Raw genomic sequence first — 143,704 nt, forward strand, 5'->3', positions numbered from 1 at the left:
TAGATATAGTAAGCAGTGAGTTATATGATTGTATAGAAAGATTATATGGGACTAAGTGTGATTATATATACAAGCTAGATATAGTAAGCAGTGAGTTATATGATTGTATAGAAAGATTATATGGGACTAAGTGTGATTATATATACAAGCTAGATATAGTAAGCAGTGAGTTATATGATTGTATAGAAAGATTATATGGGACTAAGTGTGATTATATATACAAGCTAGATATAGTAAGCAGTGAGTTATATGATTATATAGAAAGATTATATGGGACTAAGTGTGATTATATATACAAGCTAGATATAGTAAGCAGTGAGTTATATGATTATATAGAAAGATTATATGGGACTAAGTGTGATTATATATACAAGCTAGATATAGTAAGCAGTGAGTTATATGATTGTATAGAAAGATTATATGGGACTAAGTGTGATTATATATACAAGCTAGATATAGTAAGCAGTGAGTTATATGATTATATAGAAAGATTATATGGGACTAAGTGTGATTATATATACAAGCTAGATATAGTAAGCAGTGAGTTATATGATTATATAGAAAGATTATATGGGACTAAGTGTGATTATATATACAAGCTAGATATAGTAAGCAGTGAGTTATATGATTGTATAGAAAGATTATATGGGACTAAGTGTGATTATATATACAAGCTAGATATAGTAAGCAGTGAGTTATATGATTGTATAGAAAGATTATATGGGACTAAGTGTGATTATATATACAAGCTAGATATAGTAAGCAGTGAGTTATATGATTGTATAGAAAGATTATATGGGACTAAGTGTGATTATATATACAAGCTAGATATAGTAAGCAGTGAGTTATATGATTATATAGAAAGATTATATGGGACTAAGTGTGATTATATATACAAGCTAGATATAGTAAGCAGTGAGTTATATGATTGTATAGAAAGATTATATGGGACTAAGTGTGATTATATATACAAGCTAGATATAGTAAGCAGTGAGTTATATGATTGTATAGAAAGATTATACGGGACTAAGTGTGATTATATATACAAGCTAGATATAGTAAGCAGTGAGTTATATGATTATATAGAAAGATTATATGGGACTAAGTGTGATTATATATACAAGCTAGATATAGTAAGCAGTGAGTTATATGATTGTATAGAAAGATTATATGGGACTAAGTGTGATTATATATACAAGCTAGATATAGTAAGCAGTGAGTTATATGATTGTATAGAAAGATTATATGGGACTAAGTGTGATTATATATACAAGCTAGATATAGTAAGCAGTGAGTTATATGATTGTATAGAAAGATTATATGGGACTAAGTGTGATTATATATACAAGCTAGATATAGTAAGCAGTGAGTTATATGATTATATAGAAAGATTATATGGGACTAAGTGTGATTATATATACAAGCTAGATATAGTAAGCAGTGAGTTATATGATTATATAGAAAGATTATATGGGACTAAGTGTGATTATATATACAAGCTAGATATAGTAAGCAGTGAGTTATATGATTGTATAGAAAGATTATATGGGACTAAGTGTGATTATATATACAAGCTAGATATAAGTAAGCAGTGAGTTATATGATTGTATAGAAAGATTATATGGGACTAAGTGTGATTATATATATAAGCTAGATATAGTAAGCAGTGAGTTATATGATTATATAGAAAGATTATATGGGACTAAGTGTGATTATATATACAAGCTAGATATAGTAAGCAGTGAGTTATATGATTGTATAGAAAGATTATATGGGACTAAGTGTGATTATATATACAAGCTAGATATAAGTAAGCAGTGAGTTATATGATTGTATAGAAAGATTATATGGGACTAAGTGTGATTATATATATAAGCTAGATATAGTAAGCAGTGAGTTATATGATTATATAGAAAGATTATATGGGACTAAGTGTGATTATATATACAAGCTAGATATAGTAAGCAGTGAGTTATATGATTGTATAGAAAGATTATATGGGACTAAGTGTGATTATATATACAAGCTAGATATAGTAAGCAGTGAGTTATATGATTGTATAGAAAGATTATATGGGACTAAGTGTGATTATATATACAAGCTAGATATAGTAAGCAGTGAGTTATATGATTGTATAGAAAGATTATATGGGACTAAGTGTGATTATATATACAAGCTAGATATAGTAAGCAGTGAGTTATATGATTATATAGAAAGATTATATGGGACTAAGTGTGATTATATATACAAGCTAGATATAGTAAGCAGTGAGTTATATGATTATATAGAAAGATTATATGGGACTAAGTGTGATTATATATACAAGCTAGATATAGTAAGCAGTGAGTTATATGATTGTATAGAAAGATTATATGGGACTAAGTGTGATTATATATACAAGCTAGATATAGTAAGCAGTGAGTTATATGATTGTATAGAAAGATTATATGGGACTAAGTGTGATTATATATACAAGCTAGATATAAGTAAGCAGTGAGTTATATGATTGTATAGAAAGATTATATGGGACTAAGTGTGATTATATATATAAGCTAGATATAGTAAGCAGTGAGTTATATGATTATATAGAAAGATTATATGGGACTAAGTGTGATTATATATACAAGCTAGATATAGTAAGCAGTGAGTTATATGATTGTATAGAAAGATTATATGGGACTAAGTGTGATTATATATACAAGCTAGATATAAGTAAGCAGTGAGTTATATGATTGTATAGAAAGATTATATGGGACTAAGTGTGATTATATATATAAGCTAGATATAGTAAGCAGTGAGTTATATGATTATATAGAAAGATTATATGGGACTAAGTGTGATTATATATACAAGCTAGATATAGTAAGCAGTGAGTTATATGATTATATAGAAAGATTATATGGGACTAAGTGTGATTATATATACAAGCTAGATATAGTAAGCAGTGAGTTATATGATTATATAGAAAGATTATATGGGACTAAGTGTGATTATATATACAAGCTAGATATAGTAAGCAGTGAGTTATATGATTATATAGAAAGATTATATGGGACTAAGTGTGATTATATATACAAGCTAGATATAGTAAGCAGTGAGTTATATGATTGTATAGAAAGATTATATGGGACTAAGTGTGATTATATATACAAGCTAGATATAGTAAGCAGTGAGTTATATGATTGTATAGAAAGATTATATGGGACTAAGTGTGATTATATATACAAGCTAGATATAGTAAGCAGTGAGTTATATGATTGTATAGAAAGATTATATGGGACTAAGTGTGATTATATATACAAGCTAGATATAGTAAGCAGTGAGTTATATGATTGTATAGAAAGATTATATGGGACTAAGTGTGATTATATATACAAGCTAGATATAGTAAGCAGTGAGTTATATGATTGTATAGAAAGATTATATGGGACTAAGTGTGATTATATATACAAGCTAGATATAGTAAGCAGTGAGTTATATGATTATATAGAAAGATTATATGGGACTAAGTGTGATTATATATACAAGCTAGATATAGTAAGCAGTGAGTTATATGATTGTATAGAAAGATTATATGGGACTAAGTGTGATTATATATACAAGCTAGATATAAGTAAGCAGTGAGTTATATGATTGTATAGAAAGATTATATGGGACTAAGTGTGATTATATATACAAGCTAGATATAGTAAGCAGTGAGTTATATGATTATATAGAAAGATTATATGGGACTAAGTGTGATTATATATACAAGCTAGATATAGTAAGCAGTGAGTTATATGATTATATAGAAAGATTATATGGGACTAAGTGTGATTATATATACAAGCTAGATATAGTAAGCAGTGAGTTATATGATTGTATAGAAAGATTATATGGGACTAAGTGTGATTATATATACAAGCTAGATATAAGTAAGCAGTGAGTTATATGATTGTATAGAAAGATTATATGGGACTAAGTGTGATTATATATACAAGCTAGATATAAGTAAGCAGTGAGTTATATGATTGTATAGAAAGATTATATGGGACTAAGTGTGATTATATATACAAGCTAGATATAGTAAGCAGTGAGTTATATGATTATATAGAAAGATTATATGGGACTAAGTGTGATTATATATACAAGCTAGATATAGTAAGCAGTGAGTTATATGATTATATAGAAAGATTATATGGGACTAAGTGTGATTATATATACAAGCTAGATATAGTAAGCAGTGAGTTATATGATTGTATAGAAAGATTATATGGGACTAAGTGTGATTATATATACAAGCTAGATATAGTAAGCAGTGAGTTATATGATTGTATAGAAAGATTATATGGGACTAAGTGTGATTATATATACAAGCTAGATATAGTAAGCAGTGAGTTATATGATTGTATAGAAAGATTATATGGGACTAAGTGTGATTATATATACAAGCTAGATATAGTAAGCAGTGAGTTATATGATTATATAGAAAGATTATATGGGACTAAGTGTGATTATATATACAAGCTAGATATAGTAAGCAGTGAGTTATATGATTATATAGAAAGATTATATGGGACTAAGTGTGATTATATATACAAGCTAGATATAGTAAGCAGTGAGTTATATGATTGTATAGAAAGATTATATGGGACTAAGTGTGATTATATATACAAGCTAGATATAGTAAGCAGTGAGTTATATGATTGTATAGAAAGATTATATGGGACTAAGTGTGATTATATATACAAGCTAGATATAGTAAGCAGTGAGTTATATGATTGTATAGAAAGATTATATGGGACTAAGTGTGATTATATATACAAGCTAGATATAGTAAGCAGTGAGTTATATGATTATATAGAAAGATTATATGGGACTAAGTGTGATTATATATACAAGCTAGATATAGTAAGCAGTGAGTTATATGATTATATAGAAAGATTATATGGGACTAAGTGTGATTATATATACAAGCTAGATATAGTAAGCAGTGAGTTATATGATTATATAGAAAGATTATATGGGACTAAGTGTGATTATATATACAAGCTAGATATAGTAAGCAGTGAGTTATATGATTATATAGAAAGATTATATGGGACTAAGTGTGATTATATATATAAGCTAGATATAAGTAAGCAGTGAGTTATATGATTATATAGAAAGATTATATGGGACTAAGTGTGATTATATATACAAGCTAGATATAGTAAGCAGTAAGTTATATGATTATATAGAAAGATTATATGGGACTAAGTGTGATTATATATACAAGCTAGATATAGTAAGCAGCGAGTTATATGATTATATAGAAAGATTATATGGGACTAAGTGTGATTATATATATAAGCTAGATATAAGTAAGCAGTGAGTTATATGATTATATAGAAAGATTATATGGGACTAAGTGTGATTATATATACAAGCTAGATATAGTAAGCAGTGAGTTGTATGATTATATAGAAAGATTATATGGGACTAAGTGTGATTATATATATAAGCTAGATATAAGTAAGCAGTGAGTTATGCTTCAGGCACTAATTGTGCCTGCCGTCTGCACAGTTCTTTCTCGGTGCCCATGCGGGAGTTACCCACACTCCTCGATCATGGGCCGTCTTTCCTTGGCCTCTGTAATGCTTTCCTCCGTATTTTCCTTGTACGTTACTGGGCATTTCTTGAGGTCTCACTGTCTTCTCCTCGAATCAGACTCAGTGTTGGTATAATGCAGATTTTGGTTCTGATCACTTTATATTTGTATTTGGTGTTAATGCCATCACTACTCTGGTTTCCATATGTATGTCACCGATACAGATGTTCTCTGAGCCCAGGACTCTTCACCCCACTGCTTCCCTGTCCTCTGTGTCATGGAGACCTCAAGGCCCACCCTTTGTCCATCTGTTTGTTTATCATCTGTCTTGGTGCTGGAGCCAAGACCTGGACAGCACGGGCCACCTCCCACCACCTCAGCCCATGTGCAGATACCAAGTCCTTGTGCTCTAACTGGAGAGTGTATCCACGTCAGCTGTGTCCCCTCAACTCAAGCCACCATTACTCTGCCAACAGTGTCGACTCCCCATTCTCAGTATTTATCCCCTGCCTGCTCTTTTCCATACAACAGCCAGGGGAATCTTTCAAACACAGACCTTCACTCACGCTCTGCTGTGTTCCACTGCTCAAAACCAAGAGCATTTCCCAACTCCCAAAGCTGAGCGTTTCTAATTCCACTAGGACCCTCACCCCTATACCTAAGCCATGCCTCTTCCTCTCAGTTCCACAGACTGCCCATATGCCCTTCCACACAACACCTCCAGGGATGCTTCTTCCCAGCCAGGCCCCTCCACACCTGCTCCAACCACCCCCAGCACTTCCACACCTGCTCCTCCCACAGCACCTCCACACCTGCTCCAACCCTCCCCCCGGCACTTCCACTCCAACCCCCTTGCCCCTGCTGCACCTCCACACTTGCTTTAACCCTGCCCAGCACCTCCACACCTGCTCCTCGCCCAGCACCTCCACACCTGCTCCTCCCCCAGAACCTCCACACCTGCTCCTTTGGAAGCTGTAGCTTATATTATTTGATTGGTTAAAGTCTTTCAGTATCTCTCCTTCTAAAAACAAAGGACTGGATACTACAACTCAATGTGTGTTCTTCCAGAGTTTTAGTTACAATCTTCTTCAATGCAAAAAAGTCATTATCACTTTATAGTGATTGTTAATAATATCTAAGGGATATTATTGGCAACAAGATTGGCAATTTCTGTGCTTCTTTTGATTTCCTGGATTCCATACCTTTCCTTGAGTAGACTTTTCTTCTTTAATAATTCTTTAGTGGGAGTCTCTGTGTATTGGTTCCCTTGGTGTTTTAAGGACTGAAAATGTCTTTATTTGCCCTTTTCCTTGAAAAATTAGCTGGCTGGTTATAAAATTCTGAGTTGGCAGTTACTTTTCTCCAGCACTTGCCTTCTGGGTATTTACTGTGGATGATTATTATTTGTAATAATCTTCACACCCGATAATTATTAAATCATTAATACCTCATTAAGCAATCTGTCTGAAAGGTTTTAAGCTTTTAAAAATAGCTTAATGTTCTACAATTCCATTGTAACTTACATAGATATGGATTTATATTAATTCTTATGATTGCATAGTACATAATATCTTTTTTTTTTTTTTTTGAGATGGAGTTTCACTCGTTACCCAGGCTGGAGTGCAATGGCGCGACCTCGGCTCACCACAACCTCCGTCTCCTGGGTTCAGGCAATTCTCCTACCTCAGCCTCCTGAGTAGCTGGGATTACAGGCATGCACCACTATGCCCAGCTAATTTTTCGTATTTTTAGTAGAGACGGGGTTTCACCATGTTGACCAGGATGGTCTCGATCTCTTGACCTCGTGATCCACCCGCCTCAGCCTCCCAAAGTGCTGGGATTACAGGCGTGAGCCACCGCGCCCGGTCAATATCAATTTTTTTTAAAATTGAGATGTAGTTTCGCTTTTGTTGCCCAGGCTTGAGTGCTATGGCACGATCTCTGCTCACTGCAATATCTACCTCCCGGGTTCAAGCGATTCTCCTGCCTGAACCTCCCGAGTAGCTGGGATTACAGGTGCCCACCACCATGCCCAGCTAATTTTTGTACTTTTAGTAGAGACAGAGTTTCACCATGTTGGCCAGGCTGGTCTTGAACTCCTGGTCTCAAATGATCTGCCCACTTTGGCCTCCTTGTAATCCCAGCACTCCTCACTCCCAAAGTGCTGGGATTACAAGTGTGAGCCACCAAGCCTGGCTACTATCAATCTTAAGAAATACATTTTTTTTTTTTAATTGAGACGAAGCCTTGCTCTGTTGCCCAGGCTGGAATGCAGTGGCGCAATCTCGGCTCACTGCAACCTCCACCTCCCAAGTTCAAGTGATTCTCCTGCCTCAGCCTCCTGAGTAGCTGGAACTACAGGTGCGTGCCACCATGCCCGGCTAATTTTCTGTATTTTTAGTAGAGACGAGGTTTCGCCGTGTTACCCAGCATGGTCGCGATCTCCTGACCTCGTGATCCGTCCACCTCAGCCTCCCAAAGTGCTGGGATTACAGGCGTGAGCCACTGCACCCAGCCTATCTTCCTTTATTTTTGAACTTTTTTTTTTTTAATTTTGAAACAGAGTTTCACTCTGTCTCCCAGGCTGGAGTGTAGTGGCACAATTGCAAACACTGCACTCTCTGCCTCCCGGGTTCAAGTGATTCTCCTGCCTCAGCCTCCAAAGTAGCTGGGATTATAGGTGCCCAGCACTGCACCGAGCTAATTTTTGTATTTTTAGTAGAGACAGGGTTTTACTGTGTTAACCAGGCTGGTCTCAAAATTCTGACCTCAAGTGTTCCATCCCCATCGTCCTCCCAAAGTTCCAGGATCACAGGTGTTTGAACCACTGCACCTGGCCCCTGTTCTCCTTTTATTCTTGTTTTGTTTGATAATTTTTTTGCCTTTTATGCATGGGCGGTGAGTCCTTTATTTATCTCTTAGAATATCCTAAACATAATTATTTAGATTGCCAGAGAATCCTGGTTCATATTCTGATTGTTAATTATGTTATCTGTCTTCCTTGTTCTATTTGCTCATATGTTTTAATATGGCTGGAAGCCCCGCCTCCTTTTTTTTCTTTTGAGACAGGGTCTTGCTCTGTCACCCAGGCTGGAGTGCAGTGGTATGATCATAGCATACTTCATTCTCAAACTCTGGGCTCAGGAGATCTTCCTATTTTAGCCTCCAGAGTAGCTGAAACTATAGGTGTGTGCCACCATGCCCAGCTAAATTTTTTTTCTTTTGTAGAGATGGAATCTTATTATGTTGCCCAGGCTGGTCTTGAACTCCTGGCCTCAAGCAGTTCTCCTGCCTCAGCTTCTTGAAGTGCTAGGATTACAGGTGTGAGTCACTGCCACCAGCCCTGGAAAGTCCCTTTTGAATAGGAAGTGTCTCTCTCTGCCCCTCACTCACTCTCTCTCTCTCTCTCTCTCTGCCTCCCGTCTCTCTCCCTCCCTCCCTCCCCCTTTTCTCTCCTCTCTTCCTTCCTCCCTCGTGCTCTCCCTTTCTCCCTTCTTTCTCTGCTCATTTCCCACCACCTGTCCCCTCAGCATCTGTGCAAGGACACACATACACAATCTTTGCCATCCTAGCCCCAGATTCAGATCCAGGTCTTTTTTCTTAATTTTCAACTTATTATCAATACATAATAGTTGTATATATTTATACATGTAATACTTTGATACTGTGAATGCCAAATATCTGAGACAGGTCTCAGTCAATTTAGTTGTTGTTTTTTGTTTCTCTGTCACCAGGCTGGAGTGCAGCGATGCAATCTCAGCTCATTGCAGCCTCTGCCTTCTGGGTTCAAGTGATTCTCATGCTTCAGCCTCCTGATTAGCTGGGGCTACAGATGTGCGCCACAACACCTGACTAACTTTTGTATTTTTAGTAGAGACAGGGTTTTACCATGTTTCCCAGGCTGATCTTGGACTTCTGGCCTCAGGTAATCCACCCACCTCAGCCTCCCAAAATACTGGGATTACAGGTGTGGGCCACCACGTCCAGCCAGTCTCAGTGAATTTAGAAAGCTTATTTTGCAAAGGTTGAGGATATGTGCCCATGACACGGCCTCAGGAAGTCCTGAGACATGTGCCTGAGGTGGTCAGGGGTATGGTTTGCTTTTATACATCTTAGGGGAGACATGAAACGTCAATCAATATGTGTAAAATGTGCTTTGGTTCAGTCCAGTAAGGAAGGACAACTGGAAGTGGGAGCTTCCAGGTTAAAAGTAGATAAAAGGCAAAAGATTGCATTATTCTGATCCTTGACCAGCCTTCCACTGAATACACTATTGAGCCTGTTCAGTGAATCTGCATTTTTACATAAACAATAGAGGAGCAGGAGCAATGAGATATGCATTTGTCTCAGGGGAGCCTCAGAGGGATGACTTTGAACAGAGTGGGAGGCAGGTGTGCCCTGAGCACTTCCCAGCTCGACTTTTCCCTTTAGCTCAATGATTTTGGGGGTCTCAAGACTGATTATCCTTCCACATTCCTCCAGTTTTTTTCTTGAATTCTGTTACAGGAAGCATGTTAGAAGAAAAATGAGTCTCTGCTTTCAGGTTTTGTCTGATCTCATGGCTAGGACAGTTGATTCCTAGATGGGTAGGTACACATTATGAGGAAGACTCATTTTTAGCAGGTTGTGTCTCACATCCTACAAGGAGAAAATAGAGGAAGGGAGAAAAACGAGCAAACAACAAAAACGTAACAACCTGGAAAATCATTATAGGCCATGTTACTCTGAAGCCCATACATCAATAGGCAGGTATGAAATTGGCTTATGTATCTAAATAGGTTGATGTTTTTTCCTTCTGAAGTTTAAGTTGTCTGGCTTCTGTTTGCAGAGCTTTAAGAAAGCACAGCTTAGTTTTCAGTGATTTCAAATTAGGAAAAATGGGGGAAAGAGGGAAAAGAAAGAAGAAAAAAATTGAAATCATTATTTTGCAGACTGATAGCCAGGAAAAATTTTAGAATTCAGTCCAAACTGTAGAAAATAATAAAAATTGAAAATTATTAGGCAAAACTAGAATCTAATAACAAGTGTACTATACCTTATTTTAAAACATAATTTTCTCTCTCCAGTCTCCCATTTTTGTTAAAAGTGAATCATGCCGGGCGCGGTGGCTCAAGCCTGTAATCCCAGCACTTTGGGAGTCCGAGGCGGGTGGATCACGAGGTCAAGAGATCGAGACCATCCTGGTCAACATGGTGAAACTCCGTCTCTACTAATACAAAAAATTAGCTGGGCACAGTGGCGCGTGCCTGTAATCCCAGCTACTCAGGAGGCTGAGGCAGGAGAATTGCCTGAACCCAGGAGGCGGAGGTTGCAGTGAGCTGTGATCGCGCCATTGCACTCCAGCCTGGGTAACGAGCGAAACTCCGCCTCAAAAAAAAAAAAAAGTGAATCATAATAGGACTGATCTGATTGTAAAAATAAGCTTTAGTCTTATGCCTGGCCTGATTATTTGAATAAAGTGCAGCAAGGTTAATTATTCTTCACATAAGCTTTTTAAATTGGCTTTGGTGGAACTCTGCTCCATAAGGAATCTCTAGGACTCTTACAGCCAAGCTCAGCTGTGGGTTTGTTCCCGCCAACACCTATGAGCTGAATAAACCTCTCTCCCTTGAGGTCCCAAGATAACTTGGAGCTCCTAGGCCGGTTAGAAAGTGACATTCTTTACTCACCACAGGTTAGAGACCCTATACAGGGACTGTGCAGACAGAGCATGAGGCCAGTTTTCCAACGGGGCTTCTATTGGCTCTGCAAATCAAGCTTTGTTCCTTCAAGGAAAGCATGCCATCTCAGCCAAAACCTTGGTGTAAGAACCAATTTCTAGAATAGTGTCCTGTTGCAAAAGAAAACACTGCATTTCATGTATGCAAATGACTATATTGCCATAAGTTAAGAATACTCACAAATAGTTTCCAAATTCTGGAGATACCAGGTAGAGAGAAATATGCTTCAAATTTTGTTCACAGGAGTGTGTAAGGTCTGTTCTCGCCGAGGAAAATAATCCAACGCAAGGGAATTTATTCAGGCTCCTGGACGAGGTTCTGCGGTCCAACATGAGGGACCGGAGAAGTCGCGCGGACTCCTCGCAGGCACGGGGGTTTTATAGGGAGTGGAGGCGTCCGATTGGCTGTGCCCAAGGTGAGTGGGACAAAAATGGAGGGGAGTGGGACCCGGATGAAACAAAATGGAGGGGAGTGGGACCCGGATGGAGGGGAGTGGGGCCCAGATAGGACAAAATAGTAGGCAGGGAGTGGAGCCTGGATGGGACAAAATGGTAACAAGTAGATCCTGATGGGGCTTTTTTCCCAGGCTCCCCGGCGGGGTGGGGAGGGGAGTAGGTGTGTCTGAACTCCCCGCGAGGGGAGGGGGCGTGTCTGAACTCCTCGCGAGTGGAGGAGGCGTGTCCAAAATCCCGCGAGGGGAGGGGGGCGTGTCCGAACTCCCCGCGAGGGGAGGAGGCATGTCTGAAATCGCCGTGACGCAGCCAGCCTTACAGAGTGTACTTTACTCAACTGTTAAAAGCTGTCAATAGCTCAAAAGAAAAATTTTCTTGACTCTGAAAAACAAAGGATCAGCAAAATTTTAAGCAAAAAGTCAAAAAATTAGTCTCAAAAAAATTAGTCTCTATTAGTTCAGTCCATGCAATTAACTCCTGTTGCGTTTGATATTCATGAACATTTCAGCTCTCTATGAGCCCTGAAAGTTTTTTCCTGCATTCTAACGTCACAATTTTCAAAGTTACTAGAAAGCTGCATTCAAGAGCACCTATCAAAGTCCAGTAGCTGATAATAGAGGATCAAAACAAGACAATTGCACGTGGATCACAAGTTCTAGAACAGCTATTATTAAAACCGCAGTTGACTAGAATTTGGTCACTTCTTTGGCATACAACAATTTTATATGAGTTAGAATTATTAATAACATACACTAAGTCATATCAGAATTATAGTACTTCCTCATAATCTTAGAACACATACCAGTTACATTTATACAAACATAAAACGCATACCAGTAACATTTATACAAACATAGCCCATAGCCAAAAAACATTTCATATTTGACGATGCTTCCTGTATGATTTTTATGCCAAATAAGCTAAATATGTCTCATTTGGACTTCAGGGGACTAATATCAAAAAATTGATGAGGATCCATGTTAGAATTTGACTTTGGAAAGTCTGTCAAATACAAAAAGTTTAAATCGCTGGATATCGTGAAATAGGACTACAGATCATTGTAAAATAAGTCATTCATTTAACTAAAGTGATAACTCAAAGATTTTTTTTAAAGGTGAAAACCTTTATTCTTTGAGAGAAAAGACTTAATTTCCCAAACATTAAGCCTTAATAGAGATAGCCTGAGGACAACTAAATCTCTCAAAATCCTATAAACAAGGTATAAAATTTTAATCATCTTGACCATAACATATAATTTCCATAAACCTTTTTGTAACCTTTATAATTTTGTGTTAAGGAGTAGGTTAATGCCTTGAGAAAATCGTGTTAATCTGACACTGGGGCCCAGATGCTGGTTTTCTATCAGTGTGCCTTTGATATTAATGGTTAGTTTCTAGAGAAACTGAACCAATTTTATCTCTTAAAATTGCCCCTTACAATCTCATATGCCCACCTCTTCCGTGATAGTCCTAGGGCTTGAGCAGTTCAATAGTTTTAAATTCAGCCGGGCGCTGTGGCTCATGCCTGTAATCCCAGCTCTTAGGGAGGCAGAGGCGGGGAAATAGCTTGAGCCCAGGAGTTCGAGACCTACGTGGGCAATATCGTGAGACCCTATTCTTTTAAAAAAAAGAATAGTTTTAAATTCTGACACTGTGTCTCACAAACACCGTTTATTTTGATTGGCACCTTCTACTGGACCTGAAGATAAGGCTTTAATTTAAGTTGTCAGTGTTTAAGATTATCAGGACTTGGTGTCCTTTTTAGACCCACGAATCAAAGCCTTGTGACTCAGTGGCACAAGGACTTTAAAGGCACATACAGAAAGTTACATGGATGTAATAAATTTAATTAAAAATTTAAAAAAAAATTTTTTTTTTCTAAGCAAACCAAAACTTAATGACATGGGAATTATTTTGATAAAAGGTAAAATCTGTTAGGCCAATTACCAATAGGCAAAATAAAAGACCTTCTGCATTGCACAGAATATATTATTTTGGAAGAAGATACTTCCTGGCCGGGCATAGTGGCTCACACCTGTAATCCAAGCTCTTTGGAGGACAAGGCGGGTGGATCACCTGAGGTCAGGAGTTCAAGACCAGCTTGACCAACATGGTGAAACCCCGTCTTAAAAAAAAAGGAAAAAAGTTAAAAAATAATAAATAAATAAATAAAAGAAAATACTTCCTTTAGATCTTTAAGAAAACTGTTTTAGCATTAGGCTACCACAAAGTTAGGACCCAAAGGAAAAAAAAAAACATGAGATGAAAATGAGTGGAAGGAGAGAGTTGTTATTTCACACCCTTTTAAAAAGAGAGAACCCCAACCCCAAACCCCCCGCCTCCAAAAAAAGAGAATTTTAAGAAAGGAGAGAAAACTGAAAGTGGTGAGATGCAATAAAAGTTGACCTTTGGGTTAAAACAATTAAAATATCTTATAATTTATTAAGAGTAAATCAGTCCCTTAAGAAAATGTCATTGTTCTAAACAATTGTTCAGTGTGTAAGATTTTTTTTTTTTTTTTACAGCAAAACCCAATGTCTGCAAAAACTATTATAAGTAATTTCCCTTTAATTATAGACAACTTGACAGAAAGCATTTATGATATGCTTGGACTTTCTGTTTTATCCTAGACATTCCTCTTTCTTAAATAACCAGTTATTTTATTTTGGGACAAAAATTTATCATTACAAGATTCTTTCTCATATAAAATTATTTTTCTTTAACCTTTCTTGCCGAAAAGTACCTCTTTATAACTTTCCTTACATTGTTCTTAGTGACTGATTACCTTTATCTAATTTCATGAATAACTTTTAAATAACTTTTGAGTTAGACAAAAATTACTTCCCTTCAAATAAGAGCACATTTATTTTTTTAAGAAAAGTCTTCCTATAAATTAAAAAAAATGGAAATGACCCAGACATTTAATAAATATCTATTATTTAGCTTAAAAATGCTTTAGATTTTAAATTATGTGAGAAGATTATCCACAAGCACCTGTTTCATTACATTCACCTTATTAATGTTTCTAAATGGTTTGCGTATGTTATTTATGAAAACTGCAATAGTTATTTAAAGTTATTTTCTTGTTAACCATTTTTATAATCTGCATTTCAGGTTTTCTTAAGTTAGAACCTTAAGGTTAGATAATGGGTTTATTTATTTATTTAGCCAATAACTCAGAATTTAACTGTTTTAATTAACAGAACTATATTAAATGCCTTATTCACTACATATTACATAAACAAAGATAATTCTCTTTTGGGCTCCATTCATAGCTTTAGAACCCTCATGGTAAATTTTGACATCTAGCAGAGATAAATAATATATGTTGACAATTTTGAAGCCATTTCTAAGTCTTATTTCACCAAAAAATTTAAAACCAGCTTATTTATTAAAGATTTACTTGAGTCAAATGAACTTGAAAAAGCAGTTAGCTTAAGTCTGTATTTTTCTGTTAAAGTATTTGATTTAAGCCCTTTTAAGCCAATTAATTGGAGCTGTTTTATGAACTTTTAGTAATGAAACATCATATACTTGACACATGAATACATAGACGTATTAGATGCTTAGATATAAGCAGATCTTACAGATTCATAAGACCTCTAACTTTCCTATTTTAGACTTCCAATTTTTTGATAACTTATTTTATTACCATAGGCAATGGTGAGCACGATAGCCCTAAATTTACACATTAAGGGGGAGCTCTTAGGTGAAAAACCAGATAACGAATTTATATCTCAAAGTACAGAGAGAAAGAGTGTGGTGACGCTACAGGGAGATGAAAGATGGATGCCAAATCACATAAAATTATAGAAATCTATGACAGGATTGTGTAAGGCGACCAACTGTATTTAGATAGGGACTGCCTGTCTCTCAACTGGATCTCTGAGCTCTGGGCAGAGCCCACGCTAAATCCTGGGTCTCCAAAAGGGGAGAATTATGAGGTAGTCCACTTGATGCTTTTACAGTGCACTAAAAAAAACACAAAGGCATTTCTAAGTGTGTAAATTGCACTCTTCCTTAAAAACCCAAGCGTAGCCTCTGGTGTAATCAGTGTTGTAGTAAAAAAAATAAGGTAACACAGTACAAAAGCAAGCAGATCTTGCTTTAAGATCTGAGATGAGGCCAGGTGCTGTGGCTCACGCCGTAATCCCAGCACTTTGGGAGGTTGAGGCAGGTGGATCACTTAAGGTCAGGAGTTCGAGATCAGCCTGGCCAGCATGGTGAAACTCTGTCTCTCTCTACTAAAAATACGAAAATTAGCTGGGTGCAGTGTCAGGGCGCCTGTAATCTCAGCTACTCAGGAAGCTGAGGCAGGAGAATCACTTGAACCCTGGAGGCAGAAGTGGCGTGAGCCGAGATTGCACCACTGCACTCCAGCCTGGCAACAGAGTGAGACCCTATTTCAAAAAAAAAACCAAAAACATATATATATATATATACACACACACACGTACATATATATTTTATTACATACATATATATATGAAAATAACTGCAATTACTTTTGCACCAACCTAACCATCCTAGAAACGGGAAAAAACAAACTCGCCTGCCCTGTTGAAAACAAGCTTGAACTCCAGAAAGGAGTTACCTGCTTTCCATTGAAGCAGAAAAAACTTGTCTTCCTCATTGGAAGCAAGTAAAACTCCAAAAAAAAGGAGTTATGTGGCAGAATAAACTTTAGATCTCTACCAGATTTTGGGAGATTTTGCCTCAACATCTTGTCCTATTGGTTTGAGCCATGAAGAAGTAAGGGACTGTGTTAAAAAATACTTATCTTCCCAGGTCCTAGAGGGTCCTGGTTTCAAATGCAGGAGTTTCCCAGCTGCACCCCTCCATCCTGAAACCAGACTCTTCCCAGGTCCTTGAGGGGCGTGATTTCAAAGGCAGGAGCTTCCCAGCTCCACGCCTTTATTCAGGAGTGTAAAGTTCTTTGTCTGGGGCTAGGTAGAGAAATTCAGGTCAAGCTCCTTTGTCTCGAAACACCCGCCAAATGCTCTGGGAGGAGGGGGCTCTGTAACTCAGAATTGTGGACAGAGCAGCCAATCCAGTATCAGAGTCAAAGATCAATCACTCCAGAGGAAGTTTGAAAGAACTCCTCTCACTGAACTAGAACTCCCGCTATTCTTTACCTATAGATCCTCTGCGTCCCCTCCCACGGCAGCGTGGGAGCTGTCTTTCTCTCGCTCTCTAATAAATTGGTTTTCTGCAAAACTCTTTGGGTCCATGATATTTATTCGAACGGCAAACTCACCGTGCCTCTGGAGATTTGTCAAAGGTCAGGGGCACCTCCGCTCAGAATCCCTTTGTGGTCACCAAAATGTGAGTCGCAAATGCCTGAGACAGGCCTCAGTCAACTTAGAAAGTTAATTTTGCCAAGGTTAAGGACACGCCCCTGACACGGCCTCCGCAAGTCCTGGGACACGTGCCTGAGGTGGTCTGGTGTACAGTTTGCTTTTACACATGTTAGGGAGACATGAGACCTCAGTCAGTGTGTGTGAGATGTGCTTTGGTTCGGTCCAGTGAGGTGGACAACTGGAAGTGGGGGCTTCCCGGTTAGCAGTAGGGAAGAGACAAAAGGTTGCATTCTCCTGAGCCCTTGACCAGCCTGCCACAGAAAACACTATTGAGCCTGGCTCAGTGAATCTGCATTTTTACATAAACTGGGGGAGCGGGAGCAAGGAGATACGCATTTGTCTCAGGGGAGCCTCAGAGGGATGACTTTGAACAGAGTGGGAGGCAGGTGTGCCCTGAGCGGTTCCCAGCTTGACTTTTCCCTTTAGCCTAGTGGTTTTGGGGCCCCGAGGTTGATTTTCCTTTCACAATACAGACAATGTGTAATAATCAGATCAGGGCAATTGGGGTATCGCCTCCTTGAGCATGTATTACCTCTTTGTGTTAGGAACTGTCCAGTGGACTTAGCAGCTTATTTTGCCAAGGTTGAGGACACACCCAGGAAAAAGAGACACAGGCCACCACAGGATCTGTGTCCCATGCTTTTTCCAAAGAGGACTCTGAGGTGTAACTGGCTTGCTTGTAACACAAAGGATAAATGCCTGCGGGGATGGAAAAGTAACAGGGAGGGTTTTGAGGACTTCAATGTTTACAGGGTGAAGAGCTGGGCGCGAGGGGAAGAGGAACAGCCAGTGAGCCTTGTCTTGCGCTGGGCAGTAAATCTGCTCTTTACCTACAGTGAGGAGGGAGTGGAATAGGCCTGGGTCTGGGGGTAGGTGGACGGGTGATTGTCTTCTTTGTCCAGACCGGTGAAGACAAGCTGCTAATTTATATTGTCCGTTGAGGGAGGCCCCCGGGGAGTCAGGGGGGACTCCACCCTGCCATTGTCTGCTTTTGAACAAGAGAGAAAGGCAGTTTTTGCTGTTCCCTTCCCAGGCCTCACTTTTCCCTTTGGCTGAGTAAGAGGTCCTGAGAGTTTATTTTCCTTTCACAGAACATTCCAATTTCACTTTTAGTTATTTTGAAATACAGAATCAATGACTGTTAACCATAGTCGTCCTATTGTGCTACCAAACACTAGCTCTTACTGCTTCTAACGGAATTTTTGTGCACCCATTAACCATCTCCTTCTGAAGGACATTTCAGACTCCCACTCCTTGGGGATATTTGAGATGTTGGTGGAACAGCCTACGTGTCTAAGCAAAGAGGACTCACGCGGCTGCTGGTCAGGAGTCTGTATCGGGATCCTCCATCTCCCTGGCCCGTGGTCCCTGGAAATGTACATAGGCACCAGGTTGATGAGAGTTATCAGCTTCTCTTCCAGGACAAGCAGGGACAGCCTTGCTGCAGACTGTGAGCCCAGACCCCGTCTTTGTTCTCTGGGAGGCACTGGAGGCCTCAGGCCCTGAGGAACCACCTTTCTGGCTGCGCTCCTGGTCTTGGGACCCTTCCTCTCCCCTTCCCTCTTGTTCCCTTTATGCTCTATGGGCCGTGATAGGCGTTTTTGCTTTCTTCTGTTTGTGTCTCACCTTCCGCAGCTGTCCGGAGCGGAGGACGTGAGTGGGTGAAAGAATGCCTTTCCTGTACCGATGCAGCCAGACACCTTAGCACACTTGTGATATGTGCACACACGGAACGGGTTTCCCAAGGTCACCTGTGGAGGTCCCTCCACGGCAGGTAACCGAAGCCCTTTCTCACCTCAAGAGGATCCTTGATTCCACCAGGTGGTGTTACAGTCGCTGCTGATACATTGCAGCTTGCATTTATTTATTTTAGTTTTTTGAGAGAGTCTTGCTCTGTCGCCCAGTGGGGAGTGCAGTGGCACAATTCAGCTCACTGCAACCTCTGCCTCCCGGGTTCAAGCGATTCTCCTGCCTCAGCCTCCCAAGTAGCTGGGATTACAGTAGGCACCCACCACCACACCTGGCTAATTTTTAGATTTTCAGTAGAGCTAGGGTTTCACCGTGTTGGTTAGGCTGGTCTTGAACTCCTGACCTCAAGTGCTTTGCCCACGTTAGCCTCTGAAAGTGCTGGGATTACAGGTGTGAGCCACCGTGCCCAGCCATCCCATTGAAGCTTTTAAACCCCTAAAGCTTGGAGATGCACCAGATTCCATTTGTTTCTGTGGAGTGTTGTGTAATTCTAGTTATTTCAGCTCTATCTCTTATTACAGGTGAGGATTCCGGCGCTTAGAGAAAATGACTTGCCCAAGGTCTCACGGCTGGTGGCTGAGCCAACACGGCAAGAACACAGCAGACCCCACCAGCCTGTGCAGTAGACGCAGCAGAATGGCAGTTACCCACAAAGCTGTAAGCCAGAAGTTCAGCCAAATCTAAATCCAACAAAATAATTACGATGAAATCATCCTTAATAAGATTAACTGGGTTGATGACACTGGACTTCAGTTACTTTACAAAACTGTATCTCAACATCACAGAAATATTTGGATCATACCTTAAATTTAATTATCCCATAATGGCCAATAATGACAGTTTCTCTATTCCATAAAGGATCATACAGGAAAACAGCCAACAGAATATTGGATAGACAGAATATATGATATAAAATTATAAAAGAGGACAGAGGGCACTGAATTCGGATAAGACAAGACTAATTGCTCGGCCATATACAGTAGATGCTCTTAAAATGTATGTTCCTGGAAAAGACTACAAAAGACAAGTCTTTTTTTTTTTTTGAGATGGAGTTTTGCTCCTGTCACCCAGGCTGGAGTGCAGTGGCGCAGTCTCGGCTCACCACAACTTCCACCTCCCGGGTTCAAGCGATTCTCCTACCTCAGCCTCCCAAGCAGCTGGACCACTGACATGCGCCACCGTGCCCGGCTAATTTTGTAATTTTAGTAGAGATGAGGTTTTTCCACATTGGCCAGGCTAGTCTCAAACTCCTGACCTCAGGTGATCCGCCCACCTCGGCCTCCCACAGTGCTGGGATTACAGGTGTGAGCCACCGCACCCGGCCACAAGTCTTACTTTTAAGTAGAGAAAACGTTATAAAAAGGGCACTGATTTCTGACCAAGGGGTCAGTGGCCGAATACCGAATAGAAATCACTAGTTGACGTCATCAAATGTAAATGGTGTATGAGGAAGCACCAGGACAGCCGTGCTCCGGAACCTCTCCCTGACCCACGCACCGCCCTGTTGTGACCCCGTTTCCTCCTCTGGCTCTGCCAAATGACTCCCTCACCCCGTGGGCAGGAATTCCTCTATCCATCCATTCAGTGAGCAACTGCTGCATTTGGGGTGCTGGGGTGCTGGGGTGCTGTGCTAAGTGCTGGGGAACGATACACAGTAAGCACTGTGTGTAAATACATAATTAGAAGCCCTGGGACAAGCTGTGACCAGTCCAGGGCACTCAGAGGCCGGGCTGGGGTGGAGAGGGCATTTCTGAGACCGAGGGCTCAGTATCCTGAGGGAAATTACATCTTAGCTGAGATCTGCGGGGCAGGTGAGGTTTCTCTAGGGAGGAGAGGAGCGAGTGGACGACGGGTGGGGCTGCAGAGCTCGGAAGGAGGAGAAGCGGGGAGGATCCGTGGGACTTTGCAGTTGTCCAGGGCACTGCAGAGGCCGGGAAGCGGACAGGCCAGGCTTGATTGCGAGGGTCGCCACATTTGCCCGAATCCTGGGAGCGAGTGCTGACAGGCAGCTGGCAAGGGCCCGACAATGGTCAGGCTCACATTTTCCAGGTTCCTCGTTTAAGAGAAGGAAGTTTGTAGGCATTTTGCAGTTTGAGCTTTAGAGGTGGGTTTCTGATCCATTTTGAGTTAGCTGCTGTTGGATGGCACAAGATGGGGTCAGATTTTTTTTCATATGTGTACCCAGTAGTTTCAGCACCATTAGAACATACTATTTTCATCAGCTAGCTATGACCTGAAAGGCCCATGGGCACACCTTTGTTACAGCACCAGGAGATAGGCACGAGGTGCGAGAGTGCTCCTGGGAGACATTTCTACACCAGGAAAGCCGGCAGGGACTTAGCTTCTCACGGCAGGGCCTGCAGACCACATGAGCGTATGCCATAGACACAAGCCAAGTGCAGTCCCAGCTCAGCTCTTCCTCAGCCAGTCCCCACCCACATGCAGGAAAAGCAGAGAGACAAAAGTCACAAGCAGCTGCAGTTAAAATATCTTTCTTCTGCAAATTTTACCAAAAGACATGGCTACCTGGACACATTGTTGGGGCCCTCCCAAGTGCCCTACCATCAGCCTTATTAGCTGCACAGTACATCAGGTTTCATTTCATTCAAACCCTGTGAATTAGGGTTTTGTTAACCCTTAGTGTCAGGATGAGAAGGCGCTGAAGCTCACTGTTAAGATGGCCAAGACTTCCTGGGTCCCGACAGAGCTCTGAGTGTGTCCTCACGGCCCCTGCTCTGAGCATCCGGTATAAAGGACACAGCATGTGAGGGGAGTGCAGAGGGCAGGCCTAGGGAAGCAGGCAGCCAGGGACAGCAGCCGCCCATGGTGTGCTGTTGAGAGCCTCCTTGGTCGGGTAGATCATTTTAGTGACACATACATGTCATTTGCAGCTAGTGTGTGCTTAAGCTAACTTCATTGGTATGCATAGAGTTTGTGCCAAAGGGTTCAGTAATTCTGTAATTCTTAATGTGTTGTGTTTTAAAGTCCAAGTTAAACAGTCCCTTCAGGCATTTTATTTATATATTTATTATTATTATTTTGCCCTGTCACCCAGGATAGAGAGCAGTGGTGTGATCTCAGCTAGTGAGAACCCCTGCCTCCCGGGTTCAAGCGATTCTTCTGCCTCAGCCTCCTGAGTAGCTGGGACTACAGGTGCACGCCACCAAGCCTGGCTAATTTTTGTATTTTTAGTAGAGACGGGGTTTTACCATATTGGCCAGGCTGGTCTCGAACTCCTGACCTCGTGATTTGCCCGTCTCAGCTTCCCAAAGTGCTGGCGTTGCAGGCGTAAGCCACCACGCCTGGCCACCTTCAGGCACTTTTAAAGATTGCTATTTTAGCCCATTGGCCTGGGCAGTCTTGGGCATGCCCGGGATCCTCGAAGTGCTTGCCCCATAGTGTTGGGATTGTAGGCATGAGCCACTCACTGCACAGGGTTGTGAATTTTTAATAGCTTTATTGAGATACAGTTTCATACCATAAAATTCACCCTTTGAAATATACAATTGTGTGGTCTTTAGTGTACGCACAAGGTTGTGCAACCGTGACCGCTATCTAATTTTAGATGACTTTTGTCACCCCAGAACCGCGGCCCTTAGTAGTCACCCCCCATCCCCTCTCCTCAGTCTCTGGCAACACCTAATCTGCTTCCTGCCTCTGTGGGTTTTAGAGTCATGTGGACATTCCACGTAATGGATTCAAACAATCCGTGACCTTTGTGTCTGGCTTCTCGCTCCAAGCGTGACGTTTCAAGGGCCATCTGCACTGCAGCGAGTGAGAGCTTCATTCCTTCTACAGCTGAGTCACATTCTATTGTGGGATAGACCCCACGGTGTTTGTCCATCTGTCTGTTGATGGACACTTGGGTTGTGTCCGCTTTGAGCTTTGAGAGGACGGTGATTGTCCGGCGTTGACCCCTGGCTGGGGCGGGTGTGGAGGAGCCCCTCACCCCGCAGTCTGATTCTCAGCTGTTGCACGTCCCGCCTGGGGCAGGAAGCTCAGCTTTATTGATTGTATACTTGAGTCATTCACGTTTCCTCTTTTTCCATGTTTTCTGAGATTAGTTTCTTCTAACCTGTGCATTAGAGTCACCTGGGGAGGTTAAACAATGCGCGTGCCCACTGAATCCCCGGTTAAATTGACTGATGTGATCGAATTGGCCTGGAGGAAACCTGGCCCTTAGTATTTTTGAAGTAGCTCAAGTAGTTTTCGTGGGCAGCCGTAGTTGAAAACGTTTGCCCTTGACTCTTACCTTGTTCTCTTTTGAGTAACCACTAAGGAGATCTCCCTCAGCTCACACCCCGTGCCTGAGCTCTGCATCCCTGGACCCATGCCGCTTCTTCCCCAGGACCTCAGCGGGGTTGGGGCTGTGCTGCTCACCTTCCTCTTCACCTTTACCCCTGCAGTCTTCTCTAGGTCACAACTGTAGGTTGTGTATAAAAATTCCTTTGCAGAAAAACCGGGGATCATATTAAAGAGGAATTACAACCTAAGAGGGGAAAGAAAACCACTTGCACCAAACAGGACCTCCCATGGAGTCCAGAGGGCCCTGCTCCACACAGGCCACTTGAGAGCTCGGCTTGCCCACCATTCCCCTCCCTTCACTGTCAGTCGGGGACACTCTCCGCCCCTTCTCAAGCTCTCCCTAAGTGTGGCTGTGCAGCCTGGGTTAGCAGGAGTTGCTCTGGGGTTGCTGGTGCAGCACCCAGGCAGGAGCGATGTGGGCCCCCAGCTGCCAAAGCACTTTTGAGTTTTCTGTAGTTCTTCTACTTTTCGGATCAAACATCCACATTCCCAGGTTCAAACGTTTAGAGACAATACAATACAAAACCACAAAAAGGAAAAAAATGTTTCTGCAACAGCTTCTGATAGTTTGGCTGTGTCCACACCCAAATCTCATCTTGAATTGTAATCCCCATAATTCCCATAATCCACACGTGTGAAGGGAGAGGCCAGGTGGAGGTAATTGAATCATGGGCGTGCTTTCTTCCATGCTGTTCTCCTGACAGTGAGTTCTCACGAGATCTGATGGTTTTATAAGGGGCTCTTTCCCCTTGCTCCTTCCACTTCTCGCTCCTACCTCCTTGTGAAGAAGACCGTGTTTACTTACCCTTCCACAGTGACGCAGAACTGTGAGTCAATTAAACTTCGTTCCTTTTTAAATTACCCAGTCCTCGGGTATTTCTTTACAGCAGTATGAGAACAGACAAATACAGCTTCCCATGTGCCCGAGAGACTCCTCCCCTTCCTGGAGCCAGTGGCCCACTCTGGGCCCTGTGTGACCCTGGAGACCCTGCCTCTGGTGTGACAGAGCCCTCATAGCTGCCCTGCACTGTGCGGTTTTGCCCAGAGTGGCTTTGAAATGGTTATTTTAACTAGGATTCCATGAAGTTCCTAGCTAATGACTTCTTGTTGGTTTAGCTTATTTTCCATGTTATAATTATCATAATTATAAATCTTGTATTTTCTTATATAGGCAGGGGAAGGGTTTCTGAGAAGCTGATAAGAATGGTTTCCTTTGGAGCAGAGGGCTGGGTGTTCAGATGCCTTTCAGCCAATCAAGTGGTGATTTTTCCAGGCCTGTCCATGGGCCAATCAGCATGCATTTCCTCCTGTCCATGGACCAATCAGCATGCCCTTCTTCCTTTTTGAGCCCATAAAACCCCCAGACAGCCAGACTCAGGACACTGGTTGGGACTACCTGCCTTTGGGTAGGAGCTACCTGCTTCGAGTCTCCTCTCTGCTGAGAGCTGTTTGGCCAGCTCTTCCTTGCTCACCCGCCAGTTGTCTGCCTAACCTCATTCTTCCTGGATGTGGAACAAGAACTTGGAACCTGCAGAATGTTGGGAGCAAAGGGAGCTGTAATACTTTCCCAGCCGGCTTGTGGAGCTGCAGGTGGGAGTTAAAGTGGCTGTAACACGTTCCTGGCCAGCTCACCAAGCTGCGGGTGGTGACAGTTACCAGACTGAGGGAGTGAAGAATGGTGAGCCTTCTAGGGGCCCAGACCTTGGGATTTCTCAAGCCAGAGCTATAACGGTATAGCCCTCCCACCCCCTGTTGGTGCTCAACGGCCACCCCATGCAACGGGAAACAGCAGTGGGGCCAGGCCAGCCTAGGAGCCATGGACTGCAGTGGGGCAGTGGGGCCAAATGAGCTGTAACACGCTGCCCCAGAAACACGACCCCCTGCTCATGATGCTGTGGGTGATGAGAAGGAGAGAAGACCTGTGACCCTTCTGGGAACCCAGACCTCGCAGGCTGTGACACACCGTAATCCCCTCTGGGGCTCTGTGGTTCCTGGCATCTCTGAGCTTTCGGGCACCACCATATTCCCCTTGTCCAGATGCTGGTGCCCGCAGTGGAAGCCACTTGTGGTACCTCTGGTCCGGCCACAGCCTCGTATGGAGCCGGCAGCTGTGAGCGCTGCACTACACAGACATTTAGGCCTCGTAACAACTCCCTAGAGGAGGCTCAGTACTTAAGTAGGTCCCCTTTGATAGATGAGGAAACTGAGGCTGTCATCCATGGCCTGTCGAAGGTCACCAGCTAGTGAGCACAGAACCAGGTTAGCTCAGGTGGTGCAGCTTCAGAGCTCATATGCGTAACTTGAGACATTATTCCTATTCCGAAGCAGAACCACCAGGAACAAACAGATGGCTGATTGGAGGAGAGACAAGCATAAGGAAAGGGGCAGGATTCGGGGTGGGAGGGGAGACGATTTCCGTTTGGGATGCATGTCAGCATCAGCGTGGGAGAAGGCAGTGAGCTGTTGAAAGTTCTGGCGTTCGATTATATTAAAAAAGAAGAAGAAGAAAAATTCTGGAGTTCAGAAATAACCGTCCTACAAATCCAGATGCAGAGGTTACTGCTCGAAGGTGGCAGTTTGCACCTTGGATGTGAAGGAAATTGCTGAGAAGAATGCAGTGAGAAGGTGGGGGGGGCACCAAAATTCAAGGAACTGCAGGGAAGGAGACGTCTATGTAAGGGCGGTGGAGGAGGTCAGAGGTGGCTGCAGCCTGAGGATGAACTAGGTGATGTTAGATATCGGCCACTTTTTTTTTTTTTCCAGTGTAGACAGTCTTTATTGGCAGGTGTTAGGGAGTGCAAAATACCAGCAAATCCAGGGGAACGTGCAAGGCGGTTATAGGGCTCCCCTCCCCAACGTGAGAGCCCTGTAACCAAGCCAGTGGGGCAGGAATGTTGACTTGACTGTGGCATATTTAGGCTCAGCACCCTCCAAAGAACAAGCTCCCAGGCAGGAGGGCTCCTTGCAACGCAAGGGGGAGAGGAGTGACACCCTGGAAGGGCCTGGGCTGTGACCCACCCTGGGCGGCTTGGATCCTGTGCACTGCCCACCTCAACCCTTCAAGAGGAAGGCTTCACAGCTTAGGGTATCTATTTCAGAGAACCAGGCTAAACCCAGCCCTCCCCAAACCCAGGTAGCTGCCTCATGCCTCAGTTTCCCTCCCCCTAGTGATTACCCAAGTTGGACCATCAGGCCCTGTGGTGGCCCAGCCTAACCCAAAGTGACAAGTCCCTGTAACATACCATATATCAGTCAGTGTGTGGGCTGCAGGCCCTCCAAAGCTGCCGGGATCACCACAGGATTCAGCAGCCTGCTGTCCCGGATTCAGCAGGCTCTGAGTGGGTCTCCTCTCCCCTCTGCAGCCTGCCTTGCTTCACTGTTTCCTAGTAAACCAGTCCTCTACCTGCTATAATTTTATATTACTTGTTGAAATGATTTTCCAACAATAATATGAACATTTTTGATATACTAGGCTAAATAAAACACATTTAGGCCGGGCGCGGTGGCTCACGCCTGTAATCCCAGCACTTTGGGAGGCCGAGGCGGGTGGATCACGAGGTCAAGAGATCGAGACCATCCTTGTCAACATGGTGAAACCCCGTCTCTACTAAAAATACAAAAATTAGCTGGGCATGGTGGCGCGTGCCTGTAATCCCAGCTACTCAGGAGGCTGAGGCAGGAGAATTGCCTGAATCCGGGAGGCGGAGGTTGCGGTGAGCCGAGATCGCGCCATTGCACTCCAGCCTGGGTAACGAGCGAAACTCCATCTGAAAAAAAAAAAAAAATAAATAAAAATAAATAAAACACATTTAAAAATTAATGTCACCTATTTATTTTTATTTTTCTAATGTGCTCACTAGAAATTTACGATTGCACTTGTGGCTCCCAGGATGTTCCTGTTGGGTGGTGCTGTGCTCCCACAGTGGCAGCGGCTTCAATCTCGCCAAGACCTCTGTTTTGAGTTCAGCCAGGACAACAGATACCACTGTAGACATCTCAAGCATGAAAGAACATAGCTGCAGGGAAGGCCAAGTCCCCGCAGAGGGATGGAGAGCACGGTGGTAAAGAGAACCGTTTTCTAAGAATCTGCTTTCAATAAAAATTGGGAACGCCCAATCAAGTTATTCGCTGACACAAAGTAAAAGATTTGCTAGATCAAGATGTGATTCTGGCATTTAAGTCCAAAGAACTGAATGATGTTGCTGCTACTCCTTCACAGCTGGGCGCCTTCCAGGGTCCCGACAAGGCCTCTCCCTCTTCACCCTATGGGCAGCTGACCTGCTGGGGCCGCACCTGCTGGAGGCGCAACCGCAGAGGAGGCACCTGCGGGGGCAGCAACTGCCCAGTGCGCACCTACCAGGTGCAGGCTGCGGAACACCCGGACAGGTGCCCCCTCGGCAGGGAGGGCGGTCACGGGGGCGGGGCCGGGCCGGGGTGGGGTGGGGTCCTCCCGGGGCTCCAGACGCGGCCCCGCGGCTTCTCCTGGCCCCAAACCTCCTCTCCTTCCCGTCCCCGTCCCTCCCTTCCTCTCCTTCCCGTCCCCGTCCCTCCCTTCCTCTCCTTCCTCCAGCACCGCCCGCTCGCAACGCTCGCGCCACCGCCCCGCCCTCTCCTGGACCGCGCGCTCCTTCCGCGGAGGCCGCAGGACGCGCACGAGCGCGCAGTTTTCGTCGGCGCGCGCACTGTGCGTGGCGCCCAGCTGTGGCACCGCGCGTGCGCGTTCCGCTGTGCGCGGCAGAGCACTGGGCTAAGCAGCCGAGGCCGCACCCCAAGAGGCGGGACATAGACCGGAGGAGGCCGGCCGGGCGTGTGGGCGGGGCGTGACCTGGAGGCGGGGCGGAGCGGCCGCGGGGCGGGGCCCGGGGCTCTCGTCGCCCAGCTCTCGCGAGAGCGGCGCTTGATGACGACCGGGAGGGCGGGGCGCATCTGGGGCGCCGGCGGGTGCGTTTGAATCTGGTCCGAGCGCGGGAAACGGCGGGTCCGGGAGCCCAGGTGAGAGTTGTGGTGCGGATCCGGGATTGGGTTCAGAGCGGGGGCTGGGAGGCGGCGGTGATCGGGCTGGAAGCGCCTCCTGGGCGGGTCGGGGTCCCGGCCTCCGCTCCTCTAAGGAGGTGGCCGGCCTGAGCGCGGGCAGTGCTGCCTCTGATTGGCCGGACGGAACCGGGGGCCCCGGGCCACCCCTCTGCCCACCGCGGCGACGCCCGTCCTTCCCGTCCACGTCGGAGGGAAATCCCAGCCCCGCGCGCGGCGCCGCTCTCAGCGTCCCCCACCCCCGGACGCGGGCACTGCCCTCAGAGAGTCCCCTCAGCCCCGGACGCGGGCACTGCCCTCAGAGAGAGTCCCCTCAGCCCTGGGCGTGGGCACTGCCCTCAGAGAGAGTCGCCTCAGCCCTGGGTGTGGGCACTGCCCTCAGAGAGGGTCCCCTCAGCCCTGGGTATGGGCACTGCCATCAGAGAGAGTCGCCTCAGCCCTGGGTGTGGGCACTGCCCTCAGAGAGGGTCCCCTCAACCCTGGGCGTGGGCACTGCCCTCAGAGAGGGTCCCCTCAGCCCTGGGCGTGGGCACTGCCCTCAGAGAGTGTCTCCTCAGCCCTGGGCGTGGGCACTGCCCTCAGAGTGAGTCCCCTCAGCCCTGGGCGTGGGCACTTCCCTCGGAGAGAGTCCCCTCAGCCCTGGGCATGGGCACTGCCCTCAGAGAGAGTCCCCTCAGCCCTGGGCGTGGACACTGCCCTCAGAGAGTGTCTCCTCAGCCCTGGGCGTGGGCACTGCCCTCAGAGAGAGTCGCCTCAGCCCTGGGCGTGGGCACTGCCCTCAGAGAGAGTCTCCTCAGCCCTGGGCGTGGGCACTGCCCTCAGAGAGTGTCTCCTCAGCCCTGGGCGTGGGCACTGACCTCAGAGAGTGTCTCCTCAGCCCTGGGCGTGGGCACTGCCCTCAGAGTGAGTCCCCTCAGCCCTGGGCGTGGACACTGCCCTCAGAGAGAGTCCCCTCAGCCCTGGGCGTGGGCACTGCCCTCAGAGAGAGTCTCCTCAGCCCTGGGCGTGGGCACTGCCCTCAGAGAGTGTCTCCTCAGCCCTGGGCGTGGGCACTGCCCTCAGAGAGAGTCTCCTCAGCCCTGGGCGTGGGCACTGCCCTCAGAGAGTGTCTCCTCAGCCCTGGGCGTGGGCACTGACCTCAGAGAGTGTCTCCTCAGCCCTGGGTGTGGGCACTGCCCTCAGAGAGAGTCCCCTCAGCCCTGGGCGTGGACACTGCCCTCAGAGAGTGTCTCCTCAGCCCTGGGCGTGGGCACTGCCCTCAGAGAGAGTCGCCTCAGCCCTGGGCGTGGGCACTGCCCTCAGAGAGAGTCTCCTCAGCCCTGGGCGTGGGCACTGCCCTCAGAGAGTGTCTCCTCAGCCCTGGGCGTGGGCACTGACCTCAGAGAGTGTCTCCTCAGCCCTGGGCGTGGGCACTGCCCTCAGAGAGTGTCTCCTCAGCCCTGGGCGTGGGCACTGCCCTCAGAGAGAGTCTCCTCAGCCCTGGGCGTGGGCACTGCCCTCAGAGAGTGTCTCCTCAGCCCTGGGCGTGGGCACTGCCCTCAGAGAGAGTCCCCTCAGCCCTGGGCGTGGGCACTGCCCTCAGAGAGTGTCTCCTCAGCCCTGGGCGTGGGCACTGCCCTCAGAGAGAGTCCCCTCAGCCCTGGGCGTGGGCACTGCCCTCAGAGAGTGTCTCCTCAGCCCTGGGCGTGGGCACTGCCCTCAGAGAGAGTCTCCTCAGCCCTGGGCGTGGGCACTGCCCTCAGAGAGTGTCTCCTCAGCCCTGGGCGTGGGCACTGCCCTCAGAGAGAGTCCCCTCAGCCCTGGGCGTGGGCACTGCCCTCAGAGAGTGTCTCCTCAGCCCTGGGCGTGGGCACTGCCCTCAGAGAGAGTCCCCTCAGCCCTGGGCGTGGGCACTGCCCTCAGAGAGTGTCTCCTCAGCCCTGGGCGTGGGCACTGCCCTCAGAGAGTGTCTCCTCAGCCCTGGGCGTGGGCACTGCCCTCAGAGAGTGTCTCCTCAGCCCTGGGCGTGGGCACTGCCCTCAGAGAGTGTCTCCTCAGCCCTGGGCGTGGGCACTGCCCTCAGAGAGAGTCCCCTCAGCCCTGGGCGTGGACACTGCCCTCAGAGAGTGTCTCCTCAGCCCTGGGCGTGGGCACTGCCCTCAGAGAGAGTCGCCTCAGCCCTGGGCGTGGACACTGCCCTCAGAGAGAGTCTCCTCAGCCCTGGGCGTGGGCACTGCCCTCAGAGAGTGTCTCCTCAGCCCTGGGCGTGGGCACTGCCCTCAGAGAGTGTCTCCTCAGCCCTGGGCGTGGGCACTGCCCTCAGAGAGAGTCCCCTCAGCCCTGGGCGTGGGCACTGCCCTCAGAGAGGGTCCCCTCAGCCCTGGGCGTGGGCACTTCCCTCAGAGAGGGTCCCCTCAGCCCTGGGCGTGGGCACTGCCCTCAGAGAGGGTCCCCTCAGCCCTGGGCGTGGGCACTTCCCTCAGAGAGGGTCCCCTCAGCCCTGGGCGTGGGCACTGCCCTCAGAGAGGGTCCCCTCAGCCCTGGGCGTGGGCACTGCCCTCAGAGTGAGTCCCCTCAGCCCTGGGCGTGGGCACTGCCCTCAGAGAGGTTCCCCTCAGCCCTGGGCGTGGGCACTGCCCTCAGAGAGTCCCCTCAGCCCTGGGCATGGGCACTGCCCTCAGAGTGAGTCCCCTCAGCCCTGGGCGTGGACACTGCCCTCAGAGAGTGTCTCCTCAGCCCTGGGCGTGGGCACTGCCCTCAGAGAGTGTCTCCTCAGCCCTGGGCGTGGGCACTGCCCTCAGAGTGAGTCCCCTCAGCCCTGGGCGTGGGCACTGCCCTCAGCGAGAGTCCCCTCAGCCCTGGGCGTGGACACTGCCCTCAGAGAGAGTCCCCTCAGCCCTGGGCGTGGGCACTGCCCTCAGAGAGTGTCCCCTCAGCCCTGGGCGTGGGCACTGCCCTCAGAGAGAGTCTCCTCAGCCCTGGGCGTGGGCACTGCCCTCAGAGAGAGTCTCCTCAGCCCTGGGCGTGGGCACTGCCCTCAGAGAGTTTCTCCTCAGCCCTGGGCGTGGGCACTGCCCTCAGAGAGTGTCTCCTCAGCCCTGGGCGTGGGCACTGCCCTCAGAGTGAGTCCCCTCAGCCCTGGGCGTGGACACTGCCCTCAGAGAGAGTCCCCTCAGCCCTGGGCGTGGGCACTGCCCTCAGAGAGTGTCTCCTCAGCCCTGGGCGTGGGCACTGCCCTCAGAGTGAGTCCCCTCAGCCCTGGGCGTGGACACTGCCCTCAGAGAGAGTCCCCTCAGCCCTGGGCATGGGCACTGCCCTCAGTGAGTGTCTCCTCAGCCCTGGGCGTGGGCACTGCCCTCAGAGAGGGTCCCCTCAGCCCTGGGCGTGGGCACTGCCCTCAGAGTGAGTCCCCTCAGCCCTCGGCGTGGACACTGCCCTCAGAGAGAGTCGCCTCAGCCCTGGGCGTGGGCACTGCCCTCAGAGAGTCCCCTCAGCCCTGGGCGTGGGCACTGCCCTCAGAGAGAGTCCCCTCAGCCCTGGGCGTGGACACTGCCCTCAGAGAGTCCCCTCAGCCCTGGGCGTGGGCACTGCCCTCAGAGAGTGTCTCCTCAGCCCTGGGCGTGAGCACTGCCCTCAGAGAGTCCCCTTAGCCCTGGGCGTGGGCACTGCCCTCAGAGAGTGTCTCCTCAGACCTGGGCGTGAGCACTGCCCTCAGAGAGTCCCCTCAGCCCTGGGCGTGGGCACTGCCCTCAGAGAGTGTCTCCTCAGCCCTGGGCGTGGGCACTGCCCTCAGAGAGTGTCTCCTCAGCCCTGGGCGTGGGCACTGCCCTCAGAGTGAGTCCCCTCAGCCCTGGGCGTGGACACTGCCCTCAGAGAGAGTCCCCTCAGCCCTGGGCGTGGGCACTGCCCTCAGAGAGTGTCTCCTCAGCCCTGGGCGTGGGCACTGCCCTCAGAGAGAGTCCCCTCAGCCCTGGGCGTGGGCACTGCCCTCAGAGAGGTTCCCCTCAGCCCTGGGCGTGGGCACTGCCCTCAGAGAGAGTCCCCTCAGCCTTGGGTACGGGCACTGCCCTCAGAGAGGGTCCCCTCAGCCGTGGGTACGGGCACTGCCCTCAGAGAGGGTCTCCTCAGCCCTGGGCGTGAGCACTGCCCTCAGAGAGTCCCCTCAGCCCTGGGCGTGGGCACTGCCCTCAGAGAGTGTCTCCTCAGCCCTGGGCGTGAGCACTGCCCTCAGAGAGTCCCCTCAGCCCTGGGCGTGGGCACTGCCCTCAGAGAGTGTCTCCTCAGCCCTGGGCGTGGGCACTGCCCTCAGAGAGTGTCTCCTCAGCCCTGGGCGTGGGCACTGCCCTCAGAGTGAGTCCCCTCAGCCCTGGGCGTGGACACTGCCCTCAGAGAGAGTCCCCTCAGCCCTGGGCGTGGGCACTGCCCTCAGAGAGTGTCTCCTCAGCCCTGGGTGTGGGCACTGCCCTCAGAGAGAGTCCCCTCAGCCCTGGGCGTGGGCACTGCCCTCAGAGAGGTTTCCCTCAGCCCTGGGCGTGGGCACTGCCCTCAGAGAGAGTCCCCTCAGCCCTGGGTACGGGCACTGCCCTCAGAGAGGGTCCCCTCAGCCCTGGGTATGGGCACTGCCCTCAGAGAGGTTCTCCTCAGCCCTGGGCGTGGGCACTGCACTGAGAGAGTCCCTTCAGCCCTGGGTGTGGGCACTGCCCTCAGAGAGGGTCCCCTCAGCCCTGGGTACGGGCACTGCCCTCAGAGAGGGTCCCCTCAGCCCTGGGTATCAGCACTGCCCTCAGAGAGAGTCCCCTCAGCCCTGGGCATGGGCACTGCCCTCAGAGTCCGCTCAGCCCTGGGTACGGGCACTGCCCTCAGAGAGGGTCCCCTCAGCCGTGGGTATGGGCACTTCCCTCAGAGAGAGTCCCCTCAGCCCTGGGCATGGGCACTTCCCTCAGAGACAGTTCCCTCAGCCCTGGGCATGGGCACTGCCCTCGGAGAGAGTCCCCTCAGCCCTGGGCATGGGCACTTCCCTCGGAGAGAGTCCCCTCAGCCCTGGGCATGGGCACCTCCCTCGGAGAGAGTCCCCTCAGCCCTGGGCATGGGCACCGCCCTCGGAGAGAGTCCCCTCAGCCCTGGGCATGGGCACCGCCCTCGGAGAGAGTCCCCTCAGCACTGGGCATGGGCACCGCCCTCGGAGAGAGTCCCCTCAGCCCTGGGCATGGGCACCGCCCTCGGAGAGAGTCCCCTCAGCACTGGGCATGGGCACCGCCCTCGGAGAGAGTCCCCTCAGCCCTGGGTATGGGCACTTCCCTCGGAGAGAGTCCCCTCGGCCCTGGGCATGGGCACTGCCCTCGGAGAATGTCTCCTCGGCCCTGGGTGTCGGCACTGCCCTCAGAGAGGGTCCCCTCAGCCCTGGGCATGCGCACTGCCCTCAGAGAGTGTCTCCTCAGCCCTGGGTGTCGGCACTGTCCTCAGAGTCCCCCTGAGTTCTGGGTGTGGGCACTGCCCTCAGAAACTATTCCCCCAGCTGTGGACATGGGCCTTGGCCTCAGAGACATTAGTCACCTGAAGTCTTGCTGCTGTTTTGGTGCCTCTTGTGTCCATGAGGAAGGAGTTTGGGGACGGAGTGGGAAGTCACAGGTGGTGAGAAGGTTCCAGGGATTTGTTCTTTTTAATGCCCGTCTTGATTCAGTACCAGACCTGTGCAAAGAGTTGCCTCCTCTTTGGACTGATAACTGGATGTTGAGGTGACTTCTTACCTTGAAAGTAGCATTCTGGCTGCAGGGCTGAGGTCTTATGCACGTATGGTACAAGGAACATGGAATATTGCCGCTTTGAGAGATAGAAAACTGTTAAAAAATTACAGTCACTAATAGAACAAGTTTGGTAGTCTAGAGGAAGTATATTACTGTATGTTGGACTAAAATGCCAATGAGGTACACTTGGAAATATAGCAAACAAGAAAAGTGACCCGACTCTGAAAAAGGGGAGAGTGTTCACACCCTTGCCAGATGTATGACTGCATGTGTTTGCTGTACCTTGTTGGATTATTTTCCTAAAATCATGAATTTGTCCTGGCCACTATTCTTTATGCTTGCTGCTGGCCACTCTCCCTTTCCTCCTCGTTTTCTTTGTCGGTAAAAAGTGTGCCAGCCATGCTTGATTTAAAGAGGGAGACACGTTGTCCTTGGACAATTTTATCATTGCATGAACATCACAGAGTGCGCTCGCCTGCACCTAGATGGTGTAGCCTGCACACGTAGGCTGTATTTGGATGGTGGCACCTGCTGCCCCTAGAATGTTACTGTACTGAATACTGTAGGCAACTGTAACACAGTAGTATTTGTACAGCTAACCATATCTGAGCACAGAAAAGGCACAGTGAAGGTATTATAATCGTATGGGGCCACCGTCATATATATGATCTGTTGTTGACTGATTTTTATGTGGTACGTGAGTATAGTTCATAGTTCAGCCATTGGACTTAGGAATGAGGTGACCAGACTTTACTGTTAACTTATGCGGGGAGTCATTACACTGAGGTTATTTTCTGCTTTGTTCAATTTAGACATTAAAATCTAGTATATGTTTAAGATGACTCTCTATCCCCATAATTACTGCCAGTAATTTCTCATATTGCTCTATTTATAATGGTGCAAGTAGTTTTATTTTTAAGGTGGGGGCGGTCCTACTGCAAATATGTCCCGTCATTTGCTATTACCTCATCTTTAGGATGGTATCTTTTGAGTAGGGCACCAATAGCTCCAGGTGTTCTGAATATGAAATAGAATTTCCTGGAAAAACACAGGCAGGATGGAAGGTTTACAAAGTCCCTTGAGCTCATTATCCCGAAGGGTTGGGAGGAGGGTGCTGTGGTTGAGCGTGCCTAATGAATGGTCTAACAAGATCCCAGGTGACCCCAGGGCTGCTGTTCTCCATCTCACTTTGAATAACAGAATGACACTAACAGTGGGATTTTTTTTGATGGAGGAATGGCCTTTTGAAAGGGAGCATCTTCAGAATCTAGCAGCTGGGATCAGATTATTCTTTTGTTGAATCAACTCAGATCTGCCAAGACAGCATCTTCCTAAGGTACTAAAAAGGGAGAGATGGCGGTGACCTTCCTAAGGCTATTTGGATTTCTCCCTCCTTAGTTGGTAATCTTATTAACAGTTGTTGATAAAATATCATTAATGTCATGATATTAACATCCCCAGTAAAGGAAATAAGTAAATTGTTTTTCAAATATCATAACTTGTTTTATGTCAGAATATTTTTAAAAACTGTCTACTATACGTGGTTCAGGAATTTTCTTGCAGTTCTTGGATGTTAATATCAAATTAGATCTTGTAGGAAAAGATTTATTTGCAAGCGTTTCAGTATGATTGTGTTTTCCACTAGGGTTAAAAAATAAATGCCATTTGAACAGTTCCATCTGTCATGGAAAAACGTGAGACATTTGTACAAGCCGTGTCTAAGGAGCTGGTTGGAGAGTTTTTGCAATTTGTTCAACTTGATGTAAGTTTCATGTTTTAGTTTTGTTGTGATTTTTGACTGTGAATATAAAATATGTTCTAAAATCATTATGTCTCCAAACAAAACATAGTTATCTCAGTGAATCCTTAGAGACCAATGTTTATTTGAAAGAAGAAAACCAAACCCTTTGTACTCAAATCCACCTGCTGGTGGGCTAAGCTAAGATATAAAAGATAAACAGAAGTTAACCAGTCAAAGAGGGCTGTTGTGGGGAAGGACCCATCTAACCAAGAAGGTTACTCTGAGGACTAGAGAAGGCTTGTTGTGTTTGAATTTGAAGTTCAGCAGGAAGGCAGAAGATGAGGCTAGCGGTTAGGCTATGTGGGCCTTTACCACGTGCTTGAAGCTGGCAAGGGAGAAAGAGAGCAGAAGAGGAGAGAGAACCAGTGGACAAATTAGAGGTAAGGACAAAAATATGGTTTGCTTTTTGGAAATATTCCTTTGGCTTCAAGTGAAAAGTATGTCAAAGGGATATATTTAAGAGACTAACCTCTTAGGTCCTGCTTTTCATGAAGATGGTTGCATTAGGAACTGGAAATGGGAGGCTGCTTGGAAGTAGAGTGACGGCATTGTTGGATTGATTGGATATGGGGGAGGGCCCAGGCATCTGACTGTGTAATTCCATTCAGCAAGCTCTTGATTGTGGGAAGAGGGTGGATTCAAGGGAGAAGGTGGTTCCATTTTGGAGGTGGTAGATGACTGCTGGTGGGATGTGCACCAACAGAGGGCCAGTAGTCAGACCTGCAAGTCTCAATACCAGGGGAAAGGCCTGGGCTAGAGACAGGTTGGGCATGGAAACCTAAGTCGTGGGAATGCCTTCGGTTATTTCTCTAGTGTTTCAGAGAAAAGGGCCTCGGACAGAGCTCTGAGGAAGCCAGCATTGGAGGCACAGACTCTGAAATACAAAAGTATCTTAGCATACTTGTCTCACTTGTTCTTATTATGTGGTGAGAATCAAACTAGTGACAACAAAGAATTAGAGAAGAATCTAATAATGAATTTGTTACTAGTAACAGTTAAGAAATTGGTTTTCTTTATAAGAGAAATGAGCTTGTATGTTTTGGTCTTATAAAATGATACCCTGTAAACTTAAAAATAATCACAAACTCACAGGCATCTTGTCACCATAGAAGTGTTTATAAGAGCAAATTAGTTAGATGTTATATAAATGTTTGCTTTAGCAGTAGCAGTGTATATAGCTTGTATTGGAAATGCAATATATACACATTTTAAAGTCTAAAAGATTGCTGTTGCAAAGTGCATACCATAATGTCAACAAAATCACAGCAAACTAAATTGAAAATCAGAGATAAAAATCGTAAGTCAGAATCACACTGGCGGTCACAGTGACAAGTGCCCTTCTGCTGTGCACCGTTTCCAGCCACCCCCGTCGTGTGCCAACCAGCCTTTGCAGTGCTGCTGGGCAGCCAGCAGACATCTCAGGAGAATTCCGAATTAGTCCTTATACTAACGAGGCGTTAACTCTAGTTTATCAATAAGCTTTATTGACACTTAACAGTTCAGCTTAGTACCTGGTCACTGTGTAGCTCTTAAAGGTAAAAATGAAAATTTGTAGGATTGTGCATCATGTGGTTTCATCAAGTTGAATGACATAAATGTCATTTTATATAATTATGATGTTTTCCCATAGTTTAATTTGATAAGAACTTAAATCAGTTTGAGGCTTATCAGGGAAACCTCTCCAAGTTTGATTAGTTCTGTTGTAATCCCACACGTGCATTGCCAACAATCACTGCACTCTGCAGAATTGGTTAAAAAAAACCCAGAGATTATGGGGAAAATGGAGGTTGAGGGGCAACACTGAAAAATTTTGCCGGTAACACGTTAAAAACAGATAGGAACCTAATAAAACAGCAGCATAATTTTAGATGTCAAATCACTAAGAAATACATAAATACTATAGTAAGCATGGCACTTTAGCTTGAAAAATATTTAAAGTGTATAGTTGGAAGTGGGTGCCTATGCTTCCAGGGTACACCTGCTCCTCTGTGTGTAAGAGGAAGAAAATGAGGTAGAACAGAGGAGAAAAAGGCAAGCTGGGCAGAGGGGAATAGGGGGCATTAGAGAGCACAGTGAAGTGGGGTGGGGCACAACGTGCGGCCCAGGTGTGAATGCACTGAGCTGCTAGGTGTCAGATACGTTTCATGGGGTCCTGGTGGCTCCAGTCAGTGGGTGCAGTTTTCTGCATTCACCTGGTTAAATTTCTTGTCAGCTTGATGAAACCACGTGATGCACGGCAGAATTGATTATACCATGTGCCCTTGTCCTTCTTGGAGAATCAGTGATGGGGAGTGGGACACAGCAATGAGGAGAATTCCGTCATTTAACAAACGTGCCCTGAATGCCTTCTGTATGCCAGACACTGCACTGAGAGTTGGGGTCATAGTACACACAAAGCAAAGTTTCTGCACAAATGGGGTTTATGTTCTAAAAGTAGAGGAAGAAAAACAAGACACATATATAAATATTAAAGCAGGTAGAGGCTGGGTGCAGTGACTCACGCCTGTAATCCCAGAGCTTTAGGAGGCTGAGGCAGGAGGATCGTTTGAGGCCAGGAGTTTGAGGTTGCAGTGAGCTATGATTGTGCAACTGCACTCCTGCCTGGGTGACAAAGCAAGACCCTGTCTCAAAAAAAAAAAAAACCAAAAAGATACTACTACTAACTACTACTAATCAAGCAAGTAGAAGCTGGGAATGATGGAGTGGCTAAAGAAAACCTCAGAGATGATATTTGATCAGAGTTGGTACAGTCAGGTGATTCTTGCTGAGGATATGTTCTGAAAAATGCATCATTAGGTAATTTCATTGTTGTGAGACTATCGTAAAGTGTGCTTACATACACACAGTGGGGAGCAGCCCACTTATACACCTGGGTTAGTTGGTACAGTACCATTCTAGGCTACAAACCTATATAACGTGTTACTGTACTGTAGGGCTGTTGGCCCCACAGGGTCGTGGGGTGTCCCTTATGCTGTGCTGAGGTGCAGGATCTGAAAAGTAAAGAGACAGGACACTGAAGAACTGGAGAAGAGCAGCTGGACTTGGGGGGCCATGCCACCTATGAGCGGAGACAGGCAAGGTCCCAAATGCCCAGAAGCATCTGTATTTATTGGGTACAAGCAGGGGGCAGGGTTGTGAGTGAGGTCATCATCTATAGGCTTAGTAACAGGGCGCACATAATCACGTGAGTCACAAGCGAGGGGGCCACCCCATCATGTCACCTGGGCAGAGAGGTGGGCCGTGTGCAGTAGAGGGCCGTGCCATGCACAGTAGTAGAGGTTCGTGTACAGAAAAGGGGTCCACCCCCATTAGGTCACTGAGGCAAGGAGGTGGGCTGTGTGCAGCAGGTGTCGTGCACGACACTTCTTATCTGGGGGCTGGAGACTTCAAAGGGTTTCTAATAGAAGGACACTGTAAGCCAGTGCAGTGGGAGCTGACAGACCTGTGCTCTTCTCTTAAGATATTTATGGGAGGATGATTTGAGCCAGCACAGAAAAGACTGACAGGGTGTACAGTTGCCGTGATTGGTGACACCAGACAGGTTCTTCTCCCCCGGTTATTTGCGGGATCTCAGGCCTGAGGCCGACTTTCCACAGGAACTTCATGCAAGGTGCTACAACTCCTCTATCAGGAGGAGAGGCTCTTGCTCCAAGCCTGCCATAGAGTGTGTGCCCTTTCAGGCAGGGCCGCCGCCGCCTGGGTCTTTGGTTCTCGTCCTGGTCTTGCCGTTTTCCCATGTACTGCTTCTGTTCTGTGACTGCTCTAGGCATTCCTCCTTCTACAAACTACTATATGGTTCTATGGAAGGATTCTATAAATCAGCACTAAATGTGTCGGTACAGCTCCGACTACATCCGTTATATGATTATATAGAAAGATTATACGGGACTAAGTGTGATTATATATACAAGCTAGATATAGTAAGCAGTAAGTTATATGATTATATAGAAAGATTATATGGGACTAAGTGTGATTATATATACAAGCTAGATATAGTAAGCAGTGAGTTATATGATTATATAGAAAGATTATATGGGACTAAGTGTGATTATATATATAAGCTAGATATAGTAAGCAGTGAGTTATATGATTATATAGAAAGATTATATGGGACTAAGTGTGATTATATATACAAGCTAGATATAGTAAGCAGTGAGTTATATGATTATATAGAAAGATTATATGGGACTAAGTGTGATTATATATACAAGCTAGATATAGTAAGCAGTGAGTTATATGATTATATAGAAAGATTATATGGGACTAAGTGTGATTATATATACAAGCTAGATATAGTAAGCAGTAAGTTATATGATTGTATAGAAAGATTATACGGGACTAAGTGTGATTATATATACAAGCTAGATATAGTAAGCAGTGAGTTGTATGATTATATAGAAAGATTATATGGGACTAAGTGTGATTATATATACAAGCTAGATATAGTAAGCAGTGAGTTATATGATTATATAGAAAGATTATATGGGACTAAGTGTGATTATATATACAAGCTAGATATAGTAAGCAGTGAGTTGTATGATTATATAGAAAGATTATATGGGACTAAGTGTGATTATATATACAAGCTAGATATAGTAAGCAGTAAGTTATATGATTGTATAGAAAGATTATATGGGACTAAGTGTGATTATATATACAAGCTAGATATAAGTAAGCAGTGAGTTATATGATTATATAGAAAGATTATACGGGACTAAGTGTGATTATATATATAAGCTAGATATAGTAAGCAGAGAGTTATATGATTATATAGAAAGATTATATGGGACTAAGTGTGATTATATATACAAGCTAGATATAAGTAAGCAGTGAGTTATATGATTATATAGAAAGATTATATGGGACTAAGTGTGATTATATATATAAGCTAGATATAGTAAGCAGTGAGTTATATGATTATATAGAAAGATTATACGGGACTAAGTGTGATTATATATACAAGCTAGATATAGTAAGCAGTGAGTTATGCTTCAGGCACTAATTGTGCCTGCAGTCTGCACAGTTCTTCCTCGGTGCCCATGCGGGAGTTACCCACACTGTACTGGATACTGTAGGCACAGTTTTATAACACAGTGGTAAATGTGTATCTAAACAGGATAAGGTACGGTAAAAATACAGCGTAAAACATAAAGAGTGATACACCTGAATAGGGTACTTACTATGACTGGAGGTTGCAGCACTGGAAGTCGTTCTTTGAGTAAGTGAGTAGTGAGTAAATATGAAGGCCTCATGCTCGTCGTACACTACGGTAGACTATAAACATTATACTTGGGCTATAGTAAATTTATAAAAAACACTTTTCTTCAATAATAAATTAACTTTAGCTTACTCTAACTGTTTTACTCGATAAAATTTTTAAAAAATTAAACTTTAAAAATCTTTTATAATAAGTTAGCTTAAAACACAAACTCATTTTGCTTTACAAAAAAATCTTTATTTTAGTTTAACTTTTATATTCAGGGCACATGTGCAGGTTTGTTACATAGGTCATCTTGTGTCATCGGGGTTTATTGTACAGATTAGTTCATCACCCAGATATATATATATATTTTTTTAGATAGAGTTTTGCTCTTGTTGTCTAGGCTGGAGTGCAGTGGCACAATTTCAGCTCACCGTGACCTCTGCCTCCTGGATTCAAGTGATTCTCTTGCCTCAGCCTCCCGAGTAGCTGGGACTACAGGCATGCGCCACCACACCTGGCTAATTTTTGTATTTTTAGTAGAGATGGGGTTTCTCCATGTTAATCGGGCTTGTCTCAAACTCCTGACCTCAGGTGATTCACCTGCCTTGGCCTTCCAAAGTGCTGGGATTACAGGCGTGAGCCACTGTGCCTGGCCATCTATTTTTACTTTTTAAACTTTTTTTGTTAAAAACTAAGGCACAAACACATACATTAGCATGAACCTATACCAAGTCAGGATCGTCAATATCACTGTCTTCCACCTGAACATCTTGTCCTAGTGGAAGGTCTTCAAGGGCAATAACAGACATGCAGCTGTCATATCGTCTCCTATGATAACAGTGTTTTCTTCAGGAATTTCTCTTGAAGCAGCTGCCTAAGGCTAGTTTACAGTTAACTTAAAAAAACAATGTAAAAGGAATACACTTGGAAGCAATGATAAAAAATAGGTTTGTTTACACCAACATTGCCACAAACTTTAAAAGATTAAAAGATTAATCATTGCCACAAAGTGATTAATCTTTTAAACTATGATGTTTTGGTAGCCATGACATCACTAGGTGATAAGATCAGAGATCCAAATGGGCCGTGTAGAGATTTGGGAAAAGAAGATTCTAGACAAAAGGAATGGGAAAGACTGAGACCCTGAGGCAGGGCACACTTGGGAAGCTAAGGGTGTGGACTTACTAAGGAGGAGGAGCGCGGCAGGGTTAGGGTGGAGAAGTAATTTCTTTCCTGTTGAAATAATTGCTAAGTTAAAAGCTGGAAGAGAAATTCAAAGGAATCATGAATACTCTGAATAACCTATACCCAGATTTACCAGTTGGTACCACTTGCCACATTTTCTTTATTATTCTTTGTGTTTACATTTTTTTAAATCACTCGAGTCAGTTGTAGGCATTGTGCCTCTTTATTTCTAAACATTTCAGTTTGTATTTTTCTAAATTAAAGATATTCTGTTATATAACCATATTAAAATCCTCAAAATCAGGAAATTTAACATTGCAGATAATCCTGTTAAATAACCCTCTGCAGCCTATGTCCTGTCCTCTTGAATCTGGATTGGGCTTGTGCCTACTTTGATGGACGGAATATTGAAGAAGTGGCTTTCAGAAAATTTGGCAGCTTCTCCTTCTCTTTGGCGCCCCTGGTTGTCATGTAAGATGTTCAGGATCACTCCCTGCTGGAGAGAGAGAGACCACACACAAAGGCTGGAGGATGAGACTACAGAGGGAGACCTCATTAGTGGGCACCAAAGTGCCAGACATTCAACACCCAGTTGCCACCTTAAGCACAGGCATGAGACCCTAAGAGTGAGCATCTGAGTCATGAGATACAGTAAAATTGTTGCTTTATGCTACCAAGTTTTTTTTATGATGCAATAAGACTTCTCCTGCTTCATACACATTGTGCCAATCACAAGAGAATAGCTCCCTGTGGGCATATAGACTACAAAAAGGCACCCATGCTGGGCACCGGTGGCCAGGGCACTCACATAGCGAGGTGAGGCCCTGCAGGATTTTCACCCCACGGGCCCCTCAGCCTCGTATGCTTTGTACAGCACAGGGCTGCACAGCTCTGCAGCCTGGTGCTAGAGGAGGTTGTGGAGGGATGCCCACAGGCAGCTCCCTAGTCTGCATGTGCTCTTCCTAACTGTGGGCGTTTGTGTTGCCCTGCCTTTGCCCAGTGTCCTATGGCCCTAGAGGCCTGGGCTGTCACTGCTAATGTGGCAGTGCCAGGCAATGACCACCCCAAGGCCACTCTGGGGAGAGGCTGAACAGCTTTTGTCCCTCATCCTTTCCTTGCCCTTCCAGCCAGCTCTCTTCTGTCCTGGGCAACAGCCACTCATTCCTCGCATCCCCAGCTCCAAACAGCCTTCAGTGAAGCTGGGTGTGTGTCTCATTTTGTTGCTATTGTTTGTTACTGAAACCTGTCTCACTCTCATTTCTTCAGGGTTGATTTTTCAGGAAGGAGTTAGCAGCCCATCCTAGTTTGTTGCACAGGTGGATGGGCAGCTATTTCTCTTCCTTTAGACTATACCCTTTAGCATATACCTCTAATAGATTTTAACAGTCTGTTGGGTGTTATTCTTGCACCTAGACTGTGAGCTTATTCAGGGCAGGGTGGGATCTGATTCATCTCTGTGCCCTAACTAATCATCAACTAATATTTCCTCATCAATCAACTAATATTTTAGTTACATCAGTAACTAAAATAGTTACATCAGTCAACTAATATTTCCTCATGTAAGCATCATGAATCAGCCCGGTCATTTCACTGGTCACCTTCAGTCACCAGTTTGCCCTGAATAGAAAGAACATCTTCATCTTTGAACACAGCAGCTGTAGTCTGTTACCCAGGCTAGGACCCCAGCACCAAAACTGTCCATTAATGTACTGGAAAATTACCATTAATGGACTTAAGTGGGTCATTAACTTATTGTTTTTGCATAATTGAGGCATAAAGAATTATTCAGCTGTTCATGATTGAATGTCTTGTCTATAGGCAGATCAAGATACTGTCTAAGGTCAAACATTTGAGAGCTGGTCTGTGTTTGCACATGATTGACAGGCAAAGGGCTAAAGAAAAGGGAGAGGAGAAGTGAAGGGGAGGAGGGTCAAGGAAACGAGGGAAGAGAGGAGATAAAAGTGAATAAGTAGAGGCAGAAAAAGAGCTAGATGAAAGATGGAGGAGTGCTAAGAGGAGAAAACAAACACCAGGGCAGGTGAGGGGCTAGGAGAGCAGGAAGAGAGGGAGAGGGAGGGATGGAGGGCTTATGAGATATCTTTACTCTAGTTTCTCCATCTTACTGTGTTTTGTATGACTCTGATAGATTTGAAGAGTGTGAGTGGCTGTTTTGTGGCATAGCGTTCGTTTTGCATCTGTTGAGGGTCTTATTAAATTTTAGTGTGCATTTTGTCAGGAACTGCTTAACAGTGTTAGGTCCTCGGTGCTGTCAAGACAGGAAGTGCATGGCGTGGTCTGTCCGTCCCGGTATGGGTAGGTGTCCACCAGGTCTCTTCTGGGAGCCTTCCTCTGTGGGAAAGTGGTGACATCGTAACGTCCTGCTGCTCACCAGGCTTCTGCCCACTTGTTTTAGCATCTTCTGATAATTCTTGCCAGAGTCCATAATTATTGTGATGGCTATAAAACTGGGATTTTCTAACCCCGTTATTCGCTGACATTCTAGAGCGTGCAGGTGCTATTAATTAATGATTTGATCTTTATCATCAGTATGCCCTCCTTGATTTTTTTCTCTTTAGTGACAGGCTCCTGCTACGTTGCCCAGGGTAGAGTGCAATGGTACAGTCACAGCTCACTGCAGCCCTTTCTCCCGGAGTGCCTCGCTTAGCCTCGTTGATTCTTATTTTTTTATTTTATTTATTTTTATTTATCTTTATTTTTTTTGAGACGGAGTTTCGCTCTTGTTACCCAGGCTGGAGTGCAATGGCGCGGTCTTGGCTCACTGCAACCTCCGCCTCCTGGGTTCAGGCAATTCTCCTGCCTCAGCCTCCCAAGTAGTTGGGATTACAGGCACGCACCACCGTGCCCAGCTAATTTTTGTATTTTTAGTAGAGACGGGGTTTCACCTTGTTGACCAGGATGGTCTCGATCTCTTGACCTCGTGATCCACCCGCCTTGGCCTCCCAAAGTGCTGGGATTATAGGCGTGAGCCACCGCGCCCGGCCTCGTTGATTCTTATTTTATTCAATTGGTTATAATTCATCACTGTCACTGTTTGGTGCTCATGTTATCCCAAATTTGGCTACAGGGAGTCCCTTTAACTGGATTCTATGCCCTTTTGATGAGGGCCTCTATTCGCTCCATCAAAGAGTAGATGAGGTCATCTCACTAAGAGGAAATGGGTTTAGAGGGTTTTGGGGGGAGATCTGAAATAATCTTGTTGGCTAGTGGGAGAGAATGATATTGAGGGATGAGTAGGAGGTGGTGTCAAGGGCCCACATGGGACTGGAATCCGTGGCCACGGTATTATTATTGCCATTGTTACTGAACTTTAGCCTGCTTTTGTAATCTAATTCTGAGTTTGGAGATGGTGGACATTTGGGTCCCATTTAGGGGAGGTTTTGCTGAGTGGGTGAAACTTTAAACTCCAAAGATTAGGATACTAGAAAAGAATAGGTGGAGAATCCCCCTGCTTCTTCCCTTTTAGGAGTGGGTTTTGAATACTGCAACCAACTCTTGAACTTGTAATGAAGTTGACACTTAAACTTTTAATGACATTATGGAAAGGATATAATTAATTTTTTTGTATTTGAAATGTGACACTTGCTATTTATGTTACAGAAAGAGGCCTCTGATCCTTTCAGCCTAAATGAATTACTGGATGAATTATCAAGGAAACAGAAAGAAGAATTATGGCAAAGACTGAAGGATTTATTGACAGATGTGTTGTTAGAAAGCCCAGTGGATGGGTGGCAGGTAGTGGAAGCCCAGGGTGAAGATAATATGGAAACAGAACATGGCTCAAAAATGGTAGTATTTGTTTTTCAAAAATTCAAAAATTTGTTTTTCAATAGAGAAACATTTTCTCTCTTTTTTTTGTTAAAAAATAACTGTTCATTGTGTATCACTGAATTTTACATTAAAACAAATTTTGAAGTTAGAAGTTAAGAATTTTAGTTCGGTCTGTTTGTTGTAGTCTTATTCACTTTGCAACCCTACTGTTATTAATCTAATACTAAATATTGCTGTTCTTTTAGGATGATTGACTTGTATTCAACTTTAATTCTTTTAGAATAAGCTAGAATTGTGACTTGATTTTTAGGAAATTTGTAACTGAAATTTCTTCTAAAAACTGATTTTAAGTTGATTTTAATTCACTCGTGCTTTGGTTTCTCATTTATAGAGAAAAAGCATAGAAATAATTTATGCAATTACATCTGTGATTCTTGCTTCTGTATTTGTAATAAATGAAAATGAGAACTACGAAGCCTTACTGGAATGTGTTATTATATTAAATGGTGAGTTGACTTTGTTATAAATGGTGTATTTAAAAGCGGGTGTTGAAATGATGCTTTGTAAAAGGAAGCTAGTTGTTTTCGTGAGCATTGTTAAATTCAGTAGCAGAAGTGATATAAAGGTGTAGCTTTGCAGTCAAGTTCTTTTTCTTCAGTTAGAATAGGAGCATACTTGCATAAGGGCTGTCCTGAATACTTATTTATTCTTTTTTTTTTTTTAGAGCCAGAATCTCGCTCTGTTGTCCAAGCTGGAGTGCAGTGGCATGATCCCAGCTCACTGTAGCCTTAACCTTCTGGGCTCTAGCGATACTCTCACCTCAGCCTCCTGAGTAGCTGGGACCATAGGCACATGCTGTTTGTTTTTGTTTTTTGTTAGAGACAGGATCTCACTCTGTTGCTCAGGCTGGTCTCAAACTCCTGGGTTCAAATGATCCTCCCACCTTGCCCTGGCAAAGTGCTGGGATTACAGGCGTGAGCCATCATGTCTGGCCTAATTAGTTTAATTTAAGCTCCATTCAGATGCTACAGATGGTGAGATGGGCAGTACTCAGTAACTAACTGCTATTGTTTACAGGTTTTCCAGGGAAGTCTTTCACTTACTGGACCAATGATCAAAAACTTGTTTAGAGGAAAATACCTGATTGTGTGATTACCACTGCTAGATAGTGTCAACTTAACCAAGAATTTGTGACATTGAATTTTTTCTTTGAATATGTTGTGAACATGATCTGAGGAGTAATCGTTGACTCCTAGGGGAGTTTTACTATACTGAAATTTAAATGATGGTACTTTTCAAGTTTTAACAAAACTGTAAAACTACTTATTAATTTAGGAGGTACATTAGTCTAAGTTAATGAAAAATATAAAAATTATTTACAAAAGATGTAAAAATGATGATATTTAAGAAAAATTTTCACATGCCCTCATCCCTCGCTGTACAAGTGTAATTAATTTCATGTGACAAATTCTCTCATCAACCTTCTCATTCTTAGCATCACTTGGATTTATGTATCTGTTTCATAGTACATTGTTTTATTCTGAATTCTTGAGTTGGAATACAGTGTCTTATTAAAAAGTCACCCCTAATCAGGATGAAAATAGCTCCTAAATGGTTTGTGAATTTTACTATCAGTTTATTTGTACAGTCTGCAAATAACTGGTGAAATGATTAGTGCTAACACTGTAGTTGCTATCAACTTCCCAGTTAATTCAGGAATGCTATATTCGTGAAATGGCATTCAGATACCTACAGATTATGAGCATTAGTATTATTAATTATTGAGCTTCTCTGTTAATAAAAGCACTGTAGTTTTTGTATTCATTATGGTAATTGCTTTTACTGTTTTTCACCTCTGAGCCAAAATTTGAGGTCAGCACATTGAGGGATCGTAGTGGATTATTGCTCAGTAGACCTGTCATGGCTCTGGCGTTAACAGGGTTACCATTGGTGTTGACACTGAGGCTTGGTTAGCCTCAGCATCTGCCTTTCTAAAGTTGGAGATTTGGGCAATATGATCTGTCTGAGGCTTTTGGTTCCAAAAATTTTTTTCTATTATGTCTGTTGAGTCTCTTTTTATAATAATTGTCAAACAGCTTTTCAGTTAACATTATTTGTGTTTTATTATTAATGTATATAAATCTTTGGGAAATTAAACATAAACTAATATTATTTGCTTAGCAAAGCTTTAAATAATATATAAAGTCATAATACTCTGTTGAATCTGAAGTAATAAGAATTTGCCCTACTAATTGGAAAATTACTGTGCTGTATTTTAGGTATTTTATATGCATTACCTGAGTCTGAACGAAAACTACAGAGTTCTATTCAGGATTTGTGTGTTACCTGGTGGGAGAAAGGCCTGCCTGCCAAGGAAGACACAGGAAAGACAGCCTTTGTCATGTTACTCAGGAGGAGTCTGGAGACTAAGACAGTATGCTCACTTTCTTTTCATTTTTTTTTTTTTTTAGAGACAGGGTCTCTCTCCATTACTCAAGCTGGAGTGCGGTTGGCATGATCATAGCTCACTACAGCCTCAAACTCCTGGACTCTAGCAGTCCTCCTGCCTCAGCCTCTGGAGTAGCTGGGACTGCAGGAGTACACCACCTACCTAAGACTTTATTTTAAAATGTCTTTCTAACATTCTAAACCTGTGCTACTCAACGTAGTAGCCACTAGCCACAGAAGGCTATTCAAATTTCAAGTTAAAAATAATTACAAATTCAGTTCCTCAGTTGCACTAGTCACATTTTAGTGACTACAGCAAAGTGAGGCTAATGTCTACTGCACTGGACAGTTCAGATGTGTAATATCTTCATCATTGAGGAAGTTCTTGAACTTGCTGGATTTTTGATTTTTTTTCCCCTATGTTTTAAAAAAATGTTCTGTAGAGCTACAAGTGGCATTTGCAAATTTTAAAATCTGTTTTTATTTGTCATTTTCTAATCTTTGATGAATCGACTAGAATTACCATTATTTATGATACAAAATATACTTGATTTGAAATAATGACTTTACTGTTCATTAAAAAAAGTATAACATTTTTTGTACCATTCCTAGGGTGCAGACGTATGTCGGCTTTGGCGTATCCATCAAGCTTTATATTGCTTTGATTATGATTTGGAGGAAAGTAGAGAAATTAAAGATATGTTACTTGAGTGCTTCATAAATATCAATTATATCAAGAAAGAAGAGGTAAATAGGTGTTTCTTTTTTGGTCTGTTTGTGAGCTACTTCTTAATAGATGTTTCTCCTGTGTTCACATGGTTCCTGTTTGTACCACACTTGGTGTTGCCATGAAAGTCAGCTTAGCTACCAGGAGCTATTATATTTACTGCACATCATTTTTATTGCACGGCAGTACTAGAGCAAACATTTTACAAGTCTTTGCTTATTTCATCATTAAATTGGATGGTAACAGGTGGTTGTGTGAATCCTGGGGGAGCCATAATTGCATTTTAAATTAAGAATGATTAAAAACAAGGTTGAGAAAGCACTTGTCTATGAATGAGATCTGGCTTTCTGCCCTAATTCCACTTTAATTGGCATATATTCAAAAGTGTCATCCCATAATATCCTCCATTTCTTTATTCTGCCCATCCTGTAAATCCAGAGGGGCTTCTGGCCTGATGCTGCACTACCTGTCCTAGGGTCAACTCCCAGATGTGGCTACTGAGCACCTGAAATGGGGCCCATCTGAACTGAGATTAGCCATAAGTATAAAATACACATGGATTTGAAGAAAGAAATGAATACAAAATAGTTCATTAACAATTTTTGTTTTATACTTAATATAATAGACAATATTTTAGATATATTGCTTTACATAAAATGTATTATTAAAATTCATCTTCTTTTGTTAACATGACTACTAGAGAATTAAGAATTACAGAGAGGCTCACATAGTTCTTCTGTGAGGGACCTTCTGCAGTTGTTTACTGAGTGTTGGCTATATGCCCAGGCAGGGGTCAGTGGAGACTAGAGCAAGCCTTTGCTTTTGGGTGCTCGTGATGCAGCAGGTACATATCTGAGTCAGAAGGAGGAAGTCACCCCTCCTCCCTGAAGGAAGTGGAGAAGGTCTTCAGAGGAAGAGGAGGACCAGCTCTGAGGTACAGAATAAATCTCCTCCAGGTCTCACAGCTGCTCAGTGGCAGAGACAGAACTGGCGAGCCGTCTGCAGTCCGCTAGACAAAGGGCCATATGATTGGAACTGAGACCTTCAGCTCCTGGGGTCCTTGTTTGTTCTTGGTCAGGCCTTTCAGCCTCAGTGTTTTCTTCTGTAAAATAGGAGCAAGTTACTCCTTCACACGATTGCTGTGAGAAACAGATGAGGTGATAGGTATCAAACCACAGCCCAGGTGCTGATGGTTAAGAGCCCTTGGGGCGGGCTGCCGTGTGCCATCGTTGTTACAAAGATGCTGGACACAGCCTGTGCCCCACACGTCTCCAGGATTGTCCCGAAATATGATGGATTCAAACAATAAACTATTTCATGTTGACTTACACATAAGCAGTTGATGAATCATACTTGTTATGTATGTGTGCAGGTATATAACATATGCATAAATATATGTATGTATTACAACCCCTACTGTCTTTAAAAAATTGATGTGCTCCTTTGAATTTAAGATATCTAAACTTAGTTTCCTAATCAATCATTAATTTGATCAAGTCAGTTTCCAGTCATTCTGAGTAAACCATGAACATCTTGTACTGCACTGACAGATTACTTCCAGTGAATATTACTGGGTTTTTTTTTTTACCTTGCCTGTTGTTTACCCTGGGTTTGAGTCAAAATGTATTGCATTTCTGTAGGATTCCAGTTCTGTGCAGTGGTGTGCTGGTAAGAGATAAAGGTGCTATTCACTGAGAGAATTTTTGATAGGTGTATTTTATGAACTCTATAGAGTGTGAATATTCGTTCTTTTTAGGTTCAGATATATAATCTAGTAGCATGCATGTAATGTATGCTACTACAAGTATATTGTGTACTGTATTATGTACTATATACATAAAACATCACAAATTGTGTACTACATACATGAATACATCATCAATACCTGAGAAGGTGAAACAAACTGAGATATTCAACTCCATTCTCACCCACCTATGCTAGACTTAAAGCTTTCTTTCATTTGAGATTATGTAGCCATCCATGACAGGGCCAGAATGAGATGTTTATGGACCCACGGTTACTGTCCATGGTCTCCCTCTCTACACCTGTGGTCCTTGAGGACAGAGGTGCTCAGTGTAGTGGCTGCTTGTCCTGGGGGAGGAGGCTTGTATGGCCCCCAGCTATGCAGGCCCCACAAACAGTTCAACTTGTGCACGTGCTGTCAGTTATAATTACATGTGCCTTCTTCTTAGCAATAGCAATGTTTAGCTTACTAGACGTTCAAATAATTGTTATTTGAAACTTTTGATCTGGTGGCAATTTAAACATACCCTTTTTTTATTTGTAGGGAAGAAGATTTCTTAGTTCTCTCTTCAACTGGAACATAAACTTTATCAAAATGATCCATGGGACCATTAAAAACCAGTTACAGGGATTACAAAAGTAAGTATTAAAGGTAATTAAGATTTTGTGCTGTCTTCATCTGGTTTTGAAAGATTCCATTTGCTCTGACTTTTTAAAGTTATAGTAACAGATTGGAAGCTTTAGGAATATGTTATTTATTATGTACTGTTGTATCACTGGGTAGATTTTTCCTTCTATAGGAAATCATTCTTTTCCAGTGGTGACCACTGAAATTAAGGTTTTAATTCGTGGTAGTTCTTTAAATAGTTAAAATAGTTTCCAGTTGAACCTTAGCCTTGCTCGTAATAAAGCCATGTCCATGGTACTTTGAATGCAATGTGTGCTTTTTGGTTGAACATGGCCTATCCTGTGTGGCTTCTTGGAAGAGCCTGTGGACTCTGCAGGAGCAGCAGGGAACGTTGCAGTCCTGACTCTGTCACTCCATACATGATGGTGATGTCAGGTGGATGTTGCTATTTGCCAGGCACAAGGCAAAGTACTTCATTTGCTCTGGTGCTGAGTGCTTAGTCTGCATTTTACAATTTAATCCTCACAACTCTCTTTTGAGGTAGATTTTCGTTACTGACTTTCCCAATGTCAGGCAACTGTGTAAGTACCAGGTTGAGATTTGATTCTGGATCTCTGTTACAGTGCTCCTTTTGTGTACTAGATTGCTTTTTTATATTTCCTTATCTTCACAATATTTGAATTGAACTAATAGATTTCTAAAGCTATGATTCTTAAGTTGGTACTGGTATTTTAGGGCTTCTTGAACCTGAGGAATTGATAGCATGAAAAGTCCAAAATGACTCCAAGTCGACAATTTGTTTATATTTCAATATTTTTGACTTTAGAATTGGACTTACACACTTGTAGTTTCACAGAAACTAATAAAGTTCTGGGTAAGCCTTGACTGAGAAGGAGGAAATAGTTTGTCACTTCGGTTTTCCTTCCCAAAACCTTTTCCATTTTCTACTTTTTGTGCATGTAGATAACCTATTTCTATAGATAATTTGCAAAGCACTGGTTTAATCTGAGTTTCTTCTTTGCTATGGTTAGAGAGGAGCTGAAATGATACATTTTGGAAGTATAATTCTTTAAATTTGCATTAAAACTATTTTGATCTTTTTAAATAGGTCTTTGATGGTATACATCGCAGAAATTTATTTCAGAGCTTGGAAAAAGGCTTCAGGGAAAATACTGGAGGTATTTTCATTTTATTAAATGTTAATACTTATTTGTATTATAATTTAGTTACTAAATAAGTAGTCAAAGAAGGGTTAAGATCTGTGTTTATGTACTCTGTCAAAATAAAGCCAAATAATGAAAATCTATTTGATGGGCAGTCCAGTCGCTTGCTAAGATCTGTGGTTTGTGGGTGGTAGGACTGTGCTCTGTCAGCTGGGAGGGAGCTCTGGCCCTGATCTTTCCAACCACGTGTGGTCACTGGGCATTTGGGATGTGGCCAGTCCAAATCGAGATGTGTTGTAAGTGTAGGAAACATACCAGATTTCAAAGACTTGATATGGAAAAAGAAGAATATGAAGTATCTCAGTACTTTTTAAAAATATTGAGTAGATGTTGAAATGATAGTGGTTTGGATGTATCAGGCTAAATGTAGTTGACCCTTTGTGTCTGTGGGTTTCGCATCCATGGATTCAGCCAACCAAGGACAGAAAATATTTGGGAAGAAAAATGTACCTGTACTTAACATGTACAGCCTTTTTTTTCTTGTCGTCACTCCCTAAACATATAATGTCACAACTATTTACATAACATTGACATTGTATTAAGTATTATAAGTAATCTAGAGATGATTTAAAGTGTGCAGGAGATGTGCGTAGGTTATATGCAGATACTACTCCACTTAATATGAGGAATTGGAGCATCTGCAGACTCTGGCATCCAAGGGAGGTCCTAGAATTGATCCCCTATGGATACCAACGAATGACTGTGTAATACTAAAATAATTTTTCCTGTTTGTTTTGTCTGTTTTTAATGCAGCCACTAGAACATTTAAAATCGCCTCTGTGGCTTGCATTCAATTTCTATTGGTTAGTGCTATTCAGGAGCTTCAAGTCACCTCTTTTAGTTACATTATTTTCGAGAATTTGAAGATATTTTCTTTGACTACGGGTAACTCTGGTGACTATGTAGTATTTATGTTATGAAGATAGGGCTGTGTAATCCACAAACCCAACTCAACATCCAGACATCCTTTTGGACAAAAAACATGTCTTTGTTTTCCATTATATTTTTCTTACACTAGGTTTTCAATCATTTTTCTTTTTCTCTGAGAATAAAATTTTTACTCTAAGTCAGAAAGGAGCCTCTCACAACCCTGTGTTCTATCTTGACTTTTCATTCCTCTTTGGAGAGCAGACCCTGCACTGATGGGCAGAGGGAGGCACTTGCAGGGTGGACAGAGGCTGCCCCACGTCTGGAGTTTACTTCTATCCTCTCTGCTCCTCTGCACAACTTACACTTGATTTATATTGCCAAGGTTTATCACTGACTTCTAGAAAATAAAAAAGAGGCCAGTCATGGTGGCTCACACCTCTAATCCCAGCGCTTTGGGAGGCTGAGGCAGGTGGATCATCTGAGATCAAGAGTTTGAGACCAGCCTGACCAATATGGCGAGATCCTGTCTCTACAAAAAATAAACAAAATAAAAACTATTTGACTAGATGTATACAAAATTGATACCAACAACATGTATTTCTCAGTCTCACTCCCTTCCTTTCTGCTCTCCCTCTCTTTAAGATTTTCAGGCAAATTCCAGACCTGACATTTCATTTCTATATACTACTTTATTCATTTCTCAAAAATGTGGTTATAGAATGCCATTGTAAGACCTAAAACTGACAGTAAATTTTTGGTATTTTTTAAAACAGTCAAGCCACATTAAAATTTTTCCAATGATCTCAAAGTGTTTCCTTCGAGTTTTTTGAATTAGGATTCAACAGGTTGCCCCATGACAGTTGCTTGTTATACCATTAAAATCGCTTATTCTAGAGCCTGCCTCCTTCCTTTTCTTTTTTTTTTAAACCTATGCATTGGCGTGTGAGGAAACTGGACCAATTGTCCTGTAGAATGTAGCATTCTGGTAGTTAGCTCTAAAGGTTTGGATTCAACTTTTATGGCACAACTAATTTCCCAGGTAGTGCTGTGTATCTCATCTTGCATTGCAAGTCAGACAATGTGTGGTTGTCCCACATTAAGTGATGCTAAGTGACTTCAGGTGAAAGAAATATTTTCAAATATGATGGAGAAGAGGGACTTGAGCATCTGCAGAATCTGGTTTGTATTAGTATTAACCCTAGGAGGGTTTCCTTAGGTTCTTCCCTAAAGCCATAGAAATCCCGCACATGTGTGAGGGCAGGCATAGAGTACAGGTGCAAACCATGGGGTCCACTGGAGTTTTTTGCTAGTCTTAGAGGCTAGGCCTTTCCCCAGTTGCTGCACCCTGAGTACCATTAGTGCGTGGGGCCGATGAGGGGCTTCCTACACCTTCCTTGCTGAGCCCTTCTCAATGTGGCCCTGAAAGATCTTTTTTTTTTTTTCTTTTTTTTAAGATGGTCAATGTACCACCTCAGAACATGTCACATTAGAAATATCTTATTTACAGTTTCCACCGTATACATAGTTCTGTTTTAATTCTGTGGAGGCTGTTGGAACAAATCCCATCTTCTGAAGGTTGTCCAGGTCAGTGAGGAGTCAGAAGAGGGGGCTTCACACTCAACATGCACTCAGTCTCTGAAATTTGTCTGATTTGAACTAGCCTTGAGTGGTAGGTGGAAGCTTACCTTGCCATTTGGCACAGAGTTGACATTTCATCAAATAAAAAGAAGCTAAGCATTCTTGATACATGAAAACCAAAGGAATTCTAAGAAGCAAGGACTTGCAATAAGAAAGCTTGGACAAAAGGATCCAGGTTTTTTCTTCATGAAATGTAAGATGGACAGATCAGACTCTTTTTGTACTCGAATGCTGCACTGCTTGCCAGGTCATCAGTAGGACTCACACACACCAAGTGCTTTGCATTGCATTTGTTATTTCAGACAATTGAAAATGATTGCATCCAGGACTTCATGTTCCACGGGATACACCTTCCAAGGAGATCTCCAGTGCACTCCAAAGTGCGGGAGGTAAGATTGTGAGCAGATTGTTTTTGAAATAATGTTTCCTCTGTTTTGTTTTTAGATCATTGTTTCGGTTAAATTTTAAAATTAAGTTAAGCTTTCACAGACATCAGTTGGGATTTCTCAGAACCTTGATATTTGATGTCTGGCAGTTTTATTCCTGCCACCAGAGTTTTAATGAGGAAAGCAAAGGTGTATTGTCGTTGAGATGGTCAGTATTGTATTTGAATGACCTTAAATTATCGGTTTCTAATGGCTACTATCATTTTTTTCCAAAGATATTAGAGAGTATTTGAAATTACTCTTATTATTTTACATATTAAATTCCAATTTTGCTGTTCTGCAAACTAAATGAATAAATGTTTTGATTATTTCTCTTGATATTTTGTAAAGGTAATCTCAGAATTAAGATATGAACTTTGCCTTTATATTAATAATTATAAATTGATTGACTAGATAAGATTCTATCATCAGTGTCATTACTACACTGATAGGTGTGTGATGGATCATAAGGATCCTGGCAGGAGGAATGGGAAAATGTGGTCTGCTGTGTTTGGTTAAATGAAGCAGTTGCTGTTGATCAGTGTTCTAACCCATGAGATGCCTTGTTTGCTTGCTGTTAGTTTTGGCAATCATATAAGAAACCAAGTGAATGAAGACTACCCATTTCTTTGTTTTGTTGTATAGTGAAACTACTGCTATTTATAGAAATGTAAATATGCTAATTAATTTTGAATGTATAAAAAAAGTTTCTTTGCATTATTAATGATTTAAGTTACACAAGGATAAAGAACCCAGAGATTTATCTAGACTGAGTTTTCCAGAGGATTTAAAAATTGTGATTGCATATATTTAGGATAAATATATTCAGTGAACTTCCTGTCCTACCCCTACTACCCTGTCCCCAGTCTCAGTGTGGCTTTATTCAATTGTAGTCAGTTTGGGTTGTTTCACATACATGATTTGGTGTTTCAGATTTTATTTAGTAGAAAGAATTGCATCATATTAAACTACATATGTTTATGTAAACTGTATTCATGTTTATTTAAACTATATGTACAGTTTATATGTGAATGATGTATGTTTCAATATGTTATTTTGTGCCATGGTAGTCTGAGTAGTTAAGATATCAGAAGTATAGATATCACTATTTGGTAAATTTATGGAAAAATGCACAAAAAGAATTTAAAGGGAGAATATTAGATTTCACTCAAGTGAAATGTGTTACTCAACTCCAAGTAATTGTTTTTATCACTGCTTATAACACATTATAGTTTCTTCCTCAAATTGTTTTTATTTGATAAATAATAAATTTATCTGATAAGTCATTTTATTGATATTGAAAGGTGGTGCTTCAGACATCATTCGAAATTAAAAATCTCCGTACTGTTGATGAAAATGTTTTGGAATTAGATCGTTATAATGGTAGCAAAGCTCTAAATATACTGAAAGCCACTGAATTGTATACTTTAAAAGAGTGGATTTTATGGCATATGAATTAATTCTTAAGCTGTTTAGAAAATCTTTCTATGAAGCAAGTATACTGTTGATATCAATACTTAATAGTATTATATACTAAAAGCAAACTATAGACTAATTTCACTTAGCACTGTCAATAAAAACTCCAAAATAATAATCAGAAAAAAATAATCCCCATACTGTAGTTCTTCCAGGGTAAAGTTGATACAAGCTCACTTAAAGTATAGGCTATTGTTTTACAGCTTGTTTAATTTTGCAAAAATTTCATTTCTCACTCATTAAGTTTAGCCCCAAAAGGTGTGAATAGGGAAGTAAGGCAAAATTGATTGTTGTTAGGTACATGAGTCTACAAAGAATTTTGGGAAGATTCTGACTGTGAAAAAGAAGTGGGTAGGAAAAGAAGAATGAAAGCTACAAGAATGATCATTTTTTGATTTTTCATGACAGTTTTGGGAGGAACCTGATGCCTAAATTAATCTTGTATAGTGAGGGGTCACTAAGCGTGATACCTCCTTGTTACAAAGCCATGGAACAGTTAGCAGATGTTGGTTATAAAGAGGTTTAGTTAGCCTTTTGGAACAAGCATGAGCTCTAAGAACCACTCAGGAATCTCCTTTACGTGCTCCCCTTTTGCATTTTATCCTGAAGGTCAGAGGTTTAAACGAGTCTTTTTTTGAGGTTATGTGGCTGTTGGCAGAATAGCAGAAACTGGAACCCAAACCATTTTATTGCCCAAGGCCGTTAATCTTTTTATTTCAGCTGTAGATTTCTTTTTTGTGATTGACTGCATTTAGGACTGTCCTATGTCCATTGAAGTTACTCCTGCTAAAGAATTGTCATGACATGTGGGTGCCAGCCAGAGCCTACTTGTGGTGCAGAGAACACTTCTCCCTGTTGCTCTTTTCAAATGCTTTTGTTGTTGTTATTAATGCCTTCCTTTTCCTTTTCCTTTTTTTTTTTTGGTCCTTAGGTTCTGAGTTACTTTCACCATCAAAAGAAAGTTCGGCAGGGAGTGGAAGAGATGCTTTATAGATTATATAAACCCATTCTTTGGAGAGGACTAAAGGTATAAATTTTAAGTAGTTTATCTGTGTTTAGAACGTACTGCTTGTGCTTTTGAATTTAGTAAACCCTAATTCAAAATCGTAATAAAATAGTAAAAATAAGACTGGAGACTGAGTGCTTTGTGAAATTTTTGAACAAATGTTTTTTTCTCTTATTAAAAGCATCTCTTGGTTCCATTTTACTGGAAATCTGGCTTGGTTTAGTGCTAACTACACAGTTATTTTGAAGTAACCATGTTTGGGGAAGGAGATTAGAGACATGCCATAAAGCAAACAGCTGAGGCTGTGGGTGGTCTGTAGTGCTGGCCTGGGCTGTCTGGGTCCTGGAGATCGAGCAAACACACATGACTTTCAGTGCAGACACCCGGTATCTTTAGTGAGGATGTGGGGTGACCACTTCTTAGTGACATGAAGTGGGCTTTGAAATGAGGAAGCTTGATCTTTTCTTAGTATCTATTGACATTGAACTGAGCCAAGTTTGGTCAATTTAAATATTATAATTGTCTGTAATTTGAAAATAAATCTGTATCAAGATAATTAAAGTATTGCTTTGGGAACACTGTACTCGAGTCTTTGTGTGTTAACTCTTTGGGATTTTGAAATACTCTTCTTTTATTATTATAGGCCAGAAACTCCGAAGTTCGATCAAATGCTGCATTGTTGTTTGTTGAAGCATTTCCTATTAGGGATCCAAGTTTTCACACTATTGAAATGGATAGTGAAATTCAGAAACAGTTTGAAGAGCTCTATGTACGTACTGCAGGTGGTCAAGCTTCTTACAGATACCAGCTTTGTCCCGGCTACGGCACGTACTGCTTGTGTGTCCCCACCTCCCCTGTAGCAGCCGGAGCTCTGCTCCACATGGAATGGTTTCTAAACCTGGGATATTCTTCGAGAGACGTCAATTCTCCCTGGGGCCTTCTGCAGCAGTGTGGACCCATGGTGTCTTTTTCTACTTTTGAAACATTTAATTATTTGTTACTGTGTGTGGTTTTAAACGTTTCATGCCTGTGTTTGTTGTTTCCCCAGTGGAGAGACGGTGTCATACAGTGGGTAAAGCACGTGCTCTGCTGTCCGCCATGTCAGCCACCTGCTCCCTGGGGTCAGATTTTACCACTCTCACTTAATAGCTGTGTAGTTTTGGGCAAGTCACTTAACTTCTCTGTGTCTTTCTCTGTAAGTGGAATCGGGATATTGCCTATCATAAAGGTGTTGAGTGGCATAATGACCAAACAGTGGTTATATTTCAGGGCAAGCTTACAAATAATGACTGTGGCAGTTGGTTTTTCAGATGAGGTGTTAGGATGTTAAGATGTGGCTTGAGGCTGGAAGGTCAAGGCTGCAGTGAGCTAAGATTATGCCACTACACTTCAGCCTGGGTGACAGAGCAAGACCCTGTTTCAAAAAAGAAGAGGACTCGCCGGGCGTGGTGGCTCATGCCTGTAATCCCAGCACTTTGGGAGGCCTAGGCAGGTGGATCATGAGGTCAAGAGATTGAGACCATCCTGGTCAACATGGTGAAACTCCGTCTCTACTAAAAATACAAAAAATTAGCTGGGCACGGTGGCGCGTGCGTGTAATCCCAGCTACTCAGGAGGCTGAGGCAGGAGAATTGCCTGAACCCAGGAGGCGGAGGTTGCGGTGAGCCGAGATCACACCATTGCACTCCAGCCTGGGTAACTAGCAAAACTCCGTCTCAAAAAAAAAAAGAGGACTCTGTTTGTAAATAAAGAGATGTGACAGAAACAGCATTGGAAATCATGTGCCATCATTTTGAGTGATTATCTGGTGACGGTGTAATTGCAAATGTGGGCACTGAGCCCGGAGAGGATGTGGTTGTAAGGTGATTGTCCAGAATATCTTTTTATTCTTTTTAAAGGTTATTATTGAAAGTAATTCATAGAAAACAAAATACATAAAAACTTGTGAATCCCAAGGACAAGCCCTGAGATTCCTAAAGTTCTTTTCTAGTTTCTTGCTGTTTGCTTTTTCTTTTTCTTTTTTTTTTTTTTTTTTTTTTTGAGACGGAGTTTCGCTCTCGTTACCCAGGCTGGAGTGCAATGGCGCGATCTCGGCTCACCGCAACCTCCGCCTCCTGGGTTCAGGCAATTCTCCTGCCTCAGCCTCCTGAGTAGCTGGGATTACAGGCCCACATCACCATGCCCAGCTAATTTTTTTTTTTTTTTGTATTAGTAGAGACGGGGTTTCACAATGTTGACCAGGATGGTCTCGATCTCTTGACCTCGTGATCCACTCGCCTCAGCCTCCCAAAGTGCTGGGATTACAGGCTTGAGCCACCGCGCCCGGCCTGCTGTTTGCTTTTTCTTAAATGACTGATCATCTTTTCCATTCTTATGTTTGGATAAAGGATTGGGTTAGTAAGATAGTTAGCAGATGTTCCTCTGTAGTGTGTAGAGTTGTGTCTCAGGTTTGCCTAAATGAGCAGAGTGCCACAGCAGGTAGGCTCTCCTTAGTTTCTGTGGAGAAGGAGCAGGCAAGCAGGTGACTCCTCGCTACCTAAGTACAAAGGGCCCTTTCCTTCTGAGTGGCACTGCTCTCCCTTCTTTTGCCATTTTGGAAGCTTAGAGTTATTGCTGCCTCTTTATTTGTTGTTCTTTGTCTGTTGCCCAGTATTTATTTCAGGAACTCTTCCTGGCAGATTACACACTTGGTTTAGAAACCATTTTTAAGTCTCAGGCTGGGTGTGGTGGCTCACACCTGTAATCCCAGCACTTTGGGAGGCCAAGGCTGGCAGATCAGTAGGTCAGGAGTTCGAGACCAGCCTGATCAACATGGTGAAACCCCGTGTCTACTAAAAATGCAAAAATTAGCTGAGTGTGATGGTGGGCACCTATAATCCCAGCTACTTAGGAGGCTGAGTCAGGAGAATCACTTGAACCCAGGAGGCAGAGGTTGCAGCGAGCTGAGATCAGGCCACTGCACTCCAGCCTGGGTGACAGAGCAAGACTCTATCTCAAAAAGAAAGAAAGACTTTATCCTGGGCGGGCACATCCTTGCTCCTGAACTCCTGCTGGCCTGTACACCTCATCAGGAGTTGTTTGCAGCCCTTGTCACGAACACCTCGGCCTCTCTCCTCTGTAACCTGGACTCTGGGTTCGGGGCTTATGTGAGCTCTCTGTGGTAAGGGCCTCCTGTCTTTAGAGCACCCTCACTTAGGAATGTGTAGGTTCCAACCTTTTATGCTCTTTTCTCCATGAATCTGTTCCTTATTCCCTTTCTTTCTTCCAGAAATTTCTTCGTGTTTTTGTTTCTATTATTGCTAAGAACTTTTCTCTATTATTTGTCATTTTGGTCAAATTTGGGGGAGGAGATGGGGTAAATGCTTAATTTTAACTTGAAGCATTTTCTAATTTAAAAAGTAGTAAGAATTCTGTTGTGTTTTTCAACGTTCCTAATAGAAAATGTCATGCATAATAAAAAAGAGGCTGGAGTAATAACCCCTGTGTGCCCACAACACAGTTTTACTCATTGCTGACTAATCCCAATCCGATTTCTTCTTCCCCTGTCTTGAAACATTTGGGACATCCATCATAACATCTCAGCTCTAAATGGGTCAGAAGGTTTTGGTAAAAGATAATCTTTTTTTTTTTTTTAAATCATGCCATGATCAAAGCTAAAGATAAATGAACGATGATTCCTTAATGTCTTGGGGTACCCATTTGTTGTTCCCATTTTCTTGTTTTGTTTGGACGTTTCTCTAAGGCCCATGTGCTGTGACTAACTGACATGTCGCTTAAGTCTCCTGGACCATGAGCTCCCTCGCCACAATCTTGCTGTGTTTTGTTTTCTTGAAACTTGCTATTTTTGTTGTTACTGAAGAAGCCAGATTATTCTATGATATTTTCAGCAGTCTGGATTTTATAGAACCCATTCCTGTGATGCCATTAGTGTGTTTCTCTGCCCTTTGTATTTCCTATAAACTGGTGGTAAATGAGACAGTTGATCTGATTCATGTTTTTCTTTGGGGTTTTGTTGCATGAGATTATTTCCTGGTGATGTTGAGTATTCCCATTGGGGGACTTACTGCCTCATTGTCTCCTTTTGAATGTTTAGTACCACTGATGAGCATGGTCTGGATCAGTTCATTACAAGTAGAATTATTTTATTCTTGGCTCTAAAAGGCTGAGTCTGCAGATCTCACTGAATGACAGAGCTGGTTTTGAGGCCCTGCTGTCAGGGGATGTGGCAAATAAGGAATCACATGTTTCTGGTTTGATCTTCTTAGATACTCTGCTTTAAAAGTGATAGCAAGTAATCTCAGGTCTAGGAATCCCTATGTGTCCAGTGTTTCTATGCTCAAAGTTTCTCTGATTAAGTTACAAATCCCCAAAGTGCTCATGTGTGAAGCAGATGTTGAAATGAAGGGAATTAAGTCAAGGTTTTTAAGCCTTTCTCCCCTCCTACTTATAGAGCCTTTTAGAAGATCCTTATCCGATGGTCCGTTCCACAGGGATCCTTGGTGTTTGTAAAATAACTTCCAAGTACTGGGAAATGATGCCCCCGACCATTCTTATTGACCTCCTGAAGAAGGTGACTGGGGAACTGGCGTTTGACGCGAGCTCAGCTGATGTTCGTTGTTCTGTCTTTAAGGTAAGATTTTTAAAATTATGTAAGTAATGTTTATTTATTGTAGAATAATTAGAAAAACAGAAAAAGAAAAAGATTAATATAATACCTGTAATCCTACTCCACAGAGATAACATTTTTGACATTTTGTTGTATATCCAAAGTAAGGTTTTTAAAAACCAAATTAAAAGTGTTTTCTACAAAAAATGACTACTTGAACTAATAGTTTTTAGTGTAAGGAGGGAAGCGGTCCCAGTACTGTTGAATTTATTCTTTTTTCTCTTTGTGCAATGTCTTGGAGAAATATGCTTTGCACAGAACCTTGTACATAGACTATATTTGGATTCACTTGAGTAATTTTTTAGTGTCTCCCACCCATCACCAACACCAATAGTAGCTCAAACTTTGCAAGAGGAACTCACATTTTATTTTCTAAGCAACCTGAACTGTCTTAGGTTTATAGAAATTATAATATGTATGGTAGATGGCAGTGAGGTGGCCATTGATCTTTTCTTCTCCCTGACTTTGGTGAGAAAATGCAAGACGGCTGGATGTGGAATGAACCAGAGGGAGGGGGCTACCCAGGCTGCAATAACAAATGCTTTTGGAGGTTGGGTTTGGAGAATCTGTAAAGCTCTCAGAGAGGCCAATTCAGAGAATTTCTTAAAGGCCTGCGAGATGACCTAAGAAGAAATGATCTCACTTTCCCACCACTGGAATCAACTGTTTAGAAGCTCTGACTCCTCTGAGCACAAAGCAGGGGACTTCTTCCCTCATGTGCAAAACAGACATTTTCAGAGCGGCTCTCCGGCCTTACGGCCGTGACCCAGTGGGGGCTCCTGTGGATCTTCTTCCCCACTTCTCAGGAACCTGCTTGCTTATTTTCTCTATTTGAAAAGTTTTCTGGGCTAGGTGCAATGGCTCACGCCTGTAATCCCAGCACTTTGGGAGGCCAGAGTGGGTGGATTGCTTGAGTTCATGAGCCCAAGACCAGCCTGAGTAGAGTGGCGAAACCCTGTCTCTACAAAAATACGAAAAAAATATTAGCCAGGCATGGTGGTATGCACCTGTGTAGTCCCAGCTACTTGGGAGGCTGAGGTGGGAGCATGGCTTGAGCCTGGGAAGCGAGGTTGCAGTGAGCCGAGATTGTGCCACCGCACTCCAGCCTGGGTGATACAGCCAGACCTTGTCTCAAAAAAAAAAAATTTTTTTTTTTCTGTGCATGTTCAACCTCTCCCTCTCAGAAGTATTCTTCCTATAGGTTTGTAAGCATGTTCACATCTGCATCTGAGGCAGAGGCTACTCCATCTCTCCTCTTTGCGGAAAGATATTCTGAGGAGCATGTCTGTGTTTGTTGAGTGATCAGACATTTGGGCTCATGCCTATTGCTCTGCTGTAGTTGTTAGGAACAGCCTTCTTACTCTCAAAAGAGTCTTAGTTCAGCGGTCACCTAAATGTTCTGTCTCCATTTCCTGCTATTCCCCAGTCCACTGTAAAGCATCTTCTGTGTCCACTACTCCAGTAAAGCATTTCTAGCCAAGGTTAATTTCATGTGAACGCTTCACTAGACTTTTTTGATCTCTGAGCAGAATTCATTCCTAGAACATTCCTTTGTCCTTCTGGGTGTCGTTGTAAACCCGCAGTCCCTCTTCCTCCTCTTTGTTTTTGGTTGAATGCTCTTGTTCTTTAAGTGCTGTGAAGAGTCAGGGACCCATGTACTTCTTGCACCCACCTTACTCTGAGTGTAGTTTGCATGAGGCTGGTCCCAGTTTACAGACAAACGTCTTCTTGAGAGCTCTGCTCAGGTGACCAAAAGGTAGCTCTGAGATTAAGATTATCCACAGCATGCATATTAGGAAGTGCTCCTGGGATGCACATCTGTGGAAGGGAGGAGACTTTAAGCCATGACACACCCTGGGAAGGCCTCGTGCAGACCCACAGGCAGCTCTGGAGCCAGCAGAGCCCTTTAGACTGGGCCCATGCTGACCCACCATTGCATACTGGCTGCCCAGGAAGAAGGCATTTTCTTCAGGAGGCCATCCCCAGGCATGCTGATGGCAAGGGCAGCTCAGCAGCCCCAGGACAGCTGGGGTGAGTACTTCATTTCTGATAGGGCCTTGGTGGCATGTCATAGCAACCACCCTGTCTCCTCTGCTGAGTTACTGCCCATCTTTTCCAAACCTGCTGCCATCTGAGAGTTTTATTGATTTTCCTCTCTCCCCCTTGCTCCTCTTTTTCTTCTGGAAGTAGCGATGCCACCTGCTGAGTTGCTCACTCGTGCTGTTCTTGCTTCCTCCTCCTTCGCCCACGTCCTGTCTTTCCCTTCCTGGAGTTCTCTGAAGTTCACCTGCTCCTTCCCGTTGTTGTCACCCAAAGCGGCTGCAGCTCCCTGGCCAGGCTTCTCTTGGTCCTGATCTTATGATCACAGTCTGCTGCTTTCATGCTTCTGAGGAAACCCTTGCAGGGCTGCACTGAGATGCCTCCCGGGCCCAGATGGGTCGCCTGTGAGGAAGGATTGGTGGGCTCTGGAGTAAAGGAAGAGTCAGCAGAGAATCTACAGAAGAAAGATCGTAGGAGAATTAGGAGAACACAGTGTTGTAGCAGGAGCTACAGGGGCTGTGGGATGTTGGGGAGCTGGCAAGGTAGGTGGTGGCCAGTGGCCAGTGGGAGGGCAGGGTCAGGGGGAGACTGTGGACACAGGTGGAGCAGATGATTCAGATCAGACTGCCCTTCAGCACAGTGCTTTGGAAGAAGAGCTGTATTTTAAAAAAATGATCATCATTAAAATATACGTTTTTGGCATGCTTGTGTATACTTTTAACAAAAACCTATGAAAACGTCCTTTCTTCTGAAACAGGACGGAGAAGGCAGTAGAGCTTGAGCAGTGCTGGAGCTCAAGGGCCCAGCCTGAGCACCACCTGTTACATGGGGACTGTGGTCAGCTGAGAGAGCATTGGAGTCACACACGCTGGTTCTGTTCCTCCCATCCTCACGCAGTATTGAGTCAGGAAATGCAGAGTTCTTGGACCTGGTACCTTTGGAGACCATGTGACCAGTAGTCATTCTGTGTTTCTTTCAACTCAGAAATCCTCTAAAATTTAGCTAAGAGAGAGCATTGAAGATTTCTTTTATAATTGCTTTAATCTTATTTGAACAAAACGATGGATGGACCAAATAGCAGTGGTTGGAACTATACCAGTTCATTAAAAGTATGCCTTTTGGCCGGTCCGAGTGCAGTGGTATTTACAACTAGTTGATCACAGCCAGTTACAGATTTCTTTGTTCCTTCTCCACTCCCACTGCTTCACTTGACTAGCCTTTAAAAAAAAAAAAAAAAGTATGCCTTTTATATGAAATCATCCTAGAAAACATGTTATTTTCTGTAAATATATTTATTTAACTAGTAGTTCCAGTAAAGATGGAAACGAATGTTTTCTTTAATTAAGTTTTCCCACCTGAACCTTTCATTGGCATGTTCTGATTTTGAACTGTTTTTCTTTCTGTTGCAGTGTCTGCCAATGATATTGGATAACAAACTGAGCCACCCATTGTTAGAGCAGCTCCTGCCAGCTCTCAGATACAGTCTCCACGACAATTCGGAGAAAGTGAGAGTGGCTTTTGTGGACATGCTGTTGAAGATCAAAGCTGTGAGGGCTGCTAAGGTAGGATGAATAGGGTTTTCTCATTTAAGACATGAAATAGGGACATGTGTTCATCAACAGAAAGAAAGTAGTTTTAATTCCACATTTTAACTGATAACTGATATTCTTTGATCAGTTGTCTCTGTCATAAAATTTTGTTTGTTTTGGGTTTTTCATCAAAGGTTCTAGAAATATTATCAATGTGCATTTTCTTTTCGAAAGACATTAATGTAAGCACCCCCTACCTTCCATTGTATTTTTATCGTGTATGAAGGTTTTCACTGAGCTATTTGGTGTGATATTCGGATACCTGGCACCCGTTGAGCACTTCTGGCGAGTGTCGAGTATCAGCCGTCTCCTACCCCCCTGCCCCACACAGAAGGATGGAAGGAGATATGTATTATGGTGTTTTATAAACTACTGAAGTGATGGTTTTCTTTCAGCTCTAGTTCTATTCAGCTTTTGGCTAAGAATGTTGCTTATCATGTTCTTGACTTCATTATCATTTGGTACCATTGTAAGCTTTCTTTCTCCACACAGTATTTCTCAGAAATTTACTTCAAAAGCTGTTCTGCTTTGGCACAGGATCCAGAAACAGCCTGACTTGGCAGAGTGTAGGGTCAACCAGACAGATTTGTCTATTCATGAGAGAAGTGGTGCTGTGTGGTCATAAAAATCGTAAGGAAGAACTTTTTGTGGGGCTTCTTTGGAAAGGCCTCTAAGATATAGAAGTATAAAAGCATAGTGTAGATGTGGTTCTAGTGTGCTACCAGCTGAATAAAATGGAGACATATGTATATGGAAGTATCGCTCAGATATGGGTAAAATATGCTTTGAAGAGAACGAGAATTTAGTGTCAGTTGCTTGGGGTAGTGAGGTGAGGGGAAGACAGGGTCTCACTCTGATGCACAGGCTAGAGTGCAGTGGTGTGATCTTGGCTCACTGCAACCTCAAGCCATCATCCGCCCTCAGCCTCCCAAGTAGCTAGGACTACAGGACTGTGCCACCATGTCTGGCTAATTTTTGTAGTTTTTGTAGGGATGCGGTTTTGCCATGTTGCCCAGGCTGGTCTTGAACTCCTGAGCTCAAGTGATCTGCCCACCTTGTCCTCCCAAAGTGCTGGGATTACAGGTGTGAGCCACCATGCCCAGGCAATTATGGGGATCTTGTCACTGCATGTAGTACATATTACTTTGTGTGTTTTGAGTTTTGATCTTTGAATTTTTTTTATGTTAGAAGAAAACAAAGGATATTTTGAGTGATCAATGTAGTGTTAATACCCAATGTCATATCTAATTGAGTTACTTTGATGCTTTTGTTGAAAATCATTGACCATGTGTGTGGTCCTTTTCTGGACTCTGTCCTGTTCTGTTGATTCGTTTGATCTGTGTGGATTTTTTTTTTTTTTTCTGGAGATGGAGTTGTGCTCTGTTTCCCAGACTGGAGTACAGTGGCACAGTCTCGGCTCACTGTAACTTCTGCCTTCCGAATTCAAGCAATTCTCCTGACAGCCTCCCAAGTAGCTGGGACTACAGGCACACGCTGCCATGCCCGGCTAATTTTTTGTATTTCAGTAGAGATGGGATTTCACCGTGTTCCCCAGGCTGGTTTCGAACTCCTGAGCTCAGGCAATCTACCTGCCTTGGCCTCCCAAAGTGCTACGATTACAGGCATGAGCCACCGTGCCTGGCCTTCTGTGTGGATCTTACAGAAAGTCTTACAGTGCATATTCTTCAGCTTTGTTGTTGTTCTTTCAAAATTCTTTGGCTACTTTAGGTCCTTTGCATTTCATATAAATTTTAGAGTAATAGCCAGGTGTGGTGGCTCATGCCTGTAATCCTAGCACTATGGGAGGCTGAGATGGGAGGATCACTTGAACTCAGAAGTGTGAGACCAACATGGGCAACATAGTGAGATCTTGTCTCTTAAAAAAAAAAATAGAGTAAGCATGTTAATTTTGTTGTCATTGTTTTTGAGATAGAGTCTTGCCCTGAGTGCAGTGGTGCAATCTCCACTTCTTGGGTTCAAGTGATTCTCCTACCTCAGCCTCCTGAGTAGCTGGGACTACAGGCATGTGCCACCATGCCCAGATAATTTTTTTGTGTGTCACGATAGCAAAGACATGGAGCTAACCTAAATGCCCTTCAATGATAAACTGGATAAAGAAAATGTGGCACATATATATTATGGAATACTGTGCAGCCCTAAAAAAGAACGGGGTCATGTCCTTTGCAGGGACTGGATGGAGCTGGAAGCTATTATCCTCAGCAAACTAACACAGGAACAGAAAACCAAATATCGCATGTTCTCACTTATAAGTGAGAGCTGAATGATGAGAACACATGGACACGTTGTAGAGAACGACACATACTGGGGCCTGTTGGAGGGTGGAGGGTAGGAGGAGGGAGAGCATCAGGAAGAATGGCTAGTGGATGCTGGGCTTGATACCTAGGTGATGAGAGGATCTGTGCAGCAAACTACCATGGCACACATTTACCTGTGTAACAAACCTGCACATCCTGCATGTGTACCCCTGAATAAACGTTGGACCAGAAAACAAAGTAGACTTTCTGGCAATTATTGGAGAAAAACAACTTTCTGTGAATATTTTTAATTTTTTTGTTTTAATTTTTAATTTTTAATTTTCAAACATACATAAAAGCAGAGAGACTAATATAGTGACTTAGATGTACTCATCACCCAGCTTCAACAATTATTGGTAGGTACGATCTTGTTTTATTGAAACCGTATCCAGGCTATTTTGAAATAAGTCCCAGACGTTATGTTGTTTCCTTTGTATTTCAGAATGTATCTCTACAAGATAAGCACTTAAAAACCACTCTACCATCATTTTACAAAAAACAAAAGAATAACTCACAAAACTACCTGGTAGTAGGTAAGGAAGGCAGAGGGACACAAGGTCTCTGGCCAACCAGGGAGTTTGAGTGTCAGAGCAGAGAAAGAAAGCATAACGTTTGCATTTCAGTCCTTATCTCTGCAAGTACAAGGCAGAGAGCCATTTGGTCATGAGGTCTCTGGGAAGGTTTGTGATGGGCATGCAAGCTGATTTCCCTTGAAAGTTAAGGTTACAGAATGACGTGTGCAAAGAGGCAGTCTGACTGGCCAGAGGGCAGCTGTTGGAGCTGACTGGAGGGCATTGTCTATGGGCAGGAACAACCTGGCAGTATGAAACCAGGCTGCTGGGCGTGGCGTGCACACCTCAGTAACTGGTGTGTTGGCCCAGTGGAGGGTCTTGTATATGCAGCTCTAGAAGGAATGAGAGTTACACCTTCTCTTTGTTTCCTTTGTTAGCCATGGTAGGCCTGGGCTGCTGAGCTGAACCCAGTGGTCCAGGAGATGTCAGCACTCTCCCTTCAATCCATTGTCCTCTTTTAAATTTTTTTTGAGTCTCACTGTGTTGCCCAGGCTGGCCTCAAACTCCTGGCCTCAAGCAATCCTCCTGCCTTGGACTCCTAAGTTGCTGGAACTACAGGCGGGAGCCACTGTGTCCAGCCAGAGTCTACTTCTACTTCTACAGCAGTGTGTGGCCCATGCAGCTCTGATCCATGCATTTGTATGATGCTGAAAGGCAGCATGGCAGACTAGATAAAAGTGCTATGGTCTTGTGCTTAATCACTCTTAAGCCCTGCTTCTTACCTGCAAAGTAGGGATACTAATATCTATGCTGGGGGCCGTTGCAGAAATAGAGTAAATAGGCTGGGCACAGTGTTTCACGCCTGTAATCCCAGCACTTTGGGAGGCCAAGGCAGGTGGATCACGAGGTCAAGAGATCGAGACCATCCTGGTCAACATGGTGAAACCCCGTCTCTACTAAAAATACAAAAAATTAGCTGGGCATGATGGCGAGTGCCTGTAATCCCAGCTACTCAGGAGGCTGAGGCAGGAGAATTGCCTGAACCCAGGAGGTGGAGGTTGCGGTGAGCTGAGATCGCGCCATTGCACTCCAGCCTGGGTAACAAGAGCGAAACTCCGTCTCCAAAAAAAAAAAAAAAAAAAAAGAAATAGAGTAAATAGTGGCTCAGACATTTTGTTCTATGCTTGACATCCTCAGGCGTTTCCAGAAAGGTTGGTTGCCAACAGCACTGTCACCTGCAGGCCTGCTGGTGCCATGTTCAGGGCTCAGTGTCTCACTCTCAGAAGTAACCACCGGTTAGGGCTGGAGCCTGTGGCCAGGAGGCTTTTGTGTGTTGGGATGGGCAGAAGAGGCCCAGGGTGGAGGTGGACAGAGTTGTTCTCTGGTCATAATATGAGTCCTAGTGTTTTTCACTTTCTTGTTCTCTTAAACCTTGACAGCACAACCGCTCACCCTTAGATAACAGGTCTCCAGTCCCTTAATTTCCAAGGCTTCAGTCAGGTTTGGCAGAAGATTGTTGTCCCTGTGGCTGTGGTTGAGAGCTGCAAACCTTGGCTCTGTGGCTGCTTGTAGTCCTGGGGTAATGCTCAATTTCAATGCTAGAATGTGAGTAAAATGCCCAGTGTGGGATTTGGGGTTATTGTCTTTGCTATAGTAAGTTTTTCAGAAATACCAAGAAGTGCCTGAGTGGAATTATCTCAGGGGCACTTCAGGAGGCAGTAATGACAGTGTTGGATACTGCAGATCTTGTCTGAGTGAGGGCGTACATATGTCTATTTGAATTTGCAGTATGTGATCATGACCTTGGCAAACAGCTTCAGTGAGGGTGGACTGCAGTGTCCATGGGGCAGGAGGTGGGGTCTGGAGGTGGAGGTGGCGTGCAGGCACACTTAGGAGCAGGTCGGTTGACAATGGGAAGGGAAGGTGGGAGCCACGAGATGGGAACCTCAGGTTGAGTTTTGTGTGTGGATTTTTGTTCTAAGAATTGGGATGATGTGAAAATACTTAAATGCTGATGAGAAAGATCCAATTGGAAATACTAGGGATTGGTCCTTGGAGCAAGGTCCATGAGAAAAATGCAAGGTCGAGGGTTTTGCCCACCATGCAGGTAAGGAGCCTGAGGCCGGGGCTTGACGTAATGCCTTTCAATTTTGCTTTGTCTCGTTCTGTATTTTTCTCTTGTCTTGAATTTCTTGTGCAGAAGATTGGTGCTTGCTTTCTGTAGGTGCTTCGAATGCTTTTGAGAAGAGGGACACTGTGATCACTTCTGATTTTTGCAGGTTGTCTGGAGGCTGCATGTGAGATGGGTTGAGGGAGATGAGACTAGGCTGTGGGGGTCCGTGATGATCTGGGCAGGCTTATCTCAGAGAAGGAGCCACTGTGCATGGGACAGGCAGCCTGAGGGTTCAGGAGTGATGCCCCTGCCTCTCAGATAGGAGATGGAGTGTCCATGTCAAAAACTTTACATGTGTTTTTACTCACTTTTCACATTGGGCCAAAAGTTAAGGTATTTTAAGAAATTTTAAAAAATATTAATTGACAATCATAGCCATCATTGGAGAGTTTCCTGTATGCCAGTCATGGTGCTAAGTAATTTTAATTAACCCTTTCAGCAGCCTTATACTCGGGTGCCTTATGTAATAGTACTTTTAAAAACATAGATTTGTTAATTCTAATTTCTCTACAGAAAACTCACAGATTCTGGTATAGTCATTTGAAGTGAATTTTCTTGAATATAAAAATATTAGTCCCTTTTTTTGTTATGCTCTGGAAATTTTGCTTAAGCTGTTTCTAAGGTTACAGGCACAATTGATTATTTCCTTCGGCATATGTGCTTTTTACACAGTTTTGGAAAATATGCCCCATGGAGCACATTCTGGTTCGTCTGGAAACTGATTCTCGACCCGTGTCTCGGCGCCTGGTGAGCCTCATCTTTAATTCTTTCCTGCCTGTAAATCAGCCAGAGGAGGTCTGGTGCGAGCGCTGTGTCACACTGGTACAGATGAACCACGCCGCTGCCAGGAGGTTTTATCAGTATGCCCACGAACAGACCGCCTGCACCAACATAGGTAGGGAGCCCTGCTGTTTCTCAGTTCTTGTTGTGTTTTCCCCCGAAAGCATAATACAACTTACAGAGTTCAATATTTGTCGTTTTAATAAGCTTCATACTTTAATACATTTCTTAATGATTTCCCTTAAAATAGTATTTTTAGGGCCGGGTGCAGTGGCTCACGCCTGTAATCCCAGCACTTTGGGAGGCCGAGGCGGGTGAATCATGAGGTCAAGAGATCGAGACCATCCTGGTCAACATGGTGAAACCCCGTCTCTACTAAAAAATACAAAAATTAGCTGGGCATGGTGGCGCGTGCCTGTAGTCCCAGCTACTCGGGAGGCTGAGGCAGGAGAATTGCTTGAACCCAGGAGGCGGAGGTTGCGGTGAGCCGAGATCGCGCCATTGCACTCCAGCCTGGGTAACAAGAGCGAAACTCCATCTCAAAAAAAAAAAAAAAAAAAAAAAAATAGTATTTTTAACTAATTGGGATTATAATTTCACTATCAGATAGTTACCTTTGTAGAAGAAACACATCCATTAATTTTTGTTTATGTTAAACATTTCAGCAAAGCTGATTCATGTTATTCGTCATTGCTTAAATGCCTGTATCCAGAGGGCAGTGAGAGAGCCTGCGGAGGAGGAGGAGGAGGAGGAGGTAGAGGAGGAAGAGGACGGAAGGGAGAAGGAGAACGTGAGCGTGAGTAGAGCAGGGCCAGGCCGGGCAAACACTGCATCAGTGCCATCACTCCCGTAGGCTGTTATGTTAGGAATGTTCCTGTTTTTTCTTTGTTCCTTTAGTATTGTTAATTAAACAAGTTATTTTGGAAGGTCATAAATAATGTTTTTGAAAGAATTGCTATGTATCCTTTGTAGTTCATTTTGGAGCTCAGGTAGGACTTAATACAGAAGAAAAATTCTTAACAGTCACATCTTGTCCCAGATTTTCTTTGCCCTAAATGTCTCCGTGTGTTTCAGTTCAACCCTGGGTGTAGTGTGGCTGGATTGAATTCTGGGTACTCCCATATTTTTCAAAGTATAATTTATTAAAGGGACAATTTCTTCAGAATCCGGAGTAACCAATTATATTAATGTTTAAGACTTAGACACACTTGTTACTTATAAGCATTATCTTAAGCTTCTAAACTCCTATGCTTGTGGACATCTAAAGTAAGATTTTGGGGTCATTTTGCAATGCCCAGCTATATTAAGAAACTGGACTTTAAAAGAAAATCACAGAACACAGTTTGCCCTGTGCTGAGGCACAGTGCTGGTATGCTCCCCTAACGGCTGGTCCTGAGCCAAGTGCTTCTGGGTCTGACCCCATGGTGTCCTGCCTAGCAAGGGCAGCAGATGGCTCACCCAGGCTCTGCTTATGCCCCATGGTGCCTTCTCCTCCATCTCTCGCCACACCCTGATGGGACACTAGTACAGCCCCTCAGTCAGTTATGCTGGGTTGATATTGTTCAGAAGGAACTTACCAAAAACATACAGGAAATTGATGTGGAACAGAGAGACGAGTTCAGCGAGAGGGAGGGGCACTTCCGTCTTCACAGCCATTGGACGGGCCACCTCCCTGGGCTCACTGCACCCTCACTGCCAGTGTTCAGAGCTTCAGAGCTGGTTCTGCTCTTGTGTTTGGTAGAGTTTGAGTTTCTTCTCTTTAGGGCTTTTCCCTCAATATACATTAGTTGTATGACAGGCCTCCACAGCAGGGATTGTTGGCAGGTCTGGCCATGTGTCTGTGCTGGTGAGTGGGCATGTCCGCTTATTGGCATGCAGCCACTATGCACTTGTGGCTTGCAGTGTTGACAGTGTGGGACTGCTGGCTCTGAGTAGAAGAGGAATTTGTTAGAATGCGTTTGTGGTTTCAAATGAACATTCAGGTACGCTACCGACATATGTTCGGGAAAATGTAAGTAGGTCTGTTTATTTTAAAACAAACTAAAGCCCATTATCTAGTGGTAGTCGATCATAGTCGGTCATTATTCCAGCCTCTCAGGCTGTGTTCTGCCTGCCTGTAGGGTGGAGTTGGCCAACCAGACTGCGTCCTTGCTGTGACCTGATAGGCTGGGTTTTGGCAGCTGAGTTTCAGTAGCAGTCACCTTGGAGGAAAGTAGGCTTTACCATTCCCTTTCCCCTGCATGGAGATTTGTGGTGAAAAGTGATGTCTTTCAATAAAGCAGAAGATACAGTGAAAGAAAAGACATGTTTTTAAATGGGGAGTTATGTTCCTATATGGAGACAATAATTCATATGTTTTTATTTTTAGGGTTTTCTTCATGTAAACTGTTTCTTTAAAGGTTAGTTTGGAATTTATAACCTGGGTTAGCATTTAAAAATAAATTTACCTTCCTAGGAGATTCTAAAGTAGAGAATAAAAGACATGAAAAGGAGACTGATAATCTTTACATTTTTGCTTGAGAGCTGTAGTTCCTAGATGCTATCTTTTAATAGTTGTTATGATTAGATTCTTTCACAATAAAATTATTTTTATTTTAGGTTCTGGACAAAACACTGTCAGTAGATGATGTTGCATGCATGGCAGGTTTACTAGAAATCATCGTGATTCTCTGGAAAAGTATTCACAGAAGTATGGAAAATAATAAAGAGGCCAAAGTTTACACCATTAACAAGTTTGCCTCTGTGCTTCCAGAGTATCTGAAAGTATTTAAGGTAAGTCTTGAACTATACTTATAAGCAAGGTATATTAAGGTTATATTTGTTTAGAATTTAGCAAAAGTTCTCAAACATGTTTACCTCCCTGGATCTGGTTTCTCACCTGTAAAATGAGAGGGTTGGACTAGTGCTTACCTTGCACTAGTTAATTTCTCTCACTCCTCTTGAGGGTGGAGACCTCACGTCTCTTTCTGCTTCCATACCCTCAGCACACAGAGAAATGTCTCGGGTAAACACTTGATTCTTCTGCCTCCAATGGTCGGCGACAGTATTTCAGAATCAAATTTGATTTGCAGGGGTTTGAGAAAGAATTTTGTGAACATGGAGGTACAGTAGTACCTAAGTTTTGTGGGCAGTTTTACTTAGGCACCTGAAGGCACCCAGTAAGCAAATATGTCCTTGAAGTATTTGAGTTGTGTGTGTTATTGGGGCAAACAGTTGTGTGTGTTTCTTTTTTTAAAAAAAGATTATTTATTTATTTATTTATTTTTTGAGATGGAGTCTCGCTCCGTCGCCCAGGCTGGAGTGCAGTGGCACGATCTCAGCTCATTGCAACCTCCACCTTCTGGGTTCAAGCAGTTCTCCCACCTCAGCCTCCCAACTGGCAGGTACTACAGGCCCACGCTGCCAGGCCTGGCTAGTTTTTTATATTTTAGTTGAGACAGGACTTTGGACCACCTAGCTTTTCTAACCCTGCTTGCATGACTATCAAGACCCCGAGCTTCATTCTGCTTTCTGACGTGAAAGCATGGCCTGTCTACGAAAGCAAATCATCTCAGTTGTCAAGTTGTATTAGTCTGTTTTCGTGCTGCTGATAAAAGACATACCTCAGACTGGGTAATTTTTAAAGAGAAAGAGGTTTAATGGACTCACAGTTTCACATGGCTGGGGAGGCCTCACCATCATGGTGGAAGGCAGAAGGCATGTTTTACATGGTGGCAGGCAGAGAGAAAATGAGAGCCAAGCAAAAAGGGCTCTGATAAAACTATCAGATCTTGTGAGACTTATTCACTACCAGAAGCGCAGTGTGGAAGAAACCACCCCCATGATTTAGTTATCTACCACCGGGTCCCTTCTGTAACACGTGGGAATTATGGGAGCTACAATTAAAGATGAGATTTGGGTGGGGACACAGCCAAACCATAATTTACCAGTAAATGGAAAAGCTCATTAGCTGGGCATGGTGGCCCACGCCTGTAATCCTGAGTATTGCTTCAGGCTGGGATTTAGAGAACAGCCTGGGCAACATAGCAAGACCTCATCTCTACAAAAATTAAAAAAATTAACTGGGTCTGGTGGCATGTGCCTGTGATCCCAGCTATGTGGGAGGCTGAGGCAGGATTGCTTGAGCCCATAGTTTGAGACTGCAATAAACTGTGATCATACCACTGTACTCACTCCAGCCCTGGCAACAGACTGAGACCCTGCCTCTTTAAGAAAAAAAGGAAGAAAGCTGAAATAATGACCTGGGGCTGAGAAACCAGCATTATTTCAGAATATGAACAGAAGCCCATACAGGACACCAGGTGGGTTGGCAGGCAGCACAGCTGTGGCCTTGGGGTCTTGGAAACCCTCAGAGTGTCTTGGATTCAGTTAATTCTGAGTATGTCTGGTAAGAGGCCTCCAGCACTAGGGAAAATCGCTTCCTTCTCTAAGTAAAGAGATGGTGGCTGAGCCACACAGATGGAATTGGCCATCATTATCAGTCTACTTGTAGCATTAAGGAAATATTTTCTCCCCTATTGTTAGCTGGGGGTAAGGATGGGATCACTGTGAATGCAAATTAATTACTAATTAAATTTTGATTTTGGTCTGTTTCTGTTTCATGTATATTTTCAGGGAAATTATTATTTTTAGGATCCACCATGTCCTCATTCTCCCAGCCAAGAATATCTCTTATTGAGTGTTCTTGATGAAGGCTGAACGGACCCCTATTTACCAATTGTTTTAATAATAATAATAATAATATAGCTGCAATTTACTAAGCAGTTAGGACACTGTAGGTACTGTACAGGGCTTCTGTGTGGTGCAGTTCACTTAGTTCTTCCAACAGCCCCATGATTTGTTTTGCAGAGGAAGAAACTGACTCTGAGAGCTTAACTGTTCTCCTCTGTGCTGTCGGCTGTTGGGCTGTAGAATCTGACTGGGTCTAGGTTTGGCTCAGTAGCCTCAAAGCTTACATTTTGTTGTTGTTTTTTTTTTGAGACGGAGTCTTGCTCTTGTCGCCCAGGCTGGAGTGCAGTGGCATAGTCTTGGCTCCCTGCAACCCCTGCCTCCTGGGTTCAGGTGATTCTCCTGCCTCAGCCTCACAAGTAGCTGGATTACAGGCATGAGCCACCAATGTTGGCCAGGCTGGTCTTGAACTTCCAACCTCAGGTGATCCTCCTGCCTCAGTCTCCCAGAGTGTTGGGATTACAGGCGTGAGCCACTGTGCCTGGCCCTGTATTTTTTTGTTGTTGTTAGATGTAATTTGTCCTGTTGCCCAGGCTGGAGTGAATGCTTACTGTAACCTCTAACTCACACAGTCATCCTACCTTAGCCTCCCAAAGGGTTGGGATTGCAAGCCTGAGCCACCACGCCCTGCTGCATTTTCCATTGAACTATATTGTCTTGCTACAGAATTCTGATTTTGTTTTATAACATTTTCTCTGAATAGTTTCTTTCTCTTGAGATTTATGTTCAGGATACCAAGTGTATAGAGTTAATTTTTTTTTTTCCTTTTATCAGTGTTGTTTTTTAAAGTAGATTTAACTCTTGACAGCATATGATTTTGTTTATTCTGCTTACTGGCATATTCCCAGGGTCTAGATTGGTACTGGGTATATAGCAGGTGCTTAATAAATATTTGCGAAATAGTGAAATGTTATATAAAATTTCCGTAACACTTATCAAGTAATTTTCTCTGCCTCTCAACCATGAGGCTGGTTTAAGTTTTTCCTTTGAACATGGAAAGGACTACCATGATTCTTCTTGAGCAATTTTGATAGTAAGTTATTAGGAATTTATGTAGAGAGACTTTCAGAATTTAGAGTGTTTACAAACTCTGTTTTGTTTTTCTTTTTATGCTCTTAGGATGATCGCTGCAAGATCCCTTTATTCATGCTAATGTCCTTTATGCCAGCTTCTGCTGTCCCTCCATTCAGGTATTTGCTCTGTTTTTCAGTACAGTAGTAAAGTAGGAATCCTGTCCATTGTTGTGCTGAATTATTAATTCATGTCAGCAGACCATAGCATTTAGCTTTCAGCTTACTGTGGCTTCTTCCTTCTGTCCTTCCCTCTCCCTGTGGTAGGGAAAATACCAGGATGTGATTTTTAATGGGCCCTAAGTTGGTACATGGCAAAAGAAGAGACTTCATGGAACTGAAACTGTTACTCCACTTAAATCTGGGGTTATTCTTAGCACTTGGTGTGGCAGGTTCTGGAGCACAAGGCCACCGTTGGTCACATGTGGCTCTGAGCACCTGGGCTGTGGCTGAGCTGAGTTGTGCTGTGAGTACAAAATACACATGGAGTCAGCCTTCGTGCAAAAAGAAGAATGTGAAATATTGATTACATGTTAAAATGATATTTTGGATAGATTGGATTAAATAAGATTATGTTATTGAAATTAGTTTCACCTGTTTCTCTTTGTGTTTTAAAATGTGGGTACTAGAAAGATTTTAATTACATTTGTGGCTTGGCTTTTGTATCTCACATAATATTTTTTATTAGAGCTCTACAGCGTTGGTGATTATCTCAGTAAAAATTATTTTTATTCATATTTATGGAAGAAAAAATATTTTGATGTTAAACAAAAATCGTTCTTCAAGGGTAGGAACTCTTGCTCTAGAATCTGACAGATGGCACAGAAACAGAAAGATGAGGGCTTTGTGGCTGTAGGCCCTGCTCCTTCAGCGTCCAGAGCTGGTCCCAGGTCTTGTGGTGGGATGCAGCTCTGCAGCCATTGTGGGAAACTGTATTTATTCCTGCATTGGAGAGCATGGAATTGCTAATATAACAACAAGGGCTTATGCACCCTCAAGTTTTAGCTTCTTGATTTTCTTCACCTTTTGAGAAAGTGGGGGAGTTTCTGTTGAAATACCTGATCTGATTTTCCACCTGACATTTTCAGCTGTGGTGTGATTGCCACTCTGAGGAGCCAGGAGGAGGGCGCTGTGGACAAGAGCTACTGCACTTTGTTGGATTGCCTCTGCTCCTGGGGGCAAGTGGGCCACATTCTGGAGCTTGTTGACAACTGGCTGCCCACAGAGCATGCCCAGGCCAAGGTAGGTTCACATCATATTTCTCTAAAATTGGGTGGGTGAGGATAACTGTGTATTAGAAATTATATGCTTTTCTAGGGACGTGTCTTTTCATTATCAGTTTCTCGCTCTTTCTTCTTTCAGAGCAACGCGGCTTCTAAACGTAGGGTCCAGATCCATGACACACGCCCAGTCAAACCTGAATTGGCATTGGTCTACATTGAGTATCTGCTGACTCATCCAAAGAATCGCGAGTGCCTGCTCTCTGCTCCTCGGAAGAAACTTAACCATCTTTTGAAAGCCCTTGAAACATCAAAGGTAACTGTGCCCTGACAGTTGAGTGGTTTCCTATGACAGTGGGGGTGGTAAATCAAGATGTGAAGCTGTCATATTTACAGTGCTATACAAGTGTTCTGGCTGGAACAGACTTGGGAGTGATCATGTCACCTCATTGAGTTGGTACAAGGCATGGAGCCTGGCCGGGACAAGGTTGAGAGTCAAGTCCCAGTTGACAAGTGTCCAGAACTCTTGCATTTCTGTTGCACCTGCTAGGGTGCTAGGACTCGGGAGGATGGCCCGAGTTTCTCAGAACACATCCTTTGCAGGAGACGTGTCACACACCCTTTCACGTGAACACTCACTCCCTGCAGTCCTTGGCAGTTTTTTCTGGTAATGTTTGGAGAGCATTTCTTGGGAATCCAGTGTGCTCCCGGCTGTCCCACAGAGGCTGTCATCTCTTTCTGTCCTCCAGGCGCCAGACCTCTGAACACCCTGTTACGCTGCCCTCAAGTGTGACTGTACCAGAAGCAAAGCGTCAGCAGAGCAGAGCCAGGCGGATGGGGAGGATGGGGCCTGGTCATGAGGCATGGAGGGGACAGGTGGTGCTGCGTTCAGGGCAGGGGCTGTGGATGATGACGTGAGCCTGCTCACCTGGCTGTACGTTTTCCCACGCCACCCAGCAGCTCACGTCCAGGTGCAGAGTCAGCAGAGGCTGGGCTTCCCGAGAGTGGTTCCAGCCTGCCTTCCCATTGTTCTTGCTGTACAGGGTATGGTGGTGCCTTGTCAGTCAACATGTGGCCCTTGGGCTTTTTCCATTATAGGCGGATCTGGAGTCACTTCTGCAGCTACCAGGTGGGAAGCCTCGGGGCTTCAGTGAAGCGGCTGCTCTGCGAGCCTTTGGTCTCCACTGTCGCCTGAGCATCCATCTTCAGCACAAGGTGCGCCTGTTCCTGGCCCTTTGTTAGGACGATACACAATGCTCTTTTTGTTACTGATTTATCTTCTTGTTTTTGGACAGTTCTGCTCAGAAGGAAAACTGTATTTGTCCATTTTGGAAGACACTGGCTTTTGGTTAGAAAGCAAAATTTTATCTTTTATTCAAGATCAAGAAGAAGACTATCTGAAGCGTCATAGAGTCATTTATCAGCAAATTATTCAGGTTAGAGGTTTTAAGACACAGAAACCTTTCTCTTTACCAAGTTTATTTTGTTTCAGGATTTCATTTTCTACTTTGGAGTGGTAATTTTAGACATTAACGTTACTCTTCTTAAAAACATACAGTGACATGTATCTAACTCTCTAGAGTTTATCTTTTCGCAAAGCATAAACTGCATAGTTTTAGCGTAATGTACACATTACATATAACAGGTGTTTGGTTATGTTTGTGGAATTACATAAAATATGTCTCTAGATTTCCTATGAAAACAACAAGAATTAGTGTATCTTTATGAAAATTCCTTTATAAAACATCTTTGTGAAATCTGCTCTATAAGATAACTAGCACGTGGCTAGGAGAAGCTTTGTGAGGCTGGATTTATTCCTTTTTTTAAATGACCTTTGGGGCTGGGCATGGTGGCTCATGCCTGTCATCCCAGCACTTTGGGAGGCTCGAGGTGGATGGGTCACAAGGTCAGGAGATCGAGATCATCCTGGCTAACACGGTGAAACCCCACCTCTACTAAAAATACAGAAATTAGCTGGGTGTGGTGGCTCACGCCTATAATCTCAGCTACTTGGGAGGCTCAGGCAGGAGAATCGCTTGAACCCGGGAGGTGGAGGTTGCAGTGAGCCAAGATGGTGCCACTGCACTCCAGCCTGGGTGACAGAGTGAGACTATTTAAAAAAAAAAAAAAAAAAAGAAAAATAGAATAAATAGCCTTTGTTGCTAAGTTGTGTCTGTTTCTTACAGACCTACCTGACTGTGTGTAAAGATGTTGTTATGGTAGGCCTTGGTGACCATCAGTTTCAGATGCAACTTTTGCAGCGGAGTCTCGGGATCCTGCAAACAGGTACAGTAGGGGTGTTTTAGAGCCATAAATACTCAGAGCCAGTCCTTCGCTCCCTCCCTCCTTTACTGTGTAACTCAGAACTTTCACTTTTAAGTGGCTGATTATAATGCAACCTAGTATATACCAAAACAAGGGTTTGTTAGGTGATGCAGCCAGGAAATTCAAAGGTGTTTCTGTGTCAGACATGATTATAACCAGAGTTTGTGACAGGGTTCTGGGATTCTGCCTCTCCTTGTGGTCAGCTGCATTGCCAGGCTGACTTTCCCTGTGGGTTGGGCCAGTGGCTATTTCCTGGCATCTGTGTGGGAAACCATCACCTTTTGGCTCTGCTCTGGCCACATGCTCCTGTGGGTGGGGATGTGAGTCAGGAATTGTCAGGTGATACCCCACCAAGACCCAAGGAAAGGGTTAGCATAGGGTAACCCATGGCAACAGTGAATGAGAGGACAGCCTTTGAGTCCCATCAGATGATGATGGGAAAGGGTGTGGGACCAACCCAGGGGGAGTACACTGGGGCCATTCCATATCTCCTTCTGATCACAGTCTGGTAAAGAAGAGTACTGCTGAGCTGGGCCCCTAGCTCCTAGCCCATATTCCCTAACCCCTAATAGCCAGCCTCCCACCCCACTGCTTCTGTGATGTAGCTGACTGCTGTGTAAACTTGTTTCTGGTTGGTTTTTAAATCAGTATCCCAATATCCCAGTCCTGCATTTGATTTTCACTGAGATCTGTAAAAGCTTCAACATTTGATGTTGACATTTCTTTTCTTTTTCTTTCTTTCTTTCTTTTCTTTTCTTTTTCTTTTTCTTTCTTTTTTTTTTGAGATGGAGTTTTGCTCTTGTTACCCAGGCTGGAGTGCAATGGCGTGATCTCGGCTCACCGCAACCTCCGCCTCCTGGGTTCAGGCAATTCTCCTGCCTCAGCCTCCTGAGTAACTGGGATTACAGGCATGCGCCACCATGCCCAGCTAATTTTTTGTATTTTTAGTAGAGACGGGGTTTCACCATGTGGACCAGGATGATCTCGATCTCTTGACCTCATGATCCACCCGCCTCGGCCTCCCAAAGTGCTGGGATTACAGGCGTGAGCCACTGCGCCTGGCCCCTTTTTTTTTTCTTTTTTGAGATGAGGTCTTGCTCTGTCATCCAAGCTGGAGTGCAGTGGCACGATCTTGGTTCACTGCAACCTCCGCCTCCCGGGTTCAAGCAATTCTCCTTCTTCAGCCTCCCGAGTAGCTGGGATTACAGGCACCCACCACCACACCCGGCTAAATTTTGTATTTTTAGTAGAAACATGGTTTCACCATATTGGCCAGGCTGATCTTGAACTCCTGACCTCGTGATCTGCCCACCTCGGCCTCCCAAAGTGCTGGGATTACAGCCATGAGCCACCGCGCCTGGCCTGATGTTGACATTTCTTTAAGTCTAGTTATTTGCTAGAAGAGATTGAAAATGATAACATTTAGTAAATTCAACATTAAGTTTTAAAAATTAGATTAAGTTGGTAGTCCAGTTTCTAGTGGATCCATCTGTAGTCTCTTTCACATAGCCTTAAATATCTTCATGGCAGACTCCAGAGGGGTCTGTGTGTGTGGTCACCCCCAGTGTGTCTCTCTTCATGATGTTGCAACTGAAGGAGCTGCTGCGACAACACTAGAGCCAGGATACCGGGCAGTGTCTTAGTTAATCTTTAATTATAAGCAAAATTGTACGTCATTTGTTTAACATATCTAAAATTTAAGTCTAAATATTAAATAGACCAATATTTTTTGCTTTAGCTTTCTTAACTCCTGACCTCAAGTGATCCGCCCGCCTTGGCCTTTCAAAGTGCTGGGATTACAGGCGTGAGCCACCGTACCCAGCCTGTTTAGTCTTTATAATTCACTTCTATTGTGAAATCAGCATTTTATACTTAAGCTTAATGATTGAAACAGTCAAAATTATTTATTTTTTAAACTTCACTTATCATTTAGGAATTATTTTCCCATAAGGACCAAATCTACCTTTATTATTTATAAAATTTACTTTTTGGAGGAGCTAATTATAACTAAAATTCTAGATTTCCAGTGTAGCCGTTTCATTATATAGGTGTATCTGTTCTCTAAAAATGGAAGAGAACTGGCAGCACCGTTCTCTAATTCAAGTGTCGAAGGAGCCTCACTGCTGAGCTTCTGTATGTATACGTGTGCAGTGAACACAGTTCTTAGTTTAGTGACTGAGTCTAATACACTGCTACTGTTACTGAAGGTAACAGTTTTATACTTAAATTGAACAAATATCACATTTATTTATTTATTTACTTTGATTAGAATTTTGGTTAACCTGATCAACCTGGCTTTTGGTATTGGCTCACCAAATACCAAAGAATAATAATTCCTTTTATGTTGCCATCATATACATGTGTTAAGTGAGGAATGTGTAATGATTTCAACAAACTTGTGTGATTAGAAAACTGATGTATTCCAATTTTCTTTCCAGTGAAAGGATTTTTTTACGTTTCATTACTTCTTGACATTCTGAAAGAGATAACTGGAAATTCCTTGATTCAGAAAACAGATTCAGATGAAGAAGTAGCAGTGCTGTTGGACACAGTCCAGAAAGTATTTCAGAAAATGTTGGAATGTATCGCACGGAGCTTCAAGAAGCAACCGGAAGAAGGCCTGCGGGTACTCAGGTCTCCCCAGGACGGGTTTGCTAGATGGGCTTTTCAGGGCTGGGTACACCCATGCAGATGCACGAGCCCTGGCTGTGCTGTTCACACTTGGGTGATGTACAGTGTTAGGTGGGTAGTCCCTGGTGGTGAGGTGCACTGAGAGAGATGGAGCCCAGTGTGGGAGTCCCCATGGCAGACACACTGAGAGAGAGATGGTGACCGCTGTGCATGGACTGGAGGCTGGAAGGGCAGGAGCTCAGGCTGTTAGATTCTACCCAGCCGTCTTAGAACAGGATCACACAAGTTCAGGTTGACCAGATGGCAGAACAGGAAGCAGAGGACCGATTGCTCTAGGTTCTGAGTACATAATTATTATTTCACAGAAACCTTGCCATGTGAAATGCTAATTTCTGTCATGAGTTAACTCCCCATCCCATGTTAGACTTCTCCAGGTTGGAAATGAGAGTCACAGACCTTGAAAGGGGCCCATGATTTCCCTTTGCTGGTTGAAAGCTGATGTGAAGTGAGATTATTGTATAACCACTTCATTTAAAAAAACCTGTGCCAGATTTGCTTTACCCTAAAAATAATCTTATGTCAGTTGTAGCACCACATGATACTGTTACCAGAGACAGCTATTACTTTTTCTAAGTAGTAGCTTAAAAATATCAATGAACTATTTTTTGTAATGAAGACTTTTAAAAATGTTTAAATGGGAGACTATTTATGAAATATTGAAGATTCAGTGTCCTTTGCTGATAGAGGTCATTGAAGATTGTTGGCCATACTTTTGCTAGTCTATTTCAATTCAGATTAATTTGAAATGTTCCTGTTTTTGATGAAGTCATTTCAAGTGTCTGTGATCTTTTGTGTAATGTAATTTGTGCCAAAACCTTTAGTTTTCCCATCAAACTTCTGTAGCTTTAGTCAGAATACATTGCCTCATAACTGATGCCTTATTTTAATGTCATTGATATTTCGCCTCTCTCCCTCCTCATTCCTGAGGGTTTTTCTTGTCTTTGGGGAAAGAAAGGTAGTTCAGAACATCAGGGCAGTTCCCAGTGGGTTTTGGTCCCATCTGCCATCTTCTGGCCATGGTGTGTAGGAGGTTTGAGTCAGCCGAGGAGTGGACAGTAGTGGGCAGTGGCAACAGGCAAACAAGGTCAGTGACTCCTTGAGTCCTAGGGGAGGGTAGTGAGAATACTTATTTTAAAGTGTCTTTTTGTTTTTTTCAAAACCATGGTTTTTAGTTATTAAAAATGACATATGTGTTTTCTTGTAGCTGCTTTATTCTGTTCAGAGGCCTCTTCACGAGTTCATTACCGCTGTTCAGTCTTGGCACACGGACACCCCTGTGCACCGGGGTGTACTTTCTACTCTGATCGCTGGGCCTGTGGTTGAGATAAGTCACCAGCTACGGAAGGTGAAGTGCTTTAATCCGGAAACTGCTGTACCTCTCTTTGACTACACAAGATACTGTTTCTACTAGTAGCACATTCTTACATTTCTCAAAGTATTTTCTAAGAATTTTCAAACTTCAGTGAGTGGCACACTTTCCTAGCAGCTATGCCTCAGAGTTTGATAGCTAGTCAGTATTTTAGACTCATGTGACTGTTATGAAACATATAGCAAGGATGTGATCACTCTTGATTAAAACAGAAATATAGTCCTGACATTTGAACATGTTTTTATGCCACGTTCAGGAGATTTAAATGAGTTGATAAGTTTCTTAAGGTTATTTTCCCTCCTAAGAGGTTAGAAGTAGTTGTAATCCTTGGTGAGCAGAATGCAAGGCTACTCTTAGGTGCTTTTGTGGAAGAGTTGATGTATCTTTGCATGTTATATTTTTAGCCTCCCCCTTGAGTTCATTTTTAAGCACAGGATATTCAATGTTCTAGTATCAGTTTAAATGGACAATTTATTCATTATTAATGACTTTTATTTCCCTACCAGTAGCTGCAGATGAATTGAAGATTATTATTAATGCAGAAGTTTTTAGCCTATTTGGTTAAAGAGTGCTATAATCAGGATGATAATTTAAGCCAAGACAAAAAGTGGTGTTTTCCCTCATGGAATATTCAGGGTGTTCTTTTCTTTTTAACCTCTTAAGAAAGTAATAAAAATCATGTTGAGCTTTCTCAATGTGAAAAGACAAAATTTGATAGGAAGATCGTTGAATTATTTGCATTTTTAATATTTACATAAATAATAAATTTTGTAATATAAAATCATGACTAATAAAAAGATGTTAACTACATTCTATTTAGATGTTAACTAAATTCTAGTTAACATCTTTTAACTAGACAAAATAACAACTAGGATTTGTTTATTCTGGTGAGCTATATAGCTAAAAACTATAAAATTATAAAAAGTGGCCTATGGGTCACCCCTGGCTCACCATCTGTTTTTTATCAATAAAGTTATTGGAACATAGCCATGCCCATTTGCCACGCTTTTTGTGACTACTTTGTGCGGAATTGAGTAATTATGATAGAGACCATTGCAACTCTGTCCACAAAGCTGAAAATATTTACTATTTTGTTATTTAACAGAACATGTTTGCTGACTGCTTTTCTGTTTCCTTACTAATTTTGTCTACGTACTCTGTATGTGATTGTGGATTTGTCTCTTTTTTCATTAGTTCTGTCAGTTTTCTTTTCATGTATTTTCTTGTATTTGGAAGCTCTTTTCTTTTTGATGAATTGACTCCTATTACTGTGAAATAGCTCTGGCTCCCATAGTACTTTCCTCATCAAGACTTCTTTGATATTTTCATAGCCAAACCAGCTTTCTTGTGCTTCATGTTTGCATAGCCTATCTTTTAAAAAACCAACCCCCGCATGGGTCGAGTTTTAAAAAATCTAGTCTGACAACCTCTGACTTTTATTTGGGGTGTTTATAGTCCATTCTATTATTTTTTTTAGTCCATTTGACTTTAATGAATTTATTGATAGGTTTGAGTTTAAGTTAATGTTAAGTTAATGTTTCTTTTTTCTCAGTCTGTCTGTTCTGTAGTCTTTGTTTTTTTTTCTTTCCTATCACTTTTTTGATGAATCAAGTGTTTTTAGTGTGCCATTTTATTATCTCTGTTGACTTTATATTACTTTTTTGTGTAATTTTTTTTGGTGGTTTCTCTAGAGATAACGTGCATATTTAACGTCTCTCGGTCTATCTTCAGAAACTATGCTTGTCCATTGAATGGTGGGAATCTCCAGTGTGCTCTCCTGCCCCTTATGCTGCTGTCATGTTTACTTCTACATGGCAAAATTCTCTAGATGTATTTTTATTTTAATCTGTCAATACTCTTTTCTCACTGTTTAAGAAATGCATTTACAACCATCACTTTAAGATTAAAGTATTTTCATGAGAAACTGCTATTTCATATATAGTGATGATTGACTTAAATATTCAAATTTGTATTATAATACTAGCAGAGGAAGTATAGGAAGATTTATTGGAAGTGCTGTCTAGGCCAGGCACGGTGGCTCACACATAGTCCCAACACTTTGGGAGGCCTAGGCAGGAGAATCGCTTGAGGCCAGGAGTTCGAGGCCAACCTTGGCAACATGGTGAGACCCTGCCTCTGTTAAAAAAATTATTTAAAAATTAGCTGGGTATGGTAGTACACACCTGTAGTTTCAGCTGCCCAGGACACTGAGGCAGGAGTTCAAGGCTGCAGTGAGCTATGATTTGTGATTGCACCACTGCACTCCAGCCTGGGCAACAGAGTGAGATTTATGTTTCTTAAAAAAAAAAAGAATTGTTGTCTAGTCATGCCTAAATGAAATGCCCTAGGATAGCCAAGAATTGAGCCAAACACAGAGGTGAAGAGATGCAGGGGTGGGATAAGCATATTCCTGGCTCAGCTTCTACAAGTGGAAAACGAAGGCATAAGTTTCCACCTGGAGCAGGAATTCTGCACTTGGACTTTCTGAGGAGCGTGTGGAATCATTCCTCCATGGTGAACGGTACACTGAAGCTCACAAGGCTGACAGTTAAGAGCACAGGTCCAGGCAGGTGCCCTGGTGGCTCTAGACTTATAGTATTTCACTGTGGGGCTCTGCCCTGCAGTGGACACTGCGATGTCTAGGAACAATTTTGTTTGACACAACTGGGCGAGGGGGCAGGCAGTGTGCCCTGGCATTGAGTGGGTGGAGGCCAGGGATGCTGCTCAGCCTCCTACAGCACCTAGCACAGTCCCCAACTCTCCCAAACAATGAGCCAGTCAGGTTAGTAGTGCTGAGACTGAGAAACCCCGGTTCAGACGGGAGTAAAATGTTAAATTTACTTAGCATAAAAGCACATTATTTACAGTGGATGTTAACAAGATAAAGACTCTTTGACAAAAGGCTCATTGAGTGACATGTCTGTTTTTCTTTATTTTTGTCTCACTGAATAAGCATCTTCGTTTATCTTTTTCTTTTTTTTATTTTTTTTTCGTATTGAGACAGGATCTTGCTCTGTCACCCAGGCTGGAGTGCCGTGGTACATGGCTCATTAAAGCCTCAAATTCCTGGGCTGAAGTGATCCTCCTGCCTCAGTTTCCCAAGTAGCTGGGACTATAGGTGTGTGCCGCCATGCCCAGCTAATTTTAAATTTTTGTTATAGAGGCAGGATCTTCCCATGTTGCTGGGCTGATCTCAAACTCCTGGCCTCAAGCAATCCTCTTGCCTCAGCCTCCCAGAGCGCTGGGTTTACAGGTGTGAACCACCACGCCCAACACACTTATGTTTATGATAGATTATTCATAATTATTGTAGACATTTGAACAGTTAATAAAAGTAATTGTTTTGAATTTCTGCAAAGTGTTTCTTAGGTGTTGAAGAAAACCCAAAGCATGTAATTTACAGGCGAGTAGCCCAGTCTCCGTTTACACCTTGCTGATTTGGGACTCTTTTAGGTTTCTGACACAGAAGAGCTTACCCCTCCAGAGCATCTTTCTGATCTTCCACCATTTTCAAGGTGTTTAATAGGAATAATAATAAAGTCTTCGAATGTGGTCAGGTAATCAATTTCTGTTTACTGTCCTGAAACGCTCATCATGGCTGTAAGCTCCAGCAGCCTTGTTTATATTCCTTTTACTCTCAAGTTTCAAAGCTACATTTTTTACTGTAAGAAAAATGTTTCATATAATTTTCTTTCCATTTTATCAGTAATTAGAAATATTTACATTAAACTTACACAAAGAAAGAAATTCTAACTTTCTGTAAAGAATATTCATCTAAATGGTCTCTGGTTAGTTATGCTTCTCAAAACTAAAATTCTGTTAAGGGAGGACATAGAATGTTAATGTTTGGTAAAGTACTTCTTACCAAGTGTGCTTCCAAAATGCTTGACAAGGTTAAATACTGGTGCCATTTTCATTGAACACGCAGCTGCTACTCATTTTCCAGTCCTTATGTCACTTGATGAGAGTTGCAGGGTTTGCTGTGTCGCATGCAGGGTTGACAGGTTACAGGGAGAACCGCTTTGCAGATGTCTGGTACCTGTTGAATTTTAATAGCAGATACATTCAATGAAAACTTTTAAAAGCACCGTCTTTAGCACCTATGAGTCATCTTTCAACAACATAATTACATCTTGTTTATGTGCATCGAGGGTGTACAGAGTAGCCTTTTTCACTCGGCACAGCATCCCTGTTCCCAGCAGCATCCTCTGGTTTAATGTCTCGCTGTACAATCTGGCACGCTCTCCATGAAAAGCATGGGGCAAGTTCAGTCAGCTTCCCATGTCCCCTGCAAACTGGAGTTGGTGGTTGTGGTTGAACCTTGGATGTACTCGTTTTGCTATAATGTATTAAGGTCTACATGATACAGTAATTTTGATGTTTGTTGATTTATTTGCAGGTCATTTTTGGATGAGTTAAAGGCGTGTGTGGCTTCTGATGATATTGAAGGCATTGTGTGCCTCACAGCTGCTGTGCATATTATTCTGGTTATTAATGCAGGTTGGTTACATTTCCCCCATCAACTGGAAGGTGGGGTGCACCTCACAGGTGCTGTCATGGGGTGTTGGGGATCAGCCCCTGCACTCGGCCCCTCCTGGCCAGCTCAGACGTCCCCCAGCCTTTCCACTCTCTGCCTTCTCGTGTGCTGGACACAGTGCTCTCCACCTGGGCTTCCTCTCCTTAGCCCACCCTGCATCTGTTTTTATATCCACGTGCTCACTCTTCAGTGCTGCAGGTCCTGTTCACCTTCACCTTTGGACCCCAGGACCCATAAAGTATTCCTTTCTGTGCCTCAGCATTGAATTTCCATTGATTTGATGTATTTTAGAATCTGAATTTATTTCTTAGAATCTGAATTTATTTTGGTTGACGATGGATGTTTTGGTGTTAATATTTCATCTGTCTACTGTTTCTCCTAAGCCTTAGCCTTGCCTAGTCTGAATATTCTAACCAGTTCAAATAGTACTGGTAAAATGATTGGAGATACGTATAACATGCTTAGCTCAATATAAAATGTAGTAACATTCCTGCACGTTGACTGCCTTTACCTTTCTATATTATTTGCTCAGTTTTACCAATGTTGAAATTATTTTCCAAGGTGACACATTGTAGATAGGGAGTGCTGCTATTGAAAGAAGCTCTCCCCATAAGTCTAAATGCATAGGACATCTGCAGATTGGTAAGAATACTTCTTAACTAGTTTGTCCCAGGTTGGGCATAAGAAAGACTTCCCTAAGGGACTCCCCTGCATGGAGAACCTCCCCAGGAGGACGTTAAGGATGGATGTTGGATGCTACCAGGTGCCCTGCCTTTCATGCATCCTTAAATACCTGCAACATTTAAACAAGGGAAGGACTCGGAAACAGGATTGGTTTGCTGGCATGGACGTAATGCTTCCTCTAATGGCTTCATGGGGTGAAGTCCATTTGAACTCTTCTTCCCAGTAAATGTTTGCTCTTTACAATATCCCTGTAGAATGGAGAATTACTATTCCACAGGTCAGTATGTAGGTTACCTCAAAGGGAAGGATAGGGAGGCTCAGCTTAGGGAAGTTGTACCACGTATGTAGCAGAGTGTTTGTCTTTGTGTAGTGATGTTAAAATATTTTCTGTCTTTAATATAATTTTCCCAGGTAAACATAAAAGCTCAAAAGTGAAGGAGGTTGCAGCCACTGTTCACAGAAAACTAAAGACATTCATGGAAATTACTTTGGAAGAGGATAGCATTGAAAGGTAAAGCAGAGATACTCACTAAATGCAATCATCTAAAACTGCTCATTGTTCTTTGGGTCTGCGTGATGTTGTGTTTTCATTTCTGCTGCCTACAGCCAGGTGGTTAGGAGACTGGGGACTGTAGGGAGAGAAACATTTCTGTTGGCAAAGACCTTTAGCTTATGTTTAATTTACTTACTAATTGTGTCTTCAAAAACAAAGCAAAACTGTTGTTTGCAAAATTCTACAATTTTGCGATTGACATTGTAGAAAATCGAGGGCATACAAACTTATTTTACATGGTTTTAAAATCAGACATTATTCTTGGTGGTTGCTGCATTATGGAAACCATGGGCATTTCCCAAGAATAGATACCTAGCGGACAAATACCCACATGGGGTTGGGCGTTCCCTTCAGAGCCTCTGAGATGTGTGTAGTTTCCCCATTGCTGGGCAGCCCATTGCTGTGCACAGCCTGCAGGCTACCAGTGTGTTCGTACGGCTGCTTTCCACCTGGGTGTTTTTGCTGCTGTGTGCTGTTTGGTATGCTCTGCATTCTACTATAGACTCTGTTTTGAATTGTGTTTCAGAATGTTTTGTTGCTATTTTATGAGCTAAATAGGTGAACCGTTGTAAAGCTCTGCACTAGGAAACTCAGCTTTGCCTGGAAAACAAACCACTCTCCATAGCTACTTCTTCTGGAGAAAGGCTTTCCAAATCCGAAACTGCTAATTTGTGAATAAACTTCCCAAGTGTGGCTTTTTATAGGCTGTCGACATGATCTATAGACACAATACTCTTAATGCTCACTTTACGAGAAAATTTGATTTGTAGGCTGGGTGTGGTGGCTCATACCTATAATCCAGGAGTTCAAGACCAACCTGGTAAAACCTCGTCTCAACTAAAAATACAAAAATCAGAACGGGCATAGTGGCTCATGTCTGTAATCCCAGCATTTTGGGAGGCCAAGGAGAGTGGTTCTCATGAGGCCAGGAGTTCGAGACCAGCCTGGCCAACATGGTGAAACCCCGTCTCTACTAAAAATATAATAATTAGCCAGGCGTGGTGACAGGCACCTGTTATCTCAGCTACTTGGGTGGCTGAAGCAGGAGAATTGCTTGAACTCGGGAGGTGGATGTTGCAGTGAGCTGAGATTGCACCACCGCAATCCAGCCTGGGCAACAGAGCAAGACTCCATCTCGAAAATAATAAGTAAATGAAAATACAAAATAAAAATGCACAAATGAGCTGGGCATGGTGGCATGCTTCTGTAGTCCCAGCTACTCTGGAAGCTGAAGAGCTTAGTTAGCCTGGCCAGAGGTTTATCCATTTTTATTGGTATTTTCAGAGAACTAGCTTTTGGTTTCATTTATTTTTCTTTGTTGATTTTTTATTTTCAAGTATATTGATTTCTGCTCTAGAATTTATTGTTACTGTCTTTCTTCTTAGGATTTAATTTGCTCTTTTTCTGTTTTCCTAAGGTGAATGTTTAGATGATTGGTTTTTAGATTTTTCTTCTTTTCTAATATGTACTTTCAGTGTTATAAATTTTCTTCCAAGCACTGCTTCATCCCACATTAAAAAAATTTTTTTTCCTATTTCTCTTTTTGTCCTTATTCCTCCCATCAGTTTTTGTTTTGTTTTCTTGTTTTGAGACGGGTTCTTGCTCTTGTCGCCCAGGCTGGAGTATAGTGGCATGATCACAGCTCACTGTCGCTTTAACCTCCCAGGCTCAAGCAGTCCTTCCACCTCAGCCTTCCAAGTAGCTGCAACTACAGAAGTGTGCCACTATGCACAGCTAATTAAAAAAATTTTTTTTTTTTTTGCCGAGGTGGGGTCTCACTATGTTTGGCCCAACTGGACTTGAACTCCTGGGCTCAAACAATCCTCCTGTGGCCTCCCAAAGTTCTGAGATTACTGGTGTGAGCCACCGTGCCTGGCCTTTCCATCATTCTTGCTTTCATCTTATTCATCCCACATATTTTCGATAAACTGTGCTGTCGTTTTTATTTAGTTCAAAATATTTTTCAGTTTCTCTTGTGATTTACTCTTTGACCCATTTAGTTTGTGTTGTTTAATCTCCAAGTGTTTGGGGATTTTTCCAGCTTTCTATTACTGATTTCTGTTTTAATTCCATTGTAGCCTGAGAGCAGACATTGTATTATTTCTATTCTTTTAAATTTGTGGAGGTGTGTTTTATGGCTCAGAATGTGTTCTCTGTTGGTGAGAGTTCCATGTGAGCATGAGAAGAATGTGTAGTCTACTGCTGTTGGATGAAGTAGTCTGTGTAGGGCTCTTGGGCTCCACAGGGTTGTGGGGTGTCCCTTATGCTGTGCTGAGGTGCAGGATCCGAGAAGTAAAGAGACAGGACACTGAAGAACTGGAGAAGAGCATCCGGACTCGGGAGGCTATGTCACCTGTGAGCGGAGATTGGCAAGAGCACCAAATGCCCAGAAGCGTCTGTATTTATTAGGTACAAGCAGGGGGCAGGGTTGTGAGTGAGGTCATCATCTATAGGCTTAGTAACAGGGCGTACATAATCACGTGAGTCACAAGCGAGGGGGCCACCCCATCATGTCACCTGGGCAGAGAGGTGGGCCGTGTGCAGTAGAGGGCCGTGCCATGCACAGTAGTAGAGGTTCGTGTACAGAAAAGGGGTCCACCCCAATTAGGTGGTGAGAGGCAAGGAGGTGGGCTGTGTGCAGCAGGTGTTGTGCACGACACTTCTTATCTGGGGGCTGGAGACTTCAAAGGGTTTCTAATAGAAGGATACTGTAAGCCAATGCAGTGGGAGCTGACAAACCTGTGCTCTTCTCTTAAGATCTTTATGGGAGGATGATTTGAGCCAGCACAGAAAAGACTGACAGGGTGTACAGTTGCCGTGATTGGTGACACCAGACGGGTTCTTCTCCCCCGGTTATTTGCGGGATCTCAGGCCTGAGGCCGACTTTCCACAGGAACTTCTTGCAAGGTGCTACAACTCCTCTATCAGGAGGAGAGGCTCTTGCTCCAAGCCTGCCATAGAGCGTGTGCCCTTTCAGGCAGGGACGCCGCCACCTGGGTCTTTGGTTCTCGTCCTGGTCTTGCCGTTTTCCCATGTACTGCTTCTGTTCTGTGACTGCTCTAGGCATTCCTCCTTCTACAAACTACTATATGGTTATCATAAGTCAGCACTAAATGTGTCAGTACAACTCCGACTACAATACCTATGTGATTATATAGAAAGATTATATAGAACTAAGTATGCTAGATATAAGTATTAAGTATGATTGTATAAGCTAGATATATGTAAGCAGTAAGTTATACTTCAGGCACTAATTCTGTAAACTAATATATGATTATATATAAAGGATTATATAAAAGAAATAGCTGAGTAATAACACTATGAACTAAGATATTCTTCAGGTACTAATTGTGCCTGGGGTCCAGACAGTTCTCCTTCCTCGGTGCCCATGGCGGGTGTTACCCACAAGTCTGTAGATGTCCATCATATCCAATTGATTCACAGTGCTGTTGGGTGGGACTATGGCCTTCCTAATTTTCTACCTGTTGGATCTGATAGAGGGTGTTGTAGTCTCCAGCCATGGTAATTGACTCATCTTTTACTCTTTGCAGTTCTGTCACTTTTTGCCTCATTTAGTTTGATGCTCTGTTGTTAGGCCCACACACTGATGATTGTTAACATCTTTTCACTATATAATGCTCTTCCTTGTCTCTGATAATTCTTCTTACTGTGACTTCTGCTCTACCTGAACTTAATACTCCTCCTCCTCCTTTGTTTTGATTAGAGTAAGCATAGTATGTCTTTTTCCATTCATTTTCTTTTTCTTTTCTTTCCTTTTTTCCTTTTTTTAAGATATAGGGACTCACTATGTTGCCTAGGTGGGGCTCTAATCCTGGACCCCTAGGCTTAATCTACCCTTCTGCCTCAGTCTCCCAATTGGCTAGGACTGCAGGCACACACCACCAGACCCAGCCAATTTAATTTTAATCTATATGTGTCTTTATATTTAAAGTGCGTTTCTAATAGACAGTATGCAAAGGGTATGGTTTTTTAATTTTTTTCTAACAGTCTGTCTTAAAATTGGTGCATTTATACCATATTCAAAGTGATTATTGATATAGTTGGATTAATATCCACCATATTTGTTATTGTCTTCTATTTGTTGCCCTTGTAATTTGTTCCTATTTCCATCTTGCACGTTTTTTCTGTCTTTTGTGGTTTTTTTTTTTTTTTTTTTTTTTTTGAGACGGAGTTTCGCTCTTGTTACCCAGGGAGGAGTGCAATGGCACGATCTCGGCTCACCGCAACCTCCGCCTCCTGGGTTCAGGCAATTCTCCTGCCTCAGCCTCCTGAGTAGCTGGGATTACAGGCACGCGCCACCGTGCCCAGCTAATTTTTTGTATTTTTAGTAGAGACGGGGTTTCACCATGTTGACTGGGATGGTCTCGATCTCTTGACCTCGTGATCCACCCGCCTCGGCCTCCCAAAGTGCTGGGATTACAGGCGTGAGCCACCGCGCCCGGCCCCTCTTTTGTGGTTTTAACTGAACATTTTTGATGCTTGTTTTCTTTCCTAGGATATCAGTTATACTTTTTATTTTTAATTTTTTAATCTTTCTTAGTGGATGCTTTAGAGTTGGAGTTTTCATTTATAACTAATCCAATATTACTTTGAGATGACACTATATCCCTTTGCAGGTACTGTGAGTACCTACAAAATAATCCGAATCCTCCTGTCCCTTGTATTATTGCTGTCATTTATCTTACTTAGGTATAAGCAGACATAAGCATAGATAATTGAATATGTTGTTGCTATTATTATTTTGAACAAACTATGTCTTAAGTCATTTAAGAATTTAAAAAAGTTTTTATTTACCTTCACTTACTCCTTTGATACTTTTCTTTCCTTTGTGTTGATGTAAAAACCTGACCTGTATTCTTTTCCTTCCCTCCAGAGAACTTTTTTTTTTTTTGAGACATAGTTTCGCTCTTGTTACCCAGGCTGGAGTGCAATGGTGCGATCTCGGCTCACCGCAGCCTCCACCTCCTGGGTTCAAGCAATTCTTCTGCCTCAGTAGCTGGGACTACAGGCACGCGCCACCATGCCCAGCTAATTTTTTGTATTTTTAGTAGAGACGGGGTTTCACCATGTTGACCAGGATGGTCTCGATCTCTTGACCTCGTGATCCACCCGCCTCGGCCTCCCAAAGTGCTGGGATTATAGGCTTTAGCCACCGTGCCCAGCCAAGAGAACTTTTAATGCTTCTTTCAAGGGATGTCTACTGGCAACGACTTCTCTTTAATTTTGGCTTATCAGAGAGTCTTTTATTTCTCCTTTATTTCTTTCCATGGATAATGTTGTATAGTTTATAATTCTAGGTTGGTGAATTTTTTTCTCTCTGTACTTTATTTAATTATTATTATTTTTTGAGACGGAGTCTTGCTCTGTTGTCCAGGGTGGATTGCCATGGTGTGATCTCGTCTCACTGCAACCTCTGCCTCCTGGGTTCAAACGATTCTTGTGCCTCAACCTCCCAAGTAGCTGGGATTACAGGCACATTGCCACCGCACCTAGCTAATTTTTTTATTTTTAGTGGAGACGGGGTTTCACCATGTTGCCCAGGCTGGTCTCGAACTCTGATCTCCAGTGATCTGCTCACCTCAGCCTCCCAGAGTGCTGGGATTACAGGGGTGAGCCCATGTGCCTTGCCACTCTCTGTACTTTAAACATTTTCCTGTACTCTCTTCTTGGCTCGTGTGGTATCTGAGAAGTAGGATATAATTATTTTTTGCTCCTTAGTAGATAAGGTGTCTTTTTCCCCATCTAGATTCTTTCAATACTTTCTCTTTGTTTGATTTTCTGTAGGTTGAATATGATATGCCTAGGTATAGTTTTTTGTTGTTGTTTTTTTGGCATTTATTCTATTCAGTATTCTCTGAGCTTCCTGGATAAATTCTCAGTTATTATTGTCTGAAATCTTTCTTCTGTTCCTTTCTCTCTTCTGAAATTCTTACTGCGCAGGTTAATACCTTTTACAGTTGTTTCACAGTTCTTGGATATTTTGTTCTATCAAAATAGCCACATTTTGGAATTCTGTCTACTAATATTTTATTTGAAAATGTTTGCATTAGGTTTCAAGTAAGATTATAGGGTTGTTTGTTATTTTGGTTTGTAGTTTTTTTTTTTTTTTTATTTTATTTTTTTAGTAGGACCTTTATCAGTTTTGCTCTCAGCGTTAGTTGGTAACTTCTCCCTTTTCAATGTTATGGAATAGTTTAATTACATCTGATGCTGTGGAACAACATACCTCCCAGAATTCTGGGATGACTTTTCCCTATTTCTTCTATGTTATTAGTCGGGTCTGATTTTCTATTACTGCCTGAATAAAATTTGGTAATTTATAATTTCTTGCATTAATCTAGATTTTTAGATTTATTAACGTAAAGTGGCTTGTGTTTATTCTTTCATTGTTTATTAATTTTAATAAAATAGAAGTTACTTATTGAAATATACATATGAAAAGAATGTAAATAATATGTGTACCACTGAATTAGTTGTCATAAAATGAAGTCACAGGCCAGATGCGGTGGCTTGCATCTGTTATCCCAGCATACTGGGAGGCCAAGGCAGGTGGATTGGTTGAGACTGGGAGTTCGCAAACAGCCTGGGCAAAGTGGTGAAACACTGTCTCTACAAAAAATTCAAAAATTAGCTGGGAATGGTGGTGCGCACCTGTGGTCCTAGCTACTCAAGAAGGTGAAGTGGGAGGATTGCTTGAGCCCAGAAGTTTGAGGCTGCAGTGAGCTAAGATCACACTACTACATTCCAGCCTGGGTGACAAAGCGAGACATGGCAACAAAACAAGTCAGAAAATGATTTTGATGAACTGACAGAAGCAGGCTTCAGAAGATGGATAATAACAAACTTCTCTGAGCTAAAAGAACATGTTTTAACCCAATGTGAAGAAACTAAGAACCTTGATAAAAGATTAGAATGCTTACTAGAAATGATAACTAGAATAACCAGCCTAGAGAAGAACATAAATGACTTGATGGAGCTGAAAAACACAGCACGAGAACTTCATGAAACATACACAAGTTTTGATAGCCGAATAGATCAAGCAGAAGAAAGGATATCAGAGATCAAAGATCAACTCAATTAAATAAAAAGAGAAGGCAAGAAAAGAGAAAAAAGAATGAAAAGAAATGACCAAAGCCTCCAAGAAATATGGGATTATTTGAAATGACCTAATCTGCACTTGATCAGTGTACCGGAAGAGGACGGGGAAAATGAATCCAAGCTGGAAAACAAACACTCTTCAAAATACTATCCAGGAGAACTTCCCCAACCTAGCAAAGCAGACCAACATTCAAATACAGGAAACACAAAGAACACCACAGAGATACTCCTCAAGAAGAGCAACCCCAAGGCACATAATCATCAGATTCACCAGGGTTGAAATGAAGGAAAAAATGCTAAGGGCAACCAGAGGGAAAGTTTGGGTCACCCACAAAGGAAAGACCATCAAACTCACGGCAGATCTCTCGGCAGAAACCCTACAATTCAGAAGAGAGTGGGGGCCAATATTCAACATCCTTAAAGAAAAGAACGTTCAACCCAGAATCTCATATCCACCCAAACTAAGCTTCATAAGTGAAGGAGAAATAAAATCCTTTATGGACAAGCAATTACTGAGAGACTTCATCACCACCTGACCTGCCCTACAAGAGCTCCTGGAGGAAGCACTAAACAGAAAAAAAAATCCAGTACCAGCCACTGCAAAAATGAACCAAATGGTAAAGACCAACGACGCAGTGAGGAAACTGCGTTGACCAGCGGGCAAAACAAACAACCAGTAACAAATAGCAGGACCAAATTCACACATAACAATATTAATGTTAAATGTAAATGGCCTAAATGCCCCAATCAAAAGGCACAGACTGGGAAACTAGGTAAAAATACAAAACCCATTGGTGTGCTGTATTCAGGAGACCCATTTCACATGCAAAGACAAAAACATAGACTCAAAATAAAGGAATGGAAGAAGATCTACCAGACAAATGGAGAGCAAAAAAAAAGTAGGGGTTGCAATTTTAGTCTCTGATAAAATCGACTTTAAACCAACCAAGATCAGAAGAGACAAAGAAGGACACTACATAATGGTGAAAGGATCAATACAACAAGAAGAGCTAACTATCCTAAATATATATGCACCCAATACAGGAGCACCCAGATACATAAAGCAAGTTCTTAATGATTACAAAGAGACTTAGACTCCCATACAGTAATAGTGGGAGACTTTAACACTCCACTGTCAACATTATACAGATCAATGAGACAGAAAATCAACAAGGATATACAGGACTTGAACACAGAACTGGAACAAGTGGACCTAATAGACATCTACAGAACTCTCCACCCCAAATCCACAGAATATACATTCTTCTCAGCACCATGTCGCACTTACTTTAAAATTGACCACATAATTGGAAGTAAATCACTCCTCAGCAAATGCAAAAAAACAGAAATCATAACAAACAGTCTCTCAGACCACAGTGCAATCAAATTAGATCTCAGGATTAAGAAACTAACTCAAAACTGCACAACTTCATGGAAACTGAACAACTGGCTCCTGAATGTTGACTGGATAAACAATGAAATGAAGGCAGAAATTAAGATGTTCTTCAAAATCAACGAGAACGAGGATACAATGTACCAGAATCTCTGGACACATTTAAAGCAGTGTCTAGAGGGAAATTTATAGCAATAAATGCCCACATGAGAAATGAGGAAAGATCTAAAATCGACACCCTATCGTCAGAATTGAAAGAGCTAGAGGAGCAAGATCAAAAAAACTCAAAAGCTAGCAGAAGACAAGAAATAACCAAGATCAGAGCAGAAATGAAGGAGATAGAGACACAAAAAACCTTTAAAAAAATCAATAAATCCAGGAGCTAGTTTTTTGAAAAGAACAATAAAATAGACAGACTGCTAGCCAGATTAATAAAAAAAAAGAGAGAGAAGAATCAAATAGATGCAATTAAAAACGATAAAGGGGATATCACCACTGATCCCACAGAAATACAAACTACCATCAGAGATTACTACAAACAACTCTATGCACATAAACCAGTAAACCTGGAAGAAATGGATAAATTAATGGACACTTGCACCCTACCAAAACTAAACTAGGAAGAAGTTGAAACCCTGAATAGACCAATAACAAGGGCTGAAGTTGAGGCAGCAATTAACAGCCTACCAACCAAAAAAAGTCCAGGTCCAGATGGGTTCACAGCCAAATTCTACCAGATGTACAAAGAGGAGCTGGTAACAATCATTCTGAAACTATGCCAAACAATACAAAAAGAGGGAATCCTCCTCAACTCATTTTATGAGACCAACATCATCCTGATACCAAAACCCGGCAGAGACTCAACAAAAAACGAAAACTTTGGGCCAATCTCCATGATGAACATAGATGCAAAAATCTTCAATAAAATACTGGCAAACTGACTGCAAAAGCACATCAAAAAGCTTATCCATCACCATCAAGTAGGCTTCATCCCGGGGATGCAAGGCTGGTTCAACATATGCAAGTCCATAAACATAATCCACCACATAAATAAAACCAAAGACAAAAACCACATGATTATCACAATAGATGCAGAGAAGGCCTTTGACAAAATTCAACAATAGCCCATAATGCTAAAAACTGTCAATAAACTAGGTATCAATGGAACCTATCACAAAATAATAAAAGCTATGTATGAGAAACCCACAGCCAATATCATACTGAATGGGCAAAAACTGAAAGCATTTCCTTTGAAATCTGGCACTAGACAAGGATGTCCTCTCTCTCCACTCTCATTCAATATAGTATTGGAAGTGTTAGCCAGAGCAATCAGGTAGGAAAAAGAAATAAAGGGTATTTGATTAGGAAAGGAGGAAGTCAAATTGTCTCTATTTGCAGATGACATGATTGTATATTTAGAAGACCCCATTGCCTCAGCCCAAACTCTCCTTAAGCTGATAGGCAACTTCAGCAAAGGCTCAGGATAGAAAATCAATGTGCATATATCACAAGCATTCCTATACACCAATAACAGACAAACAGCCAAATCAAGAGCGAACTCCCATTCACAATTGCTACAAAGAGAATAAAATACCTAGGAATGTAGCTAACAAAGGAGGTAAAGGACCTCTTCAAGGAGAACTACAAACCACTGCTCAAGGAAATAAGAGAAGACACAAACAGATGGAAAAACATTCCATGCTCATGGTTAGGAAGAATCAATATTGTGAAAATGGCCATACTGCCCAAAGTAATTTATAGATTTAACGCTATCCACATCAAACTACCAATCACCTTCTTCACAGAACTGGAAAAAACCACTTTAAACTTCATACGGAACCAAAAAAGAGCCCACATAGCCAAGACAATCCTAAGCAAAAAAAACAAAGCTGGCAGCATCACACTGCTGGGCTTCAAGCTATACTACAAGGCAACGGTAATCAAAGCAGTATGGTACTGGTATCAAAACAGAGTCATAGACCAATGGAACAGAACAGAGTTCTCCAGAGCAACACCACACATCTACAACCATCTGATCTTTGACAAACCTCACAAAAACAAGCAATAGGGAAAGGATCACCTGTTTAATAAATGGTGTTGGGAAAATTGGCTAGCAATGTGCCGAAAGCAGAAACTGGACCCCTTCCTGACACCTTACACTAAAATAAACTCCAGATGGATTAAAGACTTAAACATGAGACCTGGGCCGGGCGCGGTGGCTCACGCCTGTAATCCCAGCACTTTGGGAGGCCGAGGCGGGTGGATCATGAGGTCAAGAGATCGAGACCATCCTGGTCAACATGGTGAAACTCCGTCTCTACTAAAAATACAAAAAATTAGCTGGGCATGGTGGTGCGTGCCTGTAATCCCAGTTACTCAGGAGGCTGAGGCAGGAGAATTGCCTGAACCCAGGAGGCGGAGGTTGTGGTGAGCCGAGATCACGCCATTGCACTCCAGCCTGGGTAACGAGCGAAACTCCGTCTCAAAAAAAAAAAAAAAAAATTTGGAGACCACAGATGCTGGAGAGGACGTGGAGCAATAAGATCACTTTTACAGTGTTGGTGGGAGTGATTAGTTCAACCATTGTGGAAGACAGTGTGGTGATTCCTCAGGGACCTAGAAATGGGAATTCCATTTGACCCAGCAATCTCATTACTAGGTATATACCCAAAGGACTATAAATCATTCTGTTATAAAGACACACCCACACGCATGTTCATCATGGCACTGTTTACAATAGCAAAGACCTGGAACCAACCCAAATGCCCATTAGTGATAGACTGGACAAAGAAACTGTGGCACATATACACCATGGAATACTATGCAGCCATAAAAAACGATGAGTTTGTGTCCTTTGTAGGGACATGGATGAACCTGGAAACCATCATTCTCAGCAAACTGACACAAGAACAGAAAATCAAACACTGCATGTTTTCACTCACAGGCGGGTGTTGAACAATGAGAACAGTTGCACACAAAGAGGGGAGCATCACACACTGGGGTCCGTTGTGGGGGCTATGGGAGGGAGGGTGGGGGAGGGATAACGTGGGGAGAAATGTCAGGTATAGGTGATGGGGGGATGGTGGCAGCAAACCACCTTGCCATGAATGTACCTATGCAACAATCTTGTATGATCTGCATATGTACCCCAGAATCTAAAGTAGAAAAAAAAACTCAAATAATGTTGTATGTTAATGTTGTATGCTAATAAATATTGATAGTTATTGAATCTGAAAAAAAAATGCAGTCACCACCTAAATCAAGGAATACACCTCCTGAACATGGCCCCTCTCTCCCTGTTTCATGGTATCAGCCCACCCCAGCACCTCAGTATAATTTTGAGCGTTGTCGAAATAAACAGCAAAGTGTGTGTGGTTTTATACTTGCTATGATGTTTATGTTTACTGTGGCTTTTAGCACCATTTCTTCTTTATTCTTTTTTATCATACTTTTGAGACTGCCTCTGTGGCTCACACATAGCATTTGTTAATGGTTTACATAGAAGCCCATGTTCTAGAGAGGCGGAGTGCCACCTGAACAGTTCACGTTTGTTAATTGTGTTACCTCAACTTTTCTGTGTATTTACTGATTTTTTTTGTTACTTATTCTACAGAGACTTGTGTTAAATTTCTCATTATGCTTGTGAATTTGTCCAAGTATCCTATTTAGGACTGTTTTTGCATCATATATTGTATGGTGCTGTTATTTGATGCATATAATTATAGAACTGCTGTATCTTCTTGATGAATTGACCCTTTTATTTTAATGAAGGGTCTCTCTTTAGTAATGCTGCTTCCCTTAAAGTCCACTTTGTCAGGTACTCATAACAATGTTGGCTGGGCATGGTGGCTCATGTCTGTAATCCCAACACTATGGGAGGCTAAGGCAGGCGGATTGCTTTAGCTCGAGTTCAAGATCAGTTTGAGTAACATAGTGAGACTCCATCTCTACAAAAAATACAAATATTAGACGGGTATGGTGGCACGTGCCTATAGTCCCAGCTACTTGGTAGCTGAAGTGGGAGGATCGCTTGAGGCGGATGTTGCAGTGAGTCAAGATTGTGCCACTGTACTCCAGTCTTGGCAACAAAGCAAGACTTATCTCAAAAACAAACAAAAAACAGTGTTTTTCTGTGTGTTTGTCAGGTTCTAGGAGGAGACCAAAACTACGCAGTGATTTGGATAGGGAAAGCTCAGTGTCAATGATTTTTTTTGTTTGGTTGGTTATTTTTTGAGACAGAGTCTCCCTCTGTCATCCAGGCTGGAGTGTAGTGGTGCAGTCTTGGCTCACTGCAACCTTTGCCTCCCTGGTTTAAGTGATTCTTGTGCCTCAGCCTCCCGAGTAGCTAGGATGACAGGCATGTGCCACCACATCTGGCTAATTTTTGTATTTTTAGTAGAGATGGAGTTTCACCATGTTGGCCAGGCTGGTCTTGAACTCCTGGGCTCAAGTGATACATCCACCTCAGTCTCCCAAAGTGCTGGGATTACAGGGGTGTGCCACTGTGCCTGGCCGAATGTTAGGGATTTTTACAGGGACTTGGCATGATGCATTATTGGCTAGTGAGAATTAAAGAGAACTCTGGAGAACACAGGAGTAGCACATGAAGAGAACACCTCCAACCCTAGGTGAGTGCCCTTAAGGAAGGAGCCTCTACCCCCAGAGGGAGACCTGGCTCCCTACATGGAAGAAATTGCTAGTAGTCTTCTGTGGGACCTGATGACATCTGCTCACTTGGGTGGGTGGCTGGTAGGGGCGTGTATGTGGAGCCTTCCCAGGGGAGGTACTAGGGGAGCTGCTGGAGCCAGAGCTAGAAAGCCTGCTCTCTCGAGCCCTGCAGGCTCCTGTGTATGGCTCGGATCAGGTTGGGCCTTGTAGGGGTAGCTGTCTGGTGTGCTGTCAGAGTCACCTGGAGAAAGCCCCCCTCCCCACCCCCCCATTCTTCCAGCACCCTATGGTGATAGGCACTAAAGCAGGTGGGTGGGTTTGGGGTCCTAGCACCTGAGTGAACAAAATGCATTTAATTATGGACTTTATTCTGAAAGTAATTGAGTGTCCACTATGCTAGTTTTATCAGGTCAGACTTTGCAACTATGTATTTTAAGAAGAAACCCAACTAACTATTGGTTTTAGGAGCTTGTTTTTAGGGCAGTGGTCTGATTTGGGGATGGCAGAGGAGCACTTGTGCATTTCAGAAAATAAGTGGCAGTGTAAGTGGTTCATCAGACACAAAGATTAAACAAGGCCACCAGAGTTACCAACTGTAAGAATGTTAAATTGTTTTCACAGGATGTAGTAACAATCTCAGAAGTCCAAGCATTTTTCTTTGTTACATATAGTGTTGTCAAAGAAGGCTTATTCGGATATAGAAGAGTGTACACTATTCTGAAGATAAAAGGGAAGAGGAACATTGGTTTCTTGTTAGGAATTACACTTAGTTTCAGGTTAACTGCTTGAATTGTGTTAGTTGCAATGAGAGAAAAAAAGACCTGAGAAATTCAGGACGTGCACTGTGGAAAAGGACGTGAACAGAACACTGGGGATGGGGCCTTTCGTTTCTCCATTATTTCTTCACCTGCATGCCATCCTCTCTACTAAGCTGATACACAGGTGAAAAAAAAGAGCTCCTCCCTTTGAGAAGGGAACATCCTAGAAAATAGATAGCTAGGGACTTTGAAATACTGGCTTCTTACTTAAATACGCAAGAAGCAAACTGTAGAGAAACCAGTGTCTAAAAAAAAAATCAACCTGACAAAAATTGATGAAACAAGAAAAATAAATCTAATGGAAGATAAACAATTAAGATTTAAGACTATATTTTAAAATATTACTGATTTAATGTTGTACTCGAGACATTAAGGCAAGTAAACATCTTGAGGACTCTGGGAACCCCTTGCTGTGATTAATATTTTAGGCAATGGAGCTTGATTTAAAAGTGAACGTTTTCTTAACAACTAATCTAGTTTTCTCTCCAGCAGGGTTAGTATTCTGTTGGCTGGTCTGTTGGGTGCTAAATAAAAATTGGCATCTCATTGCATTTTAATTGCCGTACCCTATATAGCATATTGTAAGTGGACGTTTTCTGAGGAGAAACAACGTGCGTTTGCCAGTGCACTGGTGCATTTAAACGTCAAGTATGTTAAATTTGTAACTTTCATAAATAGCATCAAGATAGTAATAAATTTGTAATTTGAAATAAATTACAAATATAAATAATGTATTTCTTAAGGTTTGTGTTACCTCATGAATTTTCCCCACTAATCATATTACAAGCAAATTACTTAACCATATTAATCCTGCCTCCACTCACAGGCAGCTTTAATAGTGCACTAATGTAGGTGCCAACATTAAATCTTGAAGGGAAAGAATATTCCCTGAAAAAGTGGCCTCTCTTTTGTTATCAAATATTGATAAATGAATATCAATTCATTTTATTCTGCTTTAACAGTCCTTTTTTTTTTTTTTTTGAGATGGAGCGTCGATCTTTCGCCAGGCGCCAGGCTGGAGTGCAGTGGCGCAATCTCGGCTCACTGTAACCTCCACCTCCCAAGTTCAAGCAATTCTCCTGCCTCGGCCTCCCGAGTAGCTGGGACTACAGGCACACGCCACCACACCCGGCTTATTTTTGTATTTTTAGCAGAGACAGGGTTTCACCATGTTGGCCAGGATGGTCTAGATCTCTTGATCTCGTGATCCACCCTCCTCAGCCTCCCAAAGTGCTGGGATTACAGGCGTGGGCCACCACACCTGGTCAACAGTTCTTTTTTTAAATGAATTTGGGGCTGGATGCTTTTTATAGCTTATTTAGTGATATGTTTCTATCATCCATACCCAATGAATTTGGTATAGATAATTTAAAACTATTCATACAGAAAACCACCCTTTGATAAATACATGCATTGTCTTTTAATCTTACTGTTTTTCTCAGAAAATTGATTCTGCCTGCCTTTCTTATGGCTGTGATCACCAACATATGTCCCTAAGCTAACATAGACGGAAGAAAAGGTGGTGAAGTTTTGAGTCATCGTGTTTGACTCATTTTACAGATGTTAGTGCTCAGGGGACTTGCTCATTGTCTGGTTTGTGTGTCTTGTTACATATGAGGAGAACCCTGGCCCAGGGAGCTTTTTGTCACGGTCCTTTCCAACTTTAAAATTCTTTCATTTTGTTTTCTTCATTTTATTCTTTAGTAGTTCTTATTTCTCTGCTTTACATAGTGTGTTCAATTCTTTCTCCAGGTAATGAAAGAATGAGTAAATTTGAAATATGCTGGAATATCTTTTTATTTTTTGAGATGGAGTCTCGCTCTTTCACCCAAGGTGGAGTGCAGTGGCACAATCTCAGCTTGCTGCAACCTCTGCTTCCTGAGTTCAAGTGATTCTCCTCCTTCAGCCTCCAGAGTAGCTGGGACTACAGGCACATGCCACCACGCCTGGATAATTTAGATATATATTTAAATATATACACACATATATGACTAATTTATATATATTTAAATATATACACACAATAATGTGTTTATAATACATATTATACATATATGTGTATATATTTATATATATTTAAATATATACACATATAATATATATTATAATGTATATATTGTTACAAATATATATTTCATATATATATATAAAAGACAGAGTCTTGCTCTGTCTCACAGGCCGGAGTGCATTTGCATGATCTCGGCTCACTGCTACCTCCACCTTCTGGGTCAAGCAATTCTCCTGCCTCAGCCTCTCGAGTAGTTGGGATTACAGGCGCCCGCCACCATGCCTGGCTAATTTTTGTCTTTTTAGTAGAGATGGGGTTTCACCAATTTGACCAGGCTGGTCTTGAACTCCTGACCTTGTGATCCAATGGCCTTGGCCTCCCAAACTGTTGGGATTACAGGCGTGAGCCAGTACGTCTGACTAATTTTTGTATTTTTAGTAGAGACAGGGTTTCACCATATTGGCCGGCCAGGCTGATCTCAAACTCCTGACCTCGTGATCTTCCTGCCTCAGCCTCCTAAAGTGTTGGGATTACAGGTGTGAGCCACCGGGCCTGGCCAGAATATCTTTTTAGTGTTCCAGTAGTCAGGAGAAAAATGACCTGGGTTTAAACCCAGACTGCTCTTCCCAGCTATGTGGTCATGGGCAGTTTGCTTTACTACCTTTGCCTCAGTTAGCTTATCTATTAAAGGAGAACTATAAAGAGTCCTTCTTGTTGCCAGTCTAGACTTAGGTCAATGTGAGTAGCTACTTATTTACTACCTGGTAAATGAGAACACTTGGCTCTCCGTATCTATGGGTTCCATGTTCATAAATTCAACTAACCATGGTTTGACAATATTTGGGACAAAAATGGATGGTTATATCTGTACTGAATATGAACAGACTTTTCCCTGTCATTATTCCCTAAACAATGTAGTAGAACAACTATTACCATAGCATTTAAATTGTGTTAGGTATTGTAAATAGTCTAGAGATGGTTTAAAGCATACAGGAGGATGTGTGTAGGCTATGTGCAAATACACCATTTTATATTAGGAATTTGAACATCTGTGGATTTTAGTATCTGGGGGTTCTTGGAACCCATCCCCCACAGATGGTGAGAGTTAAATGTACTTTTAACCTAACATTTTTCTCTAAAGTATTTTTAAATCATTCTCACTTAAGGAGACAGTATTATTTTTGAGTAATTAAAAATTAATTTTAGGCCAGGTATGGTGTCTGTAATCCCAACACTTTGGGAAGCTGAGGCAGGCAGATTGCTTGAGCTGTGTTCAAGACCAGCCTGGGTAACATGGTGAAACCCTATCTCTGCAAGAAATACAAAAAAATCAGCTGGGTGTGGTGGTATGCAGCATACTCCCAGCTACTTGGGAAGGTGAGCTGGAAGGATCACTTGAGCCCAAGAGGTCAAGGCTGCAGCAAACTGTGATTGCACCACTGCCCTTCTACCTGGGTGACAGAGCGTGACCCTGTCTCAAAAAAAAATTAATTTTAGATTTTGGAGGGTTCATGACTTCCTGGGCATAGTTCCCCTCTGTCTCGACTCTGGCTGCACTGCTGCTGCGCCAAGTAGTTGCTGGGCTGACAGGTGGGCGGAACCTGGCGTGTGGACAGAGAGCGTACTCTTTTCTCCTGGAGAACTCGGAATGGGCAGGATACCCCGAGGCAGTCGATCCATTGGAGGCCCAGGGAGGCTGGGAGAGTGAAGGAGCTGTGGAGCACCCTGAGTCTCCTGTGTCACTGCATGGCAACCTCCACAAAGCTGTGCTTTCACTCCTAGTTCAACACAGACAGAAATAACCACACAGAGGGTGGCCCAGGAGTTTCCAGAGGGATGGTGGTGGGTGAGTAATAAGAGTCTTTGAAGAAAAGTCAACTGTAGCCCCAAAAGGACAGTCTAGAGCTAAAGTGTCACAGATGCACTGCAGAGATGGTCCCTGTTGATAGTCAAATTCCAGAAAGGTCAAGTTGGAAGGACGTGAATGAATACTCACGATGATGGAGATAGATTTGGGGGAAAGGGCCCGAGAGACCTCTAATATCAAGGAGAAGCAGTGATTCAACAATGATAGGAAAAAATTCCCCAGAGCTAAAGAAATACATACAGATTCTCTTTTTTCTTTCACTGAATTCTGGATTGATGAAAAAAAATCAAAGCTGCCGGGCGTGGTGGCTCACGCCTGTAATCCCAGCACTTTGGGAGGCCGAGGCGAGTGGATCCCGAGGTCAGGAGATCGAGACCATCATGGTCAACATGGTGAAACCCCGTCTCTACTAAAAATACAAAAAATTAGCTGGGCACGTGCCTGTAATCCCAGCTACTCAGGAGGCTGAGGCAGGAGAATTGCCTGAACCCAAGAGGCGGAGGTTGCAGTGAGCCGAGATCGTACCATTGCACTCCAGCCTGGGTAACAAGAGTGAAACTCCGTCTCTAAAAAAAAAAAAAAAATCAAAGCTAAGTAATTATGGATAAAATTCCTAAATTTCAGGAATAAAGAGAAAATCTTAAAATTTTTCTAGATTCATGCAGGCCAGTACAGTGGCTGCTGGACACATTAAACCTGGTGAGTCTATGCCGCGTGGCCGTCATGTAAAGTGCCTGCAGGTTCTGAAGACAGTTTGGAAAAGAGAATGTGAACTGTGTCACAGATAATTTTATATTGATTGCCAGTTGAAGCATTTTGGATATATTGGGTTAAAGAAAATATATTAAGATAAGTTTTGCTTTAAAAAAGAAAAAGAAACAAGATCTTGATCCATTGTGCTCTTTGATCTCTTTCAATGTGATTACTGGAAAATTTAAAATGACACATGTGGCTCGCATTTACATTACAGGGGGCCATGGTAGACAGCAGTCTGTATCCAAAGGGTGAAGACCAGGTAGACACAAGTCTCACTTGCAATGCTGGACACAGGAAAACAGTAGGATTGTAAGAGTTTTAAATCTCACTGAGATATCATTTGGAGTGAAAGGTAGATACTCGTGTCTAGGAGGAATTCAGAGATAAGTTTATGTGTTTTCCCTGTGTGAAGAGACTACTTAGGAGTGCACTGTAACCGAACAAGCATGCACTGGAACCACGTAGGAGTTATGGGACAATAAAAAAGGGAAGTCATGGTGAGCCATGCACTTGTAAATGTGTATTTAAAAGAACAATGATATGCTACCCGCCTAATAATGATTCTTAACATAGGCACACTGCCAGGGAAATGAGGACAGTGTCTGGGAAGGAAAGTACTCAGTGATCCCAGCCACAGCTGTGACCTAGGTGGGGCTGGGGAGGAGATGAGGAGGAAGGTCTCGCCTTGAGGGACAGGGATGCAGGGCAGTGGAGTGGGAAAGTGAGGTTTTTCCAAAGCCCTCAGGTTATCAGAGGTAATAGGTAAGTGCCATGGTAGTAGAGTATCTTGGTAGGTCACATAGTTTTTGTTTATCTTGTTTTCTTGTATAATAAATAGGCTCAGAACTGTGGATGCTGGAAAGGAAGAGCACGTGTCATGTTTCTCATTGGCTGTGGATCTGACCAGTGGGTTAGATCCTCATGTATAAGCGCTCACCAGCATAGCACACTGTCCAGTGAGCATATTTCACTGCCTGGCAGTGCGTGGTGTCCACTGTCAACCCAGGCCTGTGGTTCAGTGCCGTGTGTTGTGACTCCTGTGGGGATTCTGACTCCATTTTATGTAAGAGAAACAATTAGTGAAACATTTACAGATTATTTCAACTTTGTTTTTAAATGCATCTGGTTGCAAACCATTTTTAGATTATATTTTTGAAAATGTACATTTGGATCATTTGGTCACTTTTTTCTGTAGCTAAGTATTTCTTTATTTGTGTTTCAGATTTCTCTATGAATCATCATCAAGAACTCTGGGAGAACTTTTGAATTCATAACCAAGCCGACATCTCCAGACATGTAAAATAGGGAAAAGGGAGTCAAAATGAAATGCCTGTGTGTTTTCCTGTTGTTTTTATTGTTAATAACCCATATGATAGGGAAAGGGTAGGATCTCTTATGGGGGTGTGGGAGGGTGGAGATTGTGGAGTAGAGAACTCAAAACTTCTTCAATTTTTGCCCAGTGCCTGCGTAAATAATATATTTAATATAAAGGACTCCAGATATGAATGGTGTAGAAATCCATGATTCGAAGAAAAAAAAGACACTTTTTTAGGAAACCTGGTTGTTTTTAAAATGACTTTTATATATGTAATATTGCTTGGAAACTATGAGTAATAAAGCGATGACAACATCCATCTGTGTACTTTATTTGAAAGCGTTAGGGGCTGGGCACAGTGGCTCACACCTGTAATCCCAGCACTGGGAGGCTGAGGCAGGCAGATCACTTGAGGTCAGGAGTCCGAGACCAGTCTAGACAACATGGTGAAGCCCTGTCACTACTGAAAATACAGAATTAGCTAGGTGTGATGGTGCGTGCCTGTAATCCCAGCTACTGAGGAAGCGGAGGTTGCAGTGAGCCGAGATTGCATCACTGCACTCCAGCCTGGGCGACAGAGCAAGACTCTGTCTCCAAAATTTAAAAAAGTATTAAAACCCACCTTGATTCCCAGGAGTGAGGTGCTGTGGCACAGGGAGGGATCCCAGCATGCGCCCCCAGTGGAGAGCACAGGGCAGGGCCCACAGCAGTCTCTTGTGTCCAATGTTCATGTTGCATCTATGGGGTATTGAGATGGGTCCTGTGGCTGTGAACGAGAGCAGCGCAGACACCAAGTAGCTCAGCCGAAAGGCAAACTCCTTTTACTCTCGTCTTTTCTTTCTGAGAGCTGTCCTTGTAGCAGTGGTATTGACAACCTCCTGTGCCGCCCTGACCTCTCACCCACCTTGTGGATGCCAGTTGTTTCTTGGCCCCATGCTCCTGGCCCTCTGAAAAATTCTGTGTCATGGTTGATCCTGTGGGCCCTCCTGGACCACCTCTTAGTAGATTGGAAATTAGTGCAGCTTAAATTTCATGCTTGTTCTTTGCTCAGCTCCTGAGCAAAAAAGTAAAGAAATGCCAGTGTTTCTGTGCCTGTATTTCTCTAAGAGAGTACAAGAAGTAGACTACTTACTGTAGCTATGAACATTCGGGGTAAGGCTTTGCCAAGGGATCTGAGAAATGGAAGGTGTGAGCAGAATAATGTTACAGCTTAATTCAGATAATTTTGAAAATATGATTTTCTAGACATCTTAGCTGACTACAGCATATTCTGTGTGTGTGAATGACGTTGATAACGGAAATACGGTTCTATGAGTGTTGATAAAGTGATTTGTTTGGAAGGGTTTGTGCTAATTTAAGACTGATGATTAATTGAGTATGTGAGGGAGAGATTGCTGGTCTCTCCTCTGTTACTTATTCTTCTCTTTTTCCACAGAAATACCATCTCGGATTTTCTCGCTGGGTACATGCTCATCCTGAATAAAGACCGCATTCACCAGCCTTGCTTGCACCTACATATAGGGCATGTGTCCAGGTGCTTCCAGTAAGATAATAGTGAAGTTGTCTTGAGCGCCTTGTAAGTTATCTGTGTATCTTCACCTTTCTTACATTCTGCATGGAGTGGGGTTGCGATGGCTGGAGCTCTCACTGCCCTGTTGGACTGTGAGGATCTACATCTACAGTTTTGAGCTACACTCATGAGCCTACATTGTTTAAGCCCCCAGTGTCTTTGGGAGAAATAGAGAGCCAGTCTTGACAGTTCAAAACCAAACCTTGCAGCTAGTCTGAGGATGAGTCTGTGATTGCCACCAGGCACTTGACATTTTAATTAGCACTTCTGCTCTCAGAATCCACCTACAGTGTTCCAATACCATTGTCACTTCTGCTCCCATAAAGCAGGCAGGGAGAGGTTGGGAGCTGCCCCGCACCTGCTGTGGCACTCACTCCTCAGCCAAAGACTGGCAGAACCCTGGCCGCCTGGCCAGGAAGGCAAATACTCACCACTTTAGACATTTAAGTATTTCCTGCATCTTTACCCCTCACTAAGACTCAGGTGGAGAGATCCCAGAACAAAAAAATAAATAGATGCTGGGTGGTCAAAGATAGCAATAATTGTAATTTAAATTGTTCGATTGTCTAGATAGTGGTTTTCAGGCTTTAATATGCATCAGAAACATCTGAAGATTGTTAGAACAGCTGCTGCGACCCGGCCCCACACTGTCACAGTCTTTTTTTGTTTTTTGAAGAAAAAAAAAAAAACAGAAAGAAAGAAAGAGAAAAAAAGAATGAAGAAGAGGAAGAAAAAGGAAGAGAAAGAGGGAGAGAGAACGGGAGTATTGCTTTATTGCCCAGGCTAGAATGCAGTCTAAAAATGGGAATTGAAAACCTCTTTTATGCCAATAATTGTGCTTAACAATGGAGACAGGAATGAATAAGGGAAGAAAATAACAAACAAGCAGCCAACCAATATTTCATTTAAACCTATGAAATGCTATGCGATTACTGAGGAGTGATTTACTTCCAATTATGTAGTCACTTTTGGAATAGGTGTGATATGGTACTGATAAGAATGTATGTTTTGTGTATTTGAAGTGGAGAGTTCTATGAATGTTTATTAAGTTTACTTGTTCCGGGTCTGAGTTCAAGTCCTGGATATCCTTGTTAATTTTCTATCTCGTTGATCAGTCTAATATTGACAATGTGATGTTACAGTCTATTATTGTGTGGGAGGCTAAGTCTCTTTATAAGTCATTAAGAACCTGTCTTATGTATCTGGGTGCTCCTGTATTGGGTGCGTGTATATATAGGATAGTTAGCTCTTCTTGTTGCATTGATCCTTTTACCATTATGTAATGTCCTTCTTTGCCTCTTTTGATCTTTGTTGCTTTAAAGTCTATTTTATCAGAGGTGAGAATTGCAACTCCTGCTTTTTATTTATTTATTTATGTTTGCTCTCCATTTGGTTGGTAAATCTTCCTCTGTCCCTTTGTTTTGAGTCTTTGTGTATCGTTGCATGTGAGATGGGTCTGGATACAGCGTACCAATGGGTTTTGGCTTTCTATCCAGTTAATAATATATATGAGTTTAATACTGCCATTTGATGCTAGCTGGATATATTTTTGGACAGGCTGATACTGGTTGCTCCTTTATATGTATAGTGCTTCTTTCAGAAGCTTCTGCAAAGCAGGCCTGGTGATGGTGAAATCTCTAAGTACTTGCTTGTTTGCAAAAGATTTTATTTTTCCTTCACTTTTGAAGCTCAGTTTGGCTGGATAGGAAATTCTGGGTTGAAAGTTCTTTTCTTTAAGGATGTTGAATATTGGCCTCCACTCTTTTCTGGCTTGTAGGGTTTCTGCTGAGAGATCTGCTGTAAGTCTGATAGGCTTCCCTTTGTGGGTAACCTGACCTTTTTCTCTGGCTGCTCTTAGAATTTTCTCCTTCCTTTCAACCCTAACGAATCTGACGATTATGTGCCTTGTGGTTGGTCTTCTTGAGGAATATCTTTGTGGTGTTCTCTGTATTACCTGGAGTTGAATATTGCCCTGTCTTACTAGGTTGGGAAAGTTTTCCTGAATAATCTCCTGAAGAGTATTTTCCAACTTGGATTCATTCTCTTCGTCACATTCAGGTACACCTATCAAACGTAGATTAGGTCTTTTCACATAGTCCCATATTTCTTGGAGAGTTTGCTCATTCCTTTTTATCCTTTTTTCTCTATTCTTGACTTCTCGTTTTATTTCGTTAAGTTGGTCTTCGACCTCTGATATCCTTTCTTCTCCTTGATCAATTTGACAGTTAAAACCTGTACATACTTTGCGAAGTTCTCGTGTTGTGTTTTTCAGCTCCATTAATTCACCTATATTCCTCTCCAAATTGTCTATTCTCGTTAGGATTTCGTCAAACCTTTTTTCAAAGTTCTTAGTTTCTTTGCATTGGGTTAGAACAAGTTCTTTTAATTCACAGAAGTTTCTTATCATCCACCTTCTGAAGCCTACTTCTGTTAATGGAACGCACTCGTTCTCCATCAGGGCTTGTTCCGTTGCTGATGAGGAACTGTGATCCCCTGTAGAGGGAGAGGCATTATGATTTTGGGTAATCTCAGCCTTTTTACGCTGGTTTCTTCCCATCATTGTAAATTTATCTACCTGTCGTCTTTGTGATTTCCGACTTTCAAATTAGATTTCTGAGTGGACGTTCAACTGTTGATTCCCAGCGCCGAAATCTGAGCAATCCACTGCGCCGGCCAAAACAGAGGTGTTAAGATTGATGGTGCTTTTCTGCCGGGGAATTGGCCAAAAGGGGACCCAGTCCTGCTCATTCTGCACGAAGAACTGCCGCGCTGAGGTGCCAGCAAAACCGCCGCGCCGGCCACAAGAGTCGCGCTGGCAACCTGTGGGGCTCCTCCACTGGGAATCTTCTGGTCTGTGAGCAACAAAAATTCATCTGAAAGTGTGGCGTCCTCTCGTTCTCTGCACTTTAACTGGGAGCCACAATCCCGAGCTGCTAGTGGTCAGCCATCTTGGATCTCTCTCCCACTGTCACAGTCTTGAGATTCATCCACACTGTAGTGGCTTATCCATTCATCTGTCGAAGGTCACTTGGCTCCTTACCCATTCACCTGTGATGGCTGTTTGGCTATTTACCCATTCACCTATTGGTTCCCCTTTGGCTATTTACCCATTCACCTATGGATGGTCGCTATTTATTGGCTATTGACGATAAAGTTGCTAGGAACCTTCACGTGTGTAAGTCTGTGTGGGCTTGTTTCACTGGGTCAGTTTCTTGGAGTGGAAGTTCTGGTTGATATGTTTTTTTGTTTTTCTCTTCTTTTTATTGGCCCATCTTCAGCCTGAAGTTGATATGTTAGTACTGTTAACTTTTTAACAAATCTCACAGACTATTTTCCATAGTTGTAACATTTTATATTCCCATCAGTTTCTCCACATCCTCCCCTACGATGGTTATTTTCAGTGTTTTTATCTTAATTCTGTTGGTTGTGTAGTGGTAACTCATGGTGTCTTTAATTTGCATTGCCTGAGGATTGATGCTGCACGCTTGGCTTGCGTGTCTGTGCTGGTGAAATACCAGCTCAAATCTCTTGTCTGTTTTTGTTGTATTATTGTATTGTTTGTCTTACTGCATTGTAAGCCTTCTTTAGATGTTCTGGATACCAGTATTTTATTAGAGTTAGGTATTACAGTATATAGTTCCTATTTTTATTTTATTTTATTTTATTTTTGAGACCGAGTCTCACTCTGTCGCCCAGGCTGGAGTGTAGTGGCACAATCTTGGCTCATGCAACCTCCGCCTTTTGGGTTCATGCCGTTCTCCTGCCTCAGCCTCCTGAGTAGTTGGGATTACAGGCACGCCACCACCATGCCTGGCTACTTTTTTTTTGTATTTTTAGTAGAGAGACAGGGTTTCGCTATGTTGGCCAGGCTGGTCTCAAACTCCTGACTTCGAGTGATCCACCCACCTCAGCCTCCCAAAGTGCTGGGATTACAGGTGTGAGCCACGGCACTTGGCCCTATTTTAATTTTTTTAAATGGTGTCTTTCAAAGAGGAAATTTTAATTTTGAAGAAGTCCTGTTTATCAATTATAGTCTTGTAGTTTGTGCTTTTTGTGTCCTATATAAAAAGAAATGTAAAAAACCATGTTTTATTTTTTGTGTGAAATAACATGTTTTATTTTGGCCTGCGTGGTTAACTGATCATAATCTTACTATTATTTCTAACTTGATGTCTCTGGCTGCTTTTATTATCTACTTATTGAAACCTAAAAGCTCTGCTCTTATATTTAGGTCTATGATCCATTTTGAATTAATGTTTATGTATGGTATGAGGTAAGGATTTATTTATTTCTTTATACCATATGGATACCTAGTGTTCCCTGCACCATTAGAACATAATATTTTTATTTTATGGTATGAGGTAAGGATTTATTTATTTATTTATACCATATGGATACCTAGTAGTCCCTGCACCATTAGAACATAATATTTTTATTTTATGGTATGAGTTAAGGATTTATTTATTTATTTATTTATGCTGTATGGATATCTAGCAGTCCCCACATCATTAAAAGATAATATCTTTATCAAGGAACTCCATGACACATCTCTGGACCTGCCCTTCGTCTAGACCAGAGGGGCTCAGCTGAGAGCCATGAGTTCGCCTCCCTTTCTGGCAGTGGCACAGGTGTCTTGGCAGGCTAGGTTGCCACAAAATGCCTCAGGTAGAAGGCACAGGACAGCCCTTGCAGCAAGGAGTCATTCCAGCCCAGAGGTCAGTGGTGTGATGTTGAGAAGCTCTGCTGTATAGGTTTATGTTTTAGCTCCTATGATTAGCTCTATAATCCGTTTTCAGTTAATCTTGGATGTGGAGTCTAAGTTCAGCTTGTCAGTTTTGTTTCTTCCCCATGTGATTATCCAGTGGTTCCTGCACGCTTTCTTTCTCCATGAAATCACCTTGCATCTACATGAAGATGCAGTTGGCTGTACATGTGTGGGCTCTTTCTGGAGTCTGTTCTGTGCACTGATCTATGGCCATCCTTACGCCAATTCCCAGGGCCCTTTATATTTGAGCTGTACCTGTGTCTTAAAATCATGAGTTGCAAGTCCTCAGTTGGCTGTTTTTCGACATGGTTTTGGCTACTCTAGCCCCTTTGCCTTTTCATATACATTGGAGAAACAATTTGTCTATTTCTACAGAAGAAAACATGCAGTACAATTTTGATTGTGATTGCACTAAATCTACAGAACAAGTTAGGGATATAACTCGCAAAAGGAGTCTGGCCACTTATGGAAAGAAGGCAAAATAATAAGTTATGATGAGACAGAGTGATATTCGTTTATTATTTGTGCCAGCAGGGGGAAGAGCAGAGAGCAGGTCTAGTCTTCAGTTTGTGGAGGGAACACAGGGATTTTCATAGAAAGGGTTTAGAACACAGAAAAGGCAAGGGGGCTAGGAGATGCCAGGTGGCGTGACTTGCTTCAGTGGCCCTTGAATTATTGTCCCATTTGGTGAAGGGACCAGTGCCATTGTGAATCCTATCAGGTCACAAATTAATCACAGTCAATCTTGTAGTCACTCTTCAGCTGGGAGTGGCCTTGAAGTAATCTTTTGTTGGAGAGAGAATTCTGGAGGTGCCTAGTCCCTACTAGGATCCAAACCCTGAAGCTTCTGAGCAAATAAATGACCAGATAAGAGAGCATGGTGTGTGCTTAACAAGCCTGTGGGTAAATAAATGTGCATAAGGCGTGTGAGCACAGAGTGGGAAAAGTAGAGGGGCTGGGTGCGATGACTTGCCTATAATCCCAGCATCTTGGGAGGATGAAGCGAGTGGATTGCCTGAGGTCAGGAGTTCGAGACCAGCCTGGCCAACATGGCGAAACCCCGGCTCTACTAAAAATACAAAAAATTAGCCAGGCGTGGTGGCACACTTCTGTAATTCCAGCTACTCGGGAAGCTGAGGCAGGAGAATCACTTGAACCCAGGGGGTGGAGGTTGCAGTGAGCTGAGATCGCACCACTATACTCCAGCCTGGGCACAAAGTGAGACTGTGACAAAAAATAAAAATAAACATGAAAGGGAGTGGAGGTTCACAGCACATTCCGAGGCTGTGTTTCAGGATGAAAGGTAACACATATGCGGTTTGTCTCAAATTTATATCTTAAGACTGGGAATGGGAAGAGCAAAGGGAAAAGGAAACAAAGGTTTAAAACATGGTTTGAGGCTAGGGTGCCAAGCTGCTTGGGTACAAGGAGAATTGACACTCAACGGTGTTGAGTCTAATGATCTGTGACTGTGGTCTAGACCGCTTTCCAGACATTTAATTTCTCCCACTGTTTTGTCATTTTCATAACATAGGTCTTCCATGTGTTTTATTAAATTTACTCCTAAGTCTTTTGTGTTTTACGGAGCTGTTGTAAATGGTAGTATTTGTAAATTTTCAACTTCTAATTGTTCACACTAGAATAGAGGAAGGCAGTTTCTTTTTGTATGTTGACTTTGTATTGTACTTTTCTAAGCTCATTTATGAGTTGTGGTAGTTTATTTATAGATTCTGTCGTATTTTCTACTCAGATGATCGGGTTACCTAAAAATAAACGCCATTTACAGCTTCGTTTCCAGTCTGGATGCTTTTATTGGTTTTCTTTTTTGTGCCGGCTAGAACCTCCAGTAAAATGTAGACTGGAAATGGTGTGAGCAGGCACTCTGGCCTTGTTCCGGTCTCACAGCAAAGCATTCAGTCTTCTACAACTCAATAAACTGTAGGTTGTTTATAGATGCATTTTATCAGGATGAGGAAGCGCCTATCCCTAGTTTTCTGAGAATGTTTTTTCCATGAGTAAGTGTTAAATTTTGTCAAATCCTTTTTATGCATCTTTTTTTTTTTTTTTTTTTGAGATGGAGTCTCACACTGTCACCCGGGCTGGAGTACAATGGCGTGATCTCAGCTCACTGCAACCTCTGCCTTCTGGGTTCAAGGGATTCTCCTGTCTCAGCTTCCCGAGTAGCTGGGATTACCGGTGTCTGCCACCACGCCTAGCTAATTTTTTGCATTTTTATTAGAGATGGGGTTTCACCATGTTGGCCAGGCTGGTCTCGAACTCCTGACTTCAGGCAGTCCACCCGCCTCAGCCTCCCAAAGTGCTGGGATTACAAGCGTGAGCCACCACACCTGGCCTGCATCTATTAACTAATGTATCTACCTTCAAAAAATATTGTATCCCTTCATGAGTTACACAGAAACTTAGCAGCTTACCTCCTTTTCTCCTTCTGTTCACTGTGCCGTCATTGTCATGTTTTACTTTTACATATGCTATTCCCCAAATTCATTGTCATTATTTTTGCTTTAAACTGTTAATTAACTTTTTAAAAGATTTAAACATTAGAGAAAATTGTCTTTTAAGTTTATCCACATATTCACTATTTCTGGCAATGCTCTCTCCTTTGTGCAGTTCCAGATTTCCATATGGTATCATTTTCTTTCTTCTAAAGAGCTTTCTTTAATATCTCTTGTAGCATATATCTGCTAGTTACAAGTTTTCTGAGCTTTTGATTATCTGGAAGAGTATTTTGCCTTCATTTTTGAAGGTTTAAAAAAACTTTTTTAGAGACAAGGTCTTGCTCTGTCACCCAGGTTGGAGTGCAGTGGCGCAATCATGGCTTACTGCAGCCTTGAACTCCTAGGCTCAAGCAGTCCTCCTGCCTCAGCCTCCCAAGTAGCTGGAACTACTGGCGTGTACCACCATATCTGGCTCTTTTTTTAAAAAAAAAAAGACGGATTTAGGTGCGGTGGCCCACGCCTGTAATACCAGCACTTTGGGAGGCTGAGGCGGGCAGATCACCTGAGGTCAGGTGTTCAAGACCAGCTTGGTCAACATGGTGAAACCCCGTCTCTACTAAAATACAAAAATTAGCCAGGCGTGGTAGCAGGTGTCTGTAATCTCAGCTACTCAGGAGGCTGAGTCAGGAGAATCACTTGAACCTGGGAAGTGGAGTTTGCAGTGAGCCAAGATTACACCATTATGCTCCAGCCTGGGTGACAAGAGTGAAACTTCGTCTCAAAAAACAGAAAAGAGTTTGCCATCTTGCCCAGGTTGGTTTCTGAAGGTATTTTTGCTGCAAAGAGAGTCCTGGGTTGATATTTTTCTCCCAGGATTTTAAGCATCTTTCACTGTGGCTTGTTAGGTTACCGATGGGCGTCCTACTGCCAGTCCTATCTTTGTGTCTCTGGCTGCTTTCATGATCTCTTTATTGCTATTTTTTTGTTTTTTGTTTTGTTTAAGACGGAGTCTCACGCTGTCGTCCAGGCTGGAGTGCAGTGCACAATCTGCTCACTGCAACCTCTGCCTCCTGGGTTCAAGTGATTCTCCTGCCTCAGCCCCCAGAGTTGCTGGGATTACAGCTGTGCACCACCATGCCTGGCTAATTTTTATATTTTTAGTAGAGGTGGGGTTTCACCATGTCGGCCACTTGATTTGTGGCCACTTGATTTGTTTCTACCTCCTGGCTATTGTAGATAATGTTGCAGTGAACATGGGTGGACAGATGTCTCTTTGACATGTGCTTTAAATTTTGGAGGGTATGTACCCAGAGGTAGAACTTCTGACGTCAAGTGATCCACCTGCCTCAGCCTCCCAAATTGCTGGGATTATAGGCGTGAGCCACCCCGCCCGGCCTGTCACTGGTTTTTAGCAATTTGATTATGATGTATTTGGGTGTAGTTCTTCTATGTTTCTTCTGCTTAGGTTTCATTAGAATTCATGAATATGTTGGGTTTTAGTGATTAACTCTGAATAATCTTCACCCATTATTTCTTCCACAACCTTCCCCCTTTCCTAGGTGTAATTACATGAGTGTTAGCCTCCTTGGTGTTTTTCGTGGCTTTTTCATGCTCTTTTTATTTCTTTCCAGTTTTTTCTCTTTGTGTATTTTTCATTCCCAGGAGCTACTTTTGAGTCATTTTAATAGCTCCTCATTAAGTTCATGTTTTTTTCTATCTTTTTAAACCATATATTACATATTTACAATAGCTGTTTAATGCCCTTGTCTGCTCATTCAGTCGTTTCTGGTCTGTATCTTTTCTGTTTTCTCCTATTGGTTACTTTTTTTTTCCCTTTTCTGTGTTTCTAGTAATTTTTGAATTATTTCTAGACATTTTTGAATGGATTTTTGAACAGTTGATGGACATCGTAAACTTTATATCATGGTTTGCTGGCTTTTATTGTATACCTTTAAATAGTGTTAGAGTTTGTTCTGGCATATAGTTAAGTAACCTGGAATCGATCTGGATCCTTCTGAGGATTACTTTTAAGCTTTGTTAGGTCGGTATACAGCAACCTTTACTCTAAGGCTAGCTTATTCCTACTACTAAAGCAATACCCTTCTGGGTACTAAAGACTGGCCTACTATCCCATACACTGCAAGGTCCTTCTACTCTTGCTAGTGGGTATGTAAACTGGTCTTAGCCCTGTATGGTTTCCAGGAACTATTCTGTCTACAGCAGCCTGGTGATTCTTTCCGTGGTCTTGAGTTGTTTGTGTCCTGTTTATGTATTTCAGAACTCAGTCAAAGACTCAAGTGAACCCCTCTGCAGACGTTTAACTGGTTCTCTTCTTAGCTCCCTTTCTTGGGTATCCTACCCTGCAGATTTTACTCTCTTGACCTTCCCAAACTCCATTCCGTCTCTCTTTTCTTAACATAAGGAGAACACCAGACCCTGTGTGTCTCCTCCCTGCCTGGAAACTGCCTCAGAGAGTACCTGATGTGACTGTATGACCCACCTGAGTCCTACTGCCTGTTATCCAATGTCAGAAAACCCGTTTCACTTACTTTATTTTGTTTGGTAATGCTGGAGGGTAAATTCAGTCCCTGAGACTCCGCCATGATGTGAAGAGGAAAAATCTTGAAAGTAGGTAATTCTAGTAATTTTTTTATTAGAACATTATGAATGTTACGTTGTTGAATAGCTATGGGCTTTGTTTTGACAGGTAGTTATATATAAATCAGTTTGGTTCATTTGAGGCCCTTTTTTGTATTAATAAAAAGTATTTATTTTAAAAAATGTGGTAGAATATTTATAACAGAATTTACTATTTTACACTTTCAGCTCAGTAGCATTAAGTGCATTCACATTATTGTACCATCATCACCACCATCCATCTCCAGAACTTTTTCATTTTCTGAAACTGAAACTCTGTCGCCCTTAAACACGAGCTCCCATCCCCTCGTCCTGAGCCCCTGGCAGCCACCATTCTACTTTTTGTCTCCATGAATTTGACTACTCCAGGCACCTTATATAAGGGGAAATCATAAAATATTAGTTCTTTTGTGGCTGGCTTATTTCACTTAGTGTGATATCCTCAAGGTTCATCTATTACACCATGTGTCAGAATTTTTTTTAGGGCTGAATAATATTTCATTGTATGGCTAGTCCACATTTGTTAATCCAGTCAGCCATCCATGGATATGATTTGTTTCTACCTCCTGGCTATTGTAGATAATGTTTCAGTGAACATGGGTGGACAGATGTCTCTTTGACATGTGCTTTAAATTTTGGAGGATATATACCCAGAGGTAGAATTGCTGGATCATATGGTAGTTCCATTTTTAATTTTTTGAGAATCTGCCATACTCTTTTCCACAGTGGCTGTACCATTTTACATTCCCACTAGCAATGCACAGGGGTTCAAATTTCTCCATACCCTTTCTAACACTTGTTTGCTTTGGAGATTTTGTTTTATGTTTTTGGTAACAGTCATCCCAATGTTTGTGAAGTGGTATTGAGACCTGTTTAAAACATAACTGTCAGGTCTAAGGCAGCCGTTACTCCAGCAGAAGTTCAGCTCTACTACTGAGGTGGGACCCCTGTATTTTTAGTAGATTCAGGGTTTCACCCTGTTGGCCATGCTGGTCTTGAACTCCTGACCTCGGGTGATCCACCCACCTCAGCCTCCCAAAGTGCTGGGACTATGGGCTTAAGCCACTGCACCTGGCACATTTCTGTGAGTTATGATATTTATCTTACAACTTCCCGATAGTTTTGTTTTATTTTTCTAAAATCTAGCTTTTACACAGTAATGGCCTCTTACCCCTTTTCAGATTCTTCAGCTCTTTTTCTCCCCAGCTTCCTCCTTTCTGCGACTCTGCTCTGTAATTCCAGCCACCTCAGTATCCCACAAACTTGGGTCGCCATCTCCTCAAGTTAATGAGACCTCCAGGCTGTGTTTGTGGTCCCTCTTGCTGTGTCCATGGCCCAGAAATGCCTCTGGTTGAAAGCCAGAGTGACCATGGGGCTCACAGTCCTCCATGCTTGTACCCAGTATCTGAAAGCAGCTATTTAATTGTTTTGTTCATTGTTCTAGTTAGTTACAGTGGGGAGTTAAATGCAGTCCTTGTTACTCCATCTTGAACAGAAGTGGAAATTGCTTTTCTCTTAGTTTATCTTTCTTGGATGTATGTCTTTTTCTTCCTTGGTTTACTCCCTTGTTTTGGTGGCACACATGGTCCACTCACTTCCTGAGAAATGGGGTATATGGCAATTTAATTTTGGGAAATCCTTAATATACAAAAATATGCTATTAACATACTTGCTAGTTTATCTGGGTATAGAATTCTAGGTTGGAAATAATTTTTCCTCTTACTTATGATGGCATTGTTTTATTATCTTTTTTCTTTCAACAGCTGACAAGTTTAATGCCATTATGATCATTGATCTTTTCCCCACCTCTTTATCTGGAACTTTCCGGATCTTTTTCTTGTACCCACTGATCTGAATTTCCCTGGGATGTGCCCTGAGGTGAGTCTGTTTTTCAACTTTGTGCAGGTTACTCAGTGCCCTTTTTCACATCTTTGCATTCTAGGAAATTTTCTTAAATTACTTCTCTGATTTCCTTACCACCGACTTGCTTTCTGTTTTTTTTCTCTTTATCTGGAGCTTCTGTTTCAGTCTCATTGCTTCCATATTCTCTTTTCCCAGCTTGTATTATCTGGTCTCTCTGTTTCATATTAGAGGCTTTCCTTAAATATCTGGTCATCTTTGTTCATTTTTAAGATCAGAGCACTAAAAAGCAGATTGAAAGTCTTGATCATGTCAACTGTATGGTCATAATAAGGTAGCCTGGTTTGATCTTTTAATCAGAAATCTCTTCATGTTGCAAGTTTTAGGTCTTTTCTCTTGGGCTGGCCAGATTGTTTTTGTTCCAGTCTCCTGCCTGGTGAGGTGTCAGCCTAGCAGCCAGTATTCTGGGTGCAGAGTGAGGGGAAAGAGGTACAGGCTCTTCTTATTCAACAGTGTCAGTGTTTACTAACTCTCTGTTTTCAGCATGGTGCTGCACCCTCAGTTCAGAGAGCCTCTATCTCATATGCCCTGGAAAATCAATCTCTAGTTGCCTACCAGAGAGGGTATGGGGATCTGAGGCTCTGTTTATATTTTTACTTTCTCTTAATTTTATTATGGTGGAACATTTATCAGCTGCATGACAGATTTATTTTTACCCTCATCCACTGCCCAACCCCTGGCTGATTTTGAAGCCAGTCTCAGATATGAAGTAAAAACACAGCCACAGTACTGTTTTACATCTAAAAACAGTTATATAAATAAGATGTTAACTATGTTAGTAGGCAGTTATGATAAACATTGTGTAATGTCATCCCCTATCTCCAATTCTTCAGTGAATATCTGTTCTTACAGTTTGCGAGCTTGAATGGGATGCAGCTAAGGTTTGTGTACTAGGTGTCTTCTGTTTCTTGTGGCTCCCACTCCGTCGTTGAAAATACTGCTGGTACTTGTTTTGTACACTTTTGTGTTTGTCCTCTGGGCTTGCAGAGATGCTGACTGGATCCTTGCAGCCTCATTTAACACAGTTCTCTGTCTCTGTTTTTTCTGGCAGTTGTCGTTAGATCTTTTCATAGTTTGTAGTTCTCAATTTGATTAAATTCAGGTCTGTTTTTGTTTGACAGGGTTCTTCATAGGGAATATTGTCTCCTCCCTTAGGATGTACCTACTGTCCAGTAGCCTCTCTTTTCATGATGTTATTAGCTATTGATGGTAGTTACCTAGATCTGTTAATTCATAAAGGTTTGCAAAAAATCATACTCTGAGTATTATGTTTTTCTTTTATCAGCTGGAATATTTGTTGTGATTGCTCTCTTGTATGGATTGTTTGGGAAATGAGGGGAAAGTGTTAGATTTTCCCCTTTATTTATCAGTATTCAAAAATAGTGAGCATCTTCAAAAAGCCACTGATGAGAATTGTTAAAATTAGTGTCGTTTGATGAGTTTTAGTTATTGTCCTTATTGGAGCCTGCGTTTTCTGGCGAGTGAGAGCTCATTCGGTTTGGGCCGTCGTCCTCGTTATGTGACCCGCAGTTTGGGAGTGTCCCTGCCTACTGGTGTGTTGAGTGGCCCCAGGCTCCTCCTGTACGTTTTGTGCACTAGACCTTGAATTAGCTGTTTCCCCAAGGACTTACGGTTTGTTTGAGTGGAAAACGGTAGTTGGAGACTATGATCTGGCCTCTAGGATGTTTTTGCTAATGGGTTGGTCATTGACAATTGTTTCTAGGCCTTTTCAGTAATCAGAGCTAGAAGATTATATAAGTATACATTTTAAAAGTATATATACATAATTATACATATAATTGTATGCATATATTATTTTATGATAATTATGTGAATTTTTTTTAGGATAAACATGTGAGTTCATAAAGGTCATTCCAGTTCAAATTTAGGACTTCAGGATTTTAATTTAACCTCATTGGTCTTATGTGTTTATATCCTTTTAACTGAGCCAGAAGTCTAAATTTCAGTGATACCAATGTGAGTACTCATTTGGTTCAGCAGTACACTAACTGTAGTCTAAGAGTAACATTGCAAACACTACCGCCATCAATGTGATTCTTGAAACAGTTTAAGATTTTGTTGCAGTTTTTTCTTTTGACCATAGAGGTGTATCCTCCTAGGGAACACAAGCACAGCTCTTCTGTGTGGCTGTTCTTCCCCCAGCTGGATACATAATCAGCTGTATTTGTTTAATTTTACTATGAATTTGTAGGCATTGTTTTTTAAATCTGTGTATATTTTTATATTTACATGACAGCAAGCATCAAGTTTTCAAAAAGGCGTATTCAAATAATATATATTTCTGAATTTCCAAAATAGGTAATTTTTTAAAAAAAATGTATGGTTTATTCTTCTATTAAAAAATAAGCAGGCCAGTCGGGTGCAGTGAGTCACACCTGTAATCCCAGCACTTTGGGAGGCCATGGCAGGCGGATCACCTGAGGTCAGGAGATTGACACCAGCCTGGCCAACATAGTAAAACCCTGTCTCTACTGAAAATACAAAATTAGCCAGGAGTGGTGGCGCGTGCCTGTAATTCCAGCTACCCTGGAGGCTGAAGAAGGAGAATCGCTTAGAACCTGGGAGGTGGCGGTTGCAGTGAGCCGGGATTGTGCTACTGCACTCCAGCCTGGACGACAGAGTGAGACTCTGTCTCAAAAAAAGCAGTCCAGGCACAGTGGCTCACACCTGTAATCCTGGACTTTGGAGACTGAGGTGAGTGGATTACTTAAACCCAGGAGTTCAAGACCAGCCTGGGCAGCATGGCAAAACCCAGTTTTACAAAAAACTACAAAAATTGTCTAGGTGTGGTGGCACGCATCTATAATCCCAGCTACTTTGAAGGCTCAGGTGGATGCATCAATTGATCCCGGGAGGTTGAGGCTGCAGTGAGCCATGATGGTGCCACTGTACTCCAGCCTGGGTGACATAGTGAGACCTATTATACTGAAATCCTTTGTTAGACAAATGGAAACATACCAGATATATTTTATTTTACCTTTTTTTTTTTTTTAAAGTTTTTAGCTTAATACATTCTGGAAACATCTTCAACCTGTAATATAGCATGGAGCTCTCATTTCTTCATGGCAGCCTGGTGCTCCCTCACATGCATGGAGCAATTTATCTAACCAGTGCCTTGCAGAGACTTTGGGTGTTTTCACTTTCGCCTTTGCCATAGGACCACAATGAACCGCCTTGTGCGTATTTCTTCTTAGACCTTCACTGGTATATAATTGGGATAGAGTCCTAAAGGGATTGCTAGAGCAAAGGGAGTGGATCTGTGATTTTTCCTAATTACCCAGTTCCTGTCTCTCGAGGTTGCACCATTTTGCCTCCTGTCAGCCATGCATGAGAAGCCTGTTTCCCTCAGCCTGGCCAACAGAGTGTGTCATTGAGATTTGGGATTTTTGCCAATCTGATAGGTGAGAAATGGTATCTCAGTGTAGTTTTAATTTGCATTTCATTACACATGAGTGAAACTGCTTCAACAGACTCTCAGTGATTTTTTTCCTTATTTACCACCGTTCTCAGCATAGCTGGTGCTGCCCACTTCTGTCCCTGGGGCCTGCGGACAGGTTAGGTGTGTTTTCCCTTGTGGGGTTGCTTCCCCAGCTCAGGTCTTTCCTTGAGCATTGAACTCTGTTCATTGGGAAAGTATTGGTTGCCTGAGTTATGTAGCTCTTCTAGATGTTGACACATTTTGTTATAAAATACTTTAAAATTACATTTGTTAATGTCACCACTGATCTCAGAAAAGTAAGTTTTGGGAATCTGTCAAGCTCACATCATCAATACATCTTTTCCAAAATGTCAGTTTTTGTTTGAAAGCTCAGTGTTATCATTAGCAACACGTACTGTCACTTGTTTTTGAACTGAAGGACTTGTTTTTTGTTTGTTTTTTTGTTCTGAGACAGAGTCTCGCTCTGTTGCACAGACTGGAGTGCAGTGGTACGATCATGGCTGCTCACTGCAGCCTGGACCTTCTGGGTTCAGGTGATCCTTACCTTCCTGGCGTGTTCTGTGGACCAGAATCTTGATTGCTGACTCTCAGAACTTCATGGATGTGAACCCACCTGGAGCCTGGGAGCACAAGGGGGCTCCTCAGGGCAGTTCATAGGAGAATAGGAGCCTCTGTCTACGCGATGCTGCCTCTGAGGTCAGCCCTGCCCTACAAATGGGATGTTTTGCAGCAGAGACAGGGTCTTTGGTCTCACTGCCTGGGGCTGGTTTGCACTTTGGTCTCACTGCCTGGGGCTGGTTCCCACTCGATGCTCAGGACTAATGAGAAGCCCATTCATGGCACTTACTTATGTGCCCAGCACCTTTCCCACCAGTGGAACCCCACAATTGCCCACAAAGTCAGTGCCAGCCCACGGGCCACCTGGCTGAGCTCACACAGAGCTGCCCCCTGGCCCAAACTGGCCAGATGTGTGGTTCCTGTCTTTGGAGGAAGGTCATTGTTTTGAAAATCATGATTTTAAAATTACATGTGATATTTTCTGCAGGAAAGCCTAGAGGAAGCCTTGTGTTTTCAGGCTGCAGCGGCCATTAACAGGCACCTCCTGGGATTGTTGAGATGTCTACAAAAATGTCATGGATGAAGGATGGCAACACAATGATGGCCTTTATTCTGTGTCTGTGTGGAAACTCCAGCCGGGAAAAGGCTCCGAGTGCTAGGAGGGTCCGGGCCAGAGGGGGTGCTATGCAATGTTGCCTCACTAATTATCTGGGTTTATAGCACATTCTGGCCTTAAAGGAGGAGGAGGCAGCATTTTCCAAGGCTCGGAAAGACTCCCTGTCCCCCCAGTTTCTCCCTTGCTGATGCCTGAAATTCTTTGTTAGCAACATATTGCTCCAGTCTAAGCACGGCCGTCTGTCCTAGGTCTCCTTTGACAAATGCAGTGATTCTGAGAAAACACTGAGTGGCTGGAGCTTCTACTCAACAGCTTAATCAGCTCTTCATTATTTCTGCACTAGGAGGAGCCTGGGTACCAGCTGGCACTCGGGGTACAGCCGGCCAGGTAGGGTGAATGGGGGCCCCTGCCTGGTGAAGAGCAGACGGTGTGAGCTCCAGATGATGGGCTTATGTTCCATAAGAGAAGACAGAAGCCTTAAGTTTTGTTTGAAATCTTCTGAATTTTATATATTGGTAACTATTTGTTTTTTTAGATGGAGTCTTACTCTGTCGCCAGCCTGGAGTGCAGTGGCACAATCACTGCTTACTGCAACCTCTGCCTCCTGGGTTCAAGCAGTTCCCCTGCCTCAGCCTCCCGAGTAGCTGGGACTACAGGTGCACATCACCACATCCAGCTAAGTTTTGTATTTTTAGTAGAGGAGTTTCACCATGCTGGCCAGGATGGTCTCGATCTCCTGACCTTGTGATCTGCCTGCTTTGGCGTCCCAAAGTGCTGGGATTACAGTTGTGAGCCACTGCACCTGGTCAGTAACTAATTCTTAAAAACTCAAATCCCAAACTCCCTGCAATCCCCCATGAGAACTTCCTGGACTGCAGGAAATGCAGGAAGAGCTTTCTGAGAGAGCAGCACCAGGGAAGGCGCCTGACTCACATCTTGAAGCACTTCGACATGCAGCCACACACCGCCACGTGCTGCCATTCGCTGAAACCTGGAACCTGGAACCTTTGCGGGCGTAGCCCAGACTGGTGGATAAGGAGGGCTCATGTGAACAAATGTTTTCTTCCTGCTGAAGGATGAGGGGACTGCCAGGGGAAGAGAGTTCCAGAAGCAGGGGCAGCCTGAGGCACCCTTGGCAACTGAAAGCCTGTCCTGCCGAATGGCGTCTGAGGAGCACGTCTTAGTGGGGAATGTAGGGAAGCTCTGGCCAGGCTCAGCTCTTTATCCAGGGACGATGAAGCCTGCATGGCTGAGGCAGAGGCGAGAGGTCCCCTGGGCTTCTCTGGTGGGCTGCAGGCCTGGGCCAGACCCCCAGCTGAGCCTTGGCGACTTTCAGGGTGAGCTGGGCTCTGAGCTGCAGGACAGCCTCTGCCACGCGGGACATGGGTGGTTGAGGTGGAGCAGGTGGGTGTGGGGCAGAGGCGGGAGAGGAGGGATGGGTGGAGGAGGAGGCAGAAACCTTCCCAAGGATGGGCAGACCTTGGGGTACTGAGGTGAGGCCCCTCAGCCACCAGGAGGAGTCTGGGCAGGTGTCATTGGGAAGTGGACCCCTGAGTGTGGGAGAGGCATGCTGCGATTTCAGCGCTGAGAGAGGAAGATGAGGAGAGGGCAGCCTGACCAGGCGTCCTGTTTGGTTCGAGTCCTGACACTAAGCCAGAGCGTCATAACGAGAGACAAGACTACAGCCTGCACCACGACTCTGCTGGGAAAGTGAGTAGTTTCTAGTGCTTTCTCTTAACTGGGATAGAAAAAATAATGTGTTAGATTCTTAGGTACAAGCCTCATACCAGGGACTGTACTGTGTTAATTTGTCCGGTAAGAATCCCAGACTGGAGGAATGGCGGCCCTTGTATCCACCACCTACTCCCGCGGTGCCAGATGAGTCGTTCTTGAAGACACACTGGGGCCGGGCCAGTGACAGGAATCCCCACTGGCAGCATTCAGTCATTGGCAGGTGTGCAAATTCCTGAAATACCAGAAAAGTCGACATCCCTTGAATGGTAATTTACACCATAAAATACACTGACATTAGCGTGGTTTGATGAGTTTGAACAGTGTATTCATCCACATAACCTGTGCTCCAGTCAAGATAGAGAACATTTTTGCCGCGCCAGGAAGCACCCTCCTGCCCGTTCCCATGCGAGGCAGCAGTGTTCAGGGTTCTATCCCACGAGGGGTTTTGCCTGTTCTCAGGCTTCGTGTGTGTGGAGCACACAGTAGGCACCCTCATGTCTGCTTCCCTCACTGGCACACTGCTGTTAAGATTCACCCATTTGTTGCACACATTAGTAATTCATTTCTTTTCATGATAGAGTAATATTCCATTTTAAAAAATACACTACAGATGGCTTATCCACCACAGATTGCTTTTAATATTTAAGTAGGGAGGGAGAGCTCTAAGACTTCACTTTGCTCTTCCTGCCTGAATAGGTGTTATTCTATGGTTGGGGATCTGAGAGGTCGTTCTGCACAGTACTGAGGGTCAGTATTCCCAGAATACACCTGGGTGCCTGAGAAATCACATGGCAGAGGCTCGGAGGCCCACTGTGACTGGGCACATCACTGTGCGCCGGCCGCAGAGGCTAGAGCTAGTCTGTGCTCATTGTCCTAGATTCCCCGACACCCTTCATGCCAGCCTGCCCAAGCCCAGGCTCTCTGGAAAATGGCCACATACCCTTTGGGAAACGGAAGGGAGTTAAAAGAGCACGTGCTGGTGAGATTATCTGTGTCCTCCCTGAAGCCCCAGGCTCTGTGTGTTGGGTGATTCCTTGGGAAATGGGTGAGAAGCTGTAACTTCATCATTAGGTCCACGTCAGACCTCACTTGTTAGGCCTGGAGTTGTTCTGGTTATATTGACCAGGCAGGAATGTAGCAGACTGTCTGGCTAGTTAGGTTCTTGGCCCCAGGGCTGGTGAGTAACCGGTGGAGACTCCTGTGGGTCCTCTTGGCTGTCAGCTGGCCATGCTCTTGCTGCTGCGGTGGTTAGTGGGGAAGCCTGGTCTCTGGGCTCCGGGTTCTTCCTGTCCTTGTTGAAGCAGCATTTCTTCAGTGTCTGCAGCACCTGCTGCCCACAGAGAGCGGGCACTGGGGAACGTGCTGGGGACGGCTCTCTGCTCACTGCTTTATTTCACAAAGTTTTATAGCAGGAGTGTCTTCTGGGTGCCCATGACATATTACCCTGAATGCCAGCTTTCCCACTGCCATCCCAGCGAGGCCCAGACCTCGTGGGCTGAGAGAGACCCACTGCCCAAGTCCCGGGAGACTCCTGGCCGAGGGCTTTACCGTGTCATCCAAGGGTGGATTTGGGAGAGGTTAGCTGAACACCAGTAGATAATGCCCTGAAGGGAATGTGATTTCCTCTGTCTTACTCATTTGGCATTAGGAACATGCCTCGGACTATTGTGGCTGCTGTAAATATTCTGTTTTTAGGGCAAAACACAGATCTGCAGGAGCTGGGCTGTCTGACCGCTGTGCTGGCTCTCCCACTCAGTGGTAATGTGACTGTGGGCCTGTTTGTGAAGTGGAGGTAATGATGGCACATCCTCCTTGGATTGTTGCAAATATTAAGTGAATTAATGTGTAAATCTTTCAGGACAGTGTCTGCACAGAGGGGTCGGGTGGAGATACCAGCTCCAGTTCCCACTTTGTGGTTGTTCATACTGCATGTTCGTTAGTAATTCCTGGGGTGCACGAAAGCTACCACTTTTTGCATGTGTGTTTTGTATCTGAACCTATATGGGATGTGTGTACCAAGTTGAGAACCATATCATCTGCAAATACGAACCTCGGGGCCATGCTACCTACCGATGGATGGGGAAGCGTTTCGCAGCGTCCCTGTGTCCTCATGCTACCTACCGATGGATGGGGAAGCGTTTCGCAGCGTCCCTGTGTCCTCATGCTACCTACCGATGGATGGGGAAGCGTTTCGCAGCGTCCCTGTGTCCTCATGCTACCTACCGATGGATGGGGAAGCGTTTCGCAGCATCCCTGTGTCCTCATGCTGACTAGGGTTGTTTCTTGTGGATACTGTTTTTCAGGTATCTGAAGAATTTGTTCTGGAAAGCTAGCTAAATATCCTTCAATAATGGAGTACATAATTTAAACATAGCCTGCCTATACTAGGGAGTATTATGTAGCCTTTACCTGAACTGAGGCAAACATACCTATCCTGATACAAAAACAACTCTAAGACATATGCAACATAAAATTTTTTAAAAAGGCAAGTCAAAACAGTACAAAGAGTATGATGTCATTTCTTGAAAAAATGACATTTGAGCATAAGTAACGTATGTGTTTGGGTGAAACTGCTGAGGGTTCTGACTTCTGAGAGATGACTGGGAAGTGGGGACAGAAGTCAGGGAACTCTTACATTTCCTCTGTGTATTTCTGTACGGACTGAACATTTTCCAAATGGGAATGTAGTAATATTATTTGTGTAATAAAGAAGAATTGAGCATTTAATTCAAGAAGCAAAAAATAGAAAACTAAAAAGGGAAGAAATGAGTAAATATGTGAGAATACATTTATGAATTTAAGACAACCCAAAAGATATAATAAAATAAATGAATAAAACAACTAGAAAACTTCTGGAAATTCTGGCAGAGAAAAGAAAAAGAACACAAGTAATTAACATCAGACATGAGGGAGGGAATGTGCTCCCATACAGAGGAGAGGCAACATGAGAGAATTGCCAGGAAGAATCAGAGGGGGTTTGCGCTACCCAGTATTGAAAGGCATATTAAAGAGCTACAGTATGGAAGTGGTTAGGGATAGGCAAACATGCCGACAGAGGAGAACGAGAAGCCCAGAGCACACACGCTTAAGTGGGACATGTGTGTATAATGAAGAGCCATCCCAAATTAATGGGGAATTACAGGTTTTCACTAAGAAAAGTTAGTTCCCTACCTTATATAATGCATAAAAGAAATATTCCAGGTGGAATACAAATCTACATGTAAAACTAAAACTGGTAAAATATAAAAAGATAATAATTTGACAAGTGAAGAGCTTGGAAGTCATCGCTGCTGTCCCCACAACAAGAAAAAAGCTGAGCAAATGGAAAATCAACAGCTCTTCTCAGATCCATCAGAGAAATGAGGTCACGGGGCAAACTGCTATCCTGAAAACTGGAGAGTATAGAAAAGTTTTAAAATAAATATTTTTTGAGACAGGTTCTCACTCTGTTGCCCAGGCTGGAGTGTAATGGTGTGATCACAGCTCACTGCAGCCTTGACCTCCCTGGCTCAAGCAATCCTCTTGCCTCAGCCTCCCAAGTAGCTGGGAATACAGGCATATGCCACCATGCCTGACTAATTTTTGTGCTTTTTTTTTTTTTTTTTTGAGATGGAGTCTTACTCTGTTGCCAGCACTGGAATGCAATGGTGTGATCTCAGCTCACTAGAGCCTCTGCCTCCTGGGTTCCAGCAAATTCTCCTGCCTCAGCCTCCTGGGTAGCTGGGATTATGGGTATGCACCACCATGCCTGGCAAATTTTTATAGTTTTTGTAGACGGGGTTTCACTAGGTTGGTCAGGCTGGTCTTAAACTCCTGACTTCAGGTGATCCACCCACCTCAGCCTTCCAAAGTGCTAGGATTACAGGCATGAGCCACTGCACCCGGCCTAAATTTTTGTACTTTTTTTTTTTCTTTTGAGTAGGAATCTTGCTGTGTTGCCCAAGGCTGGAGTACAGTGGCATGATCTCAGCTCACTGCAACCTCTGCCTCCCAGGTTCAAGCCATCTCCTGCCTCAGCCTCCCAAGTAGCTGGGACTACAGGTGCACACCACCACACCCTGCTAATTTTTATATTTTTTTAGTACAGAGGGGGTTTCACCATATTGGTCAGCCTGGTCTTGAACTCCTGACCTTAGGTGATCCACCTGCCTTGGCCTCCCAAAGTCCTGGGATTACAGGTGTGAGCCACCACCCCCAGCTCCTACTTTTTATAGAGATGGATTTTCATCATGTTGCCTAAGCTGATCTTGACTCCTGGGCTCAAGTAATCCTCCCATCTTGGTCTCCCAAAGTGCTGGGATTATAGGCATGAGCCACTGCACCGAGCTTAGAAAAGTTAAAAATCTTTTTATGTTGATTTTATATCAAGAAAAATTATTATTATTATTTTTGAGACAGGGTCTTGCTCTGTCATCCAGTGCAGTGGCGTGAAATCAGCTTACTGCAGCCTCAGCTTCCTGGACTCAAGTGATTCTCCTGCCTCAGCCTCCCAGGTGTCTGGGACTATAGGTGCATGCCACCACACCCGGCTAATTTTTGTATTAGGCTAATTTTTGGTCAGGGTTTTGCCATGTTGCTCAGGCTGGTTCAAACTCTTGAGCTCACACCATCCACCTACCTCGGCCTCCCAAAGTGCTAGGATTACAAGTGTGAGCCACCATGTCTGGCTTATTTTTAAATATATTTTAAAAATTAGAGAAAATAGTACAACCAATCTCATTAATCCTCACCTTTTGTTGTTTTTGTTGCTAGAATATTTTATAGCAAATCTTAGACTTTATCTAATTTGACCCACAAATACCTTAGTTTGCATCTTTAACAGATTGTTTTTAAAAATAAAACATTTCAACTTAGCAAAAGGTGAAAAATTATCACACAACAAATTTCTGTTAAATGCTGTATCAAGTATAAATAACAGGCTGGTGTGGCACTGCTAGAATCCCAGCGCTTCGGGAGGCCAAGATGGTCAGATTGCTAGAGCCCAGGAGCTACCAGCCTGGGTAACACGGTGAAATCCCATCTCTACAAAGAAACACACAGGTTAGCTGGGTGTGGTGTCACATGCCTGTAGTCCCAGCTCCTTGGGAGGCTGGCGCATCAGGCCGTGTTTTGGCCATGGGTTGTTGCCTCCAATCCTCTGAGAGCAGAGCTGGCTGGAGAGCTGATGGGAAGTTCTGCAGTGTTTGCCGTGGTCTGGAGAAGAGCCTGCTCCCACGCAGGCTGGACGTTTTTCTCCTTAGGCTTGGTGGCTTGTGGGTGTAGGAGGCACGGATGCGAGCTGGGCAGTGGCCAGCCACCTAGGGGCTCGCAGACGATGGCGTGGATAGCCAGGAGTGGGGGGCAGCTCCCAAGACTCTGGCTTGGTTTTTCTCTTGCTTTGCCAGGAGGCCTGTGTATACCATCTAGAACATTCTGAGAAAGCTCTGTAGAATAAGAACGTCTTCCAGCAGATTCATTAACCAGTTTGCCGGGAGAGTGTGACTTTTGCTAAGCTGCAATGCTGGTGAGGTGAGATTAACACGTGTTGCTTCTCCCTCCCTCTGCCTGACTCAGCCAAAGAAGCAACACTGATTTGATACACAAACTCTTTGGATGCCAGACACCTCTGTGCCCACACCCTGAATAACAATCACCTCCCGGCTGAGTGGGCTGGCTGCCCTCCCAGCTAGGGTTAGGAAGTCTCAGAAATGCTGGCATCAGGCTAACAGAATCCACAAATGGTGAATTTGGTGAATTGGGACGACAAGAATGAGACCCTGAAGTCTGGAGTAAGACCAAGTGGATTTGAACCCTGAACCCTGAACCCACTTCTCACTGGCTGTGGGGGTCTTGGGAAGATGATTTAGACCTTCTCAGCCTTGGTCTCCTCATGGGCCTGAGAATGGCACCTAACTATTGTCTTAATCACTGGGACCTAGTCAGTGCTTTATGGAGTTAGATGTTTTTCTTATGACCAATGGCTGATAACTGTGTATTAATGACAAGGAGACTGAGGCCTGCCAACTTACATAGGTCACCAAGTCTCTTAATGCAGGTGCCCGGAAGGGTCTGGCAACTGGGCCCACAAAAGACTTTATTAGAAGGTAGGGAGCCCCCAGAGTCAAGAGAAGATGCAGTGCAGGCTGGGCACAGGACCCAGGCCTCGGAACTCGGGGGTCTGTGTCCCCACCCAGACCTCCTGTCGAATTGTAATCCCCGGGGTTGGAGGTGGGGCTGGTGGGAAGCGCCTGGATTGCAGGGTGGTTTCTCTCAGTTTAACACCATCCCCCTTGGTGTGGTCATGAAACAGTGAGTTCTTGTGAGATTGGGTTGTTTTAAAGTGTGTGGCACCTCCCCCGTCTCTCTGTTCCTCCTGCTCCAGCCACATAGCACGTGCCTCCTCCCGCTTCATCTCCCACCATGATGGTAAGTTTCCTGGGGCCTCCCCAGAAGCAGAGGCCACCTTGCTTCCTGTATAGCCTGAGGAACTGTTAGTCAGTTAAGCCTCTTTTCTTTGTAAATTTCCCAGTCTCAGGTATTTCTGTCTAGCAGTGTGAGAACAGACTAATACAGGCAGGCTTGGGTGCTGCTGCAGGCCTAAGGCAGCTCTGGTCATCTCCTCCACGCATGACTCACAGCCGAGGGAGAAAGCGTCTGCTGACCTGTGTATGCCATGAGCCTTTATCAAGTGGCCTGTCCTGAGGGACAAGGGTTCAAGGGCAGAAGTCCCACAGAGAAAAATGGGAGTGGTGTTTGCCCTAAATGGGAAAGGGTGTGTGCAGACAGAAGCATCACCACCAGTGACACCTCCATCACCACGAGCTCCATCTCTGTTACCGTAACTTCACCACTATCACCATAACCACCATCACCACCTCCATCACTGTAACAGCCTCCACCAGCAGCTTCACCACTAATACCTTCACCACCACCACCCGATTTACCACCTCCACCACCACCTCCATCACCACCACAATCACCTCTACCACTCTCACCAACAGCTTTACCACCATAACACCTCCACCTCTACCACCATTACTATTAGTCCATTCTCGTACTGCCATAAGAAACCCCTGAGACTGAGTAACTTATAAAGAAAAGAGGTTTAATTGGCTGATGGTTCTGTCGGCTGTACAGGAAATGTGGCTGGAGAGGCCTCAGGAAACTTACAGTTATGGTGCGAGGTGAAGGGGGAGCAGGCACCTTCCACCTGCTTATAGGGCCAGAGCAGGAGGAAGAGAGAGAAGCAGGAGGAAGAGAGAAGCAGGAGGTGCTACACGCTTTTAAACAACCAGATCTCATGAGAACTCTATCATGAGAACAGCACCAAAATGGGAAATCTGCCCCCATGATTCAATCACCTCCCACCAGGCCCCACCTCCAACACTGGGGATTTCAATTCCACATGAGATTTCAGTGGGGACACAGATCCATACCATCTCAACCACCATGACCATCTCTATCACCACCAGCTTCACCACCACTACCATCACCACCTTTAACATCACCTGTACCACCACTCTCCAGCACCACCACAATAATCACTACCATCACCACATCAGCATATCAATCGCCACTTTCACCAACAGCACATCCACTATCAAAATCACCACCATCTTTACCATCACCATCAGAACCACCACCAGGATTACTGTCAATATCAATACCACCACCATCACCCTCACCACCACCAACACAATATCAATGTCAGTACCACCACCACAGCAATCACCAACCTCATCAACACATCCACCACTGAAATCACCATCATCTCTGCCATCATCACCACCAGAACCACCATCAGCAATACTGCCAATGTCAATACCATCACCATCACGATCATCACCATCACCATCAATCACCATCTGTCACCACCTTCAGCACCACCACAATAACCACAACTAACACTGTCAGTATTAATACCATCACCACCACCTCCAGCATTCCCTTCACTACCACCACCAACGCTATACATAGTCACCAGAATTACCACCGTCATTCCTAACCACCACTATTGCCACCCCATCACTGCCACTGTGATCACCACCATCCTACCACCAACACCGATACCTTTAACATCAACACCACTATAACAATCACTCCTACCATCACCTCCACTTCCACCACCACCACTACCACCACCACCAGCACCGCCACCACTAACACCACCACCACCACCATGACCATGACCACCACCACCACCACCAACACCACTACCACCACCACCAGCACTGCCACCACTAACACCACCACCACCACCACCATGACCATGACCACCACCACCATGACCATGACCACCACCAACACCACCACTACCACCATGACCATGACCACCACCACCACTACCACCATGACCATGACCACCAACACCAACACCAATACTACCACCACTACCACCCAAGATGGACAATCCAGACTTCCTCTCTCATTTTTGTTGTCTGCTGACTGGCAAAATATTGATAATACAGTAAAATACTAAGACCAATTCTTCAGAGGTTTGGGGTCTAGGAGCAATATTTTTGAAACCACCTTTGCAAAGATTGTAACTGATACAATTACTACAGTGAAAGAGATTTGACCTAACTGACTCCATCTTGCTTCTAACCTCTAAGCTGTCCTTGTTCATTCCTGGCTATAGGCCAAACTAACTCTGGAGGAACTTAGTTTATGGTTTAGCTTTGAAACAGAGATGATAACAGTCCTTTCCCAAAACAAATCCCCTTCCTGCCTGGGGACTAACAAATTAGCCACAAGATTAGAATTATGGTTTAGGAGTCATGCAGCTGGAGGCTGCATGATTCTAAACCTCCCCACATGCTCCTGGGAATAACCTCACTGTTGTGAAACCTACGATCAGTGCTTTAGTTATTTTGCAGACCCTGCATTCTGATGCACCAGCTGACACCTTCCAGACTGGTATTTGCCTCAACCAGTTCTGCCATCCACCCGGGAACAGAAGACAGCAAGAAAAACCCACTTTGACCCCCTCTGATCCATCTCCAACCCGACCAATCAACACTCCCTGCTTCCAGAGTTCCTACCCACTGAATTATCCCTAAAAACGCGGATCCTCAAGTTTTCAGGGAGACTAGTTTGAGTAATAGTAAAACTCCAGCCTTCTGCACAGCCATCTCTGTGTGAATTACTCTTTCTCTACTGCAATTATCCTGTCTTGATAATTTGGGAGCAGGCAAGGTGAACCCATTGGGCTGTTACATTTTGGGGGCTGCAGCTTCCTTTTTCCCACCGTGCGACTGCACCCTGGAGTCAATGACACTTGGTACTGAACAGAAGTGTCACTGTTTTGGGGCAGGATGTTTCCTGCAGGGAGGAGGTGTCCACAGCAGGACAAGACGCTGAGGAGTGATGGGCCATTTCCTGACTCTGCTAAGCAGAGGGAAGCTTTGTGTCTCTGAAGCAGCAGGGGTCGGAACAACCTGCTCTTGCCCCCGTAGACTGGCTCAGTCAACATCATAGGCAAAAACTGAGCTGCCAGCTCAGGAGAGCTCCTCTCCGAGGGCTGACATCCACTTTCCGTCTCACAGACTGGGATTAGGTGACTCACCGCATCTGCCATTCAGCTAGACCTGGGCTGTGTTTAAGTGGTGAAAAATGGCCAATTAAAAGTGGCCAATCTGGCAGTTTTGACTGTTCTAAGAAATCATTCAAATTTAATCATGGTTGGCCAGAACTACTATGTCATTTAGCAAGGGCCGAAATGTTTGTCTAGCATGAGTAACTTTGAGTCCATTCATTAGCACTTGTTCAGGGACCTTTGCTCTCGAGCATGGAATGTGCAGACGTTGCCTCTGCACTGCCCGGAAATCTCACCTCAAGTCCGTCCCTCTCATGAAGCCATTGCTGATCACATGGAGACTCAGCGAGCATCTCGAACACAACATTAAACAGGAAGATTAGAGCCCCAGCCTTCAGCCTGAAGAGAACACCACGTGGGAGCCAGTCAGTCCGTCCCACCGTGGAAATCACCATCATCTCTACCGTCATCAATACCTCCACTTGCACCTCCACCACCTCCCGAGTTGCTGGGATTGCAGGTGCCACGCCTGGCTAAGTTTTGTGTTTTAGTAGAGATGGGGTTTTACCATGTTGGCCAGGCTGGTCTTGAACTCCTGACCTCGAGTGATCCATCTGTCTTGGCCTCCTAAAGTGCTGGGATTACAGGCGTGAGCCACCGTGCCCAGCCTTGAGTTTCTATCATTTTAGCAGAGCTCAAGGTGGAGCTGCTCCCAGAATCGGGGTTAGCATGCTGGTGCTTGAGGCAGGGAGCCCACCACGCTGTGCTGCGCTCTTGGAGGTGCTGGGCATCTCCAGGCGCTTTTTGTTGTGATTCCTCTGGTGCTCTGGTTTTCACTTTCCCTTTTCTTGGGGCTTTTTCTTTGTGTTCAGTCCTGCTTTGACACAGTCAGCTCTTGAAGTTCAGGGCCCTTGGGGTGAAATAGGACCTTGTTCAGGAAAACTACCAATAAGCAAGCAGCAAGTCAAACAATGAAAGTACAGACAAGCCCAGGCCCCTCCCAGGATACACAGTCCTCCAGGATGTAGCTCCGGACCCTGCAGGGTCCTTCTCCACGCCCAGCATTCATGCCAAGGTGCGGCAGCCCCACAGCCTCTGGGAATCGCAGGGCCTTGGTCTTGGGAGCTGCTCTCCCAGACTGTAAACTCGGTGACTCTCCATCCGACACCTCCAGGTCGTCCTCATTCAGGAGCAGTTGGTTCCGCAAACCCCTATCTGTACCAGAGAGCAAGAGCAGGTTTCTTAGCCTCACAAAGTAGTTTCACTGAAGAGAATCCCATGTCTCGCCCATGTGCATCCAAATCACCTCACGGACCTGTCATAAAGAGGCTCTCTCTTCTGCGGGCTCACTCTGACCCTTTCTTTCCCCTGCTCACCGCGCTGTTCCTGTCACTGACTCCCTAGTCAGATGGCTCAGGACCTCCAGGACACACCTCCCCACGGAGGCACCCAGTGGTGCCGCTCTGCCCAGCCTCCAGACACCCCACACGGACTTCTCACCACCTGCATGAGGTCATTCTCTCATGGCTATAAAGAAATACCCAAGCTGGGTAATTTGTAAAAAAAAAAAAAAAAAAAAAAAGGAGGCTTAATTTGCTGTACAGGAAGCATGGTGGCATCTGCTTCTGGGGAGGCCTCAGGGAGCTTCTGATCGTGGCAGAAGGCAAAGGGAGAGCAGGCATGTCACGTGGTGAGGATGGGACAGACAGGAAGAGAGAGAGGGAGAGACAGAGGGGGAAGGAGGGAGAGGGGGTGAGGGAAAGAGGGACAGAGAGAGGGAGGGAGGGGGAGAAGGAGGAGGAGGGAAAGGGAGAGAGACAGGGACAGAGGCGGGGGGAGCAAAAGAGAGGAAGAGGAGGAGCGAGGGAGAGGGAAAGAAAGGGAGAGGGAAGGAGGGAGGGAGAGAGGGAAAGGGAAAGAGACAGAGGGAGAGAGAGGGAGAGCGGGAGGGACTGAGAGAGGAAAGGAGGGAGAGGGAGAGTTAGGGGGAGGTATTACAGGCCTTTAAATGACCAGATCTGAGAACAGGGAGTCGGGGAGCTCACTCATCACCAGGGGAAGGGCTCTAGCCATTCTTGATGCAATCACCTCCCATCAGGCCCCACCTCCAGCTCCAACACTGCGGATTACATTTCAACAGGATATTTGGGGTGGGGGGTAAATGTCCAAACTGTATCACCACCAAGCCCACATTTGGGGTGTGCCCTGTGTGCGCACTGTGGATTGTGGGGTGCTGCAGTTCAGTGAGTACCATGGGCTCACAGCCTTTATCCTGGATTGATTTTGCTGGGGGAGTCCATTTATTTTGAGGCGAGCTGCTGTTGTGTTACTAGAGTCCAGGGTACTGAAAATAATAAGTGAGAAGCAGCCCCATTCCCCAGTCCCGCTGCCACCCTTTTCCTAACCAGTGGCTGTCTTTGTAGGATCCTGGCCTGACTTTGAGGAGGAGAGGGCTGCCTGGGAGCTGCCATAACCTCTGTGCTACAGCGCTTTCTATGGGGAGATGGTCCCCTGGGGGTCTGGGTGTGAAGGATGAGATGCCCACCCACAACCCACTCTGGGCACAGGTGGCTGAAGGAGGGCTGCGACAAAGAGGAAGGGAGCTGCCTTCTAGAAGGATCGGAGGGTGAGGGGCCCCAGCAAGGAGATGATGGGGTCTGAGGACAGAGGTGTCTGTGAGGAGGGGACTTAGGACAGTCAGCCCCAATATCCAACTGTGAATGCAGATGGCTGGGCTGTGATGGAACGCCCTCGCTGCCACGCGAACCCCCATTCACCGTCCACAGGTGCCAGCCTTGCCCAGGCTAAGGGACGCGGAAGGCACGCCGTGCAGGACCAGCAGGGAGGAGAAAACCAACAGGGCGCCAAGCAGGTGCCCTTGGAATGAGAACTTCGAGGGAAGGTGCACGGCAGGGCTCAGGCCTCTCAGTTCTAGGCAGAAGCAGGTGGGAAGGTTGGGGGCCCAGGTGGGGTCACTGGGACAGGGATCCGGGAGGGGACAGGGATCCGGGAGGAGGCAGGGTGTGAGGGAGGTTCCCTCCCATCCAGAGGCCTCTACTGGCCCCCTTTGTCTTAGGACCTCGTGGAAGTGGCACCGTCTCCTGAGGAGGACACGCGAAAGCTCCTCCAGGAGCTTTCCTGGGACCGGGTCCGGGCGCCGCCCACGCTGCGGGGGAGTTCGACTCTGCCCACCTCTGCGCAGCCCGAT

At 43.5% G+C, this 143,704-nt stretch overlaps 1 protein-coding gene and 1 long non-coding RNA gene across 2 annotated transcripts; one reads left to right on the forward strand and one right to left on the reverse strand.

Annotated features, from left to right (window-relative positions):
* Positions 1 to 26,361: 26,361 nt before the first annotated feature.
* LOC135270806 (uncharacterized) lies at positions 26,362 to 27,408 on the reverse strand. Its single transcript, XR_010338960.1, has 2 exons — positions 27,012 to 27,408; positions 26,362 to 26,921 (listed from the first exon to the last, which is right to left on the reverse strand). It is a non-coding gene; the product is annotated as an uncharacterized LOC135270806 (long non-coding RNA).
* A 657-nt stretch (positions 27,409 to 28,065) lies between these two features.
* NCAPG2 (non-SMC condensin II complex subunit G2) lies at positions 28,066 to 111,583 on the forward strand. The gene is made up of 28 exons (XM_064366991.1): positions 28,066 to 28,146; positions 35,554 to 35,670; positions 45,716 to 45,904; positions 46,278 to 46,392; positions 48,166 to 48,320; positions 48,947 to 49,081; positions 51,349 to 51,443; positions 52,541 to 52,610; positions 55,466 to 55,552; positions 57,996 to 58,091; positions 58,714 to 58,839; positions 62,521 to 62,700; positions 66,186 to 66,338; positions 72,038 to 72,260; positions 72,811 to 72,941; positions 74,744 to 74,917; positions 77,993 to 78,063; positions 79,032 to 79,185; positions 79,306 to 79,479; positions 80,262 to 80,378; positions 80,459 to 80,599; positions 81,350 to 81,449; positions 83,927 to 84,114; positions 85,384 to 85,524; positions 89,002 to 89,105; positions 89,948 to 90,048; positions 91,181 to 91,280; positions 111,174 to 111,583. The coding sequence occupies exons 2-28, from the start codon at positions 35,593 to 35,595 to the stop codon at positions 111,223 to 111,225; spliced, it is 3,450 nt and encodes a 1,149-aa protein (XP_064223061.1). The 5' UTR covers positions 28,066 to 28,146; positions 35,554 to 35,592; the 3' UTR covers positions 111,226 to 111,583.
* Positions 111,584 to 143,704: the final 32,121 nt, after the last annotated feature.

This window comes from Aotus nancymaae, unplaced genomic scaffold, assembly GCF_030222135.1.
Source record: "Aotus nancymaae isolate 86718 unplaced genomic scaffold, 86718_ANA_hifiasm-v0.15.2.pri h1tg000002l, whole genome shotgun sequence".
NCBI classification, from domain to species: domain Eukaryota; kingdom Metazoa; phylum Chordata; class Mammalia; order Primates; family Aotidae; genus Aotus; species Aotus nancymaae.

Coding starts and splice junctions, on each gene's coding strand:
- NCAPG2 (XM_064366991.1), top strand. CDS start 35,593: ATGGAAAAACGTGAGACATTTGTACAAGCCGTGTCTAAGGAGCTGGTT. Junction 45,905..46,277: donor CAGAACATGGCTCAAAAATG/GTAGTATTTGTT, acceptor TCTCATTTATAG/AGAAAAAGCATAGAAATAAT. Junction 58,092..58,713: donor TTCTTTGGAGAGGACTAAAG/GTATAAATTTTA, acceptor TTATTATTATAG/GCCAGAAACTCCGAAGTTCG.